The 119,890-nt window shown below is 46.7% G+C and overlaps 13 protein-coding genes and 4 non-coding genes across 17 annotated transcripts; 7 read left to right on the top strand and 10 right to left on the bottom strand.

Annotated features, from left to right (window-relative positions):
* Positions 1-6,598: 6,598 nt before the first annotated feature.
* LOC128712987 (cytoplasmic aconitate hydratase-like) lies at positions 6,599-9,836 on the bottom strand. Its single transcript, XM_053807851.1, has 3 exons — positions 9,830-9,836; positions 9,276-9,377; positions 6,599-9,204 (listed from the first exon to the last, which is right to left on the bottom strand). Exons 1-3 carry the CDS (start codon positions 9,834-9,836, stop codon positions 6,599-6,601), a joined length of 2,715 nt encoding a protein of 904 aa, XP_053663826.1.
* A 648-nt stretch (positions 9,837-10,484) lies between these two features.
* Positions 10,485-11,939, top strand: LOC128713671 (uncharacterized protein CG1161). The gene is made up of 4 exons (XM_053808533.1): positions 10,485-10,547; positions 10,681-10,920; positions 10,997-11,122; positions 11,787-11,939. Exons 1-4 carry the CDS (start codon positions 10,485-10,487, stop codon positions 11,937-11,939), a joined length of 582 nt encoding a protein of 193 aa, XP_053664508.1.
* An 847-nt stretch (positions 11,940-12,786) lies between these two features.
* On the bottom strand, positions 12,787-12,859 carry Trnat-ugu (transfer RNA threonine (anticodon UGU)). The gene has a single exon. It is a non-coding gene; the product is annotated as a tRNA-Thr (tRNA).
* A 968-nt stretch (positions 12,860-13,827) lies between these two features.
* On the bottom strand, positions 13,828-13,900 carry Trnak-cuu (transfer RNA lysine (anticodon CUU)). The gene has a single exon. It is a non-coding gene; the product is annotated as a tRNA-Lys (tRNA).
* Positions 13,901-14,656: 756 nt separating this feature from the next.
* On the bottom strand, positions 14,657-15,586 carry LOC128711542 (brachyurin-like). The gene has a single exon (XM_053806423.1). The coding sequence runs from the start codon at positions 15,584-15,586 to the stop codon at positions 14,657-14,659; it is 930 nt and encodes a 309-aa protein (XP_053662398.1).
* A 2,234-nt stretch (positions 15,587-17,820) lies between these two features.
* LOC128711540 (uncharacterized) lies at positions 17,821-19,498 on the top strand. Its single transcript, XM_053806420.1, has 3 exons — positions 17,821-17,865; positions 17,955-19,205; positions 19,298-19,498. Exons 1-3 carry the CDS (start codon positions 17,821-17,823, stop codon positions 19,496-19,498), a joined length of 1,497 nt encoding a protein of 498 aa, XP_053662395.1.
* Positions 19,499-22,428: 2,930 nt separating this feature from the next.
* LOC128711541 (elongation of very long chain fatty acids protein 7-like) lies at positions 22,429-23,630 on the bottom strand. The gene is made up of 4 exons (XM_053806422.1): positions 23,573-23,630; positions 23,299-23,489; positions 22,829-23,209; positions 22,429-22,758 (listed from the first exon to the last, which is right to left on the bottom strand). The coding sequence occupies exons 1-4, from the start codon at positions 23,628-23,630 to the stop codon at positions 22,429-22,431; spliced, it is 960 nt and encodes a 319-aa protein (XP_053662397.1).
* Positions 23,631-27,830: 4,200 nt separating this feature from the next.
* On the bottom strand, positions 27,831-28,856 carry LOC128712986 (solute carrier family 25 member 35-like). Its single transcript, XM_053807850.1, has 2 exons — positions 28,142-28,856; positions 27,831-28,072 (listed from the first exon to the last, which is right to left on the bottom strand). Exons 1-2 carry the CDS (start codon positions 28,854-28,856, stop codon positions 27,831-27,833), a joined length of 957 nt encoding a protein of 318 aa, XP_053663825.1.
* Positions 28,857-43,360: 14,504 nt separating this feature from the next.
* Trnag-ucc (transfer RNA glycine (anticodon UCC)) lies at positions 43,361-43,432 on the bottom strand. Its single transcript has one exon. It is a non-coding gene; the product is annotated as a tRNA-Gly (tRNA).
* A 4,607-nt stretch (positions 43,433-48,039) lies between these two features.
* Trnav-cac (transfer RNA valine (anticodon CAC)) lies at positions 48,040-48,112 on the top strand. Its single transcript has one exon. It is a non-coding gene; the product is annotated as a tRNA-Val (tRNA).
* Positions 48,113-54,908: 6,796 nt separating this feature from the next.
* On the bottom strand, positions 54,909-56,511 carry LOC128712984 (uncharacterized). The gene is made up of 3 exons (XM_053807849.1): positions 56,467-56,511; positions 55,170-56,393; positions 54,909-55,100 (listed from the first exon to the last, which is right to left on the bottom strand). Exons 1-3 carry the CDS (start codon positions 56,509-56,511, stop codon positions 54,909-54,911), a joined length of 1,461 nt encoding a protein of 486 aa, XP_053663824.1.
* An 11,203-nt stretch (positions 56,512-67,714) lies between these two features.
* On the top strand, positions 67,715-69,371 carry LOC128715367 (uncharacterized). Its single transcript, XM_053810251.1, has 3 exons — positions 67,715-67,762; positions 67,845-69,095; positions 69,174-69,371. The coding sequence occupies exons 1-3, from the start codon at positions 67,715-67,717 to the stop codon at positions 69,369-69,371; spliced, it is 1,497 nt and encodes a 498-aa protein (XP_053666226.1).
* A 2,547-nt stretch (positions 69,372-71,918) lies between these two features.
* Positions 71,919-72,709, top strand: LOC128712983 (uncharacterized). Its single transcript, XM_053807848.1, has 2 exons — positions 71,919-71,960; positions 72,020-72,709. The coding sequence occupies exons 1-2, from the start codon at positions 71,919-71,921 to the stop codon at positions 72,707-72,709; spliced, it is 732 nt and encodes a 243-aa protein (XP_053663823.1).
* A 4,854-nt stretch (positions 72,710-77,563) lies between these two features.
* Positions 77,564-79,253, bottom strand: LOC128715215 (uncharacterized). Its single transcript, XM_053810097.1, has 3 exons — positions 79,206-79,253; positions 77,841-79,130; positions 77,564-77,773 (listed from the first exon to the last, which is right to left on the bottom strand). Exons 1-3 carry the CDS (start codon positions 79,251-79,253, stop codon positions 77,564-77,566), a joined length of 1,548 nt encoding a protein of 515 aa, XP_053666072.1.
* A 596-nt stretch (positions 79,254-79,849) lies between these two features.
* On the bottom strand, positions 79,850-81,559 carry LOC128715217 (uncharacterized). Its single transcript, XM_053810099.1, has 3 exons — positions 81,515-81,559; positions 80,161-81,426; positions 79,850-80,062 (listed from the first exon to the last, which is right to left on the bottom strand). The coding sequence occupies exons 1-3, from the start codon at positions 81,557-81,559 to the stop codon at positions 79,850-79,852; spliced, it is 1,524 nt and encodes a 507-aa protein (XP_053666074.1).
* A 998-nt stretch (positions 81,560-82,557) lies between these two features.
* LOC128715233 (uncharacterized) lies at positions 82,558-84,218 on the top strand. The gene is made up of 3 exons (XM_053810113.1): positions 82,558-82,593; positions 82,654-83,925; positions 84,015-84,218. The coding sequence occupies exons 1-3, from the start codon at positions 82,558-82,560 to the stop codon at positions 84,216-84,218; spliced, it is 1,512 nt and encodes a 503-aa protein (XP_053666088.1).
* A 1,067-nt stretch (positions 84,219-85,285) lies between these two features.
* LOC128715365 (uncharacterized) lies at positions 85,286-87,004 on the top strand. Its single transcript, XM_053810248.1, has 3 exons — positions 85,286-85,330; positions 85,435-86,709; positions 86,795-87,004. Exons 1-3 carry the CDS (start codon positions 85,286-85,288, stop codon positions 87,002-87,004), a joined length of 1,530 nt encoding a protein of 509 aa, XP_053666223.1.
* The last annotated feature ends 32,886 nt before the right edge of the window (positions 87,005-119,890 follow it).

Genomic DNA, 119,890 nt, shown 5'->3' with positions numbered 1-119,890 from the left:
CTCCACCGGAACAAAGCACTGCACGGGCCCGGCACGGTCGCTCCACGCTTGCCCTTTTTTTTTTTGCTCAGCGCGGTCTGCCTTCTGGGTTTCCGAAACAGGCCAGGGGGAAAAGGGGGTTCCAAATACCAACCCCGAGTGTGTGTAGTACTGCGGTTTCCGGTACGCACACACACACATACACAAAGCCACGGTCTTTCGATGGGATGGATGGATGGGATGGACGAGGGTTTTTTTTTTCGCTTCACATTAATTCCTTTCCACACGCGCGCACACATACAACCACCGGGATGCCCGGGATGACGGTCGCCCGGGATTTTGATTTCCAGCCGGGAACAAATTCCCTTTCAAAAGGGGCTCTCGAACGATGGGAACGCGGAGTGGACTAATCGAGAGGAACGGGGATCGATGATGGTTAGTTGACCGTGTATTTGTCCGTGTGTGTGTGGGAGTGATTCCGACCAATATCGATAACAAAAACAATCTCACTAAGCGTTCAATCGTCAACCGGGCGACAAACACACACGCACGCACCGCACTGCCAAGAATGTAATGGACGAAGGATGGCACGGCAGAGGATTCAATTCGGGAATTCGGCAACCATCCCTACCCAAATTGGCACAGCGAAGCTACTGTACAATTGCACGTACAGCGAATGCACACCACTAAACCCGGTTTTGCCGTTGTTGTTCTGTCACGCACGCACGCACGAAAGACCGCCGATAAGGGAAACAAACAAACACGTCGTACCACGGGTACCGGACCGATACGGGAGGTAAGCAAACACGCACACGTTCTCGGTGGTGTCTCACTTAGAATTAATCGTTTCAACTGGCCAATGCCGATGGCGGGGTTGTTTTGAGCCATGCATCATCTCACCGAACACCGCGCGCGAGAATGGGAGAGATAGAGAGAGAGAGAGACCAAAGCCGGAGAGCGAAATGGTTTTTACAGGGCTCTTCGCTTTTGAAAGAAATATTGTATGGGAATTAATGTGTTGTTTAACAAATAAACCTTTCGCTAGCTAACTCATTAAAAGTGTGGTGCGATATGTATCTCCACTTACAAAAGTTTAAAATTTTGTTTTATTTATAACCATTTTGGTTTCAGAGACTTTTTCGGTGTTCTACCCTGCACAACATCAGCAAAAGCGTGTCTGAGAGAACGAAGCAAGAGCGTGAGAGTGAGAGAGAGCGAGAGGAAGAAAAGTGTGTGCAGCCTTAAGGGGCATATAGACGAAACATTTTGAGACGGCGAGAAACCCTACAACAGTCTCATCAAAGCAGAGCAGGCAACGTTTTGGCTTTAATTTACGTACGTGGAAGGCGCGGAAGTGTGTAAATGAATTTGAATCCGACCATCTTATTTGCCATTGGGCATTGGTTGCTAGACTACAACATCATGTTTAATCGCCTCTTTAATTAACGGTAGCGGATATTGAAAAGCTACAAATTTAGGACAAAAAAAATCATTCCACAATCGGCCTATATGGCGGGGCTTATTAAAACGAATTACTTCACCAGGACTTCCAGGTAATGCGGGTAGTCTTTCATTCCTTTGACCCGTACGCAGAATTTTCGTGATTAAAGTTTCACTGTTTTTTCCTGTCACCTTGTCAGAAAACGCCGCACCGTTCCTTCAAAGCGTCAAATTATTTTCCCGCAATCCAGCCATTTCGCTTTAAACTCTCTCCCCGGCCAATCAACCAGATCCCGGGAACTCGTCAATCGATAAATCACGGACGAACTTCCACGAGGGGCGGTTGGAAACTGTTCCGCTACGCGTGAACACGACCCGGGAGCCAAAATATTCGTAAAGGCTCTGACCCTTAATATCGATCCACAGCAGTCAGTTCCAGCCCAGCATTCCCGGCTAGCATCCTACCGTTGTCGCCAACCGGGGAGTGAAAAACCCACCCACCCCGGCAATCTGCCCTTCTGGCTATCGGCTTACAGTTATTCGTTGGCGAGGTGGAAGGAGGAAACAAACAACGAAGAGATTTCCACCAACACACGCGTACCACACTCTCGGTTCCCGCGCGCCACACTCCCGGACCCGGCTACCTGTCGCACGGACGCCCTACCCAAGAGCATCCCGATGCGTTAACCGACCCCGTGGCAAAAGACGTTTTTATAACGTTCGGGCGACAGCAGAGATAGAACGATGGTGGTGGTCAGGGGAGAGGATGAAAGACGGGAAGGGGAAGGGAAGGGGGGAAGAAAAAAAAGTTTTCCACCCCTCCGAGTAAACTGCGGCACAGTTTTCATCCCGAACAAAAAAAAAACCACTGGCGATGATGACGGACCGGTACGGCAACGGAATGGACCAAGCAGCACCGTTGGAGGAAACTTTACCAAGAACCCCCTCGACGAAAATGGATTCCTTGCCGGTGAAATGGGTTCCCTCCCGGTATGACTTTCGTGCCACCCTCCGCCACAGATTGAAGGTGAAAGGTGCCAGTTATTACTGGCAGCCAGAGCAGGAAAGAGCCAGAATTTCACGGAGCTGTTGCTGTTACGGAGCGTGCGGATCCATACTGGGACACCGTTGCTGTGTTGGCGATTACTCACTACCCGGGCTCAACGTAGTTTTATGATTGACTTTTTCCACTACTGCAGCAGTTCCATGGGCTGGTCTTTATGGGTGGGCAGCTCGAAGCTGGGCAAGTTGGCGGGATAGAATAAGATGGAACAGAAAGCATCTCACCACAGCAATCCAAGGATTCTCGGTATCCGTAGTAACCCTGGGTTGGACATCAGAGGTACTGAATCTGTTGTAGAATGCATAGCAAAGATGAGATGTTTCAGACCAGTAGACGTTTAAGGGATGTGCTAGAAATCTGCAAAAGTAACATAATTTGGTCAATCTGCTAAAGACTTCAAGAATTCTCGGATTCTCCAAGGATCCCAGGATTCTCTGTATCCGTAGTAACCCTGGGTGGGGCATCAGACTTACTGATGTTGTTGTCGAATGCATAGCAAAGAAAAGATGTTTGGGACCAACAGACGTTCAGAATGTGCTAGAATTCTGCGAAAGTGACACAATTTGGTCAATCCAAGAAATCTCGGGCTCTCCAATGATCCAAGGAGTCTCAGTTTCGTAATAAACCTGGGTTAGACATCAGAGTTACTGATGTTGTTGTTTGTGATTGCATGGCGGAGTTGAGAAGTTTGAGACCAACAGACGTTAAGGATGTGCTAGAAATCTGCAAAACCGACACGATTTGGTCTATCCAAGAATTCGCGGATTCTCCAAGGATCCAAGGATTCTTAGATTCCGTAGTAACCCTGAGTGGGAACATCAGAGTTACCGGTGCTGTTGTTTGCCAATGCACAACAGAGTTGAGATGTTTGCAACCAACAGACGTTAAGGATGGGCTAGAAGTGAAGGATCTGCAACAGTGACACGATTTAGTCAAGATGTCCTATTTTGTTCATGACAGAACTCAAACCAATTTGCTGCCCTGACTTCACATCACAGCTAGCCATGAAAATTCCCCAGAAGCTGCGCCGCATGCCGCAACGAATGAAAACCCAGCTCGTGTGTACGCCAGATTCTGGGTAGAAACCCAGCGACCGTCTTGTAACCAAACGCTCAGGAAAACAAGCACGGCACGAATGTGCGTGGGAGCTGCGAGATGTGCGAGGAGAAGGTTTTTCTTAGCTGCAAACCGACGGTTGCTTATCGATCGAAACGGTGCCAGGTTCCTGACAAACCTCCCCCCCCCCTCCCCTCCCCCCTCCTCCGAGTACTTGTGAACCGTTGCTATGGCACTACTGGTGGTTAGGCCCAACAAGCATCTCTCATCCCCATCGTAAGGCTCAAGGAGAGTCCGGGTTTTTTGTTTCACCGTTTTGAAAGCACGCGTTTCGTTTCGGAACGGATAATTCTATACTTACATGATAACATCCTTCGGGAAGCAGTACAAACTGCAGTAAGGGCTACGGCTGTTGGTACAACCCTTCACCGAGCAGTATGACGGGGGCATGGTTGGACGGATCTTACACCCACACACACACACAGTGAACCGCGTCGTCAGCAACCAACTGTTGGTCTCCGCACCAGTTGCGTATTTATGTACCGGCCCGTACTGATTTCCCTGCCGCACTGGAACTTTCCTTCAGGGGGAAAACTTTTGATCGAAATACCACAGGCGAGGCAGCTGTGGTCAATATGTTGTTTTTTTTTTTTTTGCTTCAGAATTGCAAAATGACACTGCTAAGGGAAATGAAAAAAAAAATAGAAGGAACCATCCACTTCACTCGGATGACGACACCGGAAAACACACACACACACACACACACACACGTATATTCACACGTTAATGGGACCGCGAAAGAGATGCATGCTCTGTCCGGTGGTGCTGGTGGCTGGATTACCGTCGCGGAACTCAAGTCTGCTGATGTACAGAAATATCTTCGCCGAACCTAGAGCATCCCTATTTCGCCACTGCCAACTGCCCACCGCACTGCGCCGGCTGGACTGTAGATCCCAGCTACCCGGCCAGTAGCACGGGGTTGGGCCGAGAATTAGCCGTGCTGTTCGAGAATGGTTGGTCCCAACTTCTAGCCAATGTTCGATCAACGATTTGTTTTTTTTTTGGCACCGATGATAAATTTTATGGAGAATTGGTAGAATTTGTCTTGCAACACTTGATACACACAGAGAGAGACACACACGCGCGAGAACTGCGGCCGTCACAGAGCACCGCTGGAAGCGAAATGTTCTGTACCGAATCTTTCACTGGTAATGCGACCAGTTCCTCAGCGATTGCTAGGATCGCACCTAAATGAGCAGGTGCTAGCAATAAACCAGCTCTCCACTTTTGACCCAGACACGCACTCCACACATAGTTGGCGTTGAGCGTTCTGCCTGTCACCCACCATCCGCAAAAGCGCTTGCTCTAGATGCACACGCGACGAGGGGGGTGGGGGGTTGGGACTACCAAAAAATGAAGCACACCCTCCACCACCCCCCACCCCCACAAGACCATCTTCGCCCGGTGTGTGTCTCCGTTTGGCGTGGGAAGATGCTGCGGAGAACTGTGGCCGGTTGTTGAGTTTGCGTCTCCATGTGCTACGGCGTGCGACGGGGTGTGGGGGTGGGGATGGTTTTTCCAACCGCCCGGAGACACGAACGATGAAAAGTTATTTCCACCCATCATATCGGCAGCACACTCGTCAGTCGGCGAGGCGGCGACCGACTGACGGCATGACTGGCTCCCCCCCGGGAGGGGGGGCTTGGGCGGGATCTGTGTGGAAAACCGCGCAACCCAACACACACACACACAAAGATGCAAGTGTCGTCGCTGACGTTATTAGTTTCCACGGATTGATACGCACCAGGTTCGCCCTTCGGAGCGCACCGTCTTTTGATCGGAACGTCTGATGTCGGAGAATGAAAATCTTCATTAGTGCCCGCAGTGACGGAATGTTCTGTTCTGCACTGTCCATAATGAGTCGCGAGTAGCACGCAACCAAACCATTCCCTATATCGATCGAATCGTTCCGATCACACGGGTTTTTAGACGACCTTTTACTTATGTACGACCACCGCCACATCTTGACGTGTGTTGGAGCCGCCGTTCATTACAAAAAAAAAACCAGATGATTATTGTGAGTTTTCCTTTTCCCGTACGGTTCCTACGGTTCCTGCTACGCGCGTAGCACTGCAACTGCACTAGTGTGAGTGTTCGCTACGGTGTTCAAAATATCGGGGGGAAAAAAATCGCACAAACAAAACAAATAGACAACACAAATTAAGCACACACACTCACGCACGCACACTCCACGAATATGTGTCACCACCTTGCGGTCTCGCTGAGCTTAACCGTCGCTCATACGTCGCACGCGGGTGGAAAATCGAACCCTCAGCATCATCTGATCCCGGACCACCGCGATGAGCTCATCCCGACCGGGTCGGTGGAACAGAACGTTTTTTTTCCACACGCGGCGCCACTGCTACAGCGGAATGCTCAGCCGCGACCATGTGTTTTCTCGGCCGATACGCTACTAGCCGTGCGGAGCGGGTTTTTGACTGCAAACTCCCAGGACAAACGATTTGTTTGCGAGCGTTCTAGACGGTCGTTCGGCTGGTAGTGTTCCCTTTCCCCGCACACTAACACTAGCGCGCACGGTTCGCTCGCAGTATTGCAGAAAGGAGGGGAAATTTTCCAATTTTCATCGAAATACACACCGGTTGCTATGTTGCACCCAACGAGCGGATTCGTTTTTCCCTCCCAAACACAAGGGGATAGGTTTCATAGTGTGTGTGTGAATGTGTTGGTGAGCGAATTGAGCGAGTGAAAGCGAACAGATGCCGGCACAACAGCCAGCTGGTGGCAGGGAAAACCCCTGCTACTGCTTGCTCTTCCCCTTGGAGAGTTTCGGAAAAATCCTTCGGATTGTGAAGATGTACACAACAACAACAGCGTGTAGTTTTATACCCACCCAAAAACCAACCGCGTTAAAGCATCTTTATTGCCTCTCTCGTGAGCTTTGCCTCTTTTTTTTGTAACAAAATTTCATAGAGTAAAGTATCAAAAATTGTTCGTACGACAGTATGTAATATAAGGTAGCAACAGCACGGGTTTTCCACCCTAGTCGATCATCTTCCGGATCATGTAGTTGAGGATGCCACCGTTACGGAAGTACTCGAGGTCAACCTCCGTGTCGAAGCGCGCAATCACCTCGAACGTTTTACCACCGTCCGTGCTGACGGTGATGCGCTCGTGCGGTTTGCAGTTCGCCGGTATGGCTACGCTGAACAGCTCCTGGCCCGTCAGCCCAAGGCTCTCCGCGTTCTCGCCGGCCAGATACTGCAGCGGCACAATACCCATCCCGACCAGATTGGAACGATGAATGCGCTCGTACGATTCCGCGATGACCGCACGGATACCCAGCAGATACGGGCCCTTCGCTGCCCAGTCACGGCTCGAACCGCTGCCGTAATCCTTACCCACGAGCGCAATCAACGGTGTACCTTCGCCGGCGTACCGCTGCGCACAATCGAACACGTCCATCTCCTCGCCGCTGGGAATGTGCAGCGTACGGGGTCCCGGTCGCGGTACTAGCTTGTTCACTAGCCGAATGTTGGCGAACGTGCCGCGTGCCATAATGTCATCGTTACCGCGCCGTGAACCGTACGAGTTGAAATCACGCGGCGTGAGGCCACGGTCGGACAGGAACCGAGCGGCCGGACTGTTTCGCGCAATCGAACCGGCCGGTGATATGTGGTCGGTTGTGACGGAATCGCCCAGATTCAGCAAGGCGCGCGCATTGGTGATGCTTCCCAGCGTGGGCAACTCACGCGTCATGCCCTCGAAGAACGGCGGTCGCTTGATGTACGTTGAGGCGGTATCCCACGGGTACAGCTTGCCGGTCGGTGCATTCAAACCCTGCCAGGCGGGCGAACCAAGTTCAACCTTTGCGTACACATCGCGGAACATGGCCGGAATGACGTGCTGCTGTTCCACGGCCTGAATCTCCTGACGCGTAGGCCAAATGTCACGCAGGAACACGGCCGACCCATCCGGGCGCGTACCGAGCGGTTGCTTCTCGAAGTCAATGTCCACCGTGCCGGCGAGTGCGTACGCAATCACCAACAGTGGACTGGCCAGATAGTTGGCACGGGTGTTCGGGTGTATGCGGCCCTCGAAGTTACGATTGCCGGACAGTACGCCACAGCACACGAGATTGTTCTTCTCGATCGTGTTCGCCACATTATCGTCCAGTGGGCCCGAATTGCCGATGCAGGTCATGCAACCGTACCCAACTACGTTGAATCCAAGTTCTTCAAGTGCCGGAATCACACCCGATTCCTTCAGATAGTACGTGACGACACCGCTTCCTGGCGACAGGGAAGTTTTGATGTACGGTGCCACCTTCAGTCCTGCTTCTACTGCTTTCTTTGCGAGCATGCCCGCTCCCAGCATTACCGATGGATTGCTTGTGTTGGTGCACGACGTGATCGCTGCAATCACGACCGAACCGTGACGCAGTGCGTACGTCTTGCCGTCGGTCCAGCTGAATGTGCCCTCCGCACCAAGTTCCGCCTCCGGTACGGCGAAACCCTTGAAACCGACCTTGCTGATCAAACACTGCCGGAAGTCTTCCTGCATCTCGCTCACGGCGACACGATCGTGCGGGCGCTTCGGACCTGATACGGATGTCACCACACTGGCCAGATCCAGCTCAACGATTTGCGTAAAAACCGGATCCTGTTCGGCTTTGCCAAAATCACGCAGCTGATCCGTGGCCTTCAGGTAAGCTTCTATCACACGCACCTTCTCCTCGGCCCGGTTTGTCTGACGCAGATAGTCGAGCGCGTTCTTGTCCACCGGGAAGTAACCGACGGTGGCACCATACTCCGGGCACATGTTACTAATCGTAGCACGATCCGCAATCGACAGTTCGCTCACTCCCGGGCCGAAGAATTCTACAAACTTGCCCACCACACCAATCTGGCGCAGATGCTTCGTGATCGTAAGCACCAGATCGGTGGAAGTTACCAGTGGGCTTAGTTTGCCCATCAGCTTATAACCGATGACCTCCGGTAGCAGCATCGAAATGGCCTGACCGAGCATGACAGCTTCGGCTTCGATTCCACCAACACCCCAACCAACCACACCGAGCCCATTGATCATGGTCGTGTGCGAATCGGTCCCGACGACACTGTCCGGGTAGAGCATCCGCACCGCACCATCCTTTGCGTCCTGAAACACAACCCGGGCCAGGTACTCCAGATTCACCTGATGTACGATGCCCGAACCGGGCGGAATGATGAGCATGTTGTTGAACGCCTTGGCACCCCACTTCAGGAACGTGAACCGTTCGCGGTTGCGTTCAAACTCCAGATCCTGGTTTTTGGCCAACGCATCCTCACTGCGCGCGAAATCCACCTGTACCGAATGGTCGATTACGAGATCGGAGGGACAGATTGGATTGATACGGTCCGGGTCACCTCCGAGCTTTAGGACAGCGTCACGCATGGCGGCAAAATCGACCACTGCCGGTACGCCGGTAAAATCCTGCAGAATAACACGTGCCGGCTTGAAAGGAATTTCCAGCTCGTCCTCCGACGACGGTGTGCCCTTCATTTGCTTCCATCGTAGAATGCCTCGTACGTCCTTCTCCAGCACCTGGAAATTGTCACAATTTCGAACGGCTGATTCAAGCAGCACGCGCACACTGTAAGGAAGTTCACCTAAAAGCAGAAGAGGTAGAAAATAACTTTCAGAAGTGGGAATACATAAATGATGGACAAAAAATACTCACGGTACTCCGGGAATGAGGCAATGTCGAAGTAATGGAATGTTTCTCCATTGACGTTGATCTCCTTCAGCAAACTCTGGAATGGATTGGCACCTGGCAGGGAACGGGAAAAGAGAATGAGATTAAAATTAGGCGATAATGATCATTTCCAACACCTTCACTTTCAGTGACAAGCCTCCATCGAAGCAATCAAAGCAACAACACGATCCACAACGTCATTACGCAACCTCGACTATCAGTTCACATTGGTCGCTTGAATGATTCTTCAAACAATTTTTGTTCGCCTCATCCGCTGGCTGCTAGAATTAATCCTGTTCATGTTATCTGTGATCTGGAGTACCATTTCAAGCAAAACACCACAATAATGAGGGTCACAGCAGCGGGGTAGTATGTGCTCTCGCTACTCTTATCGTAGCTGGAAGTTAAATGGAAGGAAGCTCCCGGAATGTTCCACCAAGTGCACTCGAAGAAGATTAATCCTTATCGGAACGAATTATGGTTTCTCGTATTTGGAACATACTTTACCAACCTACGAATTACTGTTTCGCTCTACTTACTCGCCATGTTTACGGTTGTTTTCTCTGAAAAATACTTTGAAACGGAGGAGCTCTTCTAAACCGGTAGACGGATTCTTTTGCAATTACGGACTTCGCGACACCTGGTGACGTTGAATGGAGGTTGTGTAAAAGAATAACGAGCAGCTTTATTCGATGCTGCTAATGCTTTGCCCACAAGCACGACGAAGAAAATTCCTGTTTCTTTTAGAAAGCAGCAAGTTTTTGTTGTCCAACGCGATGTCGCCGAAGGAAAACAGGTAACGGAATGAAAATTATTTTGACATATTGCATGTTGACGCATTGCGTGTTGTTGTTGGTGATGCTCTTTCGGTTTGTTTTATTTTTTTCGAATTGATTTAGTATATGAAACGTATGCAAAGAGACTTTAATAGTAGGATCGTTAAGTAAATAATGCTTTTAAAATTATATTATTATCATCCTACAATTCTTGGGCCAATAAAAACGGTCACTAGCACTGCGCGGACCACAACAGAGTGACAGTTGGGGTATCATTTGACGTTATGTCAAAGTTGGTGTTTCTTCTGCGCCTGCTTCTATCGGTTTTGTCCGCGGACACAAATGAAAACAACATTCTGCTTGGTAGGCATAAATTAAGTGAAAATTTTCGCGTATGTAGCTCTTGAACAGCGCCACAATGTATCGTAAACTGCTGTATAGTATAACCATAGTGATAATATTCCACATTGCATCCACACAGGTAAGTGGTTGGAAGGTTCTCAAACTCAAACCAACCGGACGAATAAACAAAGCTCTACCACCACCAATATGATTACAACGTCATCTTGGCGACTGTTCTTTATCGCTTTTCTCCGCTTTTTACGCCCCCCTAGAGCCAATCGTACGAAGATAAACGGTGCAAATGCATCTGTCCGAGCTTCAAGAAGGTGGATAACACCACGCAGGAGGGCACCGATCGGATGCTGATCATCGATAATGTACCACCGAACAAATGCAACTGCGACGGTGTCATCCTGCCCCGGCTAGCGAACAAGATCCCTAATGTAAAGGGGCAAGAGATCTGTCCGCGGTGTGACTGCAAGTACGAGAACCGCAACACGACCATCATAAAGGTACATCTGGATAGTGGAACGATTTCTGCATTACCCCCGCATTCTCATGTTCCTTTTGTTGTCATACGTTTTACAGGTCGTTGTTATCATTGTGATATGGATCATTTCGCTGCTCGTTATCTACATGCTGTTCCTGATGTGTTTGGATCCGCTGCTGAACAAGCGCGTGAAAGCTAACTACCAGGAGCATACGAATGAAGATGTGATTATCGCCAGTGATAGTATTAGCACTAAGTCCACAAGCACTAGCATTAATGGGTCGCAGCGCCAATTTCGCGACACGTATAGAAATAAGTACAGCGGAACATTCGTAACAACGACCATTGTCCGGTCCGAGGACAGTGGGAGCGACAGTGAGGTAGAGTTTTTGGCCACAAACCATCGCCCCGACGTTCATGAGCGGGTGCGTCTAATAAGTGATTAAGGTGGTGCAACGATTTGAATACTCCTGGAGAAAAACCTCCGACCGGTCGACATTTGTCGCTGTTACGAAATGTTCCTACCATACACACATCCTTGACGTCGACATAGAATCGAGTCTTTAGGAGGCTCCTTCATCTCGTCCTGACTGCCATTCATTCCAATTTCCGATACACGGAATAAAAACAACGCTTATCTGTTTTTATTTGTTTTATAATTTCATTACCTTTATGTAACTCTTGCTCATGGTTCCGTATCAATTTGGTAGCATGTGCCCAAATTTATGTTCGCTAATCATTTCATCTGTCTTTTGTAACTAACAATCCGGTGCAAAGGGATGGTTCTTTTTTATATTTATTATTGGCTGGTTTAGTGTTGTTCGCTCCCTCCCGTTTGGAAATTCCCGAATAACACATGGTCCTATCGATGTTTCTTTTTTCTTACAGGACGATACGGCCGTCACTGTGGGCAATGGGCAGGATATGCATGTGCGCGAAAACAACGTGCTAAACCGGGTTGGCCACCAGCAAGACAAATGGAAGCGCCAGGTACGTGAACAGCGGCGTAATATCTATGATCGGCACACGATGCTCAACTAAGCTAGGACCGGCGACCGGCCAACCGAACGTTATCATCACACGAATGTGCAATCGTTTTTTTTTCCGATGATCTGGAAGTTTATAGGGCGGATTCCATACTATATGTCCGATAAGCTGTGTAATAACACTTTTGTTTTTTGGTAATTTATTGTTGTAGCATGCATCAGATCCCTCATTGATTGTAATTCATTGGTTGGAAATGTTTGGCTTAATCGATAGAAGAATAAAATCAGACTTTGTAGATTGTATCCGTTTGCTGATGATACCATATGATGTTCTGTTAATCCGTTGAATCTGGTGGTTTAAGAAAATAAGGTCACTGTAGGAAAAAGTGCAAACTTATCTTTTTAATTCAATAGCAATAGAAATCAATTCACTGTTTGACCCTCTTTAAGCGGTTCTGGTTGTTGAGACCTCACCACTAGTGATGGTATAGCAGATGTACCCAGGATACCTCAAATCAGCCGGAAGTCAAGCATGCTGCTTCCTGAGCTGCCCTAAATCTGTTAAGCTCTTCATTACTGGTGAGGTGCCAACGAATGAGCCGACATGCAAGCAGGGTCCTTCCGGTGCTTGCTAACCCCTTTTGACCTTCTCCTTGGAAGGTGGTCTGGAGCTACCCGATCGGTTGAGCGTTTCCGTGCTGGCGAGAAATAGCAACGGATTTTTAATGATAGATCAATAGTGTTACTGACAAAAAGGTAAGTATTGTAAGTACGCCATTTTGTCCCCAGTTTTGTTGATAAAACCGTAATTATGTGCGTTTTGTGTTAAACACACACTTATTCACGTTAAGGTGTTGACTGTAGTAAGTTAAAAAAAAGAAATCATTTCGAGAGCAAATCTCTGCCTCCTGTGAGAATCGAACTCACGACCGCTGGTTTACAAGACCAGCGCTCTGCCTACTGAGCTAAAGAGGCGGGTGAATAGGTGGTGCGTACATGTGTACATAAACAGAGATCCCAGAATGGTGGTATGGAAAATTGAGTCACTCTTTTTTGAGCAGTACCTGCACAATGCCGTTCATATCACCAAAACTGCTTGGCGTGTAAAACGCTAACCATTCCAACATTGATGATAGTTTTCAACTTGGTTAAAGGTTTATTGAAAAATAAAAACCAAATCGACGCTTATTTGTACGAGACGATTGGTCCGTACTGCATCATTTGTCGGGACACTCACCCGCCCTATCATCACTCATCAGCATCCCAGCACTCACTGATAGCCCGACTTTCATGCTCTCTCGCTCTCCCTAACTAGCCATCGTATCGGGAAAAGTGAGAAAACTAATCGTGATCTTTCATGTTGTGAAGAGGAGCTCATAGTGAAGTTAAGGCTGGCCTACACAATTCACAATCGTTACAAGTTACAGTTATATCGCTGCATGTAAACGCAGCTAAACAAAGCTAATTGGCAAAATTGGTCTCGCACAGAGGCTAAGACGAATGCTTAGCTTGAGTGAAATGAGTGGAATTGTGAGACAGCACATGCGCGCGTTTGTGTGTGTACGTTGTGTACTGTTGTGTAGAAGTTGTACAGTGCGTTATACACAAAAAGTCCGGTGTGTTTACGCTACAGTGAAGGCAAATTAATTATTCTTTTTTATTTAAAATGCGCTTAAAAAACATAAAAAAATTAATCAAATTGTATATCGCTTTAAAATATTGTAACTACTAGCGCCGCTTAAGGGCTTCATTCAAATAATTGCCACAGGTTTTTGGAGTCTTCACAAGGTTTTATAAATAAGAGCCGCTTATGACCCGTCTAACTATTCCGCCGACTCAGCGTCTAGTGTCTGTGGAAACGGGGGTGGGTCTGCGGCAAGGAGAGTTTGGATGGATTACTTCAGCATATGGCTGGTTGGCTATAAAAAAAAGGTTTATTCACTCGCCCAACGTGGGGCTCGAACCCACGACCCTGAGATTAAGAGTCTCATGCTCTACCGACTGAGCTAGCCGGGCACTGTTGCCGGCCAGCCGTCTTGTGCGCTACACCTTCTCTGCGTTCGCCCGTTGACGCTCGAATAATACGTTCCGCATCACGGCGGATGCGGGATACGTCCCATTTCGGCGGCAGTTTTTGTTCCCTCGACGATAACTATCGCGTGCCGGCAGCACATGAGAGACAGATTTTCCTGCAAATCGAGAGCTCGATCGCTCAAACGTACCAGGCAAGCAGGGATGGAGACAGACCTCGATGCTACGGGCGCGCATCCATGAGTGAAACCTCGTAATCTCACTTTAAGGTGGCGGTCACCAACTCATTTCGAGTTGGCGGAGAAGACCTGCCTGCCGGTCCGATGCGTGCTATTGTTCGGTGTGCCTTCTTTCCCTCGGCAGGAGAGTGCGAATGAGAGTGAGAACGAGTGCCGAGGGCAAACGCACGGCTGCAACGCGCGGTGTGAGCAGGTCCTCGCGGATAACGCCGGGGTTCGGACGGCAGAACGCGCCAATCAAACGGTACCGAGAGTGGCCCAAATGGGTGTACGGCGATTGAGAGTATTCCGCTTGGAGAAAGGTACAGTGTGATACCCCCGGAGAGAATTTTTAAACTAAAAAAAAACTTCAAATTTATATAAAATTTTGCACGTTTAATCAACAGAAGCTTTACATTAAAATTGGAAATTAAACATAACTCACTGTTAACCCTTAAAGGTTTTCACCAGGTGCTCCCTGTTAATGTACCACATCCAGATGACTCATCCCAATATCAACCCATCATGGGTCAGCGACAAAGTCCGAGTTGTCTTCAATCCATCCCAAATAGTAGGAAACCCGGGCATACACCGTCGGAATGCCGTCATCACATCCTCCCGAAGAACCGAAGGAAACGACACCCACCAGCAAGCTTTCCGCATTGTCCTGCACCGTCAGCGGGCCACCGGAATCGCTGTTGCACGCGGACCGACCGCCATCGCCGGAGTGGCAGATATTTTGGGCCTGAATCAACTCCGCCACACCGCCCCACTGCGCCAAACAGTCGGCATTCGTAATGATCGGATTGGCGACGTAGTTCAGCACGTCCGACAGCGCTGGATTCGCCACCGAGTACACACCGAATCCCGACACGGTCCCAATCACGCCGGCGAAGGTCCGTGTGTCGGAGCGGGCCGGTAGCCGAACCGGTTGAATGCGCTCGGTGTAGACGATCGGTTCGTCCAGCCGTACCACAGCGATGTCATTGCGCACATTCTCCAAGGTGTATCCCGGATGGCCAACGATGCCGCCCGATGTGAACGATACGCGCTGCTGGGACGGTTCCTCCACCATGCGGTTCTGTGCACCCAAAATGGCCGTACCGCCCACGATGGGTACGGACGCGTCGAAACTGTCGTAGACGCAGTGGGCCGCAGTCAGGATGTAGTTTGGCGTAAGGATCGAAGCACCGCAAAGCCCGACCCCGGCCGCGTACTGCCCAACGAGTGCCACCTGGTACGGAAACTGGCCCGGACTTGCTTCCTGTCCGTTCACAACGCGACGTTGCGGCGTGCCGGGTGCGGTGTACCGGTTGACCGGCAGGTGAGCCTTGATGTGATCAAACGCTTCGATCGGCCGCACTTGGGACCAATCGATACTGTGCTTTGCCGGCAGCGCAGCGACACCGCAGAGCACTGCCAGAAGAATCACAACCGAAACCGAGTTCCTCATTTTGGACTTCCGATAGGTATGGGGATACGACTGATATGCACATCGAGCTCTGAATGCGCGCTTTTATATCGATACTCTTATCAATAAGCATTGCGACATTCGGATTTTATCAGTTTGTATACCAAAGTTACCTTTTCCCGGTGTCACGGCTGATTAGAAGATAACTGATAGGAGGGTTAAGCTGGGTTTGCTATAATATTTGGGAAAAGCCTTATTGGGGAAAAAAACCCTTTGGATGGGGACTTGCAGTCTGTGTGAGTAAGTACCTCATATCGTTGGCGTCTTGCAGGGAATTCCGTTGGAGATCACGTTTCTGATAAGTCCGGTGCTTCATGAAAACCCGTGTCGAGAGATAAGCTCAACGACTGTTGTAGACTTGTGATAGTATCTAAGCCACGCTGCAGCAGACGTTGCACTACCTGTGATTACCTACTAACTGATGTCTGTTGGGCAGGGGGTGACTACCCATCGGTGGTTTGCTCGTGCGATCTGATACTTACCACGAGTTGTCACCGACAAAACCTATCCCAAAGCTCCTAGTGGCGGTGCTGGATACGGACATACAGGACCTCTCACTAACTCAGTATGGCTTAACTAATTGGGAAGGCTGTGGGCCTCGAGATATTGGAACCGCAAGGTTTTAAGGAAATATGTGGTTGGCAACCCTGAAATCCGTTGTGTCTGCAGATGAGTCCGCGACATATTGGAACCGGTGAATCAGGGCCAGGTCATGGTCAAACCTAAAATCCGTTGTGTCCACACAGTTCGGGGTATGTTCGACCTGCCAGATGGACATACTCGTTGGGGGCTGTAATAAAGGTTCGTCGAACGGGACCTTAAAAGTAAGCCATATAAGGCTCCAGCCGGGAGCAGAAACATGGAATTCCTATGTCAATATTGAGGATAAGTGCGTGCCCGTCTGTGGGCTAATGCGCCGCATCTCCAGCATTTGAGCAGGTGAGGTCTCTTTATGGACTAGTCATCCGGAGTCTCACTTCTACAACAATGACCTTGAATTTCATGAGGCGAAAGTGCGAGAATTCTATTGTGAAACCTTGAACGCTGTCATCGGTATCTATGACTTAAAGCTAATACATGTGTGACATATGGCCACAACACTGAATGGAGATGGATCTCCGGATCCAAATTCAGCTGTTGACTAGCTAAAGTCATCACAGTTAGCTCCACACAGTTTTCGGAGCACAAAGGACGTGGTTGCTGGTATACCGTTCCGGCTTTGAACGTTGACGTTTAGTCACATCTCGGATGGGCAGCGTCCATAAGTTAACAGTGATAGTTGATTGCTGTATTCTGTGACGGTGCCGTGGGAGTTTTGTTAGCTTCTGAGTAAGGATAAATGAACCCAGAAGGTCTATTGCAGATGTAAATGTCTTAACGGACCATCCGGTATAGGTTCTGAGGCTTGAGGAGTTGTTAGTCCAATGGTGCTTCTGAGAATCAGGCAGTTCCCTGGGTGTGGTGCCTCCTGACTCAAGCAGGCTTCCTTCCGGCTAAGGAAGTGGGTCGTCTATGAAGATTCTCTCCTCCGACAATCTAAAAGAAAGAACTGATGGCTGTTAAGCATCACCTTCAAACCTAATGCCTCTAGTTTGTTTTGTAACAGTGTGGTTTGTTGTTGTTAATTCGTTTTTTGTTTGGAAATTCGATGCTTCTCGTGCTCTGGAATTGCAACTTCCAAGGTAGTATAAGTTCGTTTGCTTCATATTCGCTGAGAGTCGCTGACGTTTTGAAAGAAATTGCAAAGACCCTTCAGAAGCTTGAGTCTTCACTAATTGCTCTAGTATTGTGCAGTGAGAGCAACCCTGGAGAAAGTAGTTCGCCACAAACTCCACAGTGAATGAAATGAATCTTCAAGTTTTTCGCCCATCGGCGGACATGCCTCCGAAGCGCTTCCGACTGGATGCCCAAAAAATCCATCCTCATGTTGTGCCAACCATCGACTCCCGGCTAGCACTGCGAAACACTCACACACTACCGCGCACGAAGGTGTTTTCAGTTGTGCAAGCAACATCTACCGCATGCACTGTAAAAATCCTGACGGAGAGCGATGTTTGCACAGATGGCACAGATCCGCAACCCGGGTCGACGTGTTTCGGCACGGCCCCAAACGGTGCCGTTCGTAGAAGCAACGAGCAGTTTGAAAACAAGACACCCAAAGGCCACCGTAATCTAGCGGGTCGGGTTCTTCACGTATCTGCAGTTATATTTGCGCCATGTACGCGTTAGTAGTGTCCGTAGCGCTGGCCTGCATACTGCAGGTCGGTATAGGTGGCGACGGCGGGGATCTCCGCTTCTGGTTGACGAGTGTGCTGTTTTCGTTTCGTCTTTTTCCGTTCTCCTTTGGCAGGTCGCGCATTCCAGCCCGGACTTTGGCATCCAGGGCACGATCGCCGGTGTGACGAAGATCAACACGCGAGCCGTTCTGGCGAAGGAGTACTTTCTGCGCGTGGATGACTACATCATCCCGGTCCAGAAGAGTGACATTAGCAAGCTGCGAGATGCCGCAGTGATATTGCAAGCCATCGGACAGCAGGTGAACACGCTCGGTCCGGCCCTGATCGATGCGCTGACGACCGCGTCGGACAACGACAGTGGTAATGTCGAGACAACCTTCCAACTGATCACCATGGCACGGATTACGTTTGAGGATTACATCAACGTTGTGCTGCAGGAGCAGATACACAACCTCGAGACGCTGCTCGGTATATACGTCCGCGATCAGCTGGTGGATGACTTCTTCCACATTTCGAAGCGCCTGACCGCGCTGGAAGCCACCCTCGTGGTGCTGCAGAAAGCGGCACAGGATGCACAAACCGCGGCCAACGGTGGGCCAGTGTCGGATGCGCTCGTTCGGCAGTTCATCAATGCCGATCTGGTCGCGGAGTTGACGCGCCATCTGACATTGCTAGCGTATCGCATTCCCGTACTGACGTACACGATTACCTCGTCGCTGGAGAACATTCAGCAGGCGGACGAGTACTACTACGGGCTGCGGCTGGATTCGGACCGGGTGCTGGACGAGATTGACGCATCCGGCAAAGACTTTTACGATAAAACGGTTGCCTACTCTACTGCCGTGGAGGATGCCATGAATGCGGTGATTTCGAACTTTGCTGGCGACCTCGATTCGGCCACGGCGAGCGCCACCGAATACAACGTAGCGGGTCTGACGACAGCCATCGGTGGTCTCAAAGCGGTACAGAACACCAAACTGGCGGCCACGCTCAAAGCCTACAAGGATCTTTACGTACCGCGCATTCTCGAACTTTCCAAGCTGCTACCGATCGAGTCCAACTTCTCCTTCCTTGCGGGCGAAAATCCAGCCGCTGTGCTGGTGGACGTGCTGATCGCCAACGGTCCATTCTCTCGCTTCTGCTTCTGGAAGTACGCCAGCCTGCTGCAGAACATTCTGCTCACGTCCAACTTTGCCAGCGAGTGTTACGATCGCGAGTACAACCGGCTGCAGTCGCTGCAGCAAGCATTACTGCTGCAGATCGAAATGATCACCTTCAATCAGGAGATTATTAATCCGTATACGAGCTCGTGCCACTTTCTGTCCTCATCCGCAACCACACGCATTGGACAGTGTGCGACTGACGTAAGCATTCGTAGGCGAAAGGCGAAACCGGTGTTTTCGCTGTGCATCTGACATGTCTGTTTTTTTTGTTGTTGTTGTTCGTTTTCTTCCAGATTGCCACTTACTTTACCGTCATTTCGACCGAGTACGATGCAAAGTTGGCTGCGTTCGTAAAGCTGGCCGATATTGAGCTGACTGCCAGCAAGCAGCGGCTGAGCGTTTGCTGGTCGTCGAAGGTGCAGCAAATACTGGTCAAGTATAAAACGATTTTGCCCGAAATTAAGAATTGTGCTGTGAGTGGACCGCAAGTATAGATGCAATAAAGAACACACCAGAATGGTGCGAAGCTGCGTGTGTGTGTGTGTGTGAAAAATAAACATCAATAAAGCCTTGTAATATTGCATTTTTCAGGTGAAATGGCTGCAACGTGTTTGGCTGTATGTGTGAGAAAATGAATTAATTTGATTTAAATATTTATTATTTTCCTTCTAAATCATAAGCAAGTGATTCCTTTTCCTAAAAGAATTCCCCAAAATACAGGGGTGTTCATTGTTTTATCAATCATTTTTTTGTAAAAACACTCACTGAGCTGAACAATCTCTGCCGCTTCGAAAATCTATTTACGCCTAAATGTATGCAATGCTACGCATTTTGGGGTTTTATTCTTCTTAGCATGTTGGTGAGGTTTTTAATGAGTGTTGGACGTTTGATAACAACTTTCTTTAATAACGTGCATTGTATGTGTTATGGAGCTAGCTGATCCCGACATGATCCAACCTGGATCATTCCCCACGGCTCTCACGGATGAGTTCCTGCATCCTTTGGGATGCTGTACGGTTCGGGATCGGGACACTCTCGCTCGGGCGGCCCTACATAGCACTAATAAAGTGATATTGTTAAGAGTATTTGCGTGCACACTTGTCATTATTTTACCCCCATTTTACACAGTTACAACAGTATGCATCTCGGTAATGGGTTCTACGGGGTGCAACACAATTATAGTTTGTTAATTTAACAGCGTCTTACTCACAATAATTAAAATGATGAGCTTTTTGAGGTGCTCATGAACTTCATCAACGGTTTAAATCTATCAAAATGCTAAATTGACAATAGCTTATTTTTTAGCGCGCGAAACTATAATATATCAATTATTAATTATAAGTAGTGAAGATGCTTAGCATTATCGACTAAATTAGCCTGTCTGCTTTAACGCCCAGCGTAATTGTTTCGTGTCTTAGCGGTACAATCACGGCTCGCGAGCGAGATGGTCGGCACACACTGGCAGTGCACGATGAAAGCTGGGAAAACATATTTCCACCCGATGCTACCCCACTCGCCACCCAGCAGTGGTCTAAGGATGGTAGAATGGCGTTGGGTGGAAAGTGACCTATAAATAATCGCACCCGGTATGAGCTTCCCGCGTGCGTACAACCAAGCCGTGGCTCCCACACCATCGAATGCCACAGAAACATAGGGCCCGACGACTATGTACAACCAACGAAAGCGCAAAGCCGTTTATGTTTCCAAAAGCATTATCACCGCGAACTCACTGCCCGGCCCGCACCGGGTGGATACGAAGCGCACTTGATACACAGTCGGCAAGCCTTCAGTGTTGGAAAAGCATCCACCCCAAAGCTTTGTCCCACATTTCACATGCCCTGTTCCGTTCATCATAACCGGTTCTGGGGGAAAGCGGAGCCTACTGATGGAAATGCGTCAAGCGACTTCTGTACAGAGCTACTCCCGGTGGCCAGCTTCTAGTGCCGGCAGGCCGGCGGTTGGTTGCGGCGGATAAGCGGATCATAATTTTCCGCCTCGTTCGCTTGAAACATCCAGGCAACGGGTTGAGAGTTTGGGTCTCTCACTTCACTCACGCTCATCGCTCGTCCTGCAGCCTCGCGGTCGCAAGCGAGGATGTCGGAATGCGTCGACGAGCTGCCTCGGTTACTCCGTGCGTGCGACTACTAGCGACACTCTCCGGCCGGCGAGAGACAGCGGCGACATGTTTGGATGGTTCGGTTTTTGGATACGGCCCTGGTACATAAATAAAACATTCATCCACACACCGTGCACCAGCAGCGGCCGGGAGGCCACCGCCTCAGGACAACTCGTCCACGGCTCGGGTTTTGACCGCTCCAGAACAATGTCCAATGTGTTTCGTCGTACGGAGTCGGTTTACGGATGAGTCTGCCCTGGTGTGTCCATCACGATAAATGGGATTGGTGTACGGCAAATCGTCCTACCGCTTGCCAAGTAAGCACTGCGCGCCGAACGTACCACCACCGGACACTATATGGCGCTATTTCCTTGGGTGTGTTTGTGGATGCAATTACCACCCACCGTACGGGGGTGGATGATGATGTCTCTACATTGTAGACCAGTCTCTACCGGGAAGGTGGTAACTCCTGCCTGTCGGTTCCAGCAATGGTGGATCCTACCGCATGGGAAGTGTATATGCGCCGGGATGCAGTGTCTCTCCCAGGCGCTGGAGAATCTGAGCTAAATCCTGACGTCAAGCTTACAGACACCGGAATTGTTAATGGGCAACAGCACCAGCACTTGCTTTATGAGTGACGTTTATTGGTGCGTTGCTTGCGTGCGTGTCTGGACATTGGGCGATAATTTGCCATTGCACTATGGTGTGATGTAACAGGCTGCAGTTTAGCCGTCTTCAACGAGACATGCACCAGCGGAAAAAGTGCTGTAAATTTGGTATTGTAATAACATCACCAGTATGCACCGGGCAGGTAAATTGAAATTAGATTCTAACTTACCGCCCCACAAGACACACTGTGCCAGTTGGGGAAGGAATGCACCGCAAAAACCGTTGTCCAACTAACCCCCCTCCCTCGGGGAGATGCATGTATGCCACTCCGCCCAAGACTTCCCCGAAACGCAACCGCACAAAAGTGCTAATCGAAATTCAAATGACGGTGCGGTTGGCGTCGTCACCGTAGGTGAATATTTTATTTCGGTGGTTATGGACTTGCTGCTCTTGACCCTGAGCGGCTGGCGTCACGAACCAGAGCAAGCGCTCGACACGAAATCAACGGAGCAGAGTTTGGTTCTTGACAACTGACGCGGTCGCGGTCAATGCGTGTTTTTATTGACTAATTTTCACAGAAAAGAAAACAAAGCAAAACCCCCACGCGCGGACAAACGTTATCTTCCGTACTGTAATGGAACGCGTGAGGAATGTGTTGGGTTTGGGTTCGCTTCCGGCTCGCACAGGGACACGCGGAGGTTAGGAGGTCAGCACCTCTTTGGATGAGTTGCGTTTTGTGCAGTCCGCGTCACTGCTCACCTTACCGTTGTACTCGACGTTCGACGCCTTGCCGTTGGAACCGCACGTGTGGATACCGTTCTGGGGTAGGTCTGCGACCGCACCGCCACCAGACCGCCGTGCGACGTCGGTCGGTTTCTTCTTGATGTACGCTTGGTAGTAAAAGTCAAGGAAGAGACAGAACATGAAGAGATTCTGCGGCAGAATCACAAACAGTGGCCACTTCGGGAAGGTACAGTTGGGCTGGAACAGCAGCACAAACCACTGCAGGAAGATCATGCCGAACTGGATCTGTGGCGACGAGAGTGATAGAGCGTTGAGTGGGGTGGGGTTCTGCAGAGTCCCACACGGTGCTACTTACAATCTGCAGCTGGGTGATGTACTTTTTCCACCAGAGGTTATTTTTGTTCTTGGGATTGGCGGATGTGAGGAAGTAGTAGGCGTACATGACCACATGCACGAAGCTGTTGATGAAGCCCATGAACACACCGTGCCCACCGGGGAACCACTTGACGCCGCTCCAGATCAGCATCACCATGCCGGTGTGGTGGTACACATGCAGGAAGCTAACCTGGTTCTGCTTCTTGCGCAGTACGAAGAAGATCGTATCCAGCAGATCCAGTACCTTCACGAGAAAGTAGTAGTAGCAGCGCCGCGCGATCATGGTCGGTATCTCTGTCGGTGAGTAGTCGACCGGTTGACACAGAAAGCTATAGCCGCGCAGGTACCCCAGTCGGAATCCCTTGCACGATAAGGAGGATACACCGAGAGGGAGAGATGTAATCATCAGGGCAGCTGATATGGTGGGAATACATGCGGGATACTACTTACCTCCACGAACAAGAACGCACAGATGACCACCTGTGCCAGATTGTAGTACTTGATGATGGTGTCGATCTGGAACGGTTTTCTGTGTTCCATCCATTTTGGGCCCCACTTGAGCACGAACATCAGATACAGCCCCAGGATGGCAGCGCCAGGCCAGGGCGTTTTCATCAGGAACCAATCATTGACCCGTGGATCTGTTGGCGAAAATGCAGAGAACACACAGCTTAGTACGGATCGTGCCACAATCACACAGCTCGCACGCTTCACAAACACTGACCACTGACTTCGTAGTTGACGTAGTGATAAAACGATGCCAAGTACCGTAGCACCAGCATCTTGAGATGGGGTACCGTCTAAGTCCGTTGTACAACGCTGGCAGCAGGGCGAGTCGCTTTCTGAGGTCGTGCACGCACAACACCGCCGCAAGAACCGTGTCCGGCGCAGGTAGAACTTAGCGCATTACTGAACCCGTCCGCATCGGCCCGTACTACTTGGGTGTCGGCTAAGTTAGCAATAGCGACGCCGAGGTGTACACTATCGCTGTAAACTGTGACCGGCCGTACCCGAAACACACACACACACCGCACCGCACGTATGGTGACGCTTCCTGGAACTACTACCACTGCACGGCGCTGGAACTGGTTGAATGGAAGTCAGACTTTGATGTTGGTTTGTGGTGTATAATTTTCCATTTCAAATTAACAGACTCTGGTGTGTATGGTGAACAATATTTTCTTTGCCGGCGAGTCTACGCCGTACGTCCAGACGACGGCAGGCCGTTAACTCAGGGCCCATCCTACACTGTGTGTTCCGCCTTGCTGCCATTGTTGCACAAACCCGACCCGACGAATTCTCTGTGTGACTTGCGTATGTGTTACGATTGTGTGGTGCACCAGTGCGAGAGAAAGCAACACGCACACACTGAGAGAGAGAGAGAGAGATACGCCGTGGGAAAGCCGTAGACTGTTTGACCTCTCGACATGGGCTGTATCGAGTGAGGTTAGATCGAACGCATTGCGACACAAAGTCAGCCACCTTTGGAGCTTCTGGGCAGATCGCGCAAGGTTGATCGGGTTTAGGATCGAAGTAGACTTTGGCTGTGTACACACTACTGCCACACGCACGTCAAAAGTTCGTTGACATGGTTCCGAGATGCATCGCGGTTGTTCAACTCCAAACTATAAACATAAGCTGGTGGAGTCGTGCCCGTTTGTTGGGTCGAAAGGTCGCACAAGTTTTGAAATTGCGTTGCATTTATAAAGCAGTAGCGTACAAAGTTGCGATCAACGTTTTAGTGTCAGAGGTTTGGTAAAGAGTTGGCTGTGGTACTGGCAGATGTGGGTTAATATCGGTCAGGTGGTCTGAAGGTGTGACACTTAGGATGCAACCATTTTGCGGTGTTTATTGTGTTTCTATATTGAGGTTGTCTCGGTCGAGGTGAGGATGTCTAAGCAATATTGAGGAAGTCTAGGTAATTGCCAACTACAATAACTTGGAGCAACTAATGTGATTCTCAAGTCACGAGAAAGACACTAAACAAGCATTCTTGATAAAGTTAGTAAACAATTATGCCGATGTTTGGTGTGATGTCAAACCAACACTGTTTAAAGTATGTTCCGGCCCTACCGGAGGTCCTTTAAATCTAGTGCTTGGTGTGTACCAAGTCGAATCCTTTGTTCATTGCCTTTTATCGAATGATTTGCCACCGATTGATTCACGCACCAATATTGAATTGGATCGATTATCGCGCGGGCACAGTATATAAGGGACATTCTAGTTCGCACCTAGCACCACACCGCAAACCCACCATTGCCCGGCCATTCCACGACACGACGCGCAACCGGATGCATCAAAACCGGGCGCATCAATATATTGCGGTGACGGTATGCTCTCCATCAAACGCCACTACTGAATACGACAATGCGCACCGTATGCGAGGTGGTGGTGAATGAAAAATTGCTGAAATGTTGCGGTAATCGCGTCAATATGTTGTAACGATAATTTATCGCAATTGCTATTCGATCGGGGTTTGGATGCCTCTCCAACGGTGGCCCTGCCTGCAGCTCACCCGACCATCTGCCTCCTGCATCAGCAACTGCGAATGTGATGGGGGCAAGCGACAAGGGTTGGGGCGAAGCGACAAGGACGTGGCATTTGTGAATGAGGTTGGAAAATTTAGGCCCTATCGGCGCGAAACCACACTAACCTGCCGAATGTTCATTCCGTTGGCGTTTTACTGGGTGGGTTAATGTTAATGAATTAAATGCGAATGGATGGCGCTCGTTTCGAGATCAATCGAATTTGGCAAGCTTAGGTGCACGGCTGTGTGCAATACTTTTGTAGATTCGCATTGTTCAGTTCACTTTAATGTCCGTTAAGGATCGATTGTCCTTGGTTGCTATGGTGGAGCTTATTTAGAGCAAAGTATTGCATACCCTCAGGCGCAAATCAAACAAATCACTAATGAATACAATGAACGTTTCGTTGCGAGTTGCATACATTTAGGCGTTGTTTTCAGTTTACTTCAAGTGTTCTTAGCATGCTAGCCTTAATGTATGCAATTTGCACAACAATTTCCATTTTTTAAGATCAACTTGATTGAAATATTTCGTTTTATACATTTAAATGTTTCATAAACAGTAGCTTGTTCAAGTAAAACACCTGCGCAGGCACAGATTGGAAGCAAATTAAATTTTGTTGCAACACTCGTGCAACCGGCACGTTAAAGTTGTTTAAACAAATCAGCACATAATGGGTTACATTTGGATTTGCACGTTGGCGTTTGTGTACGGCACTCTGTTGCGGTTAGCTGCTTCCCAGGCATCCACGTTTCGCCATGAATCGTAGATACGGACCTACTTCTTCACATTTCTCACCCTTTCTGATCGTTTTGTGTGCATGTATGTGTGTATGTGTGTTTTTTTGCCGAGCACTTCTCTCGACAAATCTCTAGTGTTCTCTGTTTGCTGTACGCTCAACCTGCCCCACCACCATTCCCGGGGGGCATTATGTAATCATCTTCAAATAGTCTCCCGAAACTCCCCGGAAAACCGACACCGACCGGCCGAGGGACCGAGTGAGGGATGTCAGCCAAAAGTCAGACCGTGGAAAACGAAGCATCTCCCGTGAACTACGGGTTATGTACAGTGGTGTAAGTTCGTCGAGTTGATTTACTAGGGCTGCGGCGGTGCGGGTGTGGAGAATCCAAACGGGATAAAGCGGTGCCACCGGTTCCGGTCCCACTGCCCGTTTGCCTGCTTCCTTGCATGCCCATGCAAGTGGCAGCTTCCATCGTACTACTTTACATTGCCCCAACCCCCCGTACGGGTGGTAGTCCAAACGGAAAATTCTCCTACGAAGGCACGTAGAAGGAAAAGTTTTCACTTCACAAGGGAGAACACCGACCAGACACGGAGTCAGAGAAGCTGCGGACTCTCGGAACGCTCGGCACAGTGAAGCGAACGAAAGGATGAAGTTTTTGCCTTCCCTACGGCAGGACTTGGCTTCCATTTGCTGGCAAAGGGGTTTTTTTGCACCGGCACGGAATACAGCGTACGAACCTGTTCCGTTTTCTGCCTGCTTGCCGGTGGGTTGTTTGGTGGGAAAATGAATTTTCTACCGAACTCCCCCAACCGTCGCCCGGTCGGGCATCGCTTCCGTCCCGGTACGAATGGATGCGGTAGCTCACGAACGTCTTGCGAGGGTAAGGTTGTTCAAACAGCTATGAACCGCTCGAATGTACTGCGAAAGGATACACGGTCACATCAGCACACACCACGTTCGTCCCCGGGCGGGCTCCGAAAATGAAAACGCAAGCACATGAGCGTTCTGTATGTGTGCCGTTTATGGCGCACTGATGAACCGAACGCAGAAGCTACCGGACGGGAAGCGAACCCGTACGCATCTCCATCATTTCCATCATGGAGTACCGAGAAGGACCTATTCTCCACCTCATTCACCTTGTATCTAATCGTTTCAACGTTTCATTTGAGCAACGGCAGCTATACAGAGTCGAACAACACGAAAAAAAGAGGCATTCTTTGCTTGCAATTCATCCACCACCTCCACCCTACCGGTCCTTACCCGCAGTGGAATGTTCTCGCAGGGGTATTTGAATTCTACGTGGAAAGCCACATTGCTTCGGATGTGAGCGCGAATTAACCTTGGCGTAGATTTCATGACAATTAACGTCATTCGGTGTCGGCGGAGTACAAGCCAGTTCATGGAACTAAGCTTAATACACCCTCCACCCCCTTCGGGTTGGCAATGGCTTCTTCGAATCATCAAATAATCGGGTGGTCTTTGTTCTAGGAGTTGCTTCGAGTTGGTGGATATTGATTTCGGAAAATCCGTTCCCGGACGCTTTGCGTCATATTTTGATGGATCCATGTTGATGTAATTAGTGGCGGCATGTACAATTTCGATACGATCCTGGAAGTTATGATCTGTGGAAGTTTCTTGAGTGTAATCTATATTTCTGTAATAGTTCTTTAAGTTATTTTTGAGGACTTTAAGGTTGAAGAGACCGTTGGTGCTCAGTGCGAATTTGGTAAAGGATGCGAATTTATCCTCTGGTCAGATCTATGCTTTCCATACCTCTGGTGAAGACCCTTGAAGAACTCCCAGAAGGTGAGGTTGAGCATCGTGTGTGGTGCCACCCGCAGGTACATTGGCACGAATCCCTTGTAGTAACCGTGGATGCCTTCCGATCGATAGATCTTCAGGAAGCAGTCGAAGATGTTCGTGTACAACAACCCTTTCCCGTTGGCAGATACGGCTGTGAGTAGAGGAATGGTTAATGTCCTTCTTAGGGAGACGTTCTGAAACATTTAACAATGAAGCACACCTTGGTTGGTCATGCGTGTCGTCACCACATCGCACGGTGACATTAAAACACTGGTGAAAAACCCCGCTACGGAACTGCTGGCCAGTGCGGTCAGTACAATGGACTCCTGGAACACTTGGTAGCGTAGGAAGAACCCTTTACACACGCTAAACGAAGCCATTTCAGCGGCCGATCCGACCGCGAGTCGTGATGCGGATGCTGGATACCCTCGGAACAATCCACGGATTCCACTCTGCCGGAAGATATTCACAAACGCCGACACGGTGCCCCGGTGATGATGTTGATAGCGTGCCGTGTATGATCCAGCCGTGACGGCCTGTAGCTGTGTCTTCACCACGTAGAATGGGCAGGATGCGGTAGCACTTACCAATCCGGCACAGCCTCCCCACAGCAGCGACAGAAGCGGCGTCAGTGAGGAATGTTTGGTGCTCTTCGTCCAGCCGAGATTATCTGCCGTCTGGTACGTCCCGAGTCGGACGCTGTTCATGGAGAGTTGAAACAGTAGCGCGGCTGGCAGTCCCTTTTGCAAACCACGCCAACCATCCGTTTGGATCACCGTAACGACGGACTGACGGATTCCTTTGTAGGCGCGCTTCTTGAGGTTCTGTTTGGCTATCAGCTCGCCCTCAAGCTGTTGGCGTGTTTTGAGAACGTCCAAAGGGTTTGTAAACAGCACGGCACACATCGACGAGGCACCACCGAGCAGGAATTCCATCGTTCGCACCTACTTCGGGCGGACAGTGGACGAGTCACTGTGCAGAGTCAACGCTACACTGCTGATCTGAGACAGTGGGCAGTGGAAGAGACTTGCGCTTCTTATCTTATCATGCACGTATCACATTGTTTACCTTAAGATAGAAACATCCACAAAAAATGAGCTTGCAGTTTTCGGGAAGATAAATGCAGACTGTAACATTAGAATACGGCTAATAATCACACAAAGTGCCTTTGCCAGCTGTGGGAAAGGTTGGCTTAACATCTTCTGTGGCTTGTAAATTTGTTTTATTCAACTGTTTAGTTGCCGTTTGGCAAATTTTGAATCACAATTTTAGTCTATGGGGTCTAATACCTACAACCCATGCAAATGGAAAATAAATTTTGCGAACGAAAAGAGTATTTGTTCGCTGTAATTATGCCATTTTAGCTTGTTAATCCATGGGGTGGCTCGGCGGTGTATTGGTAGCGACACCGCTCTTCATACGACAGGACCGGGTCCAATATCCCATCCGGACCAAACCACCTGTACGCAGGATTGACTATAATACCTCGCTTAATTAATGTCTTAGTAAGTCAAAAATGGCAAGCCCCTAGACCTCTTGAGGTTTTGTCGTGCCGATGAAGAAGAAGAAGAAGAAGAAGGCACATGTATGTAAGAAAGGCTCGTTATTGAGTACAATCTGATCCGCTCGGAAATTCTGAAGACTCAGACTCTCTCCGACAGTGTATTTTGCTTTTTTATATTCCAGCCTTCCAGGGCTGTCCAACCCGATCCTTACATTCGTTCAGCTTGACCGTTTTCTCGAGGGGCCCCGGTTGTAGTTACAACGTGCTCGATGCTCTGGTTTTGAACGAACTCGGCAAAAGCTCGGGCCGTAAATGCTGTTCCTCTATCGGCGATCACTCGCGTTGGCCAACCGAATACCGTGGACCAGGACTGAAGCTTTTGAAGAACCTCTTCACGTATTCGTTGTCCTGGTGGGATATAACCAAACGAATTTTGAAAAACCATCGACTGATGTCTTGGCTGATTTTAGCACTAAACGGTTCGGTCCCATCTTCTATATCCCGAAAGTAATATGGTTGTGCTGGCTGAGGCAGTTGCTCCGTCCGCTCCGCATCAACATAGATTGTAATATGTGTTTCATCCAGTCTTTCAGCATGTTCATCGTATTGGACGGGTCGGGTAGCTAATTCTTTTTTAGTACCGCTTCTAGCCAAGCCACGTGCTTCAAATTTCTTCACCAAGCCTAGCTTTGTAAGTTCTTCCACTAAGGCCGTATCGGCTGGCTAATTCGTGCCCGCATCACTCATTTTAGCGAGAGTCTTCCGAACTCAACAGATTGTACTCAACAATGAGCCTTTCTTGCTTGTATATTAATCCTCTAATCAATTTTACATTTGTTTTTATTTACTTTATTTATTTTTTATAACTAAAACGGCTCTTAGCCGTATTATCAATCCCATAATAACTGCATAAAGTACATATTCCTCAAGGCATTTGCGCCAATTTAACATTTCATTAACGCAGCTCTTTTCAAACCCTTGGCATAAATTTTCGAATACTTACGTACTGTAATTGTTTAATTTGAATGAATCTGCTTAATGCACTAGACCGCAGTAGAAAATCAATTAATTGCCCAGACCATTTCCATCCTTTTATAATCCTAATGCGAGCAGCGAGCTAAGTGAAAGTTCACCTTTTCTTCCGACCGAAAAGGTAACGCTCGGTAACTGTGTGCCGTCACCCGTTTTTGGGTGACGATTTTGTCTGCTTCAGCAATAACATAAATTTTGTCGAAATATGAGATCGTTATCACTGTCGCATCCGTCGGTGGTTGCACCGTTGGACGGTTCCATTCGAAAGTGGTCGCACGGGTAGCAATTGCGATCGGGGTTGTGGGGATCGATTGGTGGAACATATTTTGAAGTTACCGACCGTTCTCCTTTGCTGTTTGCACTTTTCGCTTCTGCACGCTCGGGTGGAATTGCATCAGGCTGGTGCTTGGGGAGGTGAAAATGTTGTGATATGCGCTTGGCATGTAGCAAATCCGTTATAGCAGCTCGTTGGACTCTTTGTCGACGAGTGCAAGCACCGACCATTTCGTGTTATCCCCCACTCGTGGTTCAGGATTCATCGACCTCTGGGTAAACGCGGGTAGGTATTGGATGTTTGCGGGGGGCGGGAGAGGGGGATGGAAAGGAAAGACCAACATCGACATCTTCTTCGCGTTCCTTGCTGGGCTGGAGATGCCTTGACAATTCGAATGCCAATGAACGCCATCGGTACCGTTGATGCGGTGGAGCGTTCGAAATGGAAGTGCTAGAGATTCGAACACAAACCGAAGGCTACCGAACCTTCGGCAAAACCGCCTGCCCCGACTTGGCCATAACTTGTCTGGAAGTCTCGACGGCGTCTATTGCCGCCTCACTTGATGTCACCGTTCGAACCGCCTGCCTAGCGCACACTGCCACACTGGTTGCACTGCTTGCGGAGTAAGATAATTGTATTTATTGCCCCAATGGTTTGCACACCCTGATGTGCCAACCCCGCCCCCACCCCTCCCCCCTGTGTTCACTCGCTTGCCACCCTATCCCGCAAAGAGCTGTCCAACCGTATTGCGAAAAGTTTTTTACTGCAGCATCTTCATCGATGCACTGTGCCATCATGCAAAGTGGCCTGGGAAGACGCAAAACGCTGCTTAGCACTGTATCTTACCCCTGGACGGTACGGTACGTCAAATGCACAGCAGGAGCATTGGCGATGGACCGGAAACGGAAATGTATCAGTGATAGAGAGAGAGAGAGAGAGACGGCAGAAGATCGACTTGAAGATGACATTGCATCGGTAGCCTCAAGAGAAGCCTTTACGGATTGTTGCAAAGTGAAAACATATCGAAACATACATTCGGAATGCTCGGAATGAAACGTTCTGGCTATCTATCAACCATCGGTATATTGATTTTAACCTGCAGCAATGGACTCACGGTGGTGCTTTGGAGCGCAAATCTTCCCGTGAAGTGAACTGCCGTAAACGATGGGGCTGCCCGAATTGGGATCACTAGCAAGTGGGAAGATTGAAGCATTTACATGGTATGATTGGGCTTGATGTGTGTATAATTGGCATGATTTATGCATGACGATTACACGGAATGGTTATTAAATAACGTATGTTTTTGTTGTTTGTGTGTGCTACAGATGTTTAATTAAATAATTCAAGGTAGGATTTCGTTATGTTGACGTTGAATCCGTTGATTTGCTGGGTGTGTTATTACTGTTCTGTTACTTCCCGCTTCTTTCCGATCTAGGAGGTGAAAGAGAGGATCATTGTTAAGCCTCAATATAGGTGACTAGCTGGGGCGGCTCGGTGGTGTATTGGTAGTGGCGCCGGTCTTCACACGACAGGGTCGGGTCCAACATCCCATCCGAACCAATCCTCCGACTATTGGACATGGGTAAGTCAAATAAAGGGGCAGATCATACTATAAGTTAGAAAGCATAAGCTTGTAGCCTGTATCTGTCAAAAAATCCTGGTACCGGGCTGTATCAATCTGTACAGATTCTTAAATGACACAGTATTTTGACATAAAGAATGACACAAGGGATCATTTTTGTGAAACTACAAATTGAGAAAAATGAAAGTTCATAAACTTAATTTTAAATTCAATTAATTTGATTACATAAGTCTTAAAAAAATCCTTTTTCAGTTGTTTTCGTTAAAAAAAATTTGTTTACCTTTTTCGCACACGGGAAACATGGCCTATTTTGTTTTGACATTTGTCGAGCTTGGGTTAGCTGCTTTCTTTGGGAAACTAATCTAATCCATTTTTCCTAGGCTTAACTTGGATTGCCATTTGTAAAGCGAGCTGTAAGCGGATAAGCCTGGAAACGTCAAAACGCATACAAAAAAAACTGGCTTAGAGTATGATTCCGGCCAAAGTCAGAAATGGCATGTCTCTAGACCTCTTGAGCCGAAAAAGAAGAAGAAGGATTGGATGCTGTTTAAGAACAATAGGAGGAACTCAGGTGTAATTGAAGGACTCCTCTACAACACAACCCACGGTGTTGTACCTAAGCAATGTTCTAAACACACGCTGCTTTCAAACATGATTGACTAAGTTATCCCATAAATACTACGATACAGTTCTAATAGTGGTGAATTTACACTAATATTACTTCAATATTACGTTGCAAAATATCAAACTTCCGATGGAGTGTGTGCAATCGATCAGAGATCTCGACTGTGCATAGACTTCGCCGCCCTGCAGATTCACTCTCCAATGCCGCAATGCACCGATTGCGACCGTAACGATTGCTGTTGTGTTGTGAAATTCATTTCCAAATTGTGCAAACAGCAAACGGCAGCCAAAAAAAAAAAACCATGGGTCGTACGAATTCGTTTGCAAAAATTACTTCTCCATATGGCAAAAGAACTCCTGGCACGAACCGTTTTAGACGACACTGATACACGGTTGGAGTTTTCGAACGGAAAAGCTAATCAACGCCGATGGTCCATCGCGCGTCGGTGTGGGAACATACGGATGTTCCAGTGCGTATTGGACCGAGTGTTGCTTACAGCCAGTGCCACTGGCGGCAGTAGCCCACCGATAACGGATACGCCGGATTTGTTTATTCAATGTTCGGACCGACAAACCGACGAACTCCGCCGGATGGTTCGATTTTGGGACAGGATAGATTGTGCGACGTTCGAAACTACCGACCTGCGCTGGCCATTGTGTAAATGGGTGGGTCGGGTTGAGTGGGATGATAGAAATGGTGGCGATTCGATGACTCCATCCCGTACGAGTTCGTGCCGGTCGTTGGCTGGCCATCAAGTTCGATTACGCATTTGTTGGTTCCCCGGTGCCACCGGTGGGGTCGTTCAGCGTCGGTGCGGTAATGCCAGTGCCAACAGTCGGAAGCAACATCATCGTCCGGTTCCATCCCTACCGTTGGCGGTGCCCGGCCGTTGCCGATGCGATGGATGCGATCGGTGTCCTTCTCTCCCTTCGTTGGCAGGCAGAGCAATAATGGTGCTGCCGTCAACTACTATGTATCACACGGAATGTGCAATGCTCGACCGTATCCGTATGTATGTCTTCTTTTTATGTTGGTCGTTCCACCCACCGCGATGCTGACACGCTCCGCACCGTGCTCGTCCGAATGCTTGTGGTTCTTCTTCGCCCATTGGCTCCGAACGGAAACCACCCACGATTCCGAATGGATCAACCTGCGTGCTGCGTGTATGTGTGCTGGTGGAGATGCAGTGCTGCTTTTCCTTTTTTTTTGTTTGGTGTCTGTTCGCTCCGTACTCTTCTGCTTCTTCCAGCTCAACAGGGAGTTCAACAGGGAGCTCGACCTCTCGCAAACTGTCGTTGGGTTGATCGGTCGGAACGCGAAGGTCGCCCGGTGTTGGGGCAGAAGGGTTCGATTTTTGAATGTCATACCTAAAGCCAACCTTGGGCGACACCGTACCACAGCGTACAGTGGTTGACAAATCATGACTGAGCAGAAGGATGAATTTAACATTAAACTGCTGTTTGTTAGTTGTTTTTTTATTAAATACATTTATTTCACTTTATCATGGTACACTTTCCGATTGTAAGGTTAGGTTTTCGCTTTTATATATTATTTCTTTGAATATTGTGTCACGTTTTATTTTTATATCTTTGTTTTACTGTATCAATAAGTAGCATTCTCTTTTTATACATCAACTTCACGCTGATATTGTAATCTTTCGATTCAAAAAACTGTTTTTTTGTTAACAATTGTTATTTATTTGACATATTTTGTTTATATGTTTTATTTTATTGTTTAAATAAATTTTTCTTTTTCCTTTCTTTCTACATTTAATTTTTAACTGCCATTACCATACACAATCCGATTGTAAAGCTGTTTTGTTCTTTAACATTTATTTTTATATATCCTGTTTGGTTTTTAAGTCTTTGTGTTACTTTTGTGTTTATGTAAATAGCATTTTCTTTTATGCATTTATATTACATTGTCACTGTACACTTTTCGATTTGAATTCATTTTTTTATAACATTTGTTACAATACATCTTTTCCTTTTTTGACATGTTTTGTTTTTATTTCTTCGTTTCACTGTGTAAATAAGTAACCATTTATTTCTTCATTGATATCATTTGATTTTTTCTTTTCCTATGTGTGTTTTCCTTGTTTGGAATTAATTCTCCACATAAATAATAATTTTACAATTTAAAGCTTATGTTTTAAACAACTTGTTCAATCCACTAAATAATTATTAAGACACTTTCTCTCTTAATTTTGTCCTGCCAATTTTATCTCATCTGCCGCTCGCGTTTACTCGTTTATAAAGGTATGTTGTTTAGTACACGGTACGCCCCCCTCCCCAAAAAAAAGGTTAATGTGGCAGTTATCCGTTTAGGGAGAGTGTTTTGGGAAAAATCGGTATGTTTATGTTGTCTTTCTTGAAGGTTATCCTTTGCAACCAGCCCAAAACCAGCGCAAACGTTTTGCAAATCGATTTAGCTTCCCGTTTTTGCAGCACAGAGCCCACCGGGCCCGGTGTAGCGTTCCCGTTGCTGACAAACACAAAACCAAACTGGCACTCACCTCATAAAAATCCTTCCCATCCCCGACCGCCCTCCGGCGTTGTGTCGTTTGGTTGTAACTACAGCCGTGCCGTACCGTACGGCCGTAGTCCGATGTGTCAAACGGAGTTCTGGCAGGGTGTGGAGTCGCGGCGAGGAAAGTGGTTCCGGTGCGTGTAGGTGTGATGGGGATTCGGGATTTGGAAATGGAAATGGGTTTGGCTGCCAGGGCGGGATGGCCGGCAGTCCGGGAAGGGATAACCGATGGATGGGAAAATATTACAAATGTATGCCACCGGTGTTGCCAGCCGGGGAGGGTGAACCGGTGGCAATCGTCCCCTCTTGCCGGTGGTTACTGAGCGTTCTGTACATCAAAAAGGGATCCGGCAGATGTCTCTTTCGCTCGGACTGCTCCGGACTACGGTGCGAGAGATCCTGACTTCGGTAAATAAACCGGTACCTTGGGTCATGCTTTCGACTGTCGATTCACTCGCCGATGCCGTGTTCATTTGGGGCAGTTTTCATCGTGGCAGGTGGAACAAGGGATGAAAGCACGGAAATGTGTATGTGTGTGCACCGCTATGTACGGTTCGGATGCCCCGAGCGTGATAGAGACGCATCGCAGTGTGCAGCGACACGCAGAGGGGAAACGATAGAATCATTGCACGGTTTCGCTTTTGCTGGGTGGAGAATCCCATGCTGCCCACACTTGGTGGAACGTTGCGGTCAGTTCGGATGGATGGCGAGCACCCGGTGGAGAGCGACGAATGCAGATCATGTTGGCGGTGTACTCATTGTTCGCTGTATGTTTGGCTACCATCTGCCATTGTCCGTGGTGGAGTAGCGTTCCACCATGGTAGGGAAGGACCTTGGTATCGGGACATGTCCCACACCCGGATGCCCTGGCTTATCACAGAACGGCAGGACGGTGGTGTAATCCTCGGATACGAGGCGAGTGTGTTTATATACGTTCGATCGGGCGATCGAATCAATTATCATTAATTCATTTCGAGTGGAGCTAGGACACCCGTACAACCTCGGGCAGGATGTGAAATCGGGCCCCGCCGTGCAGGGCGACGGTGTACCCGGCGCACACATGCATGTACGGAGGCGAATTGGCACTATAAATATTATTGGAAATAGTGTTGTGCAGCTCGCAGCCTTCGTGGGGAGTTCTTTGTTTGCTGACTTATTGGCACAAATATTTTGCGAATCAATGAAACTGGCTTGGCTTACGGGGAGGGAACGCGAGAACTGTTGGTGGGTGTGGAATCTGGGTTCGAATTCGGGAGAAAACCACCAACGGAGAAACTGGCACAGATTGAGCAGGAATTAATTATACAATATCGCCATGTTCGTTATTCTTGGGATGTTTTGACAGATTGTTAGCAATTAGGTAATTTCGTTTGAATTATGTCGGGTGTCTAGAGTAAACGCGTGTTCCGAAAACTTTACATCAGCAAACATGTACTTAAATGCGACGAAAAGAGAATTCAAACAATTTAATTGGAAAATTGTGTGCTCACGCAATGAAATTCTATCTCCATAAGCTTTTCCAAACGCACAAGCAGGGGAAAATTAGTTTCTGCAGTCGTTCTGTTGCCATCTTGAAGGAGCACAATTTCTCCTTTCTCCTTTTTCTGCTAATCCAAACAGTGTGGCTTTTGTACGTTGGAGAGACGAATTTTCTTCATGTCCGATTGGATGGAATACCTCCCTCCAAAAACTTCTCAACTACGCGAACCCCGATTGGAAGGGGCAGTCGGAACTTTGGTGGCTAAAGCTACCGTCACTTGCTGAGCTCCTGGTACTGCAAGTTTACTCGTCAGTGGAGCACGATCGGCCGAAGTAACCGACCGCCCGCCGGAAGTGAGTGAACGGTTGTTCGGGTATTTTTTTTTGTAGAGCAGGGAGCACTCCCAAGTTGGCTGAGTGTGTGAGCTTTTTCCCGACAGCTCCCAGGAGCCGTACGGTACGCTCGCATAAGATGTTGGGGAAAATTAGTTGGGTGGGATTTTCCAGTTTGGTTTGTCGAGGAAAAATGATTAGAAGCGAATTGCTGAGCGAATGTTTTGATCCATCAAATTGCATGACGTGAGACGTTTTGTACTGCGGATTGCATATTTTCATAAATAAATACACAGCGAACAAATGACCCTAACTGCAGGCAATCATACCAATCATAAGCGCCTGAAGGCATGCAATCGGCTTCACAAATTGATCATGTTGGTGTATTTAACGAGAATGCTTGATGCGTTGATTGTTATTATGTTTTGTTAAATTTAATTCAATTGATTACTTTGTAATTCATACTGTTTCATTAAGAATGTTACAGTATATAAAATAAGAGCAATAAATACTCAAAGAGTGTGAGTGGATTAAAAGACGTACACATCGTTCCTTCGTTGCATCCATTGTGCATCGTACAGTTTGAGCGTTTGTGTGTGAGTGTTTATTTGATTAACTACTGCCACAGCTGGTCCATCTCGAAAGCTATAGGTGCTACCAGGGATGTTATCAAAGCTACTAAAGATAAAGCAATCAAAGACGGTACAAGACTAGGGTCAAAATGCATTGTAAACAAAGCACACACACCCGTACACATTGGTTAGGTGCAAAGTGTACTTCCAGTGGTATTGTAAAAGTGCAACACTGCTTCAAGACTTGGCTTGGTAAATGGTGCAAACGTCGTTCGGCTGTGTGCGGTACTGCTGCTGCTGCTGTCGCTTTACGATAGAATTTGTGCAGGATTTTATGCATAATATTAGCACAGCAGCAGCAGCAGCGGGGGTTTGTTTAAATTTATTGGAAAATTCTAACGATGTTTTGGGGGAAGGGTGGAAACCGTGGCAGCCGTAGTGGTTTGGCGAATCGTTACACATTTCGGGTCTTGCTGCAACAACGATGATGCCGGCCCGTAGTCGAACCGTACCGTGCGGGATGTCGACTCTGTTCATGATTTCGTTTTTACCCGGCCCGTGTTCGATCATCCATCGATGCCGTTAGCTATGGTGCCGTTGCCATGAGCATATCGGTGAGCATGCGAAGCCAATATGTGTTGATGTTAAAGTTATGCGAAATAACGCCATGAGGGAAGGGATGCGTGCGTACGGAAAGGAGAGAGAGGAGGAGGAGGGAGGGGGGGGGGGGGAGGAGAACGGAAGGCGGAATGTCCACTTGCCACGGTGCAACGTTTGGTAGGAAGTTATGATGTTTGTATCGATACTGTCAGTACTGCCGTTAGATGGGTGATGGCAAAAAAGGGGAAAGCGATAGTGGAAAATGCAACGGAACGGAGCGTGCGAGAGAGTGCCGGAATGGACGAGAGATTTAACTGCCTTTGTATGCTTCGGTACATGCCACAAGGATGCACCGGAAGGGGAACGCACGAGCAGCGAGTGGCGAGTGAAACGATCCTGGCATCGATGAACTGTTGTAGCATGTTCAGGACTTCCATATGTGCGAAACGATGCCATTCTGAAGCGGACCACCCTATCACTCCCCATTCACCTCCCCCCCCCCCAAACTGCAGTTGCAGTTGCACCTTGTGGCTACTGCAGGAGTGCGAATACCCGACTCCATCCCGTGTTTTCCCGCCTTCCTCTTTCCCCCGCTTCGCTCTAACATTTATAATAAATGGAGGAAATTTATGCATTTCGATCCCGAAACCGTAGTCGGAAACAATTGCCACACCGAACCGGGCAAGGGGGTTCGGCCGAGGGATGGGCCACCGAGTGGTGTGCCGGGCAGATGCGGCATGCGGAAAATTGTTTGGAACGGTTCGGTACAAAACAAAGGTGGTAACAGATGCTGCTACTGTTGTTGGTTCGCACTATTTACGAGCAAAGACCCTAATCCGTTATGCGTTCGTCTGTCCCGCTCGCCCGCGCTGTAAGAAATCCAAAGACCGTGCAACGTGGGCTCCTTGCCGTACAGTAGCCTTGATGGCCTTGCTGCCCTGTCCCGCGCCCTTGCCGGCCTATGCAAATCGCATCAAATCGAGGGCATTGAGTAGCAGGTCGGGCGTTAAATAACCGTTAAAGCCCACCGGTTCCGGGTGGAAAACAGGTGCCGAAGAGCTCCGTCACGATTTGGTCCGCACAAATGGGTAGCTGATTTATTGGCTGTTGATTTGAACGTTTGGATTAGGAGGGGCTGGGTAGTTGCTACGGGGGAGGCTAGATAGTATACTGCACGCTTATTAAAGTGATTTCACCGTATACATGTCAAACATGTCTAAATTGTTTGATCTCTACTGTCCGTGGCGATATGTTCATCTCCATGCGCCACAGACAAGCGCTTGGCAGTAAGTTGATTTTACTTTGCAGATTGCATAACTTTAGGCGTATTGTGTAGATGTCGTTCTGTAGAATCGCCTTAAAGTATGCAACTTAGTGGGCTGGAATCCTATTCCAAAATGTATCCTGATTATTTCCATCAAGTCAGTTACCAGATGTGCGTGACCGATTCTTAACGCCTGAAAGTATGCAATTGTTGTATATCGAATTTCCTAACTCTTAATTCTTAATACCTAAGTGCATTACTTCATTCGCAGCTTCCAGAAATTATTTTAAAGTTTATTGTTTATTCGACTTTTACCTCTTGTTGTCCTCTTTCCGATTTTCTCTTCTTTCGATCTTCCTTTCGATTCCTTCCCCGTTCCTGATCTATTAGTCTCTTGCAGTTTTAGTTCTTGGTCGTAAATTATCTATAAATTTGGTTTACACCTAGGTTTAAGTAAATATTTCAGGGAGCCCTGTGGCAGACATAATTATCTAGCTAAATAAGCGAAAAAATAAGTAAATATATAAAAATTGCATTCATTTGAGCGTGTAAGTACAAAACGAAGTTGAAAATAAAACTGCCCACATGCAGCTCAACATCGTCACCATCGTCTTGAAGCTATCTCGAGGTTTTATCCTAGAATATTCACGGTGTTAGGACGTCATTGCCCATTTTATTACATGAATGTCCCCCACAACAATAGACGAATTCGGTGTGCAATCAAAAGAGACAACCATCATTGTCCATGCTTTGGCGCTGTGGTTATAAAAATGCTTTCAAACATAGCACTTCATGCTCGCTTTAGTTTCCTGCCGCTAATCCAAAGACTTTGTGACAAAGCGGGGTACGGGTTGTGTTTCTTTCGATTGTCACTGGTTATGGGGCTTAACGTTCAACCGGCTTCCATTTCCCCCAAAAATGGGAGATGACCAATTTTTCATTATTAATCCACACGTCGTAAACTATAGCGACAGACGGTTCCATGTGTGCGCCAACGTTTCGTTAGCATGTGTGCTTTTTTTTCCCAGCAGCGGAGCGATTAGAAAAATAACGCATCCCAGCGTTGGGGGCATGATTTGTTTTCCTCCATGTTGATGTCCGATTGGGGTTAAAAGAAAGAAACACCCAACGCCCATCAGTGCACGCTGGCGAGCTGTGTATCGATACAGTGTGCTTCACGAATTTGTTTCGTGCCTAGATCAAGATCGGTAGTCTGGCCCAGTCGTTTGCCCAGCCTCTTCGGTCGTCGGTCGGCGGTACAAACAAAGGCTCACACCCATCGCAACCAATCAATGCGGAAGCGAATATGCATGTTTATGTTTATGTTTTTTTTTTTACTTCTCCATCCTTCTAGCACGGCCACTGAGCATCGGCTTTTCTTCGCCTGGTCGCCTGGTTGCTTCGTGGCCGGGCAAGAAATATTTTTCTTTCGCCTGCACCGTTCAGACACGAACCAGTCAAGAATGAGAATCTTTATTCAGCGGGATTGATTTACGATCCGGCGCGGGGTTCTGGTTTGGCGCTTCGTGACCCCCCCCCCCCCACCACCCACCCGGGGAGTGGAATAAATTGCGGTGCCGAATTCAGTGGCTTGTGGCCTCTCGCTGGGGGTGATTTATTGGAATAATATTCAATCATTAGCTTCTACCGCACAGTGCGTATCGGTTCCGTGTGCGATAGGCGGGTGTCGTTGGCCAAGATTAGTGCACGGACACTGGCCCCGGTGTCCGGGGTCAGCGTAACGGGGGCTGCCCAATGTGATTGGTTTTTGCTAAGGCGTGTTAATGCAGTGTTGGAAGCATCAGATAATAAAAATAAAGGGGTGAACGAAAGGGAGAGCGAACGGGTGGACATTTTTCCCGTCCAAATAAAATCAGTTTAAATTATGAAGAAAGAAAGAAACGTTCTGTTGCAATATTTGTTTACCGTCGCGAGAATTGATTAAGCAATAAAGGATCGTGATTTTATTCTTACTAAGGGTTGTTTTTTTTGTTTTCTTCTTTGTTCTTCAAGTCAACGAATATCTTGTTTCAGTTTGTGTTTGATTTGCGCTTTATTTTTGTTTTCTTCATTTATTATTGGTGTATGCTGATTATACTGTGAATTTATAATTGTTCAAACTGTTAAGTCATCAATATTTTAGTAATTCTGTTGTTTCCCCAAATTATTTTGTGTTGTTTTATAAAGAATTTCATGTTGTACTCTTATCTTCATCTAAATACTTAATATTCCCTTAGTTACTACATTCTATATTTGAATATGTTTTGTTACTTTATTAACTAATCTATTAACTCTATCTAATTTATTAACTAACTTAAAGACTCTCAAAAATCTCTCTTCAACACAAAAACTGCTTCGAATTCTAATCACGGATGACAATACTTGTCCCATACAAACCGTCACCCGGCCGTGATCCGCTTTGCTCGATCGGTGATCGACCACCACCGCGACCAAACTGGTTCCGTGTTTCGTTGTCTCTCCCCCTCAGAACCACCTTCCAGCGTTTCCCAAACCAACCGCCAGCCCCCCCCCAACACTAATAGCTCATAAATTTATCATCGCACATATCGCGCGAACTCGCGCACGTCTGCACGGGTTCCTGTTCGGGTCTGGCATGGGTTGAGCTGCCATTCGCTTCGGAATTGGCCCGCAACACCATGGCGGTGTAATGGAGCAGGGCATTGCAAACACACAAACCAGGAAAGCTTTCGCCCTGGAACGAAGGGAGGGGGGGGAATCGGCGAATGACCGTCGGTGTGATGTTAGCGACCGAGAATGTGTGCATAAATCTTAGGCTATTTAACTTCCAACCAACCAACAAACCGGCGATCGGTTCAATGCCGCAGTGCGCGCTTCTTCTGGAGCTGTGTAGTATTTTGTTCTGGAGGTTATTTTACATTCCATGCCCAAGGATACGACAGTATTCTTCTCCATTTTTTCCTTCCTTTCTCTCTCTCTCTCTCTCTCTCTTTCGCTCTCATCATTCTGGTTGAACTCGTGGACGCTGGTCATCTTCAACGGCGGTGCCTTGCCCAACAGCAAGTGCTCCGGGGGAAGGGCAGACTTGCTCCACCTTCACCGTGCGACGCTCATTATCGCCTGTTAATCATAATCCGTTTTGGACCATCCGGACAATCTTGCCAACATGGTCAACGTCGGTGTACCGGCGTACGGCCCCGGGGGAAGTTACGGTCGGCAGTAGTAAACCAGTTTCTCCAACTCGTAAACCAACGAGCAGGTTGTGTTTCGCGACGTCTTTACGTACGGGAACTATCGAGCCACAGCACACCCTCGCACCGAGGGTGTTGCGACGAACCTTGAGATCTTGTTCGGGAAAGTCCCAGGAGGCAGCTCGGAATACGTGTCAGCCTTGTTCCTTTTAATTCTGAAACACAAAATGCTGAGGCGTTTAGGTTTGCATGGTGAATGAATTCGGCAATTATAAAGCTCAATATGGTTATTGAAGAAAAACAAAAATTTGACAATGAAAGTCTTTAGATTTTTTTTTTGATAGTTTTCTCTGTATTGCTAAGGTCTTCGATGTTATTTTTAAAGGTTAATCGTCTTGACATTAAAGCTTCCACCTGATTATGCATCGTTTGTGCATTGTGAAAACAAGAGATACAACAAAAAAAAAACGCTCCGTGCGTCGGCCGGGAATCGAACCCGGATCAACTGCTTGGAAGGCAACTATGCTGACCATTACACCACCGACGCGCTCGATCACGCCCGGTGTCCACCGCACACAGACAGCACGCCCTCCAGCAGCATCCGAGAGATAATACGGCACGCGTTTACACCGACCGGTTGCAAAGATCGAGATCCGCGGCCGCGGTCAATTACGGGGCGATAAATCTGTCCGTATGGTGCGTTGCTGCGCGTAACACCCGTTCACGAAAGCAAACTATTTACAGCCATCAGCGCGATGCTCGCTCGAGAGAAGCAATAAAGAGCTCCATTTTACATGCGTTTGTGCGGGTAGTATTATATTTCACACTTTTTTGGACAGCGATCCGTACGCGTGGGTGTAGTTGTGGTAATCGGCCGCTGCGAGAAGGTGAGATGTACTAGCAATTGGCGCGGCTAGATGAGTGACGGTGGTGGTACAACTGTTTCATCGCTATTCAAGTGAAGCACTCAGTACGTACGCGGCCACACGCACACGCTTGATGCAACCGATGCTGTTTGTATTCGGGTTTTTATCGTTCAACACTCCATAAATCATCCGGTTCTAATACGCTTACGGGCGATGTGGCTGGTGTTGAACGCAACAAAGTGTAACCCCGAACGTGAGTGCCAAAGTAAATTGCGGAACTCGCCCGTCGAATAGATGTCGAACGAAAGTTTACCGGACCGGGACTATTTTTAGATCGGTTTGGAATGCAATTGAAAACTGCGGTGACAAACCGCACGAGGAACGGACGGAATGGGAGATAAATAAATTGATAATCGTATAAATAAAAGGAAGAACAAATATAAAGCAAATTTCTAATGGATCTTTCAAAAAAAAAAAAAAACAAAATGGACTCAACAAATAAAAAAAAAAAAACAAGTGGTCAGCAAGTTTGTATCTTGAAAATAATACCTTCTTCTTGCTTTTCTCACTATTCGTGCCGTTGCCGTTTTGTGGTTAGCAATTGGAATTTTATTTCTCGCATTGAAATGGTCCCTCCAAATCCTCCGTGTTGGAGTTCTCCCGCCGGTGTGTACCTACGGTTCGGTGTGGCTGTCATGTTTCAATTAGGTAAATTTATTTATCACCAAGTCCCCAGGAGTCAAACCGTGCGAATACCCGATGCTTGTTTTTCGGTATGAATCGATAGGGGCATAAATATGTCTGTTTGCGCTGCGCCCGCGGAACGTGTCTGCGTGAGATTTTTGTTTATGTTATAAAAATTGTGCCCGGTGCTCAACATGATGTGATACTCCGTTTTTATCCATAACGTTTGTTTTTTTTTGCTGCTTTTTTCTTCTGGGGATAGGATTCGTTTGGAAGATGGGATTTATTTTTTTTTTTTGGTTTTGGGAAGGGAGCAAGATGGGTTCCCGTTGGGCATTAGCATAACCGAGAACAAATCGATTCCAAATGTCTACCGTTCGAATAGTTGGCGGGAGGGGCGAGCCAAGGGAGGATGCAAAAAGGGGAGAAAATATAACAAAGCCAAAAACAAAGAACCCGTCACACAACGCGAAAGAATATCCGATGATAAACTGGTTTTATGAACCCCCCTCCCCTTTTTTTTTGGTTTTGGATTTTACTTTATTTGATAAACGCTGTCACACGCAAGCCCGTCCGACGACAAATCTGTAATCGGGTGTGTAATTGAGCCATACACCGTACCGTAACCGTCCTCAACTCCCGTTGGCACGCCGATAGGAGAGGCTGTCAAAATATGCCACCCGGGCAAGACGAGAAAGGCCCCCATGGCCGCCGTCCTTTCTGAGTGGTTCGAGCTGCACAAACATGTGTAACTTTTGGCAGTATCAATAACCGAAATGTCCCCACTTTTCTGCTGCTCTCCCTGCAACCCCGCCGTGTACTACACGCTCGAGGTCGATTAGATCAAGTCGATGGTGAGTGAGAGCGGTGACGTGAGCTCACGTTTCATCTCACTCGAAAGCGTATCGAACGAGTGACGTGCGAGTGGCATGAATCGGATGGTGGAAGGTGAAGAAGAACTCAACATGAAATATTTGAAAACACAGATTTATTTACTATACACCAAATAGTAGAAGAGAAGCGAACAAATTGCGTCCTATTCAAAACAATGATCGCAAATCCCATGACTTCAAACAATGGATTTACAATGCAAAATGGTTCCCCAAAATGAGAACTCACACGGTGAATCGGTTTTCTAAAATCAGGCACATTACAATGATTGCCACTGTTAAACAATCTCCGCATTGACATCGCTTCAATCGCGCGGCGTTTCATCCTGGGAATTGGGCCGCCAGAGGTGAGCTCCACCAAACCACCCCGGTCGGAAGTTCACCGGCTTCCATCACACCTCAGCAAGTGAGCAAAACGGCAGCTCACAACGTGTAACTACCACACGGGGGCACCCAATCGATTGCCAGGATTTGCTGCTTCCTGCCAACTGTGGCGGCCCCGCTTTGCATTGTGACCCTCCCCCCACCCCATCCGGTGAACCATTTAGCACTCCGCTGCAGTTGATTATGTTTGAAAACATTAATCAAATCGACTGCAGTTGGGCGATGAACCGTTCCGGGCAACAGACTGTCGGTACTGCTGGAGACGTTCTCGCCAGCACTCGGCATTTGTAACTGTTTACGCAAATCAACCCATGGTGGATGGGCAGGTGGGACCGGTTCCGGTTACCGATGGGGGGGGGGGGGGGGGGGGAGGGTTGTGTGAGTGATCAGAAATCATCCGCCTGGACACTGGACGCCGCTGGTCGCGGGTTGAAATAGTGATTTCCTGCAGCACATCTCCGGTGTACCTGCCCATCCTTCGTTAACCGGCCAGCGTTAATCCTTTGTCTATTGTTTAGGCGGACGGTCCCCGGGGGCTGGGACTGTTTGTCTTTTGCGCGTGCAACAGGAAGGTGGTAGCGAAGCGATGATTCGAAGCTAATTAATTTATTAAGTTATTGATTGGGTCGACGGGCGATAACTTCCCGTTTGTCGGGGGGTTTTCAGTGGGGATGGATGGATGCTGCGAGGGTGATTAAGGCTAGAAATCCAGAACAAGCGGGTACCGAGTGTAAACTGACTCGGCACGCATATTCTCCTGCCCACGGGCAATGGCAATATGTCCGGCATATGTCAATGCGAGTGACGGAAGGCCACTCCTCGTTCGTCTTTGTTTTCGGAGTGATGTGCGTTCAAGAGCATCGGAATTCGCGTCGATTGCTTGGACGGAAATCACAATCGAACAGACAGTTCCCGCCCCGATATGCGGAGAAAAAGGCAGTATTTATATCCTTAAATATCGCCGTTCACCGTTCTCGATCTGTAAATTTGGTAAAATACACCACTGGACAGGATGCGGACATCGTCTTTGCCACCTTCAAAGCGTTTCCTTCCGCACATTTCTGTGATATCGATACGTCTCAATCATCGTTGCACTGCGCCTCGGGGGTGAAGTGGTTCGTTGGGGGTTTTAGTGGCTCACTCTCTCTCCCTCTGTGCATCGGTGGGGATGCTCGGACGTGAATAGCAGATTGTTTGCATAATTGATAGGCCTAACTATTAAACAAACATCCCGATTTTGACCGTTATTTGAGTGCGGCCCGGACGCGCGGATGGGACGGAACACCGCAGGCTGACTGTGTTAATCTACCTGAGCGCCTTCTTCTTCTGCAGGTACGATGAGACACAACCCTGACGGTGTAGTTAGATGTGCTGCTCGGCTGGTGAATAGCTGATCCCATCACTCATCACGTCGTTTGATCGCGCTCTGTTGGATAAATAGCCGTCAAATGTAGGTGGCAGCCAGGCCTCAAAAGATGTCATTTGGCATGCACCGTTCTTCACAAACTCATCTTCAATATGTTTAAGTCTTATGCAGAACAAAGCTCTTACATAATGTGTTTAACAAGGTTTGAAGCAAATCATTCCTTCCAACAGTTATTTCCCTAAAACCGGGACAACTTTAAAGCGTCCTTCACTTAAAGCTTCGCAACGGAAACTATTAAAGCACTCATCCCCCATCCTCAACCTGGCAATGGGAGGTGTACATGAGGAGCAGGAGTGCTTGTGCAGCGTTAAATAGCGAAATCGATGGTAATTAGTACATTTCGCTAGAGTTTCTTATCGTTATCAATCAACGCACGCTGATTATGTCGTACACAATCCGTTTCGCTACGGGTGGACGGGCTTTGTTTGTCTTTCGGATGTGAATGTTTGCTGTGCTGGGAGTGGAGACTTGTTGGAATAGAGATGCAGGGCTTAGCACTCGGAAACGTACGTAAGAGGAGTGTGTCATGATACATGAGAACAATGTGGTAACAGGTTGAAAAATTGTTTCTTTACATATTAACTCTTCAGACCACTCTTTCCAGGAACATTCGAGAAAGAACTCTTGATTAGCTATGCAGGTTTAAAGTGGTGAAAATGACAATATACCGTGCATTAGTTTCCGCCACATGTTTGTCTGGCAACAACAACAAAATACAAACAGTTTCGGACCGCAAAATTATGCATGCTGCGAGCCAGTAATCTTAAACCATTATTCGTTTCAGTCAAGCATTAATTTGTCAAGCGCTACTGATAACCCGAAACAAGATAACGAATGTGTGGAAAAGAGAGCAGTAAACATAATCTTGTAACCGTTGCTTAACCAACCACCTCACCGTCAATTCGTTTCCGTAGTGTAGCGGTTATCACGTCTGCTTCACACGCAGAAGGTCCTAGGTTCGAACCCGGGCGGAAACAAGCGCCAAAATATCTTTTTTATTTAAGGCAAAGCAGGTGTTAATGTGTTTTAAGGGAGGAAAACATCTCAAAGTTTAAGGATTTTTCTTAATAATGGTAGAAGGACTTGCGCAAAGAGACTTATATAACTTTTGTCTTCAAATTGTCCTGTGTGTTAAGAGGCACCGACTTACCCGCCTTCACTCTACGTTCGAGGATAAAGTTTTGACTTAAACTCCCCACTGAAAACCTCCACCGTTAGGGCGGGGATTTATTTAATTACAGCCGTAATAATAAACTTGCCCGCTTGCCAGTGCCGTTGGTAAAGTTCCAGCACCGGATACGGAAGTAATTGTTCGGCCCTGCTTTCCTGCGGTGCGGAAAGGAGTTCCGTGCACTTTCTCCCTTGATGAAGACGTCCGGATATTAGTGTTGTTCGTTCAGGGTGGAGGGCGAGACATTGCTGGGGTGTCTATTTCAAGTCCTTTTGCCAAGATGCATACATTTGCAGCTAGCCTTTCGGTCATCTTAGAATGCACGCTGGGGTTGGGCCCGGGTGGGGCTTTTGGCAGGCAGGCCGGTCGGTGCTGGAAGGCGAGTAGGAAAAACGGGTAAAACGGGTTTTCATTCGAGCCCTCGGCTGCATCCAGGACGGTACGGTGGTTCGGTTGCGGATTGGTTGAAATTCTTGAATTCTTCGAACTTGTCCATGGGAAGTTTATGAGTCGGCTAGGTTCTGGTTCATCGTTTGAGACTTTCGTATGCGGATCCGTAACCGAATCCCCGGATGAGAAAAGTGGGAACGGACGGAGGGGGGACGGGTGCAAAACTATGCACAACATCGAACGTCTCGAATCCAGTGTACGGTGCAGCAGGAAACTGCCGCTCCAGGATGCGGTTCCCCTTGGCACGGAGGGAAGGCAAATGGTTTCTTGAGCTTGCAAGATAACTTCTTCTAGCTGTGAGCGGTATCTGCATCTGTTTGCTAGCGGGGCGATTTTGCAGGGCTAGATATTGTCGAACTAAGGCGAACGCTACTGCCAACCCCGTGTGCCATCGTTCCGGACTGAATACTTGATAACTTCTGATTTGCTTCACGGGTCGTATTGCTCCCGGTCCCCCCGAACCGCATCGTAGGACAGAGCCCCGGGAATGTGTATCGTGCCCGTGGTGCCCGCCCAGCGTTTGACCAGCGTTGTACGTGGATGCAAGCTGGAATTCAGGATACATGCGCTCCCACACGCCAGGACGTGCGACAGCGACGTATTAATGGCTGCAGTACACACGCTGACAGGTCAGCCGGATGATAAGATTCCTGTGTGTTGCCCAACAGCGGTTCGAGATGCTGGATGCGCTGGCGTTTGTTTGGTGAACTTTGGAAGGAAATCGCGTCAAGAATGAAAGCTCCGAGCAACTATTTCCCTATCCCGGAGCTATTCCCACACGGGCAGTGCATGAGCGAGTAGAAAATCAAAGCGTTCGATCCGGGGCGGTTGGTAATTAATTTCCTGCATCGGGTTAGTACGGCAAAGACCGTGGGAATGGCACTACAGCTCAAGAGCCTCCACGTCGATGAGGGGATGATATGTGTTTACAATTTATGTGTTTATGTAGCACGGATGGATAGCATGGACAATGAAGTAGAACATTGTTTCATATGAAAAAACTAATTAGCAAAATTATCGCGTTCAATAAATCTGAAAAACAACGTAAACATTATATTATTGCCCAAAATCGTGAATTGCGCCTAAAGGTATGCAATTCTCACAACAAAACTGTCCAATACAGCTACATTAACTGTCAAATACTTTAAATTTCAATTGTTTTACAGTACTATTGTCAACAAAATCTGAAAAAGTTTTTTTTCAGTTATTTATAAAGTTTGAAAGGAGAATTCATAAGACAGGTAGTGCTCCTGCCCCTTACCGAATATCACTCCTTAGGCCTGTGGATGAGATTCATTTTCCCCAATTTAGCAAACCACTTGCACTGCTCGTGTGCCATACATTTGCCATTTCTCCGTCAACCGAGCAACTCAGCAGTCGGTGCTCGGGACAGGACAAGCAAGAGGAGAAAACAACCCCAGCGTGGGCTCCAGCTCGAAAGATGGGAGAGAACTTTCCCTCAATCGTTTCGAACACCGTACCAGGGTAGCAGGGAAAATGAATGTTCAAGCTTCGGTGTGTCCTGCCCGTCACCGAGCAAACGTTGGCATCTTCACCCTGTTCTTTACGTGCGCCGTTCGCCGAGCGTTCGAGCACGAGGTACGGAAAGGATTTGTGTTGAGAAAAATCAATATGGCACCACGGCAAAATGGCCATGATCCGGTTGGGAGATGGTACCGTTTAATGGTGTTTTTGTTTCGTGCTTGTTGCGGGAGTTGATTCCCGTTCCCGGTACACTTCAAAAACTCATTTACCCGGTGAAATATTCCTGTACCACTTTGGATGATCTCCCCAAACAGACAAACGCCTAACGACACGGGAGAAGAACGTTTCATTTTCCAAGGGTGGGAAGGAGGCTTCTCTTTCCAGGCAGTGTGGAACGTACCCCAGCGGTACAATAAATCATTAGCATCTTCCGCCCGCTGGAGGCCACCACCGAATGAGGTAAAATTATTGGCGAAACGTTACAGGTTGATCGTAAGATTACAGTTCACCACCCTGGCGTTACATAATAGCAACGTACCAATCGAGGAGCGAGCGTTCCGGATGTGCGTGCAACAAGGAAAACATAAGTGGGTTTGTTGGTTTATTCCGCTGTGGGTTTTATGCTTACGGCCGTTGCAATGTGCGCGGGGCGTGTATGGTGAGGTTCCGAAACGGAACCAACTGGTTAAATATTAATTTTTTCACGTTGGTTGCATACGTGACGCTATCATCCCTACAGCTGATATTGGTGTGTTGTGAAAAAAACATTGGCAACATGAGCGGAAAGCAATACTCAATTGAGCGTAATTGTTGAAGAATTGCTTTTAGCGTTTAATTAACCTTCTTCTATTTTTTTCCCTACAATTTTTCACTACCGTTACCACCTACAGTACCGGTTAGTCTATTTGTGAGGAAAGCGCAGCAGCAAAATACAAAAAATACCCGAGTCCTTGGCGGTGTTGCCCCATCGCCACCATCTTCAACTGTAGCGATGTAAACAAATCGGATTTATTTTTAAACCATCACAACTCATTACCAGCGTGGTCTTCCGAATCGGCGATGAAGCGGTCCGCGGTACTACAACTACCTTCCCGTTTGTTGCATGATTCCACATGTCTGACCACACACACAGACACATACACTTAGTCGTTCGATGCCGCAATTTTCACAACCGAAACGCAATTAAAGTGTCCCGAAAACCGCCGCTGGAAGCATGTTGTTGTTAGCCTCCGCCCCCGGCTCCGATCATCCAAGGGCGCACCAGGGAAGCTGTATCGCTTCTACCGACCAGACTAAACACCATCCTATTTATGATGGCACTGTAATTCATGTGCAAAACCTATTGTGGGTGTTACGGCGAAATGGGCTGAATCGCAAAGGGTGTGCCGAGTGCCGGTGCAGTTACGGTGCGGTAGGTAAACTGCAACAAAGATGCCGCATCGGCGGCATCATACTTTATTGCTTGCAAAACAATTAAAAGGGGGTTTCATCTCAGTAAGCGTTGGTTAATGTGGTGCCGTTGGTGGTGAATGTTTAGCGGAAAATAATCAAACGTTTTTGTTTATCCTTTTTTTCGGGTAAAAAGACGCCACAGTTGGCAAATCGGTCGTATATAATTTATGCTTCAAGACTTTAAACGATAAAGTCTTTAGCATATTAATCGATGTTTTGAGAAAAAATAAATCTATGCTCTTATATTGTGCTAATGTACGATATTTGAAGAAAAAAAAAACAGACCTCGATGAGGTAATTGCCCCAACGAATGTGATTGTTTGCCCTATTTTGAGTTTAGCTAATATTTGTATTTAGGGTCCCAACGGGAGGCGGCAGTTGGGCAAATGGAACTTGCCTAATCATGTTCGTACACACGGTTACATTGACGGGAAGCTCAGCAGACGTCTTTAACAAAAAGAGAAAAGCAATGTTCCTGCAGCCTACTGCAGTTAGTTGATCGTACACGATCGAGGCGAGCTGATGATCATGGTGCAAGTACGGGTACTGCTAGTGTTTGCTGCATGCGTGCTGCAGGTTGGTGCCACAATGAGCAATTTGTCAACCTATCTCCTGTGCTGAGATGCATCTCTTTCTTCACCAGAATGCGCACATTACAGCCGTACCGGACTTTGGAGTTGCTGTGTCGATCGACGGGAGTGTGGCCGTGCAGGATGCAGCCGTTCGTATCGGGCGGCGGTTTCAGGAGCTATCCGCGAATCTGGACTTTGCGCTCGGTTCGCCCTACGAGAAGTTGGGACTGTTGAAGGATCAGTTCACCTACCTCGCCCATAACTTGACGTCTATTGGAACGGCCTTTGCGACGGCATTAAACGCCGCCACCACAAGCAGCAGCAACGTGGCTGGTACCTTTGAACCTGCAATTGTGGCACTGTCCCACCTGCAAGCATTTGAAACGAACGCAATAGAGGGAATTATTGCAGAAATTGATAGCATTGTGGGGCAACCTGTCAGAGCACAGCTAGAAGATTCTTTCGGCACCATTGATTCGGCGGTGGGTAATCTGTTTGGGGCTTTGCTGCAGCTAGTTGCCACCATTCAAACAACCACCGATCCGGCAAACATAGATGTTGCGGTCGTGAGCCACCTGAACCGTACCGTAAACGTATTACGTGCGAACTTGCTCCCATTAAACTACACGATCGGCACGACCGGTGAGAATATTCGAGTGGCGGATGCGTTTCTTAGTCGGCTAACGGCCGGTTCGCAGCTCGGTGCGACTACAGTAGTGAACGAGGTGCGGCTCTTCCAAACACAGGTTGGTCTGTTAGCGAACGCAACCTTGCAGGTGGCCAGCTGTGTGCAGGTCCAAGTGGGCGGGTTCGAGACGATGGCGGAACCCTTTCTGCAAACCCTGTGTGATTGCAGAACAGCGTGTCCACTGCAGTTGGCCGTACAATCGGTGGCGGAGTTGACGACAACCGAATTCGATCGGGTAGTGCGCCTGGTCAGACAACGGTTTAACGACCTAGCGGCTTACAGCAGTTTTCTGGAGGAGTTAGCAGAAAGCTTCAGCGTTATCTACGCGCTTGGTTTGCAGCTTGCCGATGTGACCATCATAATGCGGCCTTACTCGATGTACTGCTACCATATGTTCGCCCAGCTGGTGGAGCAGCTTATACCACGCCTATCGGACGGGATCGTCGACTGCTTCCATGAAGAACTGACACGTCTGCGGTCGCTGCAGACCAGCCTGGACAGCATGTTCCAGACGTTCGTGTTCGATGTGGAGGATCTCGTAGCTCAACTGGAACTCTGCACGTTCGTGCTAGACCAAAGTGATTGTGCTGCCGAGGTAGTGCTGCTGTACAGGCGCCTAGCGAAACAGATGGAAGAAAAGCTGGAAGTGATCGAGGAGTACTCGCTGGCCGAAACAAGTGCCAGCTACGATCGTCTTCAGGTGTGTGCATTTCAAACGAGCGTCACGGTGGTTTATGCGAACACTGACCAGCTAACATACGATATTGAAATTTGCGCTGAGTATGGACCATACGATGGCCTTGTAACCAAGAAGATCTAAATGGGGCAATGCGCATTATTTTGTATTTAAGACAAATAAATTGTTGTAAATAAAGATTTTTGGCTAAAAAACAACGTGATGAAGTTGACTAGAACTTTTATCCCTTGGTGTTTGGAAGTGTGACAATTACAAGAGTGACATTACGATGACGAGCTCTTTGAAGTGTACGGGGAACTTCCTGTCGTACAGCGGATTAAACTCGCCAGGCTCCGGTAGGCTGGTCACGTCATGAGAATGACACCGAACAACCCATCACGTAAAGTCTTTTTAGGTCGTCCACATGGAGAGAGCAGGCGTGGAAAGGCCCAAATTGAGACAGAATGATGCATCCGCCAGAAATCCCGGAATAATGGATTGGCAGACGAAGGCGCTCGACCGTAAGCGGTTTAGAAGACTCCTGCAGCAGGCCAAGACCCCGAAGCGATTGTAGCGTCGCATAAGTAAGTAAGTAAGTGTGCAAGAATTCGAAGAATTTAAAGTTAAACAGTTGCTCAAGGGTGAACATTACAGTGGTTCTTTCTGATTGCTGAAACATCGCTATAAGGATGTCCTCAGAAAACTGACCACGACATCTTAATGTCCCGAAAGGTTCTCGTGCACTATGACAGATTATTCCAGCAATGCTAAGAGTATAAGAACCTCCCATCTATTCGTGGTAAACCTAGTAAGGTTAAATTAATGGCTAAGTGGAAGGCAACAGGAGGTTGAAATCGTTAAATTATCCCAAGAAATCGAGTGTCCAACAGGATATTCAATGCGCGAAAATTGTATACAGGAATCAAGGCACAATTTCTCACTTATTGTCTTCAATTCTTATTCTTCTTCTTCTATTCTTCTGATCTAAAGTGGTTTTATAATATTTTAATGATTATAACTTCAAATAACAACCTGAGAATCGTTCAGAAAGTCATCGACTCGTGCACCTCGTGATCAACGGGATAGTCTGGCAATACTACACTGACAACGAATTAGGCAACTAATAATAGAAAGGATTTAAATTCTTTAGACATTCTAACTAAGAGAATATTTCAAACACACCTAAAGCCACGTATATAACATCATAATAAAAAAGGAGACATTTTATTAATCATTTTGGGTATTGCATTCGATTCGGTAACGTCATTCAGTAACGGCATCAGAGACCACAGCTTTGCATACCCCGCATAAGATTAGGCACCACGTTTTGGAATGTCAGCACATTGACCCTGGTGAAACAAAGATTGATTCTGTTCATGCTGGCAGTTACAGCAGATGTGAAGAAGTTGCCTGCTCTGGTCGCAGCGTTGCCGTCACGCGCTGCCAGGAGTCGTGCGTAGTGTGCGGCGATCTGTGAAAGTATGCGAAAGAATTACTCATACTCGATGGAATGTCTCGGAATGTTAAGAAGTGAGCTTACCTCCACCAGACAACCGCTCGCGGCCAACTCATTCCGGCAGGGTTTCAAATTGGGCAGCAGATCCTCAACATCGTACGATACCAAAGCGCCATACGCTACGATCAGTTCCTGTAGTCTCTGTAACCTGGGCAGCTCGGTATTGAGGCATTCGTTCAGCTGAATACGCCCGAGGGTGGGCAGATCCGTCACAAGGGAAACATGTCGGTTGTAACACGATTTGTCGAAGACTTTGGAGGCGATCAATTGCATCGCCAGTTCCAGAGCCGGAGCCTCGAGCGGGTAAACTTCGCTGACGTAGTACATGGTGCTCACTTTCTCCAGCACCGATTGCCGATTTCCCATGCTGGCAAGCATTACAGCGTCCTTCAGGTTCTTCACAAACAGTGACCGGCCGCTCGCGAAGGCTTTTAGGTCGGTTTTTAGTTGCATAAAGTTCGTCTGGCTTTCGACCGTACCGGTGAGGTCGGTGTCCAGCTGGGTGCCCGTATTGTTGAACGTTTGCTCGACGGAGGAAAACATCGTGTCTACTGCAGCTTCGAACCGGGACAGTTCCAGGTTGAAGGTAACCGCTTCCTGCATGAAGTCACCCGAGAGGGCCTGCAGGTCCTGGTTGTAGGGCACCATAAACGCGTCGGCAGTGAGAAGGTTTACACGGATCCGCTGGAACGAGTAAACCAGCAGCGGTAGATCTGCCTTCAACAGCTTCAGCGCTTCAACCAATGATCGCAACACGTCGCCCGGGACATCCGCCGCGGTGGAGGCATTTTGGAGACTATTCTGCAGCGCTTCCACCGTTATTCGTATACGCGGCAGGCTCGTCACTAGGCGTACCAAACCGCTAAAAAATTCTCTTGCTACGAACGATCCCAGTTGTCGCACAGAATTGCTAAGGAAAACATTTGCGTTGGCGTTGAAATAGACGACTAAATTAGAATACGCCGACAAGACCATGCTCAACGTAGTGCCCATGCTGGAGGTACTGGCAGCCGACGCTTGCAACTGATCCGTCACGGCTCTTGCGTTTACTCCAAAGTCCTCGGCGAACACTGCCAACAGTTGGCGCTGTGACTCGCTGTTGGGTATTGCGCCGGACATCGTGAAGTGTAAGCCGTCGTCCATTGAGGCGAAAAGGCTGGAAATGTCACTGGAAAACCGGCTGACGCTGGGCGTCGCAGAGAACTGGTAGCTAGTGGCAAAGTCCGGTCGGCCATAGACGGTGGCGATCTGTTGGGAGACGTAAAGTTTGCAGGGTAGGAATAACAGCAAACAGCAACCACCCTCAATGGCACCCGCCTACCTGTGCGAGACAGACCACCCAGCAAATGTAACTCAGCGATCCCATTTCGTTTGACACCAGTACCAAACTATGTCTGCGGACTAGTGCACCGCACTGCAGGTAGTTTTAAAGCTTCTCGGCGGTAGCAAACGCTTGTGAGGGCGTCTTGCAGTTGAATAAATATTGCGCCAAAAATGAATTTTTTGGAGATTTATTGATACAATCCATTGCTCAACTGAGTGAGAGCCAGCGTTGGCCGTCATTAAAGACGATACTGATTTGACAATTGGTAACTTGTTTGTACAATTGTTGCAGTCTAGCATGAAGCATCTCGAGGAGCTTGATGCTATGTAGAGTGTCTGCTGTTTGCTACATGTAACTAAATCAAATAAGAAATTCGAAATGCTTTGTCGAAATTGTGAACCTCAGCGTAGACATCTCGCAGAGCGAAATTGCTAATGTACATGTTGGGAAAGCTCCAAACAGGATGCTCTTATATGTTGCGCCTGATAAAACCATTCCGTAGGAAAAAGGTGCTCCCGGTCGATGTCTATTTTCCGGGCACATCGCAAACACCCTGGGTGGCCTGCTGGCCTATTAGATGTCTATCTCCTGTATCTATTTCCTGCCCCATCCATCCCTGTCGGTCCCTTGTCGGGTGATCCTTCTCTTCGTTTCCCCACCATCCCCCCTTCCCCCCGTCTACTTCGTTCCATTTCCCCTCTAATCGTCACTTACTATTTACCTAATCAATTTGAAAGTGGATACCGTTGATGCCGTCAGATATCACCCATTCCGTCACCCGAGCCAGTGTCGTGTTTGTGTGTGTGGGTGTGTGTTTCCGTCCTTTGCCGAGTTGGTCACGATTCGCTACCATTTTATGAGCACATAAATCGTCCGTTGAAAACAGGGCTCCATCGTTTCCTGCTGTAGGTGTTGGGAGCCCCCGGACTGGGGGGCGGAACAGCACAGAAGGCAACTACGTGAGAGTGAAAGTATCTCTCGGCGGTGAAATGCGTAAAGCGGATCATCATCCTGGGCAGCAACAATGGGCAGCAAACGTGAAAGGAAACAATAAAAGGGACCCTGCTTCTTGGACGAAAACTCATCACCGTGTGCGTTTGGGGAGGGGGAATTTGTGGCACTGTTGCGTGTGTGTGTGTGTGTGTGTGTGTTTGTATGTGTGGCAATTTCTCCATTTATTCGGTGGATCTCATTTCTGCTGAGGTTGCAAATTTCTCTACCAGCGCGTTGATTCGCGTAGAGAATATAGGCAGCGGTGTGTTTGTACAGGCATCGGGAAACATCTTCGTGCCGTGGAGGGTTCATTTGTATGCACGAGTGTTTGTGTGTCGAAAGGATATGAATTGATAAATTTAGCTTCAAGCATGTTCAACGAAGAATAATAATTAAATAATAAAATAAATACTTCATAGTCGAGCATTATTGTATAATCCAAGAATGTTTAAATCATTTCTTAATAATATTCCTGACAAATAGCGAAATAATTGTACGAAGCTCTGCAAGTACTTGTTACCAAACGGATTTGGCTGAAATAGCTTACAGCACTTACAGCTGCACGATCTTTGTATGTTATCTTTAAAATTAAACTTATTATTCCAAACACTTTTCAGCACACCCGATTTGCCCCATTTGGTAGGAAAAGCAACAGTCAGTTTACCGATCGGTGAGCACCAGGAAGATAAGTGAGACAGGGAGGCTGCCATCGGATCCCTTTCCATTCCATTCGTCCGTCCCCACCGGGCCAGGAAGACGGCTATGCGTGGAGTGTTAGTAGGGAAAGGAGGTCCTTGGGTCGCTGCTTGAGCAGCTCGGAGCGGTGTTGGTGATACTGATTATGTTGGCCATGTAACATTACGGCTAGTTCGGGTGCCCGGGATGGGGTGCGCGAGCATCCACCGGAGCACTACCCGCCTGTTTTCCCGGAATGAAACTCGTTTGCAAGGGATTGCTCGTTGCTCGTTTTGGAATTTATTCTCCGTACGACGCTCCGAGCAAGCCGAAAGCGCCAGCGCTAGAGCATATTTATCTACGCGCGTTTTTTTACCATGCTCACCGTTTCTTCGCCCTGTCGCCACACGGTTTTCATCATCGCCCGCAGGCCACTTTTCGGCTGTAGCTTGTTCCTTTTCCTTGGGAAACTCCTTTCCCATCTCGCCAAACCAGGGCGCTCGTAACACCATCATCGTTCGGGGTTGACATTGGTCGGTGTTTCCGTGTTTCCGGCGCTGCCTGACTTTTCCTGATGTTTCGGTTGCTCTGTGGACCGCACATTCCACCGCAACAATCACACCCCGCCTCCGACTGCCGTTCGCCAAATCGGGTTTTATTTATTATATCTTCTAATAATCGAATGGCATGTGAACGAGAGCGGATGCGGAAGCGGCGAGGCCACGCATTTCCCATCGACCGAGGGTTTTCAACAGCGAACGGAAAGCTTATGCGTCGATTTTACGCCGCTTTTATAGCGAAACTTACTGACTTGGAGCCCGCGGGCGACCGAGCGCACTCGCTGAAATTGATGAGATTGAGTGAAGAGTGAGAAGATTAAATTTGACTCCCTGGGCACCGTTTGCCGGCATACCGGTGTGCGACGCGGTGTGGTGATGGAAAACGGCAAAGATGGAAGGTCGTGTTGTGAAGCCGCCCGATGGGAAGGGTTTTGATAAACTGTTAGTGATTAGTAGGGAGCAAAATGTATTCAATCTGCCGTAGATTGCGTGAAGCGTTTGACGGCTGGCGCAGGTTCGGTGCGCTGACAGGAGGGATAAGAACGGGATTTTTTGTTTTGTTTCTGTTAAAGTAAAGAAGGACCGACAAATGGTAACTAATTTGCTTCGGATTGTGCCAACACGGCCAGATCCATGGTTTGCTATCTTTACGATCTGGTTTTGGCTAGTTTGGCATTGTTGGAATTGAAAATACGATGGAAAGTATGCCAAATGGCATTAATTTGTTTAGATGGCGTAGAAAAACACAGCAATTTTTTATATTTTTTTCGCTCCACTCTGACAAAACGAAACATATTTCCAGGAAAGCACTGTCCAACGACGACAAAATATTCTTAAAAAATATAAGTTAGTCTTTCGAATAGGAAATCTATTTCGGAGAATCCATCTCGCTGTTGACGGGAACATGTACACTAAAACACAGTGTACTCGTCCTTACACCTTGTTTCACTCGTGCTAAGTAGAATTGTTTACAGCCCTTCATCCCAGCCTACTTCGTACGCATGGTGTTTGACATAATGATTTTAGGTTGGGAAATAAGGCACATTTGCTAATGGTAGCACAGTGCTGCTTATCTTTGCGAATGCGCGACGCAAAAGGACATAATCGTAAACGTGTTCCTCTTCGAGCGGATCCTTTTGAGGCAGGACAAAGTGAAGGCAGGATGGGAGTCAAGGGTAGTTGGATCTGAAATATTTTTTCACATCTTTTCCGTTTTTTTTTTACACAAAACAGGAAGAATAAGTGAAAACAAAATCATAAGCCCTTTGGTGCCGTGACCAGGATCACGTGTCAACCAAGACAGCAGACAGAAACTATAAAGGATAAAAGGCAGAGTTAACAGCACAAACTAGAAATTGGTTTACGTTCTGTTAATTTTTAAACAATGGTTTACATAACTATCACATAGAATAAGTTTTCGGTATGAAGAAAACAGATAGACACTAACCACTACCACAAACCAATGCTACAGTGAGTAACCCACCATCCCGTTGTTATTTACCAGATTAGTTTCCCTGTATCTCGTTGTGTTTGTTTTTGTTGTTGTTGTTGTTGCTGCTGTTGCTAGCCTTTTTCCAGAAGTTCTTCATTGCGACTTACGGGGTGGTGAACACATTTGCCGTGATACCCGCTTTTTCTACCTTGTAGCACCTTCACACATGACACATATGAATGCTGCTAACGCGTTTGTGGTTGAAACGGCGAGTGTGTCTGTGTGCGAAAGCGAACGGGGAAGGTGCACGTGGGATTTCAGGTCCTGGTTTGAAGGATTAAACAGACGGGTGAGGTCTCGGGATGCGGGGAAGGAGTGAGAGAAAGAGACGGTTTTCCGTTCATCGTACCACTCGTACGATCGCTACCACGTTGCTCCATCTGGAAAAAAAAGCTTTTGCAGTACAGACGGAGCAACGTTCCAAGCAGGGTTATGAGTGTGTGTGTTGTTTTGTTTGCTGTAGTTATTTTGTTTGAAGCCGTAGCAAGTAAAGGACACATGGTTTATTATTGAGGGGGCGTTGAGCACACTGGATCAGTTTCTATTTTGCAGGAAATGATAAGTCGCTGATGATAAGTCGCTTACTTTTAAGTTAAATGTAAGTTAAATTTTACTAAAGTGTCAAAATGCCACTAATTATTTTTTTCCGAGTACATCGACTAATGAATTTTTTGAAAAGAGTCATTCGAATTATGTGACGATGTCTAAAAAGATCGTCTAAATAATCTTAATAGACTCATCGTTAGGACTTTTTAAACGGATGCTTCTAGCTTGTTTTATTAACACCGGTATTGAAAAACTCCTATTTCAGAAGCTTAAAACATAAAACAAATGCATAAAATCATTTAGAAAAATTATGATGAGATTCAGGTATCTTTATCATTAATATGAGAATAGAAAATATCATCAATATTTGAGTCAATATAAAATCTTTTATATCCTTTGAAGATTTATCAGTGTTTAAGGATTCTTGCATCGTCTGATTAGAGATTCAATTCAAAGGTTCATCAAGATTCTCGCATTATACTTTGAAGATTCATAAATCTCTCAGGATTCATGAACCGTCAGAGTAGGGATTCAGGGTTTTTAAATCAGTTCAAAGCTTCATTCAGATTAATGAATCTGATTCAGATTTATCCAACACTATTTGAAAAATAAATAAATAAATAAATAAAACCGTGTGTATCTTGCTCGTGTCTATATCTAGTTAGTTGCAATGCTCGTATACTTAGTTAATTTTAAAATAATTTATTTTACTTAAATTTAATTCTCGTTGCATAAATTTTGGCCTAAAACCCTGTGTTGTGTTTGCACCGTGTGTCTCCAGATACAACTTTCATCGAAATGTACCATCCGTCCTGTGCCATTCGTATCAGCGCCGTTCCCTTCCACCCTATCCTACCACAGGCTTTAGGACAGTTTTCCCATGTCACGTGTACGGCCGTATCGTTGGTATCAGGATCTTCGTCCGCACCCGTCATTCCTCCTTCTGGAGCGAAATCTCTCCGAGGGCTCTGCCGAACGTACGAACGAGACCACAGCGCACATTGTTCCGGTGGCGATACGGGTGTGGGATGTGGAAAATCATTCGGAAAACGAACTACTCAAACGGTGAACCTTTTTTCGGTGCATTTGTTTTCTTTTTCTTGCTTTGCTTCCTTCCCGTTACGATAGCAGACACACACACACACACAGCAAGAAAGGAAGTTAGGGGTGAGGATGGTGAAGGGGTAGGAGTTTAAAATTTATTCAAACAAAAATTGTTCGCCTTTCCCGTGAGCATTGCCTTACGGATTGGGCCAATGCTGAAAGTGAATTGGAGGACAGGGGGAAGATAGGACCAGCCCCGGTGGTGTTTTTTTTTAAATCTGTCACTACTTTACTTATCTATGTATGAGTGTGTATGTGTTTTTTTCGCTTGTGCAAAAAATGGTTGAAGCTTTCACAGTGCTCTTTGCTGTTTCCTTGCCCGCTGATGTGGGGCTTTATATTGTTGTCCCATTTTGGCAACTTTTGCTGTGGAGATTGCAGCATGGTTTCTCAACACTGGTAGGAGTTTGTTGTGCGAGAACGAGAAGGATACCGATTGCTTTCCTTCCTGAGATCTCACCCTCGGCTGGCAGGGATCGTGGAGACGTGGTGGTGGAGGTTGCAAATGTAGCAGTAGCAGTCAGTTGCCGTAGGTGGTTAGTCTAGTCATAGCCATGGTCGCAGTTTTTTTCTATACTCTTTTCCAGTCTCTCTTTCTCTTTCTCTATCTCTCTCTATCTCTTTTGCACAGCTATTTTCTCTGTCACACGCCAAAGTATCCTCGCTTGGCGTGTAATCGGGTTCGTTTCTTGCTGCGGAAGCACCACGGTTACGGCAACAGCTGAGCGGAGCGGAGAGGGTATGAACACAACGCAGCATAAATGAAAAGTTTTGGATGATATGATAATGTGTGGTGCTTTTACGGAGCTCACAACAGAGCTTTAGAGTGAGCCGATTTTTGTTGTTGTTTACTTTTACGAACGAATGAAGTAAGACAGAGCAAGAGCGATGATAAAATAGAGTGTGGGAGAGTGGGAGGCAATGATTGAAAGAGTGACAAAGACATGGAATGATTTGGGAACGAAGGAGAGTACTGCTTTTGAAAGGGAAACTGTGAGCAGTGCTGTTGAGCAAAAAGCTTCCACAGTTTGCGATGGAGGTGCCTGGTACTTGACCGATGGATGGTGCCTGATACGGGGATTGGAGTATTGTTTCCCTTTACTGCACAGGTAAAGTTGAAACCACCAACCACCGGAACATTTTCCTTGCGTTTGTACCACCGTTTCATCTACGTTACTGTACGGTCTGCTGCCAAAAATAAAAAAAAAACGTCATCACCAAACCCAACCCGTATGCTTTGGTTGACAAAAAACGAAGGATTGCCACCATGCTGTCACACAATACAAGGGAGAAAGCATTCGTGCCGATGTGCAACACTGTGTGGCGTTATTTTTCGTGAATATGGTTTCCCGGTATGACTGCGTGTGAGGTCTGTTCGGTGGCGCTCCATCAAGGACTCGTTCGTTGCGAGAGCAGAGTTTCCTTTCACCGAATGGGGGATGATGTTGAAGGGAAGGGCGAAGTTAAGCCTCCCCGAAAGATGGTTCAATTCAAGTACCGTGTGCGTGTGTGACTCTCGCTCTCTCTCTCTCTCTCTCTCTCACTCGAAAGAGTAAGGGTTCCCGAGAAGCACTCGAAGGGAGGATATTGGACAGGGGCGGCAAACATATGCATATATGTGCTTAGTGAATATTCGATGGAAACATTGCCATTGCCTTCGGTGGAAGGATGATGGGCTTGAAATAACAGTCCCGCGAGAAGGGTTCACGCTTTTTCACCGGGACCCGTGGCAGGAGCGGTCGCATCCAGGTGGATGATACGAAAACCGTTTGCTATTTGTTTATTTATTTGCGTATGATTTAGGAGAGGTTTTGTTATTGGAATTAATAAACACAAACCGAAAATCTCGGCAGAACGAACGGCTGCGACTGGGTTGATGATGGATATTTGCTTTAAAGTTTAATTCTGTCACCTGTGCGTTGAATTTATTTTGTGTTATTGTAAATTTGTTTTTCCTGTGAAATGTCGTGTGTGTTGCTTTCCATAATTAAAAAAAACAGTGTATTTGTTTTACTGAGGCGCCATATTTGCTTGTTTCTTATCGTATTGTGTTCTCTTGTTTCAATCTCATCTGTTGTTTCAGTCTTGTTCCAATCTTATAACACTTTCCCTTTGTTTGACATGGTTATACATTTTTACTTAAAGCTTATGTTGTTCTTTAATGCAAATTGCATTTTTAGATGTTATTATTTAAAAATTGCTTAATTAAATAAAGCTCTTCACTTCGATTGTAGACAATTCACGATGTAAACGATCTGCCTCTACAGAAAGTTGTTAAAAAAATTAAAAAGAACTATAAAAACATAATAAATTTTGTAGAATGTTATGATTGAAGCACAAATAAAATATAACAGATGCTAAAAATACTTTTATTATATCTAATCCTAAAAATATATCACTTGTCCAAACAAAGCAATATTAAACATTCCAAGAAAAGCACAACCAGTTAGACAATGTGTAGTGCTATTACTTGTACAATGATGATAACACCTCCCAATACTATCACCCCTGTTGCTAACACATTGCTGCATCGGTGTTGTAGCTCGTCCTGCAGCCACATTACTCACGTCGGATGTGCCCACCGTATGTCTCGCCTGCTTTCGAAGCTCGATTTATTATTTTCCCGTCTCTTCTGCCGGCTGGAGTTACAGTCGTTCATGGTTACACAGTGCTGTAAGTCTCATGTTCCCATCCCAGAACACGGCGTTTGGTCTCGACCCGGCTATTGGGTAACTTTCCCATACCGTTGGCCGTCCGCAAACGCTTCTGGATGGACGAACTTTGTCTGCCGTCTTCATGCCGGGATCGTTACGCTCGTACTATGTAGCACCGGTACGGAATAAGATGCACCGTAGCAGCAGCACCAGCAGTAGTTCGTTCGAACTTTTACATCCTTGTGGTGTGCTCAGGAGCTCGAAGCTTGTGCGATGGTTCGGCTGCAACCGTTTCGACCGTATGGGGTTGCAGCCGAGCAGTAGCATTCATCTTTAACCTGCTTAGCCGTCACTGCACGTTGCCTGCAGGATGCAAAGTGCATCCAGATTGGAATTCGCACCGAGTGGTAGCTGTTGCTTTCGGCAGCGATGGAGGGTTGGAAATTCCATCCCCCCCGTACGTTTCCGTTCAACGACATGGAGCCCATGTACACGGGGTGTGTTTGTGTGTGTATGGCTGTTAAAAAAGAGACTAGTGCAGTGGCTTTATTTTCTAGCACTTTTGTCCTTTTTGCTGCTCCTTACTACTCCGGCTGCATCGTACGGCATTCGGTTTGCCGTTCGCTTTGTCTGGCAGTACCCGAGCGGACATGGACACGGTCAAAGTTTTCGACTTTCTATCGTTTCTCCCCTCAACTACTGGGAAGCTGTTTTTGTCCTGCAGAAAAAGGCACTCTCGAATATCCCGTGAATGCAACGCACGGTGGGAAAAAGATGGACCATATCAACATTTTTATTGCGCTTATGAATTTTATCACTAAACTGCATAAATATTTGTAAAAAAATAGTGATTTTTTTAGAGGAATTTAAATCTAAACTGGAAGTGAAGTAGTTCAACATCAACAGTTGTTGTTTTCAAAATATTTTCAAATGTGTTTCTGACAAAAAAAAAATCAAATTAACTTCATCTCTCAGAAGCTTTTTACACGCTTTTAAACTTCTCCGGATGGTGTTCAACCAATATCGATTGAAATACAATGTCGAAAGAAAAAAGCACAATGTTCTCATTTCTTGTATGTTTATCACGTTTGCCACAGCCAGACACTTAAAAACTGTAGTTCTTGGCTTACCGGTGCACAAGTTTATCTGTACATTATTTAAGCACCTGCCAGAATCTACAGAAATTGTATCCACTTGTAGTGAATTTGTATTGAATGTTTTGAATTATCTAATTCTATAAATTAAACTGTAAGTTCATTAGTTCCTAGTCTCAATCTTCCAGTCAATTATAGTTCTTACATCGAGTGGACGCGTTGTTCGGAATCCTTCTTATGACATAAATGACAATGCTCGAGAGATTTACATCGGAATGATTTATGATGATGAGCTGGAGACTGGAGATGCCATCGATTGTATGTTGCCCTCTTCTACTTCACGGCTTACTGACTGGAGGTGTCATATAAAGCATTTATAAAATGGCTTGTAAGTAGATAATGAGTTTCGTCAAGTCATGACTCTTAATCGAAGTAATTCATCCGTTTGTTGGTGATTCTAGCTATTATTCCAATATTTGTTTGTTTGCTCTATTGTGTGACTAATAATATTCCATTGGATCAATCGTAGCAGTTGGAATATCGATGAATATTGACAACAGTCTCCGTATTTCGGGTTATTATTGGCATTGACTCTCTTACCAGACGCAATCAAGTGTGCATGTGTGCAGTTACCTGTATCACCAAACTAAAGAAGCTAAAGCGCACCAAAAGCAACAACTGTAGATATGCAACATGTACGTGTATCAACATAGAACCCACCGGCACGATACGCTGATGCTCGGTCCACTTAACGCTGGCCCCAAAAAAGCAAACGCCAGCAACGAAGAAAAACGAGGTTAATAATGGTGTGCGGAGGAAATTAACCAAGGTGATAAAGAAAGCCGAGCGGGTCGATACAAACGATGGGACGCTTATGCTAAAAGATGAAGCATAAATAAATAATCGATAGCGGACCACCCAGCAGCACTGCGATGATGCGAAGTTGATGGGACCGAATCGTCAATGGCAATTTAGCGCGAGCTGAATCAAGGGATGGAAGAATCGAGAGCACAAAGGAGTAGCCCGACCTGCTTTGCGTGAAACGGGTACCGTGGCGTGACCTGGGGACTGGTGGAGTGTGGTGGTTGGCGACGATTTGGCCAACGTGGAGGTCGTGAAGTTTGACTCGATTGGATCAAAATTGCATGCGATGGTATCGAAGGTGAACGGAGCAAGTTGCTAAAATTGACCTGCGTCTGCTATCGTTTGGCTGGTGACCTTTTCTATTGATCTTTCCGTTGGGAGGGCGTAGAAGTTTGTTGAAATGTGTCGGAAAGATGTGTCTGTTGCCGATCAAACGGAACATGCGAAGATACAAACATACACTCATGGATAAGCAGGTGGTTAGCTCATTTAAGATAGCGATACACTTGGAGTTTTGGCGGTGTACTTGAAGGGGAGGCTGGGTGATGTATTGGTAAAGGTGCCGGTCTCTACACGACAGGGCCTGGTCCAAAATCCCATCTGAACTAATCCTCCGTGCGTAGAACTTGACTATCCGGTTATGGGAAAATAAAGTCGAGCTTACAAATGGCAGGCATTAATATGAAACCTTATGAGGTTGTTGTGCCGATAAATCCGAAGAAGTATCTTCTGAAGTTGAAGTTGCAATTTTTGTTCCATGTTTTGGAACATTAAAAAAAGGGAATGTTTTATTAAAGAAAAAAGTTTTAATATAAGGAGACATACTTAAGAATAACAAATAAAATTGAAAATATAACTCAATTCATCCTACACTAAAAATAATATCACAATAAGCAGTACAACTGTCTGGAAAATAAGGTCACAACTGCATTGCATAACAACAGGCTAAATAGTACAAAAGTGAAGCAATAGTAACCGTCTTTTCCAATTGTAAATATCAGGCGAAGATATGCTAGACGTAAGCTATTGTTTTTCTTCGTTTGCCCAATCCTGCAGACTCGTTGGAGTGATATTCGTAGCGTTTGCATAGCTGCATTACTCGCTGCACGATGGATTTCTGTTTGTCCACCAACCGTAGGGCCTGGACGTCCCTCCCTACCACATAAGGGGAGGGTCGAAGTAAGAATCGAAATCTGTTATAAAAGAAGTTATGCTGAGCGCCCTCTAATCTGTCAGACAGTGTGTCAACAACCGCCTGCAACGATGCTTGGAACTTGGGTGTTATCGCTGGGAGTGATCTGCCTGCTACAGGTATTAGACCGTAGTTTCCCTCAAATTGTCCACTATTGACAGGTATGCTCGTACCGGTTGCCAAACTCTTACCATTCCTTAGTGTACCGTATCTGGTGAGCCACGGCCCGATTTCGCACTCCAAGCCACACTGTTCGGCACGGGACGTGTCACGGGAGCGATCGGTGAAACTCAGCTGACCGTTGCGGATATCCAAGCCAACCTGCAATTAACACTCACCTCCAACTATCCGGGACTATTGGATCTGCTGCAACTCACGCAGGAAGTCGGTGGAACGGTCACCGAGCTGTTGGAAGATGTATTAAGCCCACTGGCATCGCTTGCACCCTCGAGTGCCGCTGCCGATGTGAACCTTTTCGATGCCGTGCTTGGCGAAATAGTGACGTTCCGTAGTTTCTTGAGTACACGGCTAAATGCGATCAACTCGCAGATGGGTTCGATAGTTAGGAGTGGCGCCCTACCGACGCAGTTTGCTGAGTCTTTGGGTCGTGTCGGTAGCGGTCTACAGCAGTTGACCAGGGCCCTGCAAGCCCTTCAAAGCGCCGTAACAGCGGTTCTCGGTCTGAGCGAGCCGGACGTGTGCTCTCCAACGACCATTCGACCAAAGCTGGTGTACCAGGTAGTGTATGCGGTGCGTACTTTGCGGGCTTACCTCCCGCTGGTGACGTACACGCTCACTACAACGGTGGAAAATATTGCGCTAGCCGATCAATTCGTAGTGCGCCTAACGCAGGAATCCCAAAACGTGCAGGAACCATTGCAATACGTAAATCTGATAACAGCTGCAACCAGCTCCCTTAACACTGCCGTGTACAACGCCGTTGGCACTGTTGTTACCCGATTTAACACCGTCCAGAGCGAAGTGTCATCATTTAACAACCTGGCCTCGTTGATGTCATACGGAAAGGTGGTACAAGTGATGTCCTCCTTCAGCAGCACGCTGTCACAGCTGAACTCGCTCGGGCCAGCGTTGGCCGCATCGCTGGCCGACATTGCCCAGCAGTTGGGCAATGTGCTGGTACCAAATGGAAGCACACCGACGGTGAACAACTCGGATGTAGTAGCCACCCTGGTGCGCACCCTTATTGCCAGCGGTCCGTACGCACGGTACTGCTTCTACAAATACGAGGAGCTAGTGTTTGGACTCGCCAACACCGGTCTGCTAGGCGTGGAATCTTGCGTTAGCAAGGAGGTGATGCGACTTCAGCAACTGCGCACAACATTGCTTGCAATGGTTCCGCTACTGTTGTTCGATCTGGCTGACTTTACCTCCGAGCTGGGTGTGTGCGATTCTACGCCAAACGCGACTGCGCGTAATGACTGCGTCGATATGGTTAGTGTGGGCAGCGATTTGGGTTGGGGAGGTGCGGTGCGCTAGTATGAATTTGTTTTTTACTTCCCCTATTTTCAGGTCGCTGATTATTACGTTGTAGTAGCAAATAACTTCCGAACCACGTTATTAAACCTGTTCTCTACCGCGTCGGCGGAGGCCAGTGCTAGTAAAAATCGGTTACTGGCCTGTGTGCGAGTGTTGCAGTACCAGATTGTGGACGGTGCAGCACAATCCTTGAAGACCGATATTGAGCGCTGTGCTCAGAATGGACCGTGAACGTTATCATAATACAACCAGGTGCTTCCAGGGTGCGGCTAATAGACATTTTATAAAGAAAAACACATATAAATAAATACTATAACATTTAAAATTGAAGACATCCTCCAATTTGCACGTTCATCATAGCATCACATCCGATGAAGAGCCTTGAAGAGGTCAGTCCATGAAGTCATCGATGCAGATCACATCTGAGGTTCGAGATAAAAATCAATTCTAGTCCAGATTACGGTGCAATCAGGTTAGTTTGTCCTCACTCTTTCCGAAATTTCTACAGACCCTGGGGAATTCTTCTCAAAATTCAAGGTTGTTCAAGGGCAGGGCATCCTTGAGCAGGATATATTCATCATAGCATCATATCCGATACTTGAAGAGGTCAGTCCATGAAGTCATCGATGCAGATCACGTCTGAGGTTCGAGATAAAAATCAATTCTAGTCCAGATTACGGTGCAATCAGGTTAGTTTGTCCTCACTCTTTCCGAAATTTCTACAGACCCTGGGGAATTCTTCTCAAAATTCAAGGTTGTTCAAGGTCAGGGCAGGGCATCCTTGAGCAGGATATATTCATCATAGCATCATATCCGATACTTGAAGAGGTCAGTCCATGAAGTCATCGATGCAGATCACGTCTGAGGTTCGAGATAAAAATCAATTCTAGTCCAGATTACGGTGCAATCAGGTTAGTTTGTCCTCACTCTTTCCGAAATTTCTACAGACCCTGGGGAATTCTTCTCAAAATTCAAGGTTGTTCAAGGTCAGGGCAGGGCATCCTTGAGCAGGATATATTCATCATAGCATCATATCCGATACTTGAAGAGGTCAGTCCATGAAGTCATCGATGCAGATCACGTCTGAGGTTCGAGATAAAAATCAATTCTAGTCCAGATTACGGTGCAATCAGGTTAGTTTGTCCTCACTCTTTCCGAAATTTCTACAGACCCTGGGGAATTCTTCTCAAAATTCAAGGTTGTTCAAGGTCAGGGCAGGGCATCCTTGAGCAGGATATATTCATCATAGCATCATATCCGATACTTGAAGAGGTCAGTCCATGAAGTCATCGATGCAGATCACGTCTGAGGTTCGAGATAAAAATCAATTCTAGTCCAGATTACGGTGCAATCAGGTTAGTTTGTCCTCACTCTTTCCGAAATTTCTACAGGCCCTGGGGAATTCTTCTCAAAATTCAAGGTTGTTCAAGGTCAGGGCAGGGCATCCTTGAGCAGGCAGAGATAATGATCGGACATTAGGTCGATTTTATTGCCTTATAAGCAAGTTTGGCTGACACAAAACCTTTAAGACCTTCGGGAGACACTTTGTAGAAACCAAGATCGGACATTTAGTATGATCACTTGAAAGCTCAGTTAAACTACACAGCTTAATATAAGTCGGCGATTCTTCATCAGGCTTATGGTAATCTCGCCGCACTGCTGATGCACGACATACGACTCGACCACCGCGTTGGGAACTCCAATCGATATCTGCATCGCGCCCATGACCTATGTTCTCATAGTTTCGTAGAGATATAATACTCTTCCATGCCACAAATATCTGGATCCCTCACAAGGCAAATATTCCATCAACGGAAACGACACCCAATAGCTACTTTGACAGTTGTTACCATTCCACAGGCCGTCACCAGTAATGCAAACAATACAATCGTTGTGCGACAAGGTGACACCGTTGCGACCCGGCCCGCAGTAATCAATCTTCACTCGAAACCAATTTTAACGTGCGACGCGCAAATCGGCAAGATTGGGTTACGTGGGCTCTGCTCTGTGATGGGTGACAGAGAACCAAACTGCACCGCGCGTCTATCGTTTCCCGATCGTGTAAATGGTTTTTGGGGCAGAGGATCCGATAGTGTGGGAGCATCATCTTAACCTTGACCGGTCGCTTGCCGCATTTTTGGGTAGAACAACCACCCGGGGTTTGACAGCTTCCGAAGCAAAACGATTGTCCATAAACAACTCTTCCTGCCCGATGGATAAGCGATCGCTTACCAATCCCGCGCATCGATTGCTTGCGGACGTTTACCAAACGATAATGGTAGCAGCACAGCTTTGCGGTTGGGTCAGGAAATGTCACAACGGTGACGAGAAGGCCAACGCGGCCGATACGTTTCGTTGTTTTCGTCACTGCTTCATTTAACGACTTCTCCTTTGCGACGGCAGATTATTAGCTGTAAAGTACTAGAGGGTAATCCCCCCCCTCCCACACCCCTGCTGATCATACATGTCCATCAGTGGCGCGACCTTCAAACAGAAGTGGCCAATCATTTAAAGATTTTGTGTGCATCGCGTTCAGACGTGCAGCTATTCCTTCATTTTATTTTGAACTAGCCACACGAAAACAATATCGCTGCATGATATCGAATCTGAGTTTGCTTTGTTTTGCGTGTGTTTTTTTGAGCAAATGTTTAAACAATTGCTACAGAAAATACACAAACACTGTGTCTGCCGTTGATGTATTCCGTCTGCTAAGGCGAGTGTTCCATACAGCTCGGATGTTTTGTACAGATATGTAGCAGTGTAGTGGATTGTACAATAATGTCTTTAACTTATTCCGTATTAGTGCTTCTTCTTGCAGAGGTGAGTCGCTCGAAAGTTGTTCGGCATGTGTCATATTTTAAATGATTGCTTATTTCTAGCGAGCTCTCTCCGGTCCAGTACCGGACTTTGGTCTTCCGGGAGCAGTATCGGGTAGCTCGCAAGTGATCGATGTGTCCGATCAAACTAGCGCCCTGCTACAAACGGCCACGAATCGCTTAAACACCTCCCTCACGTCAAACTATGCGAAACTTCAGGCGACCTTGGTCCAGCTGGGAACGTTCGCCAGATTCACTGCAAGCATTGACCGATCCGTCGTTGTACCATTGGTTGCTCTCGCCCGTGACGCATCGGGTGATACAGCCAACAACTTCCAAGCAGTCGTCGATGGGATTACCGCAACACAGAACTACATCAGCAGCACACTTCCGCTAGAGCTAAGCGGGTTGGAAATCCTGATCAACCATTACGTACCGGATCGCCTCAAGGATGGTTTCGGCTGTGTTCGCAGCGGGTTGAATCAATTGAGTGCGAGCGTAACATCACTACAGAGTGCGATAAAGGCCGCGGTAAAGGAAGCAGGTACGGTCAGTTTGTCTGCCGAGGTGCTTCGAAAGTACGTAAGCTTGAAAACAGTTCACGATATTGCACGTGCCGTTACTGCCTGGAAGGTTTGCCTTCCATCGATTATCGAATCAATCAATAGCACTATCGAAAGGTTGAAAACAGCGGACAATTTTGTGCTCAGCGTAAATAGTAAGATTTCGAAACTGACGGATAGATTGGGTTGAATTTTTTTTCCAAAACAAAACTACTATTTTAAATGTCTAATCAGGTAATACACTTTCCTTTACCTTGGTTAATTAGGGTTTGCTCTAATTCGTGCGTTTGTTATTTAGTTTGGTAGTGTTTTTACAAGATTACTTTAAATGTGATACTATAAAATCGTATTCGTATTAGTATCACACGTTTTTTATAAGTTTCAGTTAGAAAAAATAAATTCTAGACTAATTTTGACCGAATATTCAGTTCTGGTCCAGATGAAACCCTAACTCCGATCAATGTGTTCGATCTACGAGGCACTTTACCATAAATTTGCAATTTTTGTTATAAATCCAACCAACGAGCTATAAAGCAAAATAAATTATTCAGTTGTAGAAAAAAAAAGTTTCATATGTAAAAGCTGCTCCATTAAACGCTGAATGAAATCGTTCCTCACACTTGTCGACCAGCGGGCACCATGCTTTGACATTGCCCCGACGTGACTTTTCACGGAATGAAGAAGCACCGCGTGTCGCGTGTAATTACCATCCCGGCTCATTCACCCACAGCGCTCACAACACTGACGAGACTCACGTGCCCGCACACCGCTTGGACATTCATCGCACCAGCACCGTTTGACCTTCAGCCATAACAACAACCATGCGCCTCCATCGGGTGACCTTGAGCGTTTACCCCCGATATGGAAACCTTCCGGTTGTCTTCCCATTTTTCCTACCGATGGATAGTGGTGGAGAAAGTGCGGTAGCATTAAGTTTTCGTGGTGCAATGTGTCAGACATGATAGAATGGTGAACAGCAAAACGCGAACAGTAACAGAAAGAATGAAATTATCACTTACGCTAACGAGCGCATAATGCACGTGCAGCGTTGATTGCTAACAGGCTGCTAAATGAGGATGGAAATTTCCTGCCTGTTGCGCATCTCCGGCCATCCCTGGTGAGCATGAGTCGCACCGATTAACGACGATGTTGTCAAATTAAAAGTAATGGTAGCAATCGAACCCGAAGAATAAACGCAAAAAGTGCACGTGTGTGTGTGTGCGTATGCTTCAACTCATTCTATGATGCACCCTTGAATGCAGTTTTTCGCTCATTTATCACCGATGCACATACACCATTTCATCGCACGGGGGAGGTTGAAAAAGTTGTGAATATGTACCCACATTGTTTTGTTCTAATAGAGTTCACTCACGATGGTTTTGTTTTCCTCCCTATTATTCTTTCGCTCTCTCGCTTTCTCGAGCGCAGCTCGACTTCTCCGAATCGGCTGAGTGACACTAATGAGCCGGTTCATCATAGCCAACTCGGTGGTCCCGTTTCGTGTGCCGCCCATCTTACGGAGGGTAGTAAAAATCATCGTGTTTACACCGCGGCGAGCAAAGTACGATGGTTGTAAGTTAAATGGCCATCATCGTCAGCGACACGTGACCGATGGATCACACATTTCAGTGGAGCCCACCCGGGACAGAGACGAGTTTTTATACGATGTCGATTAATATAAAACATTGTCGAGTTGACACGATTAAAAAGTTGACATATGACATTTCCGCATTTAATTATTTTGTAACGTCTTATGCATTTTTTTCGTGTGAAACTTACATGATAAATAAAGTTTTTAAATTCTTGACCATTGAATCGTGCGCTCTTTGTATTTAAAACCACAATTACTTACCGTCCTGAAGCAGCCCAGATCGATGACATCCTTCCGGGGGGACCGTGCTTCAGTCACCGTGCACCTATAATCTCCACCAACTCGCTGCGGCTTCGGACACGTTAATCAATGTCACGTCAAATCGAGTTAAAATCATGCCTGACTAGTACGCTGCTGCGCTGGATCTTTACCGTTTGGCGTGGTATTAGTTCTTGGGCGGGACGTGGCTCACCCACTAGTCCGGCGGACAGTTGTGAACAGCCCGCGAACGGGCAACCCGTTTGGAGTGCGATGGCGTTTATTAAGTTACGACATGCGTGGCGTATTGGTGGCCGTTCCATAGCGCGCGGCTACCTGTCAGTTAGCTGGCTTGCTCACCTGTCAGTTGGACAATTGCACGTGGCGCCACGAAACGATGCAGCGACCTTAGAAAATTTAATTACGCAGTTTTTACTTTGTTACTTGGGGCAAACATTGCTATTGGTATGTACAAATTCTTTCTTAAATTGTGACTCTTAATGTTAACATCAACACTCAACATTGCACTCTGCAAGATCACATAACAGTTTCTGTATCCTGGTCACGGCACCAACTTTAAAGATTTCTTGTAAGCTTTGTGGTGGGTATTGGCAAGTTGGAATACACTAACAAAATAATGTTTCGAGATCAAAACTGTAAGAAATAATGAGCAAAGACTAATTCTAACCTCACATATATTCCAAACTGATATTAATAAAGATTTTCATTTATTATTTTCATTTTACGATCATTTTTGAAATGTTAAATGTATGGCGTGAATATTAGCATTGCTGTGGTTAAATTTTTAATGTAATTTGCTGTGTAATAATTGGCTTAAAATAAAAATTAAACATCCACCCTGCTTAATCATCCCTTTAATCGCTTGTGCCATAAAAGGAACCACTCTCGGTGGTGATTTATTGCCTCGGTACCGGTGGCAATTTTTGGCCTCGTTACACTTTTCCCCACCCAACGATGATGCACAACCACATGCGATCGGACGAATGAACCTTAATGCGTGTGTTTGTGTGCCAGCCAGCGATGCAGCAATGTGCGCACAACACTTGGCTAGCGTCTGTCCGGCGTCGATGCTGAAAGCGCAAAATAATTCACCATTTAATTAACTCATCTCTCACGTTTCGTCTCCACCGGCGTGCTGTGGTCGTGTTCCGATCACTTCCACTTTGCTGATGTGTGCTAAACGGTGCAACCACCTCCACCCTATTTGCTCGTTGTGCCATCAGACGAGTAATTTTTTTTTTTTCGGCTTCCATGCTTCCCTCCACCATTTTGACTGGATGTGACGATCGCAAGGGACAACAGAACCGGAAAGCATGGTAAAGCGATCGTATCCTCCAATTGCGCGGTTTCGATTTGCGCGCTGGCCGTATCTGATTACGTACGTTTGGGTTGAAAATAATATTTTAATTTTAAACATTTCTCAACATAATAACGTTAATAATAGCCGCCCGACTGCGCCACCTTCGGCAGCGGTGGTAGCTCCGAGACGGCGACGCATCGACCGCCTGGCATCCTCCCAGGAGGAATCCAACCTCGTGCAACCAGTGCGGTCGATCGCAGGAAGAGTCGGTCTCGTTTTGATGCCCACCAATGCTTTGGGGGAGGGTATTTATAGCGGCCCTAATGCCGTACTACTTGCGTTGCCATTCCGGTGCAGAACTCGGGACGGGAACAGGAGGCAGCACCGACGCCGGATGGGGTCGACGTTTCGTAAAGACTCAGCAACGTACCATTTTTCCAAATCGAGCAGTACACCGGGGGGTGGTGGAAAGCGAAATGCTGCTGAGGATCTCCCTCGATTTGGATGGTCGCACGATCGCTTGCGACGACGGCTTCAAATGATTGTCTATTAATAATCTGTAAATCATATAAACTGTTTCTTGCTAAGCGAGTGTACCGACAGCGGTGGCAACCGGCGTCCGTTCGGGTGTATCTTTGCCCAACGCTTGCACCGTGTACTATCATTGCACCGCGAGCACAAATGTCGGTTTGAATTGGCGATAAATAGCGTACGCTTGGGGGAAATCGAACCCGCCTGCCGGTACTTTCTAGGGGGCTGTGAATAATAAAGTTGAAACCAACTGTTGATTAAATATGACCATTTGCCAATCGAACTCGAAACATATGAATGATAAGTGACTTCCTCCTAATGGAGGAGTGCAAGTGGATTTTCATGCTTCCAGCAGACCTCGTATAGTTCTTTTTAATGATTTTTATCAATAATGTTCAGAGCATTAACACCTTTTAGTGCTAATTTGCCGTTCGTAGTAATACATTACTTTATAACGATCTTACTACATTAATTCTATAACCGATTTTAAATGACTTTGTTCCTCAATCGAGATTTAATTTCGTGCTTATTAAATGAACTAATGTCGCGGGAATAACAAACGACAATTCAATATAATCTATGTTTTCCATTACATCCTGGTCACGGCACCACTAAACTGCCGTGCACGGTGATGGCAATGTTGTCATCTCCTGCCGTAACACATGAGCGATTCACTTCCTCGCTTATCTCTGTTATTTTTAAATCTGCACCAAATACTCTCAGGAGATTGAAGTTTGGCGAACCGAACGCACTATCAATGATGTATTGTTGTGATGATTTTGTCTTTAAATAAATAATATAAACGTACCACAGTAACACTTGCAGGTGTTTTCCACCAGTCGCTACTTAGGACTACTTGTATATGAAGCACCATCAACGCACTACTACGGAAAGCGGAAAATCAATGCTTTTTATTTATAAACTAAAAACTAAAAATTTATAAACTATCCAATCATTCATTTTCGTTTTCGTCGTCATTTTCCTGTACATAGTCCACCGTTTTGGAGGAAGCTATATCGAGCTAATGTTTGTTGATGAATAGCTCAACCATTGTCGGTGGAGCGCCGGACTGTAGTTTGCCTTAGAACAGGGAAGAGATGGTGCGTTACAGCCTAAAAGATGTCACCCACATTCAACGGAAGGGCACTGAGCGTATCGAACGGTGTAGTAATACCGGTTGGACACACTGTGAGTTACCAAAACAACAATTGAAAAGGAGTACAAACACGCCAAGCTTTTCTCGCTGTATGAAGCTTTTCTCGAGAGCGTTAAGTAGTGTGATACTTTATTTTCAGATTCGTTTATCTCTGTTAAAGTACTGTTGATAATCCTTATTGGTTGGTTTAGTCATCCGCCGTTGGACCATCCATGGCACAGCTTCGGATTTCGTTGGTTAGGGTCGATTCGGTCATCTCCACCAGATTCATCTTCACCAGCTCGATACAAATCAGGAACCGATTAGCGCTTGCCACCGTTTCCGATTCAAGCAAATCAAACAAAAACTGAATCTTTAACCCGAACTGAGTGGCAATATTGTTGTAGAAGCCGGAAACCTGCGTTGGAATAGAACAGATGCATGAGCACACTGAATAAGCACAACGGTGGAAAAATGGCACTTACCGCTAGAACACATGCGTTCAGCTTCGATTGGGTGGTCAACATATCGCACAATGTAAATTCCGCGGATATAGACGAGAAATCCGTCCACAGCTGCTCCTTAGCAGTCGATAAGGTGTCTTGCAGTACTTTCAGGCGTGGAATCTCTTTGTCGAAACACAGTCCTGCGCTGTCCGCGAGTGAGGTGATAAACCCAAACACCAGTCCGAAATATTTGTTAAAACAGAACTGTGCGTATTTGCCATTCTCAATCACAGTTAGAATGAGACTGTCGAGCAGATCGGACGATATCTGGCCTGGGTTGGAATTCACGGCAAGGGCTTTTGAAATCGTGTCGATGAGCTTGGTCAGCTGCGTATCCATCGCTGGATAGCGGGTAGTGGAGAGAGTGCCAAATGACGTACTAAAGCTGCCCACCGCATCGCTTACCTTGCTAATATCTGGTGAGCTGGTAATTTGAGTGAGGTCCTGAATTTCGCCCTTCATAATGTTAAAATCACCGTAGTACATATCGAGGTCAGACTTAACCTGGCTCGATATCGCATCCGTAACGGTTTTGACGGAATTAATCGCCGTTGTGGTAGTATCGCCCGACTGCTGCAAAGCTTGGAACACCAGCAACAGGTAATCGTCGGCTAGATTAAGGTTCTCGAGCGTACTGTCGATCGTGAACTTCACTAACGGCAGGTAGGCCTTCAGCTGGTTGATGGAAAACACGACATTGTACACGAACGCCGGTTTGACGTATTTCTTCACTAGCGAATCGGTCAGTGACGTTACGCCACCAGCCGCCGTAGCGGCATCGTCGATGGCCTTCTTGAGCGCCTGCAGCTTCGTCGAGAGATCGGTCAATCCTTCCACGATCCGGTTGAAGCCATCGGTTAGCTGCTTGGGTATGTAGTCTAGACCTTCGCTTTTGAAGTGAGTTTTGAAGATATTTTTTATCTCGGCAATATCTGTGGGAAGCTGTGTGCCGATCGCATTCTTAACGTCAGTGATCTTCGTAAACACGGTTGTGAACACTGCAGCCACATCGCCGGACACATCGGACACCAGGCTCGTAACGAGTGGCACCAGCTCGCTGCCCAGGCTCACTGTCACTGATGCGACCTTATCCATAACGTTCGCCAACGGTTGCAATGCCTTGTAGTTGGCCTCTGCGGTAAACGGCGTATTGTCGTCCACCGCTTCCAGCACGGTTTGTGCATTATCGGCAGCAGTCGACACCTTTCCGCTGCTTGTGATCGACAGGCCGATGCCAAAGTCAGGTTTCGCCATAGCCATCGGCAGAATCTACGGAACACAGAAAGTGACACAAGTATGAGTTGATGTACAGCCAGCGCATCCCGTGCTCATGATGATGCCCACCTGCACTAGGCTCTGCACGCACAGAGCTAACGCTAGCAAGCGCATCATTGCGATACCACGTTCGTCTTCCGGAGCGATTAATGGGCAACACCAACTTCAACTAGAGCTACCAGTATGGGGCAAATCTAACCAAATCTCACCACCAATTGGCTGGGGAATACTGCTACGTGGTGAACCGATGCTGATCCAGCTGGAAAAGTGTTGCGCAGTGTGCGATGTATGTCTGTTCGTTCCGTGTCTCATTCCAGCTGTGCAAAGATTCACGCCAAACCAGACATGCAGTGCGCGGCTAGTCCGAGATTTGCAGTGCAGATTCTTCCCTTCTCACTTCTCACGCGCAAATCAGCCGAAACCGTCTGTTGTGAAGGTTACAGGGTAGATGGATGCTTTATGGGCGAGTCGAGTGGTTGCCGAAAATTCCATAACGGAGCTGAATGAATACGAGCGGCAACTTGCTTCTCTCTGGAGGCGAGCGGTATGGACACATAAAATGAGCGTACATCCAATGTTTTGTCAGCTTTTTATTGTTACGCTGGAAATGTTGCTTGCGAAGCCATCCCTAAACAAGCTCTAACACTCCCTTCCAATGTTGGAATGAAACAACCGAATAACATTATAAAGTTCGCTTTATTTCCTCTAGTTGCTTAATCGTTTTGCTGCAATGGGCCGAACTCGTCGCAATCGGTAATCTTTGCCATCAGCATGGGAATTTCCGTATTGCCGAGCGAGGACTGAGACAAACGCATGCAAATCTTCAACCTGTAGCTGGTAGCCTTAACTTCACGGCTCACGACATCATACCCGAGCGCAAACATCGCTTCGAATGCTGTCTCCAGCTTTGTGTAGATCGCTGCAAGCTGATGATCGAGAGAAGATGTTAGACAAATGTAATAACAACTCCCCCCCCCCCCCCCCCACTCCCCACCTCTCTTTACACCCGTCGCATCGCACTTACCGAAGTGGTACATTCTTCCAAGTTGGTCGCATCAACAATTTTATTGCACGTGGTCAAATCGCCCGCGATGTCTTCAAAGTCGAAAAACAGCAGCTCCAGCATTAGCTCGATCGTTTTGCGAAAGTATTCCAGCCGTGCCACCTCCTTGTCGACACACTCGCTGGCCTCGATCGCGATGGTATCGAGCATGGCAAACAGATAGTCCTTGTACTTGTAAAAGCAGTACTGCGAGTACTTGCCGTTTGCCACCAGCGTCGTCATCAGCGAGTTCACCAGATAGCTGTCGTAGATGAAGAACAGCGGTGCGGTAACATCGTACACATCGAGCACTGCATCCTTCAAGCTGTTCAGTATGGTGCGGACGGTGGGATCCTTCGTTCCGAGTGCGGTTAGGTTGTCTGCAAACTTTGCCAGCAGCATGGACAGCTGTCCCGCGCTGGTAGTGCTGCGGACGTTCGCAAGGGCGGCATAGCCCGTCTGCAGTTTGCCAAGATCGGTACCGATGGCGGTCATGGTGTCGGTGATGGTTTTATCGATCGCCCCAATAATATCATCCAGACTGGCGGCGACTACCGACTTCTCACCAATGGTACTGTCTACCTTGCTGGAGAGATCCAGCATGTACTGGTCGGCAACGGCGATACCGTCAACCGTGCTGTCAACGGTGTACTTCAGCACTGGCACGGTCGCTCGCAGCAGCTGCAGCGCGTACACGAGCTGCGCTATTACAGACCGTTTGAGATTCTTCAAGATGATGGCCGTCGCTATATCGGTGGTACTACCAGCCTCCGTGACAGCATTCTGAGCACCGGTTTTCAGATCGTTGAGGCGCGATTTCATTGGCACCAGCGCTTTGCTGATGTGCTGCAAGCTGTCCTGGAATTTTTCCAGCAGTGGCCTACCGATCAGCGGTACGAGGGGGGCCGTAAGCGTCGGCAACGTTACGTCCGCGAACGTAATCGTGTTGGTGACCGCATCAACTGCTGCCCCGAACACGGTATCGACATTGCCGCTGGAATCGCTCGCTAGCGTAGTGATGCTGGTGACCAGCGTAGTGGCCAGCGTTTGAAACTGGCCCGCCACGTCCTTCACGATCGTCAGCACGCTCGGCAGCAGCGGCAACTCGGAACGAACGACATAGTCTACGGCGGACTTTTTCACACCGGAAATGATTGTTTTCGCATCGTTGGCGGCGATTCCGACCCTGCTCGAGCCCTGCACGGTTACGCCGAGTGCAAAATCGGGACGTGGTTCCGCCGCGGTGTACTGCGAATGGGGCCGGGTTTGGGAAGGTTTGGTTTTCGGTAAATGTTTGGGGAAAGCGTGTCGTCGGAAGTGTTCGGCCTAGCCTTACCTGTAGCAGTAACAGCACGCACCAAGCCACTCTCGAATATCCCATCCTTATTAACGCTGCTGATGACTGGCTTGAGATGCGCTAGCTAGAAATATGACAATAGGTACGATCGTTCGATGTGCTACTACGGCCCGCAATACATTCAATGCCATGTCATCCGCCGACGGTGCCCAATTCTGAGAATTCGGAGACAGCGCACGCTAGCGAACACATGTCCAAACAGGCTGTGTACACAGTGCGCGGGCGAGGTTGAGGGTCCTGACACTGGAAAAGATTTCATGGAACCGAGCAACACACAACGCGCAGTGATGTTGTTAGTTTCGCATGAAAATAGGCAATGGTAGGCCGAAAAACAAACTTGGCCTGTTATACATAAACGTTGCAAACTCTATTTCGCTCGTGTCCGAGTACTTTTGCATCAGGATTACAAGCGTAATATTACGAACTCTGTTCATGGGTTTTACGCACGTTGCGATATTTCGCGCTGTTGAGCAAATCAATAAATCTGTACAAATAGCTGGCAGCGAGAGAGGGTGTAGCGTATTAGCGGGGATGCTAAATTGTAACGAATTGACAACAAGGTTTATGTGTTGGTTTCTCGCTTTTGGTTCGTGATGGTGAAGCGTACCAGATATCGAGGTCCAGTACGAACAGGCAACGTATTTAATTTCTATCAATAAAATATGAAGAAATTGTTGAAAATTCCGCGAGAATTAATGAATAAATGCATCGCATTAACGACATTAGACGTACCTTTAAAAGGGTCAGATATTTCTTTATAAGAGACCTGGACTTAAGATTTAACATCTTAATATATCGACCTAAACCAGTACCCGGCTTGGTTATTACTAAAATTACCCTGGGGGAAAAATTGCGTTATTTAAACAGATGAAATGAGTGCCGCATGAAGGTAGCGCGTGTGAGATCATTTCAAGCGGTACAGCATCACAACCGCAAGTCAGTTGTGTGCGAAGCATAGCTTGTATTGGGTAAAGCATCGAACCGCCACCATTATCACTGCACGAACGACCGTACAGCACGGTATGGATCGTGCCGCACTACTGCTACTACTGCTACAGGTATGAAGTGAAGCGTGACATTCGGGGCGAGTTGATAGCAACTTTGTCAATGCCTTCCAGGGTTCGCTGGCATTCGCCAGTCCCGACTATGGGCTACCAAATGGCGCCGTAGGTACGGCGAGAGTATTGTCCAGTGTGAGTGCCGCATCCTCCTACCTGGACACGCTGGCAGCGTCCCAGCTGGTGCCCGCCACCATCACGCAAACCGCGTTCGGTTTGCCGACCATGGTGCAGGTTCTGCAACAAACCGGCACCGCCGTGTCGCAGGACGGTACTAACATAGCGAACGCCCTTGCAACCCTCGCCCGAAGCAGCACGGGAGATCCAACCGCACTGTTCGATGCAGCTTTGAAGAGCATCCAGGATGCGCTTGGCCGCATCGGACAGCTGCTCCCGGCGACCAAATCCAGCTTGTTCGCCATTGTCGGAAGCAACGTGCCAGACCGGCTGACCGATAGCATCGGACGGATCGAAACCGGTCTACAGACACTGGCGGCGCAGATAGGTACGCTGAAGTCGGCCATTCTTGCTGCTGTGGCGGAGGCTGGTTCCGCGACGTCTATCTCGACGACCATCCTGGGAAAGTACATCACGCCGAAAAAGGTTTACAGCTTGGTACAGACGGTGAAGCAGTTGCGTGCCTTCCTTCCCGTGGTACGCTACACGCTCAACACCTCCATCGAGGATGCGGTGGAGGCGGACAGCTACCTGAACACATACGCCGCCACCCTGGCCACGCTGGACGGCACGGTAAAGCTTATTCTAGACTCGCTTGACACCGCTAAGGAAGGTTTGTACGCTACGGTAAAGTCAGGTGTGAGGGCTTTAGCTACGGCCTATACGACCGCAAAGGACGCTACCCTCTCACTGCCGATAAACGATGTAACGGCTCTCGGCACCGAGATCACCGCCATGCTGAGCAAATTTTCCACCACGCTGGGTGATCCCGACCAGGACATTCTCGCCGTAGCGACCCAGCTGCAGGGCTATCTGGACGCCGTCAAGGGTATGGTTACGATCAGCGATCCGGAAGTCATCTCCCCCGCGGACAGTAAGTTGATCGGGACACTGATACAAACGCTCATCTACAGTGGACCGTACTCTCGCTACTGTTTCCACAAGTACAACGCACCGGTGAGCTATCTCCTCAGCTATCTGCTCGACGAATCGATCCTCTGCATCGACCGAGAGATACCGCGGCTAGCAAACCTTGCCACCGCTGCCCAGTCCGTGCTCGCTGTCGATGCATTTGATTTTGAGGACATCCTCGACTGGCTCACCATATGCAACGAGCTGCAGGGCGACACCGACCGGACCGCATGTGTCACACGGGTACGGTTTGGGCGCACGCGTTTCCTTTTGCGACACGCTTCGGAACTGAACTCCCCTTTTCCCCTTTTGCCGTCCCACGCTCGTTACAGATTTCACAGTCGTACAAACCACTGGGAGACTACTTCGCCGACAAGTACAGGCTGCTGTTCGATCTGACCACCAGCGAGGTGGGCGCGAGCAAACAGCGGGTTAAAATTTGCATCGGTCTGTCAAGGCGCTCGATTGCGGATGGCTACATTTCCGACCTGCAGGACGATATCAAACAGTGTGCCGCGAAAGGTCCAAACAAATAACCTCGTTACAATAAAATAAATGCAACACTTAACCACCAAGCTTGTAAACTGATGTTAGTGTGTGTACATGTGTGTGTGTGTGTGTAGATGAAGCTAGAGAAGAAACCCCTAGCGCAGACGGATCTGTTGGTCGGGTGGAAATGTTCTGGGTTAGGGAAAACAGTAGACCTTAGGCCGCAATAACTTCGGGCCGCTGTGTGCACATCCGCTGTTGTGTGTATGTGTGTGCAATTCGCGCTAAGCGCTTGTGTGCTGTCACTGGAGCTGTCTAACAGCTAGACATATTTGTACAGCAGCACTTTCGAGCACTTCTTTTTTTTTTTTGCGGACTCCGAACGCTATCTGTTTGTTGTGTCTGTTTGCATCCCTGCCAGAGACGTGGCGAAATATCATGTGACCTGATATCGATCCGGGCCCGAAACGAGACTGAATACTGGGAAATTTACATTCGTTTGGAATTAAACGAAAAATATAGAATGGCTATGGATATGACACTTATCGACACTATTATTATGCATACGGAAACATTATTGGAAGGATTATGATTTAATGCCAGAATTGACCATCAATGACGTTACGGGGAGCTGGCGTTTTGGGATTATGGTTGGTCGTGATACAAGTTGCGCTACAGACCTTTGTTAATGAATGTGAATCTCCGGTCAAGCTTTCCACTGTTCGTTGCTCCTGATAGAGGAACCCTTCAGTATGTAGAATCAACCCTGAACTTTCGACTAATGTAAAAATAGTGTAGAAATTAGTCCAGACCCCTGCGCAAACTTCGTCACTGCGAATTCGAAACCAGCAAGCGAGCGTCAAGATGAAGAAAAACGGAGCTTTTCTGCTGAAAACGTGTGCTCTTCGCAGCCACGGTGATGGAAAATTTCAAACGTACTAGCCGAGATTGGCTTAGTTTAAACAGCTGCTTTGTGCCAAAACCGTGCTGTCGTACGGTGCTGGAAGTGTCGCGGCGCGGAGGACCCAAAACACAACCAACGTATATAAGTGCAGTGGGCAGACGGGATGCAATCAGTTTCTTGTCCTCTTGCTTAGCAGAGAACGTCTACGAAATGAATCGACTAGTGTTAGCGTTCGGTATCGTCTGCTTACTGCAGGTAAGTACTGGTGGCCACATCAGCAAGATCCGCACCTTTGCACTGCCAAACGATCGAGCGGTGACGATGGACTAATTCTTTCCGCTTCTTTCACCTCACGCCAGGGACTCTCTGCTGAGCCAAAACCAGAGTTTGGTCTGGCAAACAACATTCCGGCAAGCAGCAAAATAACTACAGTGAAAGGCGATGTAAACTCCATTTCGAATTCTATTAAGGCGCTGGTTATTCCCACTTTAACTTCCGGCATGACCAAGCTTGATACAACAAAGACAAAGATTACAACCATCATCAACGATTTCGATACTAAGACCAAAGCTATTACCGCTGGCTACGACACCTTGCTTGCTGCTACCGATGGCAACGTTGATGGAGCTTTCAGCTCGCTCAACTCAGCAATTGAAGCAGCGCTTACTTACATCTCTGGAGATGGTGCCGCCATTGGAACGGCCATTGCCGATCTTACGTACACCGGCATCTCCGATGAGTTGAACGATGCCTTCACGCGCATTGCCGCCGGTCTGACGGACCTGAAAACGAAATCCGGCACCGCTCAAACCGCCATCAAGGCTGCGTACACCGCCGATAACTCTGCGAACGTCAGCTCGGCCACGTTGCGCCAGTACGTTACACTGAAAATAATGTACGACGTGTTGAATTCCGCCACCAAGCTGCGCACGTACCTGCCACTCGTGAAGTACATCCTGACGATCACACTCGAGAACCTTTCCGAGGCGGACACTTACGTGAATGGTTTGAAGGCCGCGCTAAACACCGATGTGTCCACGATTAGCGGCAGTTTCACCGCTGAAATCAAATCGTATACCGACGCAATCAAAACGGAGGTGGCAGCAGACTTTGCTTCAGGCGAAACTGCTGTTGGCAACGTTCAGTCAAGTGTAAACTCCATGACGGGTATTATGGGAGCACCGAAGGCTAATGATCTGAAGGGACAAATATCTACTCTGAAAGGATATTTCGGAACTAGCAGTCTTGGTACAGGAACCACCGCGATGGCGTCTGCCTTCACCCACATTGAAACAGCACTCGCTGCACTGATCACCTCGCTCAAGAACGCTGTCACTGTGACGGATAATCCGCTGGTCAACAAGTTAATCGACACGCTGATGGGCAATGATGAGTACGGTCGCTACTGCTACAACAAGTACAAGGACTTGGTCAAGGGTCTGTTCGATGTGTCCTTCGATGCCGGTTGGATGTGTGTGGATAGGGAAACCGCGCGTCTGCAGCACTTGAAGATGACACTTGTGCTCATCATCGACCAATTGGCGTTCGACTACGAAGACATTGGTGCGCAGATTGACGTATGCAACAATCTTGGATTCATCAGTGACAGCAATACTAACGCTTGTGTCGACAAGGTGAGTTACATAATCCATGGCGCGCTCTGCTGCTGATTGCTGCTGTTTGTTTTTATTCAGCACTGATTCGTTTTCTCTTCCTTAGCTGAACACTTTCTACGCTAATATGATCGCTGCCACCAAGAGCAAGATTGATTTAGTGTTCACGATCGCCTCCGACGAGGCCGTCGCCGTCGAGAACCGTCTGCTTATCTGCTTCAACCTGGTCAACCTGGACACGTCCATTACGCAGGTGGCAACAATCACCGAGGGTCTCAATATTTGTTCCAATAGCGGACCCAACGGTACGGATTAAGCGTGCCACATGCCCACACGCCCTTCCTTTTCTGCAATGGCAGGTCTACATAACAAATAGTGCCAGAGAAATAGCTTGAATAAATGCAACGAACCTACTGCACACGACTCTTTCGCAGCTAGAAAAAAAAAAAGTAACAATATAATTTCTCATTTTCGCAAAGTGTTTTGCTGGACGAATTTGGTAGCATTCGCAGATTATTGGTGTGACAGCAGAACAACACGTACCGCGTTCCATTTCGGGGAGAGACATTGGAACAGCTGCAAAACCGTCTGTGGAAATAAGGCGAAACCTTATGCTGTTCTTAGAATCTCTGTGATGCTATTGGAAAGGGAGAGGGGATCCATGGCAAAGTGTGCTTTGGATTCTAGGATGGATTTAATGGATACAGTTCAACATTTGTGTATGTGCGGGGTGAAGCGATCACAAGGTTATTAAATGTGTGTATAAGACGATAGCGTCAGAAGCATTATTTGAACAGAGGAAGTGATTGTAGCGCTACGGAAAGGGTCTTTTTGGTGATCACTAAAAGCATTATCAACGCAAGACCGTATGATGAAGATTTCAGTCGTGGTACAACCTGCAACTTGAACCTCCTCCAGAGGCTCTAGGTAAGTTGTTGTGTATCATGTCCGATTAGTGAGTGCAGTGGTTGCAACTTTCAAACCCATCTGTAGACGTTCCGAAGCGCTTTGTGTCAACCCGTGGATACTAGTGGGTTTAGTAGCTTCATTGAGTGTATCCATAGATAACTCGACCATCTCAATTCAATGTAGAGGTTCATTGTGGGACCTGAGGTGCCAAATAGCATAGGTAACTCCGATCAATGGATAGCCTGAGTTCGGGTCAGAATCTATTGCAAGTAGGATTAGTAGTAGTTTAGTAGATTTATTGTCTACTTACTTGTATATCCGGTGCTACAAACCGCTTCGTGGTATTGTTCTGCTGCGGGAGTCCACTAAACAGCTCATGGTCGAGTGTCGCCGTCAACCTACTCATCCGGTCAGTCAGGATCTGACTTATAGAAGATGGTCCCGGAAGATTCTACCTTCGAGTCGCGGATGGCCCTCTCTAGCGCTACGTTGAATAGCTCATCTCCTTGATGCAGACCCTTGGTGGTAGCAAAGAACCCTGAGAGTTTTCCATCCATGTCCTTCGTACTAGTCCGGTAAGTTTGGCCGGGCATTCAAAGGAGTTTATCGCGTCGGAAAGTTTTGACCTGGCGATGCTATCGTATCCGCCCCTGAAATCGATGAAGAGATGTAGCTGTCGTTCCGCCATCTTCTCGAAGATCTGAACAGTGGTAGATTTTCCGTTTCGGAATCCCATCTGATAGCTTCCAACTACCTTTTCGATGGATGGGACAAGACGTTCTTTTAGTATAAGGGAGAATATTTTTAAGGCGGTATTCAACACCGTGATACCCTTGTAATTGCTGCACTCTAGCTTATCTCCCTATTTTGTATACGGGGTAGATGATGCCAAAATTTCAATCACAAAGCATCAAATCAATTTTCCATACCTCGGTAATAATTCGATGATATCTTATTGATTTCGTTATCTTCAGAATAGCATCAGCGACGCCGACCTGGAGATACAGCTAGTTCGAGTTCAACTACAAGTAACTTCAGGTAGATTCGATATCTGGAGCGGGCCGGTGGTGTATCAGTAGCGACATCGGTCTTTACACGACAGAACCGGGTCCAAAATTCCATCCGGATCAATCCTCCGTACGCAGATGGACTGGATGGCAGGACTGAACTATCCCGCTACGGGTAAATCAAGTCAAAGAAACCTATGAAATGGCAGGGTTCCTCAACCTCGTGCGGTTGTTGTGCCGGTAAAGAAGAAGAAGAAGAAGCGACATGATCTTTTGCTGTAATTGCACCTATCGTAATCGTCGCAATTACGAGTCGAATGCGATTACGTCTGGGTCGCACCCGACTCTCTTGGTCGATCCGTGAAAGGAATTGCATGGCACCCATCGCTAGTGCAATGATTTTGTTAGTATTCGGTCAATGTTCTGACCGGTCTTTGTAGTGATGTCACTTTACCATTCACGTTTGGAATCAAAATATGTATCTGTATCTTCTGGAATACTTGGCTGGGATGCATCCGAATCGTTTGTATTGCGTGTTTTAATGTTGCACACTTGTTGTAGTGCCTCTCAACATTCCATTGACTAACATTGTGGCATTGTCTCCACTGTTGTTCTTTCGTTTTCGTTGTAATTGGTGCTAATGGTACTACTCTGCAGCCAGAATCACTAAAAAGGTCTATTGTTTTGCTTCAAAAACGGCTCGCTCAGCTAGTTTGATGAGTACTTGATCCTCTGGAGGTCCTCAAAGACAAGACTCAAAGACTCTCCACGGGACTTCATCGGTACATGGTCGTTAAGTTGAATCAAGTAAATTACAACCTTATCTTGACAGTTGCACAACTAGTTGCGAATCCTTTCCTCTCCGATGGTATGTCTAGCTTTCTCAACTGTTTGCCAAATTCTTCGTTGCAGCGGTAGACACATACCCAAAGTTATTACATTTGCAACCAAATTTAATCTAAACATCCGACACGAAGTGACAATCCCATACACTTACAACAATCGCCAAACAATCAAAGCTGACCGAACGCTCACGTTTCCGCGGTGGCACAGGCCGTGCCGAAAGTTTACGGTCCACTTCCTAATCACGCCTTTCTACCGGGCCGGACGCTTTTTTTTCCGGTGGCGTTAGAAAGACAAATGATGAACACCCGTGAAACGTGGCGCTCCCATCCTGCCCATCCGCAACCACCGTTCTTCCACGGAAAGATGAATTGAAAAGACAAAACCACACCACCATCAAGATCGGGCCGTCGGTTTTTCGCACCGGCACTGAGCGTTTATCTCGTTGTCTCGCATTTCCATGTGGCCGCCGATGGGTTTCCCTCTCCCCCCCTCCCCCTCGCTCCCACACCCCCCCTCCTTCACCGTTTTGTACCGCGACCGGCCGGAATGGTCGATTTGGCGATTTGATCGCAGGCCAAGCGCATATTTCGGGCCGTTGGCAAACCCCGCACGCGGCCAGTGCGATCTTATTTAGGGTGCAGGTTTGTCGCTTAAGGTCAAACGGAGAGTGAGGCTTTCGTGCGACTCTTCCCAAAACCAGGGGGCCGCCGGCGAAATGATAAATGGCTGGTGAAAGATCGCGGCGTAGCGCAATAAATTTATTCGATTTCTTGCTCCGCTGCCGCTGAGTGGTGCTGTGTTTTGATGTTGTTTTGTTTTCCGCCTTGCTCGCGGTGATGGTGTGGATGTGTGATTTCGCTGGTGTATACAGCTAGTGCATGCCAAAATGCTTGCGTTTCTGACCGTTTCGCAGTGCGCCATGGCACATGTGCTGCAAACATTGTGTTGACTTTGCGCATTATTATTGGTTACAGTTGATAGGATTGAATATGAAGGAATTTGTAGGTAAAATGGTTGATTAATTTATTTCAACTTGGAAAAAAATCGCAGAATCAATCGAACGAATTATTAACACTTAATCGTGGATGAAAAAGCCACTTCACTAAATACCAGCAACGGTTAGAAGCGAGAAGTTCTTTGAGAACGCTAATAAATACGGAAGCAAGACGGATGGCGCATCCAACCGTTTTGACGTTCTTTTCGCTGCCACCGCACCAACGCTGTGAAACATAATTTAAATTTATATACTTCTAACATACCCGTACCATTTCGTTTGCCTGCTCGAGGGCTCATGCACTCGCGCTGTCTGCTGAAAGCTACCTTTTGAGGGTTTAGTTTTTTCTCTTCCCACACACCGTCTTCTCCACCAGTCAGGCACCGGCCGATTCACCTGCCAAAGGGTTTTCGGGGTGCCTTTTTCTCTAAACGGAACAGCGAAAGCTCACCGGCGAACCGTCTTCTCGCTCCAGTTTCGTTCGCTGTCGCGCGCAACGCTCAACGCTGAAAGATTCCTCCGGGTAGCCGGCAGCAGATGCCGTGCCGAACCATGTGAACCGGCGACGCTTACATGGCCGCACGGCAGTCGAAGGCAAATAAAATGTGAAGCATAAAATATGTATTCCCTGTGCAGTGGCCCCGAAAGTGGGAATAGCGGGTGGGCGAATGGGGGAAGCGAACGAAATGCACACACCCAAGGCAAACCGCACAACGTGAAGGTACAGGTTGGGCTGGTGAGCGGGGAAAAAATAATATAACAAAAAGCAAAACCAAAAAACAAAAAACCTACACCAAACGAAATGCAGAAGCGGTCAGTCGGAGCGGCCTAAACCGAAAAGTAAACGAATCAAAATGGTCCGGTTGATGAGTTGATGAGGAGGTAACAAACACAAGACTGGAGTAAAAAAAAAAACCGAGCGTATTAAGCAACAACAACAGGAACAAGAGAAAAAAACACACACATAAACGGGAAGAAACAATACGAAGCGACGAAATGGAAATGGAAAGATACAGAAACAAAACAGTAACAACGGAAAACAACAACCACCGCAGCCGCAAGGGAAGACAAACAAGGCAGGTGAGCGAAGGGAACCGAGTATCGGACGATGGTAGTAAGAAAGTAAAGAAACGGCGAGTCGAAAAACAGCAAACCAAACGCCATCACATTGGCACAGTTGCGCCATTTGGGGCCGCGGGCTCATCTTTAGCATACGCGTTTACGCCATCCGGTTTTGGGACGGCAGCCTACGGATCGGTAGGGAAGATCGGTGGAGCCGTCACAGATTTTAAAGTGGTGAGAGGGGGGAAGGGGGGGGGGGGGGGGAGGGTTGCGAAACGATGGTAAGCTCGGCGCGGAACATAGCCGCTGGGAAATGCGAAAGAGATGGGGCCAGAATATGGATGGAAAATGAGCACGTTTGAAAAGCGCATCACTCACAGCGTTCGTCTTCGGGTCGGCCGCGGTACCGATTGGTACCGAAAGCCGTTTTCACAGGGCTGTGCGATAGGCCCACCGGTGGACAGCTTCCACTGGGCTCAATCAGGCGAGTGACAACGAGAATGCCAAAACCAAATCCCCAAACCTACGAGGGACGAGGGTGATGAGTAAGGGCAGTTAAAAGCCTTACCCTGTTAGCTTTCGTGTGTTGGCGCTCTGTACCATTGACATGCGTTTTTCACTGTGCCTTTCTTTGCTTTGTTTCGTTTGGTGTGTGTGTGTGTGTTTAATTTTTGTGCATGCAAATAAATTGTTATTGTATCCTCGCTGTCTTTTTTTTACCACGACCTGCTGGTGGGTGTAAGATCTATAGCTCGATCTGCTCGATAGCGTTGAAGAAACTGCTCGACAGCGGGAACTCGGGAGCTGCTATCGAGCAGATCCCAACATCGCTCCCTCGATTAGTAACCATTTATACGCATTGTTTGGTTTCGCGAGAAGCTCACAGTGGATATTTTTCCTTAGCACAGCTAAGTATACTCTAGACTAGAAGTGTTTATAGGCGATGATCTATATTTCTACCTCTGTTTCTATTTTTGGTCTTTTGAATCATTTTACTAACGTTATTCTTCAGTGCTGTTTTGTTACATCTTTATTGTGTTTTTTTTTTTTTCATTCGTATTTCCATGTGTTCCATTATTTATTTATTAGTTTATTGAGTTTTATTTTAACATGTTGCTTTGCTTATTTTATTGTTGTTTTTTTTTTGTTTGCTTTGTTCTATGAGCTCACATTTTCCGGTTGTTGGTCATTTTTGGGTATCCTCTTACTTTTGTTGTCGTTTTTTTATTATTTCTATTAAAGTACAATTTCTGCGAAGTATTTACCTAATTTATTTGTTATTATTTTGTTCATACATTGACTTCTCAGTTTGCTTCTTTATTTATTTCTTTGTTATTTGTTGATTTATTTATATCTTATTTTCTTAGATTCTGTGTGTTTTACGCAGTATTAAATTAAGCCGTCCGTTAAATTTTGATACTGAATAATTGAAAACAAACTCATGTACAATTGACTTTTGAATAATAAATTAATAAAACACTTCCCTTTTCCCGTCTTGCTTATAACACACATCCATCCGTTGCCATCATTGTCACTCATCGGACTGATCAGAATGATTGCAGTAATAAAAATCCGTTCGCATCTTCATTCGCAGCACCAACCTGTTGCATCGACGACAAGCGTGTATTTCCCGTGTCTTCTTCACACGGCATTCCCTTACGGCAGGATGTAGGAATGATGATCGTCCGAAGGTTTCCGCAGGGTTAGCCGGTCCCGATCAGCCCGCACATCGACACGGTTCCACAAGCGAAAGGCCCTAATGTGGACAGGCCCTTTTAGCGAGCGCCTGTCTGTGTTTGCGCGTGTGTGGGTTTATCTGTCCCTTCCGATAGCATCCGCCTTGCGCCTGCAGCCACGCGCAGCTTGCAACTTGAGTAGAACGCATTTCTCGGAAGGGCACAAACCATCGGTTTGTGCGCAGGCAGACGAAACACGGGCGACATGGAAGCGCACATCGGTCGCCGAATGCATCAGGCGGTGCGTTTTCAAGCGTGAGCGAGTGACCGAAATGGAACGAAGGAGGGAAACTAAAACGGAAAACGAAAAGATACATACATCCTCCACACAGCACAATCGTACTCATAAATACATGCGCCCTTTTTTCTTGGCGCTCACCGTGGTTCCGGTAGTGGTGGCAAGATGCGGTGGAGAATGTACATGTTAGGAAGCGAATAAATTGGTATAATAAGAATGATGCGCTCCGCAAGGTAACACACGGGCAGTGGAAACATTTTCGACGCAATAAATATGTTGCTCACACGCGCACCAACGTACCGAGCGCCATGTGTCAGCTCCAGGTGAGGGTATTTATCGTATTCCATTCGGGACTCGGGCCGGTCCTCAATTTAGATAGCCTGGCTCAAGTCATTTGTCCCACTGGCGAGATCTTAAGGACCGATGCACGTCCGTGCTGGATGGCACCAACGTATTGGGCGCGGGATTTAAGCCGATAAGGAAGCTATCTGCACCTACACGATGGGACGCATTTTGTGAGGTCCCAAATCGGTTCAACTCGAGTACTGCAAGTGATCCGCTTCGCTTTTCGGAAGCGTCACCCACAAAACGCCGTGAAGATCGATGATCCTGCGGGCTTACATTAAGCCAGCGCCAGCAAGAACGGAACGCCCGTCTGGAAGAGTGAAAGTGTAACGACACGCCAACACTGCCACGCATGTTAACAAGTTATTTACGAGACCTCAGTTGACAGACCCTCAGCCGTTTATGAACTTGGGAAGGGAGAGCATGGAAAGCTGTTTTTCCACGGTGTCATCGGCCTCGTTGAAGTTGGTTTGGTAGCATAATTGGATGTCACTTTATCCGTGTGCGTGTGTTGGAAAATGTTCGAATTATACAATTTTCTCCCTTTATTTATCGATTCTTTTCCACCAAGAATTTATTTCCGGAATGCTGGCTTTCCGGTGGTCTAGCCTGTTCGGCTCGGAAATATGATCTGCAGGCATGATGTTGGAAAATGCCCCACTTACCGTTGGTTTTGAACGTGCTGGCCAATTTCAATTACAACCATGGTGATTGTTATGCTCACGCCGAGAGCATTATTTTCCAATTGCAATGGTTTGTAATTGAATGGAAATTAAGATAAATTAAACGGAGAGGAAAAATAGTAAAAAATGGACTGATTGTAAGGTATTTAAATCATCAACATTTGATTGGCCTTCTTGAATGAAATTGTAAGGTGTAACACCAGAAACTTAGTAGCTTTATTGAATGTAAAATAATGAACAGAACGATAGACTTTATTCTTCTTTTATAATAACTTTTAAAGCTATAGACAATCACATTTTTAACCCGTAAATAAACGAACAGAGATGGATCAGGATCTCGTTACTAGGTTTACCTTGCAGCGGTTTAGCTGAGACTCAAACCAAAATTTTCTAACCTGCCGCGTGTTTGTATTAAGTAGTTTTAGTACAAGCAAGTTTGTTGTCAAGTAAGTAGTAAACGTAAGAAGTTTGTCCACAAAAAATCGACACAAACGAAAAGGCATAGCATTCTTTCGTTGTATTTCAACTTGCATTAAAGTGAACCGGCATTGAAAAACAGAAACGTGAACTTACTCATAACATGCGCAGATAAACATATTGAAAATAGTCGCTCCTCTCGACGTCTCGCTTAAGGCAAGGGTCGATATTTTGTTAAACCCCAGTCTATACACGCATCAAATTACAACGAATATTCTGCACATTCCATCCACCGAAAAACACAAACCCAAACCACCGCTGAACGCGCGCTCGTGCCCTCAAATCAAATATCCGTTCACGATGGTTACGGTGCGTAATTTAAAAATAGTTCCCATCCAACAATGGCTGAACTGTAGCCGATCCCTTACCGTAATTGAATCACTCCATCACTTTCTCCTTTTCACTGCGTTATTTTCCGGCTCTTTTTCGCCTCTCGAGCGTCATCCGTTTTTCCAACACTTTCCATCGGATGGCATTTCTTCCAAAGGCGCCCTCCTCCCCTTTCGTTGCCCAAGTGCGCGCTGGAGATAGCATTGCTGGCGTGGAGTGTGTTTTCAAACGTACTTAAACAGCGATCGGTCGAAGCAGTGGGTTCTTGCGCCCCTTTTTCCCCCTGCCGAAACACATTGCAGTGGGTGGATTCCGGGAAAATCGGAACGCTACGCAAGTCGCAAGTACGTCTAGCGATCTTCATTTAATTTAGTACACGCGTGTACGCGGGAATGTGACCGCGGCTGGAAACTGTGGGTAAGTGTTGGCGTTATAATTTTCCTCACCACTGTCTGCAGGAAGATATTTTAAGAATATCGATTAAACGATACGAAGTTTGGAAAATGCTGGGGAAGATGTAGGCTGTGATCAATACGGGATGTTCGCTAGGGAAGCTGCATGTGGAGTTTTTAAACGGAATTGGTGCGTTACGTGTACGTATATTTAAAGTAAAATTTTCAATACTTCAAAGATGTTGTAAACATCTACATTAGAAGAGAATTCAATACAAAAATAATGAAACAGATTGTAAAATTATTCGTTCATGTACTAAAAATAACAACTGTCAAACCCAAAAAGCACATTAGGTTTACATAAGAGAGTTTAATACTGCGAGTTAAAATCTTAGGTTATTCATTTTTAGTTACGTATTTAGACATTTCGTTGCGAGAAGGGCCTTAATTGAAACTAGAATTTACACAATTTAATAACATTTCATAAAGCATGACTTTCGCTCTAATTTCAGTAATTTAGTGTTGGACTCCTTGCCTTTCGTTTTGGGTCGTCAGAATTCCTCATTTATCATTCACTCATAATTCACCATTAGAAACGTATATTTATAATGTGTTTATAACTTTTGTCATCATTTCAAAGTACGATCGAATGGGAAGGATTTTATTATTATACACATCATTATCCAATGTTCAATACAAACCAGATCGTGGTCAGAAGCGATCAAGGAGCCATTAAAACTTTCCTTCTCGCCTCCCATAAGAACCATTACGTCTTGTAGTGGCCCTTCACATACAACTCATCGCAAAACCGCGGTTTCAACCAGCGAACGGAACCATTCGAGAGAAAACCCATTCTAAATATACGGATTGTTTATTTGCTGGGAAATCGTTTGTGTGCGTGTCTGGAACATGGTTCACCGGGTGCACAGAACCCGCAGATCGAGTGAGCTTGAGAATACTATTTTCTCACTACGAAATCTCACCACAGTGAGTTTCCTTCCTTCCAGCATGTGCCGTCTGTGACCGGGTCCAGGGGGTTTGGGTCGGGCTGGCAGAGGGAATTGGACGTGCGGAAGGGCAAACCATAGATGAAGCGCTATATTTATAGAGATGCCGAAGAAAACGGAAGGGAATGGCAGCAAAGATCGATGTCTATTTTTGGTCACCCATTTTTCGATACAACACCGCCATGAGGCCTGGCTTTTGCGGTTGGTGGCTGTTGTTGCTGCTTTCTAGTCACTTTTCTCCGCGCCACCATGCGATTAGTTTGCGTCCTCTCCTTTTCCCACTTGCCGCATCGTTTCCCACTTTCCCCACCCCACTCACGCCAGGTTCTTTGTTTACGAACCGGGTCTTGTGACAACGGTAGCAGTGGAAACGCACGAAGGAAAGCCCTTTTTTGTTCGATCAGAACGCGAGACATCGCGGAGAAGTCTTTTTTTTTCCCCCCCTTGTGGGAAGATCGGATGGTGCGAAGCGCTGGGCGGAATGCGTGAACGTGGTAGAAAAACACACCGATTGACAAATGGGGGTCAGCATTGGTCGGGCGTTTCGTTGGATGTTTCCCTCCATCGAGCGCCCTAGCTTCATTCGTTCGTTTTATTTTTCCCTTCCTTCCACTCGCACATTACTGCCAGCGCTTAAGATGGGCTGGAAAACGCGAATAGTAAAACGTGATGGAAATCTGTTTTCCACCCAAATCCATGCCCCGGTTAATGATTGGCCCGACCGCCCTGAACTTAACCACCGAAACAAAATCCGACTGGTGAAACCCGTTGCCTTTGGTTAGTTTTTCATTTCGAGATTTGCTGACCGTCGCTCCTGCACACCATTCACCATTCGCACACCGGCGATACATCCGCATACGGTGTGCATACTGGATGAGAAATGGTTCACGATGGTACAGCAGCAACTTGCCCAAAACACTAACGTATACCAAAACATGGCCGACCTTCCATCCATCTCCGCGTGCCGCTAACGAAGTTACGGCAGCAGGTTAGCCAAACTTTGGACCACATGAAACGTTACGCTAATGTGGAGATTACTGTGGATGGGTCATTGTTGGGCAGCGGTGGAAATAACTTCCGACGGACGGATGATTTGTCTGCGAGTGCAATTTGTCAGTATACCGTGGGTAGAGTACGATCGGCGATCGGGCAGTTAGAAAACGATCGACATCTGTAGGGTGATGCAGATGAGTGAATGGAGAGGACGCGAGGAGTGATATTTAAGAGCTGCTCATGTCTATATAAGACTCGTTTACTTAAAATTAGGTAGTTCCAGAAGAAAGAGAACAGCAATTTATGGCTATTGTTGATTCACATGAGTTTACAAACATGGAATATAACTGACGGGCGACAGTAGAGTGAAACTGAGTATCTATTTTATTTTTTAAATTACTTGACCATATTTTGTATGAGCTGCACGCGCCTGTAGGTATGCATTATTTTGCAAACTTGCAAACTATGCAAACTTAAAAAGGTTGAAGTGTAATACATCAGCCGGTCATTTGGGTAATAACAATCATTCAAATAACGTACTAAAACCTTAATAATATTTATGGATTAGACATAATAATTGCTACCATTGCATACATTCAGGTGCTTAATAGCACTTGTACTGGTTAGTGAAGGGAAGCCGATTTTGGACCACTACGGATCTAACTCTGGCAAGGTCCGTAGCCAACACCGGGGTAAACACTGGAGTAGGCTCCAGTGTTGATTCCGGTGTTAACTTGAAAATGTTCGGAAGTCGATGCCGGAATCAACGCTTAAATCAGCGCCGGACCACCAGATACCTTCACCAATATGTCATGGGTTATTGAACAGTTTAAAATTAGTTTGTTTTTCAGATTTCCATAAGATTGCTAGTAGTTTTCCTCGGTTTGTGCAGCTTTCCAACCCATTTTTCACAAGTTATTGAGTAGTTTTCTTTAGAATTTGTTTAATATAGTATTTTAAGGCTTTCTTGAGGTTTCTAAAAATTGATATTTCAGCGCTGTTCTTTATTTCCTTAGTGTTTCTAGGAGATTTTAACAACTATCCGGTTGTAATAAAGAGAATAGTTCAGCATTGTAGTCCTCAGTTTTCTTGGAGATGGTTAATGTGCACCAGGTATTTGTTTTATTTCGGGTTTTAAGCGTAGGTTGTCATCAATAAAAGAGGATATTAACTATAAGGTTCTTTAAGTTCTTGTTCTATAGAAGTTGTTCGTTGTTACGGAGCTCCTCCTCCCCGGCCCTCCTCTGCTCCTCCCGTGAAATGTCCCGGAGTTGATCCACTAGTGCTAAATAAATACCGATATCTTTTATTTCTTAAATATTTCAGTGGTGTATTGCGAAAACTTATTCTTCGTACAAAATTGAGTTGTATTTATCGTTAAATTATTTAATATTTAAATTAGCTAACTAAGCTCCGTTTGCAGATTGCTAATGTAAATTGCAGTGCCAAGTACATATCCCCATGTTCGTATTGTCCGAGGTCGCCGACCCGTACAGTGTGTGTGTGTGTGTTTTTTTTTTTTGGTAGAGATTTGCACGGCGCTTTACACACAAAGCAGAAATCAAATTTCGAGCAGCAAAACATCGCCCCAAAACCATCAGACCCGCCCGATCACAATCACCCGCCTATATATCCCAGGATCGTACACCGAGGCAGACGCGCCAGCCAGGTACCAGGTGGAAGGTGTTGGAAAGCTTGAAAACGTGAGGCAAATACGAGTAGCGTTTGTTTTGTGTGCTCTCTAAGGCGTGCGAACGTGCCGGCCCTCGGTAATCTTCAGCCGCCAAACCGCCGGCCGTTCGCTAAGTCGCAAGATTAAAACCTAAAACCCCACCACTCCGCTCGAAGTACCGCTCCGCAGCAAAGTGGCGAAGGACGGTGCTGATGGTCGGAAGGCGGAAGGCAAACAAATGGTGGAATAAAAGGTGGATAAAGTAAAAAAAAAACTAGTACGATATAGAAACAAAACTAAACCATGCACGATCGGAAGCGCGATACTTTTCCAGCCAGCTTCCGCGGCTGGTATGAGGGATGAAACGATCGGGCGACCGAGGCGACCAGCGTAGAAAGGTGCGTACTCAATTTAAGTGATCTTCTCCCTGTTACAACCGAACTGTTGCTTGATGTGCTCCTCTAAATCCATTCTTCTGCATCTTCCTGTCCTCTTTGTTATTTTTTTTTCTTCTAAATCTACTGACCACACTGCGTGTGTAAGTGTGGAGAATTTTCTCTTTTGCGGTTTTTTGGTGGTAACCTTAACAAAAAAAGACGCACATCCCGCCGCCATGAAGGTCGCTCGGGCGTTGAGACAGTTTCCATTTGAGAGTTGGCACATGGCCCGTGGTTAGTGGTGGTGGGAGAAGAGAGAGAGAGAACTAGAGAAGGAAAGAGAGAGAGAGTGTGTGTGTGTGGGGCAGTTCGTCAATGATCGTCTCGTACAGCGGCACCCCTTTGTTTAGGGGTTGTTGCTGATGGAACGGCGAAAGAATGGATCGGAGAACACACCTTAGCGCACACCTAACCCAAAAACCACATCCGCAGCGTTAGCGCGTTTGCGGGTTTTATAATTTAAATTAATTTACAGTTCCTTCAACTTAAGCTACGCCACCAAAACCGCAGGCACGGAAATTGGTGGGAGGGGTGGGCGCAAATCAGAGGGTGGAAGGGAAAATTGCTCCCAACACTTGCCTGATTCCTTCACGCTGTTAACCAATCGCGTGTGCTTGTGTGCCATGTATGTTGCCTATGCTAACGATTTAGGAATGCTGTGTTCATGATAAGTATAAATAGATTATTGTTAAAGTCGGGCAGCGTTAAATGAAGTCATAAATAAAAATTGTATACATTTAGGCGTTTTGTTGACGAATTAAACAAATAGCTTACTAACAGCATGAATTACAATTCATTGGCACCTTTAAATTCTTTAGCCTCCATCGTTACTAGCATTTAATTCTTCCCGTTTGGACACATTGCACGCATGAATCGCATCGGCCAGTTCCGGCTCTTTCCGCTGTTCAATTCCAACCGTTCAGCGCGTTGAAGCTGAGGCCATCCCTTGCCGCGTAGGTACAGGTGGTTCGCAGATTTTTCAGACATACTCTCTACCGACCATCGCGTAACGCATTTGCGTGCGTTTCGTTGCCATTTTGCTCACATTTCTACTGCCCACCCCGGGCTGCCGGGGCCTGGCATGCGCTACCGGCATTGCGCACGGAGCATATTATTTAGCGCATTTGGTTCACGTTTTTGCGTCCCCTTTCCTACCCGTCCGCCGGGGTTCATCACGGCTCTTCGATCTGGAATTCCGTTCGACCGTACCATCCGCGGTGAACGCTTTCAACCAGTCAAATGTGTGGCTGTCTCTGTGTTTTCACACATTTCGTTTCGGCTAGAAAGTGGCTGCCTCCCGGCCATGGGAAGATGTGCTGGTTTGGAGGTCAAATTAGAAGGGGGTTTGTGTTCGAACCGCACAGCACATTCGGGAGTTTGTCCAAAAATTTGAAACTGTAATCGATCTCAGCCTCTTAGCAATGCGACCAACACCTTTCAGTTATGGGACGAAGTATTTCCCCTATATGACTCCATGACTTTAATCTGAGCCGTTGTCGTACATCCTTCTCATCTTTCATCTGCGCTGTAGCTTCAGCGAAACAGGAGTAAAAAGAGAACCAAATACAAGTGTTCCCTAAAAGCAAAACGCGTTGATGACCGTAGGTTCAGTCCAGCCGGAACAGAAAGCATCGCCGGGGTAAGTGATGGCGACTCATCTTTTCGGAGGCTCCCAAACAATGCCTCTGTTCGAGAGGTCCCCCAATCTACCGAAACCAGCACGTGATGGAGCCATTTCTTCGGGGTCGTGTTTTCTGCTTCTTCGTCCGGCCACACGAACACCGGTGCGCCGATTTGAATGCCGATCCGTGTGTGTTTGACTTTCGGGGTTTGGTTTGGTCACACTCAATTGTCGTCGTCGACGTCGCCTGTTCAGCGTTCCCAACGGGCTCCCCCCACTGGTGCCCGTGGACGTGTTTTGAGCTTTTGGTTCTAACACGCACAGATACACGCGTTTTAAAGGGAAGACGCAACAGACTGATCTGGCACAATCATCAGCCCAACCATTCTCTGTTCTCGCATCTTCTCGAGAATATTTTCATTCGCTTCTTCACAGTGAAAGAATACTCGCCCTGTTTTTGCACGGCTCATGGTGCGACACTGTTCGCGCCGTTGTCTTTTCCTCCTCTGTAAATCTCTGTAAATGGTTGATGGTTGAAACACAAAATGGAACCCGAACCGGACACAACGGGAACAAAGTGAAACAAAAAATACATTAAAGCGCGTGACAATTGTACATGATGTATGAACGAGATGTATGATCCAAGCATGAGATCGCGGATAAATATGTGACCACTTCCACAGTCCTACTACTGCTACTACTACACTCTACTCTAGCACATTCAGTAGAAGGATACCAAGTCGTGGGAATATTAATGGGAAATCTGTAAGATAAATACCTTTTAGACTATTCGCAAAGACGAAGATGTCGTAACAGGTTCCGAGAAGGATTCAACTCATATGTTACTCTCTTGTAACACTCTTGCGCTTACTAGTCATGTCTTTAGTTGCTGTTTTTCAATATAACATTCCTGAAAATAAGCTAATGTTTTTTTATTTCTCTATCTTAATCAACTAAGTTTTTTTTTATTTTATATTATATCACCCTTATTCATGCAAAGGTATTAGTTTTATTTATTATTATCTACCTTTTATTACTTTTATTTCATTTGCCTTCTGTTGTGTTTTCTGTGGTTCGTTTGTATTATCTTCTCAATGTTGTTTTGTTGTGTAATCAATTTATAAATTGTAGTTAACAATTTTATTTTATTCATTTTTATGTTGTACTTGCAGACACTAATTGAGAAATTTGAGTTTTATTTAAATATTTTCTAATAACTTCCTTTGCACATGGTACATTTATTTATTACATATCTCAAACGCTAAAAAAGCAAAATGACGCCATTGATCAGGACACATACACCATACACGCCGACGTACACTCCCACACCCGCAAGAGCAGCAGAAATCCAACAACAACAAAAAAAAATGCACATACATAAAAATATTGTTCTTACCAGGATAAGCATCTCACAAGGGATTCCCATCCACCTTCCCAAACAAAAAAAAAAATAACACCCAGCCCTTGGGAGCTTCAACTTCGGAAGACATCTAACGCATTTTACTTTTTGCACATTTCTCACACGAACTTCACTTCTCAGTATGTCCACATCAACTCCCCATCCGATTCCTCCCCCTTCTCCATCACCCCTTTCTCACCTCTTTCCTTTCGCGCTGCCAACTCATTTCCACACTTTGTTTTTTTTTTGTTTTTTTTTTTTGTTGTTGTTGTTGCAATGTATAGCAACGCTTCTCCTTTGGGATGATTACTCTGGTGGATTTTTCGTTGTTTTGGGTGCTGTCGCTTGGATCGCGCCAACTTCAACTCCCGTGTACGTAAGATTTCACCGGTTGGTTTCGCTTTGGGTTTCGGGTTGAAAGTTATCCACCACACACACACATGCTTGTCTACCTTTTCCCCCCCTTCTGAAAGGGTGGAAGATGGTAGGTGATGGACCACAACCGGAGCGAAGGTGAAGTCAGAATAATTTGTTTATTTGTTTATTTGCTCGCCCAGCGCGCCCGAATTTCTTGCTGTCCAGTTAGCGTTCCTTCCCCTTCCCGTGTGCCTTACCCACCGTCGTACGTGTCTGTGTATGTGGCCCGTGTATGAGAACTGGAAGCTGTAGAGTGCTTTCGAGTGCTGGAAGCCATGAAAGGTTTAAGATATTTTCGCCCGTTTTTTTTTTTGCCTTCTTTCTTTGTTCCTTCCACCGCATTCGTACGCTTCATGTCGGTGTGTCTTTCGGTGTTTTGGAGATTAGCGCGTTCTCTTCTTGCACCATGATTTATCACCTGTAGACTTTTTTGGACGATCATTTTAGATAGAGTTTTTTTCGTTGTTGTTTGTCTGCGTGGTTATTAGTTAATTTTTGGTGGTGTGTATCTTGTTGGAATTTGTCACTCAGCGGAAGTTTGTCTAATTATGTTATTGTGTCTTTTTTTTTGTTTGTTACTAATTTATTGATTCTTAATTGTGTTTTGTTTTTTGTTTTTCGCTATTTTGCTTTTGTGTTACTTGTATCACTTTTAAGTGTTTTTGTTTACTTTCATATTCTTTTGTTGTTTTGCATGTTGTTTGTTTTGTTTTAAGATTTAATAAACAAACTTGTTGTTTTTTCGACATTATTTTTTTTTTTTACTTATTGATTTTTAATTGAGTTTTTTGCTATACTCTTCACACGATTCATTCATAAGATGTAAAAATTTCAATCTTTCTACAATGTCTAAAACTTGGATTTTAATTTCAAAGAATCTGTTTCTGTTGTTTTTATCATTAAAAATGGATCATTTTATGCTGTCACTGTTGCTGTTTCTGTAGTAGTGTTTTCCTTGGCCAATCCGTATCCAAAATCGTTCGATCGATATACCGTACGCATAATCGGTGCCAGGCATAATCCATGCGGCATAAAACGGCACCGTGAGATGGTGTGCTTTGGGGGTTTGGCCGACCACGACACGGTGTGCCGGAGATACCGTTGAAACAATTTCCCTCCACAATCCACCCCGCCCAACCTAATCCATCCACCGGGGATCCCTTTATTTTATTTTTTTTCGCAAAAAGGCAAACGGAAAGCGGCACCCAAAAGCCAACCTCCACGACATAACGCTTTTCCCTACGCCGTTACCGTCGTTGGTGGTTTCATGCTTTGCTTTCCATCGTTCGGACCTGCCATTCGAACATCATGCCGGGGCGATGGTGAATCTGTGTTTCATTCTTCCATTTCCACTTTCTGTGCTTTCCGTCCGCTTCCCAGCGCGCTTCCCGTAACGATGGACCGGGGCAGCGTTTTGGTACCGTTTGTCGAAGATGTGCCACCCGTGCCTCACCTCATCCAGCGGGCTTTCTCGCTTCCGCCGGCTGGGTCGGTCGCTGTTTTGACTCTTGCGTATCATTTGCGGCGTGTGAGCAGCGAACATCGCACCCCGCCTGCATGCCCGGTGTGACGCTCCGTTCTTCCGTTGGGTGAGCCGCAGGTAAGAACGCGCGCAAGAACTTTCTGGCCGCCTTTTTCAAACGGTACCTTTCTGGATATGGGTAGGTACGGAAAGGTGGAGGGAGTGTTGGGAGGGGGGGGGGGGGGGGAAGTCATCATCAAATAAATACCTGTTAAATCCAAATGCTCCACTGCGAACCATGGTTCCGTAGCGCAGCGTCCAACGCCCAAGACTTCCCGTTGAGCCAACACAACCCGTGCGGAAAGAGGGGTGGCTGGTGGGAGGAGGGTGCGGGCGGGAGTTATATGCAGGCATCACTGCCTCGAGCGAGTTCTTGGTGCTACGGTGGGATTTCCGATAATCGCTCCACGATAGGCTAGGTTAGGTGGTTCTCTAGCTACAATCCCAATGCCGCGGCATCGACGAACCTTCAGCCAACGGAGCAGTGTATGTGCACACGAGCACGAACCCGATGCAGAAGATCGCGATCACGATCTACTCTTTGATCTGGTCATTCATCATTTTTCCCTCGCTCGTCGCCGATAGGTGCGCAGGTTTTACGCTAGCGCGACGGCACAACACCATCAACGCTACAACCCCGCCGCAAACCATCGCGCATCGGGCGCATCGGGAGTTACCCGCTTAAATGAGGTCCAATTTACCGGCTGCGGCTGGTTCTCACCCGCCAGCCAGCACACCTCGGGGGCTGCGGCGTAAGGCTTGCCGGCTACCGAAGGCATTCGGTGCCGGTTCGCTCGCTTCGTCTTGATCGCATTCAAGGAATTTAGGGATCATTACCGGAATCCGGCCCGGACATGATGGACAGCGGAACGGAATGCGCCACCTAGTGCAGCAATGCAACTATATTGTAGCGTCGGCGAGGGCAGCGAAATTATGGCCTTTACACACCCTTCCACAATGCGATCGATGTAGGACACGATCATGATCGTGGTTTTTTCTTTGTTTTCTACCCAACCGATGTTGATGCAACAGAACGAACAGATCACGTTGTTTGCAAGTTACCATCGATTTGTGACAACATTCGTAGGGTTTTGTCTTCGTGTTCGTTTGGTTTACGATTAGAGTAGCTTTAGAATTTTAGCTGATTTTGCATTTTCCGGGCAGTTCATCGTGGATAGAATTTCGAATATTTGATATCTGGTCCACGAAAGCAAGCATTGGATGTCAGAACGGAGTGTCATCAGAGATCTAGTCATTAAAAAGAACTAATTCAAAATAAGTTAAGTAAAAGAATAAAATAATAAGAGAAAAATTAAACTAAGAGTTAATATTTAGAAAGACTGACAACTTCAGGTTTAGTGAGTTCCAAACGCTCAGTCAATAGTGGTGAATATAATTACTCAAAATACCCTATCGCGACGATTGAAGCTGGGACTATATAGAACTTATATAGTTCCAGTACTAACGCCTCTGCGACGTGGAGTTTGTCCAAAACTGACGAAACCCTCTTAGCCGGCGTTCGAGAGGAAGATTCTCGGAAGGATTTTTGACCCCGAATGTGTGGAAGAACAATGATGAAGTTGCTATTAAGACAAGATCTATGACGAGCTCAGTTGGGTGTGCTAGTCACGTCATGAGAATGACACCGGACAATTAATCTCGTAAAGTTCTTTTAGGTCGTCCACATGGAGGCATGGAGGCAAGAGCACCAAAATGAGTTGGAGTTATGTCGTTGGTGCGGCCACCAATATGACCTGACTATGGCGCTCGACCCTGAGCGGTTTGGAGGTCTCGTGCAGCCTCCCAAGAAGTGCTTGATAAGTAAGTAAGTAAGTAAGTAAGTATAATTACTCTTACTGATATCATCAAGCCTTGAGGCTTCACCTCTCGTGTTCATCTTCGATATGTCCAGAAGTTGCTTCAGTTCGTGTAAGTTGAGACCTTCTCAAACATCACAGCTCAAGAATTCCAAGAGAGTCTAGACGTCATCATTGTTCATCGCACTATATGCGAATGATCTCTACCTAATGAATGGGAAATGAGACCACCAAATTTTTATTCTCAAAATGACTATAACATCATAAGATATTTCAATATTCGAACGTTCCAAGATACAATAGCATCGGCACCAGCCCTTCGTCCATAATCTACAATCATTTATCTTGCTTTCCCAACTGCAGTTTGATTGGCTGACGATCACGATTTAAGTTTCCCATTGTTTACTGTCCCTTTCACAACGGATCCAACCCAAAACCGGCCACTTCATTTGACCTTTGCAAAGGCGAGAATATCGCATAAAGCATCTTCTGGTTGGTGTGGTTGGTTTTTTTTCCCCCCATTTCATTCGCCTTCCGCTTTGTGCATTGCGTCCGATTACACACTTTACGCCAGGACTTAGGGCTGTGTCCGTTTTTCCGCCGATGTTTGACGGGAAGAAAGTAAAATCAATTTATCAACTCAGGAGGGCAAAAAATCATTAAAATCCCATCTTCAACCGTGGCCGAGGAAGACGCCAACCGTGACCGTGGAGTGCAGACAAGGGGTGGAGGACACAGTTCTAGGGAAAGGATGTGGGCGGGAAAACAACGCCATCCTTGCAGCCATCGAACGGTCCCCGTGAGCTTTACAATCGTTCAATGTATACAAACTTTCGGTTCGGTTTCGGAGCATTTCGAAGTTTCGGTTCCAGTTCATTCTGTTTTTTTTTTTTGTTATTTCGCTTCTTTTTCTAATAGATTTGTTTTGATCGTTTGTAATCAAGTGGGACGAAAAGGGCACCCAGAAAAGTCCCCCTCTCCCCCTCTCACCTCTCCTCCCCGTGTTCGGGTTTCGAGGTTTTCCATTGCCGGGGTCATCTTCTTTCCAGTGTCTAGCGTTTTGATTTATCCTTCGATGTGCTTCACCATTTCGCTTCGCTTTCCTTCGGGTCCATTCTTCAAGTTCACAACCTCTTCCTCCGGCCCCGTGCGTATGCTTATGCTCGCGAGAACTAATCATATTTTTTACGATCACCTTTTGCTCCCCCTGCGCGCGCACCGACCCGTACGGCACACCGGCCACGATGACGACGACGACAGCTCTGGATGAATGCCTTACCGCGTGGTATTCTTCCGATGGAGTTCGAGTATTCCAACCGTTTGTTGTGAGCTTTTACACACACACACACACGCGGGTGGCAGCAAAATATGTCTCCTCGGTTCCCTGTTTTTTTCCAGAAGGTTTAATCTGACCCATCCCCCCCTTTAAACGCTGAGTGGGAAAGCAGGATGGCAGTGGGTGGGGGAGGGGGGGTTAGAAACGCGGGAACACAAAGAAGGACGATTAACAGGCGCAAAACCGTTCTGAAGCGCGGGTTCTCGCGACCGTCGCGGCCGGACCGCCGCGTGGAGACCGATCGCAATAAAACCCGTGGGATGATGCTGCCGCCGATGCCCGACGATGATGATGATGCTGCTGCTGCTCGAGCATTGGAATTTCGTGGCGGACTGTCGCTCGCCTTTACGGCGTGTGGCTTTCTACTGCTCGGCGGGTTTATTGATTATTTTATTTCTTTGAGTGTTCGGTTGCTTCTTTCCTTTTGGGCAGGTTGTGGTTCGTTGTCTGTTTCGCTTTGTTTTCTTGCGCCTCTTCTTGGTGTGTTGCTGTGCGTAGTTCGCCTGAGCGGTGGTTACACGAGGTCGGCTGCTAAAGGGTGCGGGGTGAATACGTAGCCATAGCCACCTGATTCCTGTGATCTCGTGGGTCGCATGCCTGTTTATTGACCTCGAACAAAACGATCGAAAAAAGGGAACGGAAAGACGTTTCCACGCGTTGCCCGGGTTCAAGCAATCGTTATTCAACGAGAATGCCGGACAATTTCTGCTTGAGCATACAAATTCGCTTGGTAATTGTGTGCGTACAGCAACGCATTGGTTATGTGCGTTGAAACAATTTATGAAACGTTCACATTAATTAGAGCGATCGTTAAACAATTAGCTCAAAGCATTCGTAAATAGGAAATGTAAAGAGACCTGCTCCTGAAGCAAGCTTATACGATTTACTTATATGTATTTATATGTTTTATCTTTGTGTTTTTATGTGATTATTAATGTCATCAATTTATTACTTTTATCATAATTTAAAAAATTTCTTCTACATTACTATCGGTTATTATTTAAATTTACATATTTAATACTTTTGTAAAATTTCATTAAACAATTATTTAATTATTTTACACTTGCCTTAAATATGTATCATATTTATCTCTTTTGCATGTTTTTAACCCCTGACATTTTTAATGTTTGTTTAATATTTTAACATTTTCCGTCAATTATTCCTTATCAGCAACGAACTTTGGCAAAACTGTTGCTTTATTTCAAGTAACTAGGAAACTTTTTGAAAATTAGACTAATTTAAATTAATAAACAAAATGTTTGAGAAGAATCCTTTTTTTACGCATGTTTAGCTGTGTGGTTCTTCTTCAACACCACCAAAACGTTCTATCGTCGCCTTATAAGCGATCGTCAGCATATTTCTATGCATGTTTTATTCGATTTGCCAAACGATAAAAATCACACCGATTGGCCTAATCCTGTCGTAAGTTCATCGTTCCAACACGCTCACAAGCCTCCAAGCGGTCTATGAAACGCAACCTGTTCCTCTTCGCCATTCGGTTCCACTTTTTACCACCATAAAGCACATACACTCGCCCTGGTCGCTGTCGGAACACAGCCTCCGTACGGCAGCCAGCAGTGTGGACGCGACGAATTCGGGTAAGCAGCGCGCCCGGTTCGGTCCACGGTCGCGCTGAAACTTTGGTGACGATCGTGTCTAGGTCGCGTTCAGTCGGTTTTTTTCTTTTTTTTTTTTTGGAGTTGAATCTCCTTTTTTTTACTTCGATTTCGGTTCGAATGTTACGAAACTATGATCACCTTGCTCCTCGGGGAGTGGGAACGCTTAAGTTTCGTACCGGATGATGGATGAGATCATCAGTTAACACCTGTCTCCGTGCAATCGGTGCGGGTGAGCCGTGTGTGAGCGGGCTGTTTTGTTTTTTGCTGTCACCCTCGTACGCTATGTGACAGTTTTAAGCTGGACAGGGGAAGCAAAAATACATTCCAAAGGCTCACGATGGACTACGATGAAAGAGTTACGTTTTTTGACAGATTTGGCAGAAAGGTTTGGATGGTATTTCGGGTAAGTCTATTGCAATCTCAGAAAGAAAGAAGTAAAAACGAACTGAAACAACGAACGTAAATTTGTAGCGCATTAGCACAATTATAATACCATTATAATGCTTGATTGTTGCAACATTCCAAAGCACATCGCACCGTGCGGTGTTCATATTTCACGGCCCTTAAGTGAAGCTGCTTCCCACGACAGGACAAAGGATACATACCTTTCGTGCGAAAATGGAGCACACCAGCGCAGACTGCACGATGGGTGCTGGGGATAAGACGAACTTCTCCAGAAGCGAAACCTCCTCCGCGCTGTGCGATTGCGAATCGCTTATGCGACTCCACTCAAGATGTAGAGAGAGAGTGTGCAAGCATGAAAGAAACAAGAAGAAAAATAAAACACACACACACACCGTATTGGAAATAAAATCATACATTTCCAACGAGTAGATGAAGCCTGGAGGCCAGGCGCACGAGCATTTGACCCAACGTGGTACGGATTTGTGGAAGCGAAGGTCAAGTACTTTCTGCACCGTCGAACGCCCAATGCTGGAGCGAGAGCAAGAGAGAGAGAGAGCAGAAAAAAAACAGGAACAAAAAAGGACAGAGCGCACGACGAACGGGGAACGGGTGCCGAAGTTCGATTGGGGAATGATGAAGAAATGTGCCAACTTCTACCACGGAAGTGGAACAGCCCGCCGGGAACGGTGTGCAAGCAATGTCGGACGGATGCGGACGAACCCAGACCCCACGGTGCACGATAAGTACCCGGGGTGGAAAAATATAAACAGTGTAAAACACTGCCAGCAACTGCGTCCTTTTCCATTCGCCGCCGCGGTTAATTTCATCGCTCGGTTTTGTGCCTTTTGGAGTTTTCCTTTTGCTGCTTCGCAATTCTCTTCTCTTGGCGGAGGGGCCTGATCGGGTTTGCCAGCATATTCAGCAGTGCTCGTGTGCTCGCACGAACGCTTTTATCTCCTTCTCACCTTTTGCCTCATCAGACATGTACATATTTACCGCACCGTTTCACACGTTTTTTATCGTGGATATTCATACTTTTGGCTTCGCTTTTGCCGATTGAATTGTTTTAGATTTGAGTTTATAAAAATATTCACTTCTATAATTACTTTTTTGTATCAATCGTAGAAGTTCAATATCTACTTTGAAAAATTAATTAAAAAAATTGAAACATTTCATGACATTCTTAAAAGCTTATGGAAGTTAATCAAGATGGGCAACATAATTAAAAAAATCAAAACAATAAAGATTTTACTACTAAAAATAGTTGATGAAAATCATGATAATATACAATAATTAGTAAACAAAAGCAAAATGCACCAAAAATGATTAAATTTAGAGATTAAACTTATAATACATGAAAGGATAACAACAAAACACAAAGAATCAAACAAATGCGACAAATATCAAACGGAAGCTGAAAGAAAAAGGAAAATGATAAGTGAACTTGCAAAGGAAATGAACAAACAAATGAGCACAAAAGATTCAATAGTGTAACATGGCCGGCAAAGAATTGATTAAAACGCTCTTCTTGCGTTGCGGATCTGTCTTCTGTCCAGCAGGAATGCTCATCTTAACCACCCGCAATCACTTTATCGCTCTTTCTTCGCTTTTCTTCCCGCCCTAGCTCCTTGCTGCAACACTTCAACCGATGCTCCACCGCTGTTTGGATGCTGTCAGTTCGCACTCTTTCTCTCTCTCTCTCTCTCTCTCTCTCTCTCTCTCGCTCGATGTAGGTGGATGTTTCAGTGACTCCATTCGTACTGTGGTTCATCTTCTCATGCCATTTCATCTCGTTTCACCCCATGATCTTCCCCCTCTCGCCCCTCCCTCCACCCCTAAAACTCGCCAAAAGTCAAATTCATCACATTTTCGGATACAACTGGACCGGTGCGTTTGCGAATCGTTCGTGTACCTACGTACCATTTGTTTTACCACACGACGATTCACCCATCAACCCAGTGGCCAATCTCGTCGTGTCAGAGGACAGGGCGTCGTGTAGATGTGTTGTTCTGTGTGTGTGTGTGTCATTCGCATACCGAACAGTCAAATACGGTTCAGTGGCTCATCGTTCCATCTCGAAACGCCAGCATCACAAAGCATTTATGTGTGTGGTTTGTTCTCTCTCTCTCTCTCTCTCCCTTTGTTTCCATTTGGTACTGAACCATGTTCCATAAAGAGATCTCTTTCGGATCATGTCTTCCTCTGGCCAGTACCAATGCTGGCTCCTTCCCTTCCATCCTAGCTTCCAACTGAACGGGGATTCGGTCAATGCCAAACGATACGAATAATGAAGAAGTGCTCCCGAACCGTTCCTAGCGGTTGGGTAACGTACCGTACAAGCTCGTCCTGATGGATGTTCGAACCGGAGTGGCAAATACCTATCGGCAAACCGTTTGCATTCGATACGGTACCAATCCAGTATTGATTTCATCAGGCATCGACACCAAACGTAATGTTTCCAGTCAGCTTTTGTGGACAATTTTCCCCCCGCGCGAAAGAGACCCACTACAGTTTAGCATGTTTTGTGTAAATTTTAAACAGCTTAATAACATTGGAAAACAAAAATCAATCATATAACCCAATTAACACTGCCAACCACCGAGAGGGGGCCACCATTGCGACACATGTGCTCCGGCTGCTTCCCAAACTACCAGCATCATAATTTTTTTCCTTCCCAATCGCACCCACACACGCCAAGTGACGGGCAGCGAAAACGAATCAAACAAGTCCCGTCGCTTTAATCTAATCGTGCACTTTATTAATTGTAATTGATTAAACGAACGAGGCACAAACAACACAACGCTGGGAGGGATGGGCAGCTACAGCGTTGCTACACGCAACGTTTTCAAACAATGCGGGACAATGTTCAGTTGCACAGTTGTTTGAGAGTGTGTGTGTGTGTGTGGGTTTTTTTTTATTCAGCATCCATTCATTCCCCTCACTAAGGAGCTACTTCTTCCGAAGTGGAAGAATTCATAAATCTAGCAAAATCCTCCAGTGGGTGGAAATGTCAGATTAATAACCGCATCACCTTCCCGTCCACCCTGCCACGCCATGTAGCCGGTGCCGTTGTTTGAACTTCCGTCTGGACAGGGTTTTTTTTCTTTTCCTGGTGCCGTAATCCTTTCCACTCCGGGTCGGATTGGGCAATTGACAAATTGGTTCCACGGTGGCTGTGCACCAGGATCAATCCCGTGCCTTTCACGCTCGAATTAGAACCGCCCCCCCCCCCCCCCCCGGGACGGGGACTGGGTGCGGGCCGGAGCGGTCGCGCGGACGTTTTCACGAGTGGACATCATTAATTAATCAAATCAATTCCACTTTCAGCAAATTATGTGATCCTCCGACCCAGCCGCATATGCTACCGAACCGAACCGATGGCTGTGTTTCCGGAGCTGTGGATGAAAAGCGGTGAAGTAAAATGGCCAGATATTTCGGTTTAAAGTACGATTCGTGTGTGCATATCGTAAAGGATCGTAAATAACTATTCTAATTTCCCTTCATTACGATTAATTGTCACAAAATGGAGACTCTTTCTGTTCTTTCTATTGTTTGTTCTTTTTGTCTGATCTTAGTGATGCATCAGAATAAAATACTATTAATGGTAACAAATATAGTCTCAAAATTTAGATGTTTTTTTTTTTACAAGATTAATAAAATAATTCCAAACAAACTCCACGACAATGTTGCAAAAACACGTGCAGTGTAAAACAATTTTCCAATCAAACTACCGCCGTCAATCCGTTGCATTGCTCAACGGTGGCAAAGCGTTGGAATTTTTCCGACTCTCCTGTATGATCCTGCCAGATTCGAGAAAGTCGTACACACCCCCCCCCCCCCCCCCGGCACCTCCCTCAGTGCGTCAGCGTATTGGTTGTGGAAAAGAAAAAAAAACCAGCGGGCGTCACAAGAAAGCCACCGCTCTCCTTTGGCACCGCACAAATCGTGGTAATGATGTCGCACTGGCCTCCCTGCTGCCGATTTGTCGGCTCTTCGCCCTCGTGGTGCGCCTTTCGCAGCGAACGAACTGTATTTTGGAAGCTGTGCGAGCAAACGGGCGGGGAAGCGAAGCGGGCGGCGGGGCGCAACGAGAACGCGAGCGCGGGCAATTGCGGAAGGCGAGCGACTTCGGTTGCGTTTATTTTCAGCGTTCTTGATATTTTGATTATTTTTATCCATATTCATCGCTTTTTGCCGCCTTTGCCAACCGCACCGGTGCTCGGTTTTGGGTTGGTTCCGGTGGAGGCGCATGGTGGGCGATAAGGACGCGCGCTGCATCGTTCTCGCTCGGTCGCCCGCGCTCGGTCGGCAAAACCCTTCCCGGGCGCTACCCGCTCGCATTACAAATTCCTTCTCACGGTTGATCATCGGCGTCGTTTTGTTGCCGTCATCAGCATCTTCTCTTCGGCGTGGTAGCATTTGCCTGTTGGCCAGCGTGCTAAACCCACCCTTGCTAAGCGTATGTACGTACCGAGCGTTAAACCGGAGCAAACACCGATAGTCATATGCACACACACACAGCTACCCCGAGTGGGAAGGAGAGAGCGAGAATGGAAAGAGAGGCCAGTGATCAACACCCATCCACCCGGCCCCATCCCCAAAGGGCTGCTGTACTGCGCTGCACACACCAGCAAACAAACCGAAATGCGGCTACGGTACCACCGTGGCTCGAAATAATCTCATGTGTATCTCGCTCCGCAAAGGGTGCAACAGCAGCTGATGCCTCGAGATCGCATCCCTCCTCCAACCTCCTCCTTCGCCGTCGTGGGGTGGAATGGGGGGGGGGGGGTGGGGGGGGTGAACTTGCCGAGGTTTGTAAGGAAACAAAATAAAAGAAGAATGCCGCAACGACAGCAGCCGCCGATGGTTTTCACTGTACGAAGCGAGAAATATGCGCCAAAAAGGGGGCCAAATCGTATTCTCGAGCTCGCGCGAATGAGTCCTCCCCCCCCCCCTTGCTCTCCTCCCCCTTCCCACCCCAACGTGGCACACCTGCCCGCTACTCTCAGCCGGCGGTGAAGACGGCTACGGTCACGCGTCGGAACTGAAATCGTCTGTCTCCGAAAGCCGCTCCCGTGCTGTGGTGCTGGTTTCATCCCATGCATCGACCGTACTCGACTCTCGTCCGCTTGTGGCGTCTCGATATGGTACTAATAGCGATCGTGATCGACAAGCGCTGGGAAGAGTGGCTCGATTTAATGGGTATTATTTTTTAATAACCGCGGTAGAATTCTGATTATCCGCGACCATTGCGTCTCACCCCGGTTAAACGAACATCACGGATAAAAGGTGTAGTGTATAATGTCCTTGATTTTGTACTGAGGTTTATTTAACTTTGGGGTTTATTATTCTAAACGTTATTATGTCATTTTTATTTAAACTCGATCGTGTTGTTATATTTAGGTGTTTGGGTTGTTATGTCAAATCGCGATGAGAAGTGTCACTTTTGCGTAGTATCCGACATTCGGTTCAAAACGATCGCTACTAGATCACCGATGACAGTTCCCTCTACAGGGATACTTAGGTAGTGTTATTTGACAGCTTCACATTTAACAGATGGGAAATAAATGATGAAATAAATAAAAAAATATTTTAAAAAATCATTACGACGAGCTCCATTTTAAGTGCACAATTATTACAATTTTTCCATGATCAATATTTGACGGATTCCAAACACTTTTCAATCCACCCAACAAACCATCCAGTAGATACAGTTTTCTCTCCTTCTCCCGCTTCATTCATTCGTCTTCGTTTCCAAGCAGACACCACCCAGCGCTTGCTCCACTGTACACCCCCAACTCCATCGTGCATCCCCCTAACCGCTGTCCACCCCAAATCCTGTCCCCCGCCCCCTCACCCCCCCTGGACGGGTGTTCCTGTGTGACATCGTGCTTCAAGAGCGTACGAACAGAGCGTCCCCCTCCACACTCCCCTTTTTCCATTCGCCCATCCCCTCCCCTTCTTTACCACCCCTTTGCGGGGGTATCCGTCAAGCGTGGATATGGTAAACGGGCGCTCCGTGAAAGGGGAGACGCGTACGGAACGGCGCAATCGATGGATAAAAAGCGTGAACAAAAGAGCGAACAAAACGATCAAACGGAACGGGAGAGAGATGAAGAAACGTTCTTCGTTCTTCGTGGCGCAAAAAAAAAGCAGCGCCATTACCATCCCACCCCTTTTTATATGCTGTGCGCACCCCGCTACCCACTACATTACCAACCCGCTTCACGTCGGCCATTTCTCGTTTTGTTGTCTTGAACGGGGCCCGTTCTGCGTTTAAGCAATGGTCGAGAAAAACCTCCTTATGACGGTGTTGGAGTATATGGCCAAGAATTTTCCCCTCCGTGCAAAAAAAAAAACATCAGCACCGAGCGAGCAATCGAGCAGCGTGAGCAGTGAGAACGCGTGAGCGATGAGAAACTACTACAGCGAAGGAACGTCATTTGTTCGTGGGGTTGGACACCACCGCCGGAGCGTTTGCACTGGAGCATCAACCAGCATCAAGGCGTGTTGAAAGGCGGTCTGGAGGGAGCGGCGGGTGGCCGGGAGTAGCCATAACAAGAAGCATATATATATAAATATATGTAGTGAGCATGGGGTACGCAAACGTTCGGTGCGTAACGAGGTGCTATCGAGCGATTTGGTAGGAAGTGTAGACAACGGTGGCAACATTGCCGAGACCACGCACATGTATCTAGAAATTGGATAATCCGAAGGGCACACAGCCATAGTGCCAGGGTATGAAAGAGAGAGAGAGAGAGAGAGAAAGAGAGAAACCCGAGATGACGCAAAGTGAGTTCCAGCTAATCAATACGCATACGCGTCGATTAAGTTCGCTCACGGGGTGATGACGACAATGAAGCGGCAGGAGGACGATGATGGAGTATGATGACAGTGCGCTGACAACGAAAATAAAGATGACGACCTTCGTCCTTCTGGACGGGCTCGCTAGCTTTGCCTTCCCCTTTTTATTCCGATCCGGCGGATACGACCGCACTCATTCGTGCCGTGTGCGTTAAAGCCATGCATGTATGTTTTGCTTTGTATGGGTGCTGTACCATTCTCGCTCAGCTTGGTTCCGCGTTAAATGCGATGCTAATAATTGTAATTGGACTTGTCTGTCACTTATTTGCTAACCAAGGAATTTAACTGTGCCGCACCGGATTACTTGAATCTGGTCAATTATAAGCGGATCGACATTAGACAGCTCAAGTAATACTGTTTGTTACTTCAGTAATATATTATTCCATATGATACGATTCATAATCTATTTTAATTTGGTAATGTTTTAGTTTTTTTGCATTTCTTTTCATCCACTTATACGTTCTCTTGTTCATTGAATAAGTTTTTGGTTATTAAAATTGGTTTCTTTGTATTTATTTTACCGTACTTCGTTTTCTAATTCTACGGTCGTTTAATATTTTATTTTATTCGCTTGTTTTGCTCATCTTAAACTCATTTTTCTTAATGTTTCTAGCATTTTTTTATCCTTTCATTTAACTGTATATTTTTCATCTTTTTTTTTCAAAATTTACTACTGTTTTATTTGTTTTCTTCCAAACCTAGACCAGTTTTATTGTTTATTATATTTAGAGTATGTTTAAACGCATTTTAGTTTACTTTTGCTATTAGTAGCAGCGTGTTATGTTACTGTTTTAATTGTTTCTGCACATTTGATTTGTTCAACAACATTATAACTTTATTTTTATTCATTTTGTTTATTTTATTTGACACTTTGGGACTTACTTTGCATGTCCAAAATTTCTTAGGACTGATTTTTTAATGATCTTTTCATGTATCGTTCTTATACATTTATTGTTCGTATTATTTTTAAAATTCAAAAATTAGAACTTTCTACATATTTGTTGCTTTTCTGAATGGTTTATATTTTAAACCAATAAGTTCTCAATTTAACTAGCTCAAAATTTAACTAGCTTTTAGCAATTAAATATATAAGCTATAAAATAAAATCTCAGGCTTCTACCTTAAATCAAAGAAAAAAATATTTAAAAGTAAACCAGCCTTTCCTGCATCCTTCAACCATATTCTGCCCTATGCATTTCCCGACCCTCGTTGACAAATATTCTTACCCTGCGTGTTGTCAATGATTTGTTCTTTTGCTCGCAGTAGTTCAAATCATTTCTTTATTGCCCACTCATAAACGCGTTTCCCCGGTGTGCTACCCCACAACACGGTATGAGTCACAAGCGAAACGATCCTTGCGTATCGTTTTTTTCTTCCTCCATATGCTCTATTCAATTTCGTCCTTTTGCGATTCTAATGTGTTGCTTCTAGTCGCATTATCCGTCCACATTCATGGTAAAATCGGAAGGTACCACAGCATAGCATAGCATTGGCATAACCTCCCAAGAGACCCTTATCGGGTGGGAAAACGGTGTACAGCCAAAACAACAACAACAAACGCTTACAACACACACATACGATCGTTCGATTTGAAACCGCATCGACGGTGCGTGTGATTTAAAAAATTCCCTATCCGTAGAAACATATGCGAAGGGAAAACACCGCACGGAAAGAGAAAGAATAAAAAAACGGATGACGAAAAGTAAAAACGATACAAAACAAAATGTGTGTAAATGCGCTCGATACGGGTGTGAGAAAAAAAAAACACTCACCCATAACTCACTCTCATCGTTGCGTTCTCGTCAGCGTGAGTTACGGTGGAGGAAATTGCTCACCGGCATAACCCGAGTAACAGACAAAACCTAAAAAAAAAAACGCTCTCGCTCTCGCTCCCTCTCTCTCGCATACGGACGTCTTCGATCGTTCATTGATTGAGTCGCTCATTACGCTGTGCGTGAGTGAGACCATGGAAGCGTTTTGTTTGCATGCCTGTTCGCTTGCTCTTACGCAAATTTCCGCAACTCGCATTCGTGGAAGCAGAATTTTCACAGAAAGTTTATCAAGGATATAGTTTTCGGGAAAACTTCCCCTTAACCGTGATGTCCTGTCGTGCTGCTAAAACATTCGATCGCAATTCGCTCATTTGTCTACTCCTTCATCGTAATGAAAGGTGAGAAGCATCTTCGCCAATCGTGTCGCTTATCATTTATGAGTAAAGTGAAAATCTATTTAAAGTAATTTTGTTCACCTACTCGTGTTAGCTAAATCTTTTAATAAGTAGAAACTATCATTCAATCGTTCTCATCATTTTATAATTTCTACCCTTACATCAAAAATACTATTTTTGACATTTCATTTCGTCTCTTCTTGGTGCAATTGTACCTGTAGCACTTTTTGTCACAATCCACTTTTCTTAACCCCCCCTCACGGATGGTAGCATTGCAGGCCACAAAGTGTATACTGTCACTAGCGTGGGGAAATCAGCAGGCCAACCGATTTTACGGGGTTGCGTTCGGTATTTAGGTTGTTTGTTTGTATTTTTTCTGGTCCTGTCTCCCGTTTACCATCTGTCTCGCAGCGCTGTGTGAGAGCGAGCGAGAAGCGGATCGTGGAGTGCTCTTGCACACACACACACACCCTTTGTGACGTCTATTTCCGTTGTTTTGAAACATCGCAACGCTGCTCGTACGCACACTCGCGAGCCCTGCTCATCATCTGCTCCCGCGCGACTCACTGCTACGCCGAATCCTTCTCACTACCGCTGTTGATATCGCATTTTTTGTTGTTTTGTTTTTGTATTGCTCTACACCTCTGCAGCTATTCTGTACCGGGGGGTATCGGTTCACCAGTGTTTGACGGAGTGGCAGTGTGCAGTTCTCGTTCAATGAAATGTGCCCCCTTTGCTTATAGCTCTCCCCCCTCCCCCCCCAACCTCTTCCCTTCTTCGGCAACATTCCCCTAACGAGGGGTGCTAAACGGAGCAGCAGAAGTTAAAACAGACAACAAATATTTTTCCAACCACTATTGCGCTCCCTGTCACACGCACCCATTCGCGCCCTTTCACGCACGCTCAC

Source organism: Anopheles marshallii, chromosome 3 (assembly GCF_943734725.1).
Source record: "Anopheles marshallii chromosome 3, idAnoMarsDA_429_01, whole genome shotgun sequence".
NCBI classification, from domain to species: Eukaryota; Metazoa; Arthropoda; class Insecta; order Diptera; family Culicidae; genus Anopheles; species Anopheles marshallii.
Note: the sequence above shows the minus strand (reverse complement) of the source record. Positions and strands in the feature narration are given on the sequence as shown.

Coding starts and splice junctions, on each gene's coding strand:
- LOC128712987 (XM_053807851.1), bottom strand. Junction 9,205..9,275: donor TGCCTCATTCCCGGAGTACC/GTGAGTATTTTT, acceptor TTCTGCTTTTAG/GTGAACTTCCTTACAGTGTG.
- LOC128713671 (XM_053808533.1), top strand. CDS start 10,485: ATGTATCGTAAACTGCTGTATAGTATAACCATAGTGATAATATTCCAC. Junction 10,921..10,996: donor GCAACACGACCATCATAAAG/GTACATCTGGAT, acceptor TACGTTTTACAG/GTCGTTGTTATCATTGTGAT. Junction 11,123..11,786: donor AGGAGCATACGAATGAAGAT/GTGATTATCGCC, acceptor TTTTTCTTACAG/GACGATACGGCCGTCACTGT.
- LOC128711542 (XM_053806423.1), bottom strand. CDS start 15,586: ATGAGGAACTCGGTTTCGGTTGTGATTCTTCTGGCAGTGCTCTGCGGT.
- LOC128711540 (XM_053806420.1), top strand. CDS start 17,821: ATGTACGCGTTAGTAGTGTCCGTAGCGCTGGCCTGCATACTGCAG. Junction 17,866..17,954: donor CGCTGGCCTGCATACTGCAG/GTCGGTATAGGT, acceptor CTCCTTTGGCAG/GTCGCGCATTCCAGCCCGGA. Junction 19,206..19,297: donor TTGGACAGTGTGCGACTGAC/GTAAGCATTCGT, acceptor GTTTTCTTCCAG/ATTGCCACTTACTTTACCGT.
- LOC128711541 (XM_053806422.1), bottom strand. CDS start 23,630: ATGCTGGTGCTACGGTACTTGGCATCGTTTTATCACTACGTCAACTAC. Junction 23,210..23,298: donor GTGCGTTCTTGTTCGTGGAG/GTAAGTAGTATC, acceptor TTATCGTGCAAG/GGATTCCGACTGGGGTACCT. Junction 22,759..22,828: donor ACATCACCCAGCTGCAGATT/GTAAGTAGCACC, acceptor TCGTCGCCACAG/ATCCAGTTCGGCATGATCTT.
- LOC128712986 (XM_053807850.1), bottom strand. CDS start 28,856: ATGGAATTCCTGCTCGGTGGTGCCTCGTCGATGTGTGCCGTGCTGTTT. Junction 28,073..28,141: donor GACACGCATGACCAACCAAG/GTGTGCTTCATT, acceptor CTCTACTCACAG/CCGTATCTGCCAACGGGAAA.
- LOC128712984 (XM_053807849.1), bottom strand. CDS start 56,511: ATGGGATCGCTGAGTTACATTTGCTGGGTGGTCTGTCTCGCACAG. Junction 56,394..56,466: donor GGGTGGTCTGTCTCGCACAG/GTAGGCGGGTGC, acceptor GTCTCCCAACAG/ATCGCCACCGTCTATGGCCG. Junction 55,101..55,169: donor CGAGCGGTTGTCTGGTGGAG/GTAAGCTCACTT, acceptor ATACTTTCACAG/ATCGCCGCACACTACGCACG.
- LOC128715367 (XM_053810251.1), top strand. CDS start 67,715: ATGCTTGGAACTTGGGTGTTATCGCTGGGAGTGATCTGCCTGCTACAG. Junction 67,763..67,844: donor GAGTGATCTGCCTGCTACAG/GTATTAGACCGT, acceptor ACCATTCCTTAG/TGTACCGTATCTGGTGAGCC. Junction 69,096..69,173: donor GTAATGACTGCGTCGATATG/GTTAGTGTGGGC, acceptor CCCTATTTTCAG/GTCGCTGATTATTACGTTGT.
- LOC128712983 (XM_053807848.1), top strand. CDS start 71,919: ATGTCTTTAACTTATTCCGTATTAGTGCTTCTTCTTGCAGAG. Junction 71,961..72,019: donor TAGTGCTTCTTCTTGCAGAG/GTGAGTCGCTCG, acceptor GCTTATTTCTAG/CGAGCTCTCTCCGGTCCAGT.
- LOC128715215 (XM_053810097.1), bottom strand. CDS start 79,253: ATGATGCGCTTGCTAGCGTTAGCTCTGTGCGTGCAGAGCCTAGTGCAG. Junction 79,131..79,205: donor GCGTGCAGAGCCTAGTGCAG/GTGGGCATCATC, acceptor TGTGTTCCGTAG/ATTCTGCCGATGGCTATGGC. Junction 77,774..77,840: donor TGAACGCATGTGTTCTAGCG/GTAAGTGCCATT, acceptor ATTCCAACGCAG/GTTTCCGGCTTCTACAACAA.
- LOC128715217 (XM_053810099.1), bottom strand. CDS start 81,559: ATGGGATATTCGAGAGTGGCTTGGTGCGTGCTGTTACTGCTACAG. Junction 81,427..81,514: donor GCGTGCTGTTACTGCTACAG/GTAAGGCTAGGC, acceptor CCCCATTCGCAG/TACACCGCGGCGGAACCACG. Junction 80,063..80,160: donor TGGAAGAATGTACCACTTCG/GTAAGTGCGATG, acceptor CTCGATCATCAG/CTTGCAGCGATCTACACAAA.
- LOC128715233 (XM_053810113.1), top strand. CDS start 82,558: ATGGATCGTGCCGCACTACTGCTACTACTGCTACAG. Junction 82,594..82,653: donor TACTGCTACTACTGCTACAG/GTATGAAGTGAA, acceptor AATGCCTTCCAG/GGTTCGCTGGCATTCGCCAG. Junction 83,926..84,014: donor GGACCGCATGTGTCACACGG/GTACGGTTTGGG, acceptor CGCTCGTTACAG/ATTTCACAGTCGTACAAACC.
- LOC128715365 (XM_053810248.1), top strand. CDS start 85,286: ATGAATCGACTAGTGTTAGCGTTCGGTATCGTCTGCTTACTGCAG. Junction 85,331..85,434: donor GTATCGTCTGCTTACTGCAG/GTAAGTACTGGT, acceptor ACCTCACGCCAG/GGACTCTCTGCTGAGCCAAA. Junction 86,710..86,794: donor CTAACGCTTGTGTCGACAAG/GTGAGTTACATA, acceptor TCTCTTCCTTAG/CTGAACACTTTCTACGCTAA.